The 115,612-nt window shown below is 34.4% G+C and overlaps 4 protein-coding genes across 6 annotated transcripts; 2 read left to right on the top strand and 2 right to left on the bottom strand.

Annotated features, from left to right (window-relative positions):
• Window positions 1–2,338: 2,338 nt before the first annotated feature.
• On the bottom strand, window positions 2,339–31,554 carry LOC127881027 (myotubularin-related protein 14-like). Its single transcript, XM_052428611.1, has 19 exons — window positions 31,375–31,554; window positions 27,541–27,597; window positions 27,140–27,231; window positions 26,216–26,324; window positions 25,641–25,713; window positions 23,682–23,727; window positions 23,150–23,266; window positions 22,300–22,373; window positions 19,814–19,884; window positions 18,750–18,827; window positions 16,559–16,622; window positions 14,787–14,949; window positions 13,248–13,284; window positions 11,280–11,347; window positions 10,071–10,141; window positions 9,165–9,360; window positions 8,633–8,773; window positions 7,543–7,626; window positions 2,339–6,621 (listed from the first exon to the last, which is right to left on the bottom strand). Exons 1-19 carry the CDS (start codon window positions 31,471–31,473, stop codon window positions 6,447–6,449), a joined length of 1,815 nt encoding a protein of 604 aa, XP_052284571.1. The 5' UTR covers window positions 31,474–31,554; the 3' UTR covers window positions 2,339–6,446.
• Window positions 31,555–34,843: 3,289 nt separating this feature from the next.
• LOC127881029 (G-patch domain and KOW motifs-containing protein-like) lies at window positions 34,844–54,035 on the top strand. Its single transcript, XM_052428614.1, has 11 exons — window positions 34,844–35,033; window positions 43,215–43,357; window positions 44,598–44,737; window positions 45,613–45,716; window positions 46,172–46,370; window positions 46,885–47,017; window positions 48,556–48,805; window positions 49,927–50,059; window positions 50,917–50,986; window positions 52,943–53,028; window positions 53,791–54,035. Exons 1-11 carry the CDS (start codon window positions 34,894–34,896, stop codon window positions 53,929–53,931), a joined length of 1,539 nt encoding a protein of 512 aa, XP_052284574.1. The 5' UTR covers window positions 34,844–34,893; the 3' UTR covers window positions 53,932–54,035.
• Window positions 54,036–54,192: 157 nt separating this feature from the next.
• Window positions 54,193–69,503, bottom strand: LOC127881025 (uncharacterized). 2 transcript variants are annotated; one of them, XR_008049863.1, is made up of 5 exons: window positions 69,427–69,503; window positions 68,344–68,412; window positions 67,806–67,928; window positions 61,621–67,572; window positions 54,193–59,084 (listed from the first exon to the last, which is right to left on the bottom strand). XR_008049863.1 is itself a non-coding variant. In XM_052428605.1 (4 exons), exons 2-4 carry the CDS (start codon window positions 68,381–68,383, stop codon window positions 63,479–63,481), a joined length of 4,257 nt encoding a protein of 1,418 aa, XP_052284565.1. In that variant the 5' UTR covers window positions 68,384–68,412; window positions 69,427–69,503; the 3' UTR covers window positions 54,193–63,478. The 2 variants fall into 2 exon arrangements, 1 of the variants encoding a protein (XP_052284565.1); XM_052428605.1 differs by having other exon boundaries at window positions 54,193–67,572.
• A 1,936-nt stretch (window positions 69,504–71,439) lies between these two features.
• On the top strand, window positions 71,440–94,007 carry LOC127881023 (uncharacterized). Of its 2 annotated transcripts, none has more exons than XM_052428601.1 (4): window positions 71,440–71,564; window positions 80,799–80,943; window positions 81,314–81,388; window positions 87,177–94,007. In XM_052428601.1, the coding sequence occupies exons 2-4, from the start codon at window positions 80,871–80,873 to the stop codon at window positions 91,907–91,909; spliced, it is 4,881 nt and encodes a 1,626-aa protein (XP_052284561.1). In that variant the 5' UTR covers window positions 71,440–71,564; window positions 80,799–80,870; the 3' UTR covers window positions 91,910–94,007. The 2 variants fall into 2 exon arrangements, with proteins under 2 accessions (XP_052284561.1, XP_052284562.1); XM_052428602.1 differs by lacking the exon at window positions 71,440–71,564 and adding an exon at window positions 76,456–76,579.
• The last annotated feature ends 21,605 nt before the right edge of the window (window positions 94,008–115,612 follow it).

The raw sequence follows: 115,612 nt of genomic DNA, 5'->3' as shown, positions 1-115,612 counted from the left end.
TGTTAATAAAGCTGTGTGAATATATCAAATCTTTCTGTAGGTTTAGCAGAGAAGCATTCAAAAAACATCTTTAACAAGAGCTGCGTTTGTGTAACACAATGCCCCCTACTGCGCTTTGAAGCCACAGACCAGTTATATCCCAATTGAAAACATCATGACAAAGTTATTGTCCATTTATATTTGACAAAGTTGCGGGCCTTGGACAATATCTGAAAGCATTTTGGAGAAAATTAAGGAAGTTGTATTAAAAAGTCCAATGCCTGTTACTTGATGAACAAAACTCAAAATTGATCTGAAAGTCATATAGGTAGACTGACATAACAAAAATCAGATCAATATCTGAAAGCGTTGCATAAAAAAACTATGGAAACGGGTAATTACTGTAAACGTATAGAAAATCGTCGGTATGAAATTTCGTTGTTTAATAAAAATCAACTAATTCGTTGACACGTAATTTCGTGGATTTCAAATTTTCCTGGAAGACTGACCGTCATAATAATTAAACTTTTATTTAAACAATCAGAGTAATAACAAAGCATTATCTGCGTTGACAGCAAGACTTGAGGTTAATGTGCACTGAAGCATGAAAGTCTTGCCGATTATTGTTGATAAGAGCGATAAAGCGGCGCACTTGTGGGTCCCCGCTCGCTAATTGCCATCAATGTTGTTTTGACAATATTTGCATTTCTCAACGCCCTTGTAGTAACAATTGAGTAATTAAGTCCCCAAAATACACGTGTGAAAACCGTTATGTCTCTTTTAACTTTAATTGGCACTAATTGACATATGTGATAAATCTGTAAACTGTTTATTTGACGACCTCACGTAAATGAGAACAATAGTTGATGAACAGTTTAAATACCGTGCTTGATTTAAAACAAAAACATTAACATTTTCAAATCGGAAATATTTTAATTATTCAAGATACAGCGTAATGTGACCTACTGAAGTGAAGTTATTGTTACAAAAAACAAGTATCACGGATAACCGACAACAAAAGAAAAATGTCGAAAATGACATTCGGAAATGACCGATTTCGGACTAAAAATGTATAAATAATCGTTGGTACTTGAATTCGTGGTTCAGCAGACCAACGAAATCCACGAAAATTCGTACCACACGAAATTTAATGGTTTTACAGTATGGAGAAAATTTATTCGCCCAAGGCCCATTACTACGCCAAAAATCAATGGACGGGAACAAAACTCGCACTTCATCTGTAAGTCATGTAGGTTGAGTCACATACCAAGAATTAGCTTAATATCTGAAAGCATTTTTTTTTTAACTCCAGAAAGAAAACTTCTAAGTCCAAGGCCCATAATTTTGCGAAATGCCGATGGACAGCAACTTCATCTGTAAGTCATGTTGGTAGACTCACATATAAAAACCCAAACTAAATATCTAAAAGTCTTAAGTAAAAATTTGCCACAAAATGGCTATTATAGAGAAAATGTCCAAGTTCAAAGTCTGAAAGTGTTTCGTAAAAATTCTCCGGAAAGAAATTGTTGAAAGTCCGAGGCCCATAACTCAATGGACCGCAACAGAACTCTTACTTTATCTGTAAGTCCTGAAGGTAGACTAATACACCAAATATCGGGTCAATATCTTGAAAAAAAGTCTGGAAAGTAGAATGTCGGACGGACAGACAATCCGACAGCTATATGCCAAACTACTGGGGGCATAAAAAAGCTATGAAAATGCTATGACAATTATCATTATCTATGAAACAGGTTATAAACAGAATAACATGTTTATAATCTTTGTAGTGCCTTTCTGGCTAATGACAGTATCAATATTACACCAGATCAAACTTGCCAATCACATAGTGATCTTTGTCTAAAACACACAGTAGTGAGATTGATATGAGATAACCAGGGTGGGATTTAACCCTTTCAGTGCGGGAACTGAATTTTGAAGGCCTTTGCAAACAGTTTGGATCCAGATGAGACGCCACAAAACGTGCATCTCATCAGGATCCAAACTGTTTGCTATTCTGATAATATTCTTTGAAAAAAATCGGAGAAAATGCTAATTTGAGAAATTCAGCAGACGACATTTTAGCAGACAACAAATTTCCCAGCATGCAAAGGGTTAACAACCACCTCAGGAAAGGAAAATGTCCTATCCCCAGTACAGGGTTCAACTAAATTGTATCTGTATCGAGATCCAGCACAGTTAATAACCATTTGCAAAATAAGTTTGACATTGAAAGGGAGGAAATCAGCGGAAATGAGGAGAAATAACAAATCTGGTTACTGTTAAATAATATAAACATGTCAATTGGTAATTATACCGCTGACAGGGAGAAACAAGTATGTCAGCCATAAAAACAAAGTGATATGGTATTAGATAAAATTTATCTTGGCACATTATGTAATAGAAAAAATAACACATTTTGAAACAATCATCATAATATAAAAGCAACATGTGAACCAAAATAGTTGTGCTAAATCAGAATTTATACAAAAAAGCTTCAGTCTCAACAAAAATTAATGGACACTTGTCAATGCAGCATTAAAATAAACAAAGAAAACAATTTACATTGAATTTGAATGAACAAAATCACACGCATGTCAAATTTACTTTTGCAATAAAATATGAATTATCACAGAGTTTTAGCAACATTATGTGTACATGATTCTGTATTACCGTGAGTAATTTGTTAGCGTTGATTTTTTTTTTAAAGCTCCAAATATTACATTTATAACATAATTTTCAATGGCAGAATATTTATTTAACTCAATTTCTATTAAGGTTCATTCAGTCTCTAATGTACTTTTTATGAGCACATAAATCTCTGTTTTCTAGATACACACTTGTTAATCGTTAATCAGTTTGTATAATTGTAGCTTATGTTTACACAACCAATTCATACTGCATACATTTTATTTCCAAATATAAATTATATAAAAAAACATGGCCAGTTAATTTCTTTTTTTTTTTTAAATGCCCAAATATAATTGAAATAGATTGTTTTCAACCTGAAGAAAATAAGACAGCCAGCACCCAATATTTTACTGAATCAAAACGTTCCACCCAAAACCACTATCAAATAAAAACCATTACAATTTAAAACGAAAATGTTTAATGAACAAATACAATGTATATAAAATATATATTCCATATAAGCAGAATTACCCCACAACATAATGAATGATGATAGAACAATCAATTAACCATACATTATAATGGCAGTGTAAATAATTCTTGAATATAAAATGCATAAATTGACCTTGCACTAAAATTCATAAATTGACATAATCTAGAAATCAAACTGAAATACTCTAGAAATCAAATTTTGCAATCAAAAATATTTTTCTAAGAGTGACTAATAACTGAATTTCCACTTGTTGAACAGAAAAATCTATCACTATTTCAAATTATTTGAAATGAAGAAAAAAACACAGCATTTGAACAATGGCTCTCTTATAAATGCTCCCTTTATTGACAAAAATAATTGTATAAAGCAACCAAACCAACATCAAAATTAAAATGAATATTCCAATACACAATTACCATGTCTTTATTTAAAAGCCTTAAGTCTATGTGTTGTTAAAATGTATTACTTACTCAAGTGTTACATAAACAGAGGAGGTAATCAGAAACATGTTTATAAATTCAACACAAATTTACTCTTCATTTTTAGTATTTTTGAATGGACATGACCAAGATTTGAACACAGCCTAAAAAATGTCAATAAACATTTAATTTGACCAAGTTTTGTAAAAAGTCATAAATATTGACTCAAGATTGGTAATAGGATTTTTCTAACATTTGACTTGGTGACCTAGTTTCTTATGCATGAGACCCAGATTCCAACTTGGTCTAGATTAAAGTCACTATCACGCTCACCAATACATACAGCTACTGTATTATGCTATATAAAAACATTCGACAACAAGTAGTTCCATACGATGGTTAATTACAATAGGAAGAACCTAAAAACAAGTAACATTGATGTAAAAACGTTATATTACAAGCATTCGGCAAGTTTTAAGCATCTAAATATCGTTCCACGATGTAATCAACTTTCGCTTTCGAGTCAGGATCGGATTCATTCGGGTTGCGTTCATTTGCATAATTTATACAAGCCATTTTCGCATTCGCTAAGTTCCAGTTACCCAGAATTCATTTGGATTTCACAAAATGATTATTCATGAGAGTTACGTCATGCTCCCGACGCTAACCGTATCCAATCTCTTGTTCGCCCGTAAATGTTCGGATATTTCACGGGAGATATAAATGGAATTATTTGTGGCCACAAAAAAATAAAAACGAGCATTTTGTATTTCGTTAAATCAATTCTACCAGACAACATCTAACGTTGAAATTTTGCATTTTGCTAAAAGGAACATTGATTTTTTTATGGGTTAGCTTTATTTAACGAAATATTCGATATTTTGGAGCGTGATTGTTACTTTAAGATAAACATTCTTACCAAGTTTCATTAAATTTGTGTCATAAATGCTGCCGCCAGATGGGTAATAAGGGGTTTCTAAGATTTGACCTGGTGACATAGTTTTTGGATGCACATGACCCAGACTTGAAATCAGTCTATATATTGTTAAAACAACAACATTTTTACCAAGTTTCAAGATTGTGTCATAAATGTTGCCTCTTGAGTGGCAACAAGGTTTTGACCTGGTGACTGGGAAAAGCAATAAAGGGCAACTATAAAAGTGTGTGATGTAGAATAATTGTTTGTATGCAATGAAAATCCCCTCACTAAAATCTCTCTACTAATGCTGTTGAGAAAAAATAAGTATGAAAATTAACCAATTTCAATAACTTCAAAAGTATGAGGTGCAGAGTATTGATTCTTGTACACTGCACTTCCTCGCAAAGAAATCTACCTACCTATTAAGTTTCTAGTTGAAAGCTCGAATATAATAATTTATATATGTTGAGACAAGCATAAGGGGAGTGCCACTGTAAGCACAAGTAACCACTGTTATCGTCACCTAATATGGCAAATAGGAACACCGGATTTGATGTACCAGCACATTTAATTAATATGTAAACTGTATTGTACATGTATGTTCAATATGAATTCAAAATATCAAATGCCATCATGAAGTGAATTCGGTCGCTTTAAATATTTTAACACAAACCAAAACAAAACATTACAAACTATATGATAATGACATATACTGGTCACGAACCAATAGCCCAAGTGGACCAAAAATCAATGAACTTGTATAATTTAATAAACAAGAGCTGTCACCATAGGATGACATATGCCCCCTATAAACACTTTGATATAAGTTATGAGCATTTTTCGAAACCTAAACGCAGATTTTGAAACCTAAACGCGGACCATTAGTTCAAGGTCAAGGTCACAGGGGTCAAAATTTGTGTGGGTATGGAAAGGCCTGGTCCATATACACATGCATACCAAATATGAAGGTTATATCTCAAGGGACATAGAAGTAATAAGCATTGTTCGAAACCTAAACGCAGATTTAAAAACCTATATGCGGACCCTAAGTTAAAGGTCAAGGTCACAGGGGTCAAAATTGTTTTGGGTATGGAAAGACCTTGTCCATATACACATGCATACCAAATATGAAGGTTATATCTCAAGGGACATAAAAGTTATGAGCATTTTTGAGAAACCTAAACACAAAGTGTGACGGAAGGACAGACGGACGGACGGACGCACAGTCCGATCACTATATGCCCTCCTTTGGGGGCATAAAAAACTTTCTTGTCAAATGAGAAAACAATCATTGCAGAAACCTATTCAAGAGCAATCTGTTAATTTCCAAAAGTTTCTGACAAGTTTTAATAAAAATACAGTGATTACAATCACAGAAGGGAATCTCGTATTTTTTTATATTTTTTTTATATGTTTTAATTCTATTCTATTAAAACATATAAAAAAATACGGGATTCCTTCCTGTGATTACGATTGAATCACAACCAATATCAGTATACCATAAGAACATATTTTTGCTTAATTAAGTAGGGAATGGTTACAGATTGCACACTGTTAACCAATATTTAATTAATTAGTTTTCAATTCGGTACATCTGAAACTCCTTGAAGGATGAATGCATACTTTATCTTGGCTATTTTAACCATGAATTTATATTTTCATTTCAGTCAGTGATTTTTCATTTTGGCAAATATGGCGTAATTAAGAGTCGTCATTAAGTACTTAACTCCAATTCATAATATTGAGAAAATTAATGAAATTGAAACAAGAAACACTAGAAATTGCAAATTCAATTCATTAATGAAAATGCATATTGAAAACATCAGATAGATTTATGAGGCTATTTCCTTCGACTTTTGGTTCCTGTCCAGTATGAATCAAAGCTTTGGTCCTTTCAATTGAGTTTGGTTTCAAAGTCCTGACCAGCAGTCAATATTAATTGGATTATAATACTGGCATGTTAATTCTAGCTAATTACCTATTTATCAAAACATTACTAACACTGTCACTACTTTCTGAAGCCAAATTTTCCAGCGAAACTATCCAGCAAGTTTGTTATTCCATTGGACTCTGGGACATATTTCGTAGTCACTTTATTATGATAGGCGTTGTTAAAGAGTCTCCCCACAGTGTCCAGCCTGGTCCATCGTTCAGATTGTTCACAAACACTTGGCTCCTCACAACTGTAAACAATCCACAGCAAGAATAATGAAAACTTGTCTACCTTATTTGTCAACGTTATCGTTAGAGATTTACATTTTTACATTCAATAATTATATTTTTAATATTTTGGCCATTCTTGAAAAAACTATTTGTTTGGGATTACATGACCCATAGCAGTAGAGGTGGGTAGGTAGGTTAGTGAAATATTTTTTTAATGATTTTTTTTGTATATGTATAACTATTGATTGATATTATTTACGATAACATAAGAAGACTGTATGCAAGGCTGATCCATTCATATAACACCCACCCTTATAATTCTACGAGAAATTACATTGAGAGGGAAAAACTTGTCTTGCACAGGTGGTTGAAGGGACAAGACTATTTATGAAATAGTGTGTAGCTGAAAAGACACATCATGAGTGTAAATGCAAGAATACATTTGTTTTTAACTTGACACGAATTATTTAATCCCGAGATCTTAAAACAATCATATTGATAGGGACAGTTTGATTGGGTTAGTCAGGTTATTGTGTTAACAAATTTTCAAACAAATAATTTATAATGATGGCTTTATGGTGGTGGATTTGCCAATAAAAATTTAGACTTTTGATGCAAAAATTTTTGGCCAGAGTGGTTTAATATACATGCACATCCTTGCAAAAATTAATCAATTTATATTTTCATTCTAATATTGTCTGATATGAGTTGACAAACTATTCTACAATTACAATGAAATTCAATTTTTTTACTGAAATTGCAATGGAATTCATATTTAACTGTAACATAACTGCTTATTCAAGTTGATATTTTCACACTGTAAAAGCTAATTTGATTTCTACTTTGATTATATACAAGTTTTCCATTTAATTTGTATTAATATACCTTAAAGTATAATTGGGTTGAATGAAAAGAAAATCTATAGAAAGGGTATGACATACGAGTTTGGGCCACTGGAATGTTTGAAGGCACTATAACCCAACTCTGTCGACAGCAGACTCCCTGACTCTGATATCACCTGCCAACTGAAACATAAAACACACCTAAAGCTATACATGGAATTTGATATTTCACAATATTATGCGCACATTTTAATCTTCACCTCTTTCAACTTCCTAAATTGTAAAAGAAGCTGCCACTGCTAACATTGCTGATTCCGACACAAATAATGCCTTTGTATACTGTCACCTTTTCCAGGCAAAACAAGATGTGGACATGAGGAAATTTTGGCCTTAGTCATTATGTTTAGTCAAATTAACCTTATTTTATAATTCATACAAAAGTATACAAATTAAAACTTTCGTACATGTAATTGAACTTTATTTTAAAAATTTTCAAATTTATCATATTTATTACCAAACGCAAAATCATTCATAACCTGTAACTAACAGAATATACCAACAAGCCCATTAAAGGGACCGTCAACCACAAATGACGAAAAAAGAAAAGGTCTAAAATACTGTATTTTTTTACAATTATTAGTTTATATTGATTAAAATATCACGACTGGTATATTACATTACTTGAAAAAGTTTTCATATTTTCAGTATAATCGGTAATAAACTTTTAATGGGTACAGGTACCAGGTAACTACCAGTTAACTATAAATAACGCAAGTTGATTGATCATCATTGTCACGTGGTAAACACAGGAATGCAATTTGTGCATGCAATAGTGAATTGTATATAGTTTATACATAAATTGATCAATCTACTTGCGTTATTTATTGTGTGTATATCGTTATGTCACCTATTTTCGCGATGTACTTTCTATTTCACATCGCAAAATTTTATTACCGAATATACTGAAAATATGAACTTTTTTCAAGTAATGTAATATACCAGTCTTGATATTTTAATCAGTATAAACTATTAATTGTAAAAAAATACGGTATTTTAGAATTTTTCTTTTTTCGTAGTTTGTGGTTGACGGTCCCTTTAAAACACAGGCAGGTAAAAAGTATGTCAGATAATCTTCAGGAAGATAATATAATCTTAAGGGAAGAACTTAATTTGAAACACTGTCACTAGCCTGCCACATGTTGGTGAATCTGGAAGGCTGGATTGTCTGCCCCTGTTTTCCGGCACCATCATAGGACTAGAGGACCTCTGACAGGGAGAGGTTTGTAACAATGTACAATTCGATGATGTTTGAGCACTAACATCTGATTGTCTGAAAAATATATAAAAACAGGTTTTGCATTGTTTTTGTAATTTAAAAGAGATTTGTCAAAGAAAAAACAGCAGTCCACAACCAGGTTGATGATGTAGATCTTTATATGTTTTGTTAACCTAGCTTAAGTTCTTTTAAGATGGCTGGACACAGATTTTAAGTTTGCAATTATTTATGTAACCATAGGAACCATCATAATTATTGGTCTGATGAAAACAATGAAATAATGTGGTTATTCAATTAATTACTCAATTAATTTCACTCTTTGCTATAAAAAAATAATTCTTTAAAAATAAATAAACTTGTTAAATTAAATTTTCAATGAGAACCAAAAACATAGCAGAGCTGAGTAACTGCAATTTTCAGACCCAAAGAAAAACAAGCATCTTACTCGTCAATAATATCCTCATCATTTTCATACTGCAAGAAGTATCGTGAGCAAGGTTCAATGGTAAAACTGCCGTTACTACTCAAGCTGCTGGAACTGGAGTTGCGTTTCCTCTCCACTGAGATGCGGGCACTTCCGCTGCTGCTTCCGCCACTACCCACGCTACTCAGGTGTTTTCTGACTTCTTTGGAATATGTGTCTGTAGAAAATAACAACACATCATATACACACGTTTTTGTCAAAAAACAACAACAACAACATAAATCTATATGTGTTGCATGTAGATGTTTGATTACAGTATGCTTATAAAAACCCTTCAAAAATGTGTTCAATACCTTCTTATATATAACATGCATGTATGTATTATAATTTATTTAAGTATTTTGTGGAAAAAAATAAAAATAAATAAAAGATCACAAGTTGATCTTGATATAAAAATCTAAACACAGCAAACAAATGTGTAATACTGTATAAGTGAGTGAACATTTAAATGATTATTTAAAATGTTTATATATAAAAGTAAAAACAGCGAACAAATGTGTAATAATTTATAAGTGTGTGAACATTTAAAAGATTATTTACAATGTTCATATAAATTAATGACCATTTTTAACATCCATGTACACTTGTATGCAGTGTGATAATAAATTCACATATGGGGTATTATTCCTGAGGAACTAGTGTGTGCATCAGTACATTTGCCTTATTTACTTTTAGATTTATTGCATGTGGGGACACATTTTAAATAATAAAATAAAAATAAAGTTTTGTACTTTTTCTTGCAGTGTTTTGATTTGATTGTGGTCTAGTTCTGTTTTGGAAAAAAATGAGCACCTGAAGAAAATCCATGTATGTCGGATACTTTATGGTGAACAGCCAATAAATGGCGCAACAATAAGGAACCCCTACCTCCTGTTGTTCTCAGAAAACCATTGGCAGCAATATCCTGTCCAACAGAGCTCTTTTGTCTCTTAGTGGACCTGAAACACACCCATAAAGTAGAGCTATGAGTACCATTACTATTTTTAATATAATATCAACTAGTCCAACATGTTAAGCCGAGTACAAGTCCATAAATCTTGTTGTATTGAACACAGTTGATACTCAATGACATATTTATTAAATGTCTACTTACTGTAGGGTGCTTTAAAGCACAAGGACTTATTTTTTTAGATTTTCTCTTTGAGGAACATTTTCATTTATTCAAGAAGTCAATTTCATCTCCATGTTTTTGACTAAACAAAATTATTTTTGAACTTTGCCAAGTTATCATTTCAACAAATATTCTGACCAAGTTTCATGAAGATTGGACTATAAATTTGACTATATAGAGTGTGAATATAGAATATTGAATATAGAGTGTAAACAAGCTTTGCATTTTATTTCCCCTCATGATCTAGTTATCCACCTTACGTGACCAAGTTTTGAGCTGGGCCAAGATTTCTTAAGGACAAATAATCTGACCAAGTTTCATGAAGAATGGCCAATTAATGTGGCCTCTAGACTGTTACTAAGATAAATTTTGAAAACTAACTTCGAACGACAGACACATAGAGAATACTAGGTTAGCGTTGAATAGAGAGAAGTGTATGTTGTGAGGCTTAGAATGCCGGGAGCGCAAGCCTTGGCGAGCGCTTACAGTGTTCGAGCTGAGCAACATAAACTTCTCTCTATTCAACGCTAATCCTTGTATTCTATTTATCACATTGCATTCTTACTAAACAAGAAAAATAACAAACAAACGTGGCATGTTTGGAAACTTCAAAAACAATGAAAACACAGCGAATGATTGTTTGTTTATTAATGACATCATTTGTCAATGCACGCAACAGGTTTATTCAACAAGGTGGGATAGAGGCTAGTCTATTCCATGACGTGTTATACCATCAATGTCACGGTGAAGATTGGATAAAAGGCAATTACAAAATCTCACGAGCATGTTGTGCTCAGGTGAGCTAAAAACTGCTCTAAAGTTGAAATGTGTATTTATGTAAACTTATACGATTAACTTATGAATGAACGCCTTACTGATGGAATAACCTGTTTTATAAGTGAATATCTATTTTTGAGCAGGTATTGCGCATTTATATAGCAAATTGTTCATGACTCTTCACATACCTTAATGACTGCACTGAAAACTCATCAGTTGCTATGTGTGGCAAGAAATAGAAACAAAACAGCAAAATCTGAAAACAAAAGAAATAGTTATAAACTTTTATTTCAATAAGAAAATAACAAGAGCTGTCCCAAGACAGTATGCTTGACTACTCTTCTGCTTTGATAATATAATGTTTTCAGTCCCTTACCAAAATATAACACCAACATATAATGACCACAAAGACATGTTCAAGGTTGAATATCTGAAGTAGTTACAGAATATGAAAACTAAATGATGAACATTTATAAAATAAAACAAGAAATATGACAAACAAACAAAAGATTTTCATCATTATTTCCAATGTATTGACTTTAATTTAATTTACTTTGCAAGCAGGCTCTGAATTTAATCTATCTGCATCAAAATCTTAACACAAATGACACCAAATGAAATTCCAACATTGGTCTTCATTTAAGCTATGTACACGAAAAATAACAGAAAAATACAGCAATCTAAACACAAGTTTTTACATGCAAACTCTTTCTATATTTTTGGTAACAAAGACCTTTACCACGCTGGGCCCAAATGGATCATTCACTGGATCAACATGTAACCTTTCAACACACAAAACTTCAGCAGATTATCTCCATGGTAACTGAAGTTATTGATTGCACAATTTTAATATCACTTTTACAAACGTGATCTTGAAATCGACCCAACTGGCCCTAAATACAACCCCATGGTGAGTCTAAATGTCATCTACAGATAGGAGTCATTGAACGCAAACATTTACCTGATTTCTATGCCCCCAAAGGAGGGCATATAGTGATCGCACTGTCCGTCTGTCTGTCCGTCTGTGCGTCTGTCTGTCCGTCACACTTTGCGTTTAGGTTTCCAAAAATGCCCATAACTTCTATGTCGCTTCAGATGTAACCTTCATATTTGGTATGAATGTGTATATGGACAAGGCCTCTCCATACGCACACAAATTTTTACTCCTTTGACCTTGACCTTGAATTTATTTAATTGAATATTGGTAGTAGTTACAGACATTTGTACTTGTAACATGCAAACCTATAATTATATTTCCTCTTGCACGCAAAGCTTTTATAAGAACAAAAGTGGGCCTAATCTAGCTTAAAAGCTGAACACATTTATAGGCCTCTAGCAGTGAATGTTCATGGGCCTAATCCAGCTAAAAAGCTGGTCACAGTTATAGGTCTCCATCACTGAATGTTCATTAAGACCTTGAACATATAAGTTAAGTTCAATTTTAATATCTGTAGTAGATAAAGAGATATGGAGTAGGTGATTGCAAGGTTAACCATAATTTTCTAAGAACAGAAAGTTACACAATTCTACTTAATTTTACCGGTAGGTAAGAGTTATGGTACAAGATCAGCGACCTTACAAAATGACCCGAACATATTTGTAAAGTTTCCATTGAATACCTGTAATATAAAAAGTGATAACCAGAAGTTGTTCCTTTATCTTAACTGATTTTTAATTTCAAACAAGGAGTAATTCTGCAATATTGCAGGTAAGAGTTATGGAACTTGGTCCATCACCTTAGTGATTGACCCCAATCACATGTATTACACTTCAATTGAGTACAGGTATGCAATAGAAGCACTGTTATGGAGATGTTGCATATTGATGTTTTCAAGAGCATTAAGTGAACACTGGCGGAGACATTTGGGTGGGTTGTTTATTGACAATAGGCGAATAGTCGCACTAAAAATCACCAGTTTGATTAGTACAACAACAACCACATTAAACACACTGGTTTACATGTACATACTAAGTTAATTGAAGGAGTTGAAACTGGATGTATGATAAAGTTAGTCTTTAACCTATTAAAATGCTTGATTTGACTTACAATCACAGGGTTGATAACAATCTTTTACAGGATATTTTCCTTAAGTATATGTGTAATATTTTCTACATTCAGATACTAAATTGTACAGTATGTTGTTGAAGTTACTTACTTCTTCCCCACGCATGAGGCGATCTGAAAGGCTGTGTCTGCAACAAGCGATTGCCAATTATTATACAGTAACATACCACACATCAATAAAATTCATTTACTTATCACCTTCACAAGCATTTGTTCACTACATAACATACATTTAATTTGAATGGTTTTAAACTTGAAAGTATCTATGTGTTGCTGCATATTGGTGAAGCAAATAGCCTGCATGCACTGAACACATGTTGACCACACAAACAGGATCCTTGCATTACCAGTATACATGTGTTGAATGAAACCCATTCAGTTATCTGTCACCATTATATTTACAAAATCTAATACAGTATTTTAAAATAACTTGCAGGCTGTTTTGGTTTTATACTGGTTGCAAAAGCAATTTTCATTTTGCTTCTAAGTGGGAAAGGGTTAAATTGCTTAAAGAAACAACAATCATAGAGCACAAAAGTTTTTGATCTAAATAAACGAGAAACCGTCGGAGACGGGTGATGCTCACCAAAGTGTTTTTTTGTCACAATATTGCACTATATATTAAAATAAAAGGAGACGTCTTGAGGGGCATTACTTTGGACAAAATAATTCTATGGATGGTTTAGCAACTTAAAAATTTCAAAGGGCCATAACTCTCTAAATAAATCTTCTTACCAGAACCCACAAATAACATGCGCATCTCCTCAAGGTAGTTAAGCTTCCCATAAAGCTTCATTAAATTCCAGTCAGTAGTTGGGGAGAAATAGCCCGGACAAGAATATGTACAGTTTATAGAAAATTTCAAAGGGCCATAACTCTGTGAAAAATCATCCGACCATAACCGGCTGATAATATGCACATCTCCTGTTGGTAGTGAAGCTTCCCATAAAGTTTCATTGAATTCCCATAATAAGTTGCTGAGAAATAGCTTGGACAAGAATTGCACTATATGTACAATGGAAAATGTCAAAGGGAAAAATCATCCGACGAGAACTGGCTGATAATATGCACATCTTCTCTTTGCAGTGAAGCTTCCCATAAAGTTTCATTGAATTCCAGTCATTAGTTGCTGAGAAATAGCCCGGACAAGAATTGTACTATATGTACAGTTAATCGAAAATTTTAAGGGCCATAACTCTGTGAAAAATCATCCGACCAGAACTGGCTAATAATATGCACGTCTCCTTTTGGTAGTTAAGTTTCCCATAAAGTTTCATTGAATTCCGGTCATTAGTTGCTGAGAAATAGCCCGGACAAGAATTGCACTATATGTACAGTTAATGGAAAATTTCAAAGGGCCATAACTCTGTGAAAAATCATCCGACCAGAACCGGCTGATAATATGCACATATCCTCTCGGTAGTGAAGCTTCCCATAAAGTTAAATTGAAATTCGGTCATTAATTGCTGAGAAATAGCCCTGACAAAAATTGTGCACAGAGGGACGGACACACTGACGGACAGACTAAGCGGCGACTATATGTTCCCCCTAAAAAAATTTAGGGGAGCATAATAAACTGCACATAAATCAGACTGACACATTTCAATTCACCCATTGCACTTCAACCTACCCGAAGAGATACCAGTCATAGGCCAGAGTCAGGTAGAGTATCTCTGTGGCCGACAAGGACTTGTGTATGAGACCATCTGCCCACAGCGTGAGCCTCAGCAGGGACACAAACATGGGTGTGCGGTCCCAGCCGGATATACAGTGCACCAGTATCCCTTTGTCTCCTGCAACAAGATAATACTCAACAAATACAGGAGTGTGCAGTCCCAGCCCGATATACAGTGCACCAGTATCCCTTTATCTCCTGCAACAAGATAATACTGAACAAATACAGGGGTGTGTGGTCCCAGCCCGATATACAGTGCACCAGTATCCCTTTATCTCCTGCAACAAGATAATACTGAACAAATACAGCATGTGCAGTCCCAGCCCGATATACAGTGCACCAGTACCCCTTTGTCTCCTGCAACAAGATAATACTGAACAAATAAAGGGGTGCGTGGTCCCAGCCCGATATACAGTGCACCAGTATCCCTTTATCTCCTGCAACAAGATAATGCTGAACAAATACAGGAGTGTGTGGTCCCAGCCCGATATACAGTGCACCAGTATCACTTTGTCTCCTGCAACAAGATAATACTGAAAAAATACAGGAGTGTGTGGTCCCAGCCCGATATACAGTGCACCAGTATCCCTTTGTCTCCTGCAACAAGATAATACTGAACAAATACAGAAGTGTGTGGTCCCAGCCCGATATACAGTGCACCAGTATCCCTCTGTCTCCTGCAACAAGATAATGCTGAACAAATACAGGGATGCGCGGTCCCATCCTGATATACAGTGCACCAGTATCCATTTGTCTCCTGCAACAAGATAATACTGAACAAATACAGGAGTGTGCGGTCCCAGCCCAATATACAGAGCACCAGTATCCCTTTATCTCCTGCAACAAGATGATACTGAACAAAAACAGGAGTGCGCGGTCCCAGCCCGATATACAGTGCACCAGTATCCATTTGTCTCCTGCAACAAGATAATACTGAACAAGAGATGTGTTTGTTAGAAAAACAATGCCCCCTAATGCGCCGCCTTGAATTTTTGTGTTGACCTTTGACCTTGAAGGATGGCGTTGACCTTGACCTTTCACCACTCAAAATGTGCAGCTCCATGTTATACACATGCATGCCAAATATCAAGTTGCTACGTTCAATATTGCAAAAGTTATGAAGGTTTAAGTTTTGGTTAAAGTTTTGGGACACACACACACACACAGACACATACATTGTCAGACATGCCAAAAACAATATTCCCCCGATCTTTTGATCCGGGGGCATAATAAATACAGGTGTTTTGTTGAAAACAAGCAATGATAAATAGTTGTTTTATAAGTAAGATGAAATATTGTTATTGTCTTTTTCAAATAGTAAAAAAACCTGACCTTCTAATTATGATATCACTGTCTTTAAAAGAGACATCTGTATTTTTCATAACATGCTTTTCACACAGGCAGATATTTAATTGCACACAAAATATATTAGAAAACTTACACTTTGATCACAAGTAGGTACTAACAACACCCAAAAGTGTTTTTGTGCAAAAATGGAGATTAAAAAAAAAATAGATAACACAGACACAAACACAGACGCAGAAGCAAGAGGAATGAAAATAACTTTTTAACTAAAAAATTTAGGAACTTTTATGTTAAAAGTTTCAATTTTGCAATTGAAAATATGATATTCAAAATAAACACAACTTTGACATATAATTATTCCAATTGGAAATAACAAAATTCATTTTCATAACCCTTTCATGTACAAAATAAAGCATACTCACCATTGGTAAACATATGAACAAGCATTTTGAGGTAGTTCTTTGTGAGCTGGATTAGATCCCAATGCTAAAATAAATAAAACAAGAGCTGTCAGAGGACAGCGCGCTCCACTATTTGAGTGCTTGACAGTATAACGTAAGCCATCGTGTTCATATTCAAATATTCAATAATTTATTAGACGATCTTTAAAAAATAAAAAAGGAAAAAAAAAATTGTTGGGGGGGGGGGGGGGGGTTGAGAGGGGGTATAATGTGGGGTGTGGTCATTTATTAGACGATCTTTCAAAAATAAACAAGGGACAAAATTGTCACAAAACCAGGTTTTCATTGTGAAAAAAAAATCTGATAAAGGGAGAAAACTCAAACTGAACTTTTGAAATGAAGAAACAAAATTAACCCCCTTTGTAAGTTTTTTTTTTTTTAAATCTATTTTTAGTCGTGGCGACCTTGACATTGGAGATATTGACGTGATTCTTTCGTGCGACACACCGTCCCATGATGGTGAACAAATGTGCCAAATGATTTTAAAATCTCACAATGAATGACATAGTTATGGCCAGGACAAGCTCATTTATGGCCATTTTTGACCTTTGAACTCAAAGTGTGACCTTGACCTTCGAGATATCGACGTAATTATTTCGCGCGACACACCGTCCAATGATGGTGAACAAATGTGCCAAATGATTTTAAAATCTGACAATGAACGACATAGTTATGGCCCGGACAAGCTTGTTCCGCCCGCCCGCCAGCCAGCCCGCCAGCCCGCCCGCATTCGCCAATCTAATAACCAGTTTTTTCCTTCGGAAAACCTGGTTAAAAAAGGAAATAAAAAAAAAAATTGGGAGGGGGGGTAGGGGGGGGGGGGGTAGGGGGGGTGAGAGGGGGGTATAATGTGGGGTGGGGTAATTTATTAGACGATGTTAAAAAAAAAAATTGGGGGGGTAGGTTCAGGGGGGGGGGGAGGGATTCTGGGTAGGGGCGTGGGGTATTGTTTGGGTGGAATCCACAGTGGTATTCAGGTAAGTGTTGTTTTCCACAGTGGTATTCAGGTAAGTGTTGTTTTGTCAAAGTAATAATAAAATGTGATCATAAATAAAGAGGTTATGGCAATTTAAGCAAAATGTTCAATTATGTAAGTGTAAAAGGGGCCATAATTATGTCAAAATGCTTGATACAGTGGTCTGCTCTTGTTTATAGGTTGGGGTCATGTTGGTAAAGAAGTATGCAAAATATAAAAGCAATATGTCAAAGGATATAGGAAATATTTGGGGTAGTACGCAAAGTTTAACATAGATTTATCAATAATATGCATATTCTAAGTATAAAAAGGCAATAATTCTGTCAAAATGCTTGAAATAGTTGTATGCTCTTGTTTAAAGGTTGGGGTCATGATGGTAAACAAGTATGCAAAATATGAAAGCAATATGTCAAGGCACATTGAAAATATTTGGGGTAGTACGCAAACTTTAAAATGCTTGATACAGCTGTATGCTCTTGTTTATAGGTTGGGGTCATGATGGTAAACAAGTATGCAAAATATGAAAGCAATATGTCAAGGGACATTGAAAATAGTTGGGGTAGTACACAAACTTTAACATTTGCTGCATATTCTAAGTGGAAAAGGGGCCATAATTATGACAAAATGCTTGATAGAGTTGTCTGCTCTTGTTTATAGATTGGGGTCATGTTGGTAAACAAGTATGCACAATATGAAAGCAATATGTCAAGGGACAATTAAAATAATTGGGGTAGTACGAAAACTTTAACATTTGCACGCTAACGGCACGACACGGAAACGCCGACGCCGGGGTGAGTAGGATAGCTCCACTATATATATTTCATATATAATAGTTGAGCTAAAAACACCATCACTATCAATATAAAATAAAGTTCTATCATTTTTTATAATTGTTATTGGCTCCCCCATCCTATAATACTAAATAGTGCAGCCAGTAAGAATCATGCACAAAATTTACATATAAAAAAAAAAAAATAACTTCAGATTGCAGAAACGATAGGAGAAATGTTTTTAAAGGTTTCTATATTGAGAAGTGAGGAATATTCTAAATAAGTTTGACCATAGGTTAAGTCAATAAATTATGTCTGCATATTTAAGTTGATGTTAACGTTATGTAACTAACATCAATATGCTTTTATGCTTTCAAGCAGTTATCTTCATTGTATTGGCATTTACCTTATACTGCTGCCAATCAATACTAAGTTCCTGCAACAATTCGGTAGGAGGGATGTCCAAACATGCATCTACAAAACCCTGCAATAAACAAATCAACACACTGGTTTTTATGTATGTTGAGTTGATCAAAACATAAGTTTATATAAATTTTGTTCATTTTCTTTAAATTTGTGAATACAATAAAAGTACATACAAGCTACATTTAACTAAGCTCTTTAATATGCACTATAATGTGCAAGTTTTCCATTCCAAAATAAATATAAGTAATATCAATTTTCATTCATATATTAAACATTCAAAATAAATTTATCATAAAACATTCATTCACCAGGGCCTTCGTTAAAAAAAATTTGCAATTCATAATCATAAAACTCCCTATGACTGATAAATGAAAAAGAGATGTGTTTGTCAGAAACACAATGCCCCTAATGCTCCGCTTTGATTTTATTTTTTACCTTTGACCTTGAAGGATGACCTTGACCTTTCACCACCCAAAATGTGCTGTTCCACGAGAAGTAAGTAAGAGATTGAATGGAGAAATGATTTTTTTATTTTTTTATTTCTTACATTTGACCTTGAAGAATGACCTTCACCTTTCACCACTCAAAATGTGCAGCTCCACGAGATACACCTGCATGCCAAATATGAAGTTGCTGTGTTCAATACTAAAAAAGTTATGATAAAACTTTAACAAAGGTTAAAGTTTTAGGAAAGAAAAATACAATGATATTTGATCTTTGACCTTGAAGGATGACCTTGACCTTGACTTTTAACCACTCAAAATGAGCAGCTCCATGAGATACACATGCATGGTCAATATCAAGTTGCTATGTTAAATATTGCAAAAGTTATCAAACTTTAACCAAGGTTAAAGTTTTGGGACAGAATGACAGACAGACAAACAGACAGACAGACAGGACAAAAACAATATACCCCCGATCTATCGATCCGGGGGCATAAAAATTCATTTAACAATCCCAGATACAACTTAAGTTAAGATGCAACTTTTCCAGCTTTGTGAAGCTTTTTCCAAACCATTTTAGAAGTATTATGATCTGTCTCACCTGTGACCAGTCAAATTTCATGTCCTCCCCCATGTAGCCGTTGTCCCGCCACTCTTTGAAAAATTCACAACCTAGAAAAAAAGCCTATTGCCAATAAATAAAGCTTGTATTTAGTAGCAAGCCGAACCATACACATGTTTGACCTTAAGTGGGACCTTGACTGTTGACCAAGGTTGACACGCCTCCCATTTTTGGTACATCATTTTAAAATTAAATGATAAATAAGCAGTAACTTTCTCATCACGCTATTTTATGGCCAAACTAAACCTTTCATATTTAAAAATGACCTTGATGTTTGAGATATGGAGGCGGATTCAACACATGAAACATCATCTTTTCATAATGGACATCTGAGGTGAGTTATTTTAAAATTGCAGGATGAATGAAAACGTTTCAGTACAGACATGCTGTTGTATGGCCAAATTTGACCTTTAACCATTATGTTTGACCTTTACTATCGGGGAAAAGAGATGTATTTATTATGCAAAACATTGACTTCTCATGGTGGACATTTATGGAAAGTATTTTACAATTGAATAATGAGTGAAGAAGTTACAGTCCAGTAAAGGTGTTCTCTGGCAACATTTAACCTTTGACCTATTAGTGTCACCTTGGCCTTTGAAGATGAGTGACAGGTGATGAAATGAGACATGCATTCTGCTAATGGTGGTCATTTGTGGTATGTTACTTGAAAATTGCATGATGAATGACTAAGCTGCAGTCAAGACAATCTATTTTATGGCCAAATTCGACCTTTAACCTTTAAGTTTGACCTTTACTTTCACAAAAAGAGATCCATTTTATCTGCAAGACATGGGCTTGTCATGGTGGACATTAAATGGTATGTTATTTTAAAATTGCATTATAAATTACAAAGTTGCAATCCAGAAATGCTGTTTTAAGGCAAAATTTGACCTTTGACCTCTGAGTGTGACGCTGACATTAGAGGAAGGGTTAGGAGTGATACACAGGACAAGCTGTCTGCTTATGGTGGTCAGTTGTGGTCAGTTACTATAAAATTTCTTGAATTATGCCGCAGGGCCCTCGTTTGGCCGTTTTTGGGGCCAAAATTCGGCCCCATTCCCCCCTTAAAATAGTATTCTTTTTTCCCCTATTTCAGCTAAAAATTCCCTAGTGCTATTAACCTTTGTTTAAATGTAGATTTATGTAAATAACATTAAAATATAGCAATTTTAAGTGTTGAATGGTTGGTGAAAAGATCTTCTAAAATTCCCCTTTTCGCCCAAAATGACAGGAAATTCCCCCCTTTAAGGGCCCCCGCCCCAATCCCCCAAAGTGTAGCAAGGGCCCTGTGCCGAAGCGGCAGACCAGAAAAGCTATTCAATCGCCATATTTTGCCTTTGACTTATAAGGAAAACCTTATATTTGAAATAGGGAGAGTGGTGATATATGTAACAAAGTCTTTTCTTTGTGGTAATTTGTGGTAAGTTATTTTTTAATTGCATGATGAAAGACAAAGTTACATTCCAAAAAAGCTGTTTAATGGTCAGTTTTGACCTTTGACCTCTATGTACGACCTTTGACATAGCGAGACGCGTGTTACATGTGACACGCTGTCTTTTCATTTTTGGTAATTTGTGGTTAGCTATTATTTTATTGTATGATGAATGACAAAGTTACAGTCTGGTCAAATTCAACCTTTTTATTCCATGTGTGACTTTTTTCATTGATATAAGGAGAAGGGTTTGCATGCAACACGTTGCTGCTATTGGTGAAAATTTGTGGTAAGTTATTTTTAAATTGCAAAATGATTGACAAAGTTACAGTCCTGACAATCTTTGATGGACACACTCATGCATGCACAGACAATTGAATATTGTGTCTGATATATATTTAATTTTATGCAAGCGCCCTTAACAAAATCTCATGTATGAGGAACTTATAAATATGATTACATGTAGTTCATTTAGCGCATACAGTAAATTTAATGATAAAATTAGCACAAGCCTTCCTTCCTTGCATTTAACGCTTGAAATGCAATTTTCTGCAAATAACAACTGCAACGTGACTATGTAACAATGATCCTTAATCTATTTTTCACTCATTTACTTTCCAAGCAAAGGCAAAAATAAGAATATTGACTTGCATTTTCAGAGAGCTATTTGAGCCCTGCTTGTCAGTGTGAACATGGATTTCTTGGATTCCCAGTTTGATATGATGCCAGTAAAATGTTCAAGCTCATATGTTATAACTTAAAGTACGTTAAGTAAATGTGCCTTCTAATGACTTATATATATATTACCTTAGATGTTTAGTAATAACATTCACATTACAATCATTCCAGAACTTGTTCCACAGAAAGTTGTGTTTGGAAAGTGAGTCAGGTGATTGGTGAAATTTCCCAAAGACACACAGCACTAGTTCAATGCAAGCAAAGCAACACGGAGCGTCTCAATTAAGGTAGCTTTAGGCCTCTAGTATCATCTGACCGACATGTACAGGCTAAAGCTCATACTTGTACTGACCTGGATAAGGGGCTGAGATGATACAGAACTCCCCATATCTGTTCTCCTTGTCTACCTTCTCTGAGGACGTCACACTAAATGAGACACGGTACCAGAATTGCAGTAACAATATTATATGAGTCGTGTTCTGAGAAAACTGGGCTTAATGCATGTGCGTAAAGAGTCATCCCATATTAGCCTGTGCAGTCCACACAGGTTAATCAGGGACGACACTTTCCACATTAACTGGATTTTTGTGTAGAAGAGACTTCCTTTAAACGAAAAATACCATTAAAGCAGAAAGTGTCATCCCTTATTAGCCTGTGCGGACAGCACAGGCTAATCTGGGATGACACTTTATGCACATACATGCACATTAAGCCCAGTTTTCTCAGAACAAGGCTCACAGTATTCTATGTTTTCATAACAAATCAATATTTACAAGGCATGTACCATACATTCCATAACTCGAGTTTTGGAAGGTTTGCTGCTTTGCTTTTAAGCCCAGTAATCTTTAAAATCAATGTTAAATACATAGCATTAAATCTGTAATGCTTCTTATCACAAAACCTTTCTTATGCGAGTCAAAGAGAAGCAGTTTCTTTACCAAAGACATTCATTCCTTGTAACATAATGTCAGATAAGGGGCAAATGCATGTCTATAACAACAGGCTTTTATTTTATTTTACAAAAAACAATAGGTCAAACAAATTTTTTTAGCACAGCACTTTGCTTTACATATTTTTATAGGAAAAAACTATAATAATTGTTTGTTGAAATGTTTAAAATGATTGATCACACTCTTTTCGCCTAAACAAATGCATGAAATAGATATATATATAGCAACCAAAACACCTGTAACTTAACTTACTTCATCCCAAATTTAACTTTTTTCTTTTCAACCATCAGGTCGACAATATATTTCACAGAGAAGGTTTTCAATATGTTGATGTCTTGGCCCCGCACTCTATCAAACATCTGTAGATCACTGAAATAGCAAACACAATTCCAGAACTAGATTACCGAATGAGCTACCCTGAAATAGCAAACACAATTCCAGAACTAAAATAGTGAATGAGCTACCTCCCGTATATTTCTAAGTAAATAACAAACAATGGATAATTGTGTTAAATAATTTGGTTTGAGAGTTGCAAAAAAAATAATTCAATATTTACTTATGAACATGTTAAAAAAATACTGTGTAACTTGTTTGTTAAAGGGATACATTTGTATTAACAATGATTTCTTTCATCATGAATCACAATTTAAACTGCTATAATTTGACTTATAAAGTTCTGCTCATAAACCATTTTATTACTCAATTAAGCAAAAAATAAAATTTCAGGTACAAGTGCATCGAAACATAACATATCAATTGTAATTTCTTTGCTATTATTACATACCTGTCTGAAGAAGTTTTTCTTATTTTTGAAGGATTTTGTTCATTACCTGAAACATTTGGCAAAAAAATACAGAAATGGTAACATAAGCAAAGCTAATTGCAAAGAATCTAATTTTATAGTAAATATTTGACCATTCATAAAAATGTAATTTTTCTTATTGATGCTTTAAATAAAACAGTGTATTTTTGCCCAAAATTACAGCCGATATTAGGCGGTTTCCCAATTGCAAAAAAATACGTTTTTCCCAAAAAAATTCAAATATGCAAAATTTTCCCAAAAACCCAATAAGATTATAAATGTTATATAGTGATGATTATAGAATGATTGCAATCGGTGTGTTTCAAGTTGTCCCGAATTACAACAGACTGAACTATTGGTTCACAAATGTAGCCGGATATATACGAGAAAAGAAATTACGATGTACTTCAAAATCAAAATGGAAATCATTAAGTAAATAGGGAATAATGAAATGTGTGTGTCAATTAGCAGAAAGACTTTTTTAAACAACCAACAAATATTTATATGAAATCTGCACAGTGAATGTGTGTCAAGGTAAAAAAAAAGAAGACAATTTCAGTTTGAAAATGGAAAAAGACAACATGATTTGATTTATATGTTAGTGTATGTATAATCAGATTCATATGATATGCATATTCTGATTTATTATGTTTGTCACGCTTTACAGTTTACTGAAATAGCTTTGAACTGAAGATGTTAAATGCAAGATATTGGAAGCAAAACAAATAAAATATATTAATTTAAATCAGTTTAATACAACATTAACACAACATGACCACTTAAGGGTGTTTGTTTGTATTTTTTAATGTTTTCATAAACAAGAGATGTGTTCGTCAGAAACACAATGCCCCCTATTGCGCCGCTTTGAAAAACAATTTTTTTTTTTTTTTTACCTTTGACCTTGAAGGATGACCTTGACCTTGAATTTCCACCACACAAAATGTGCACTTCATGAGAACGCCGCCTTGAATTTTTTTATAACTTTTTTGACCTTTGACCTTGAAGGATGACCTTGACCTTGAACTTCCACCACTCAAAATGTGCAGCTTCATGAGAATGCCGCTTTGAAATATTTTTTATTTTTTATTTTTTTTTGACCTTTGACCTTGAAGGATGACCTTGACCTTGAACTTCCACCACTCAAAATGTGCAGCTTCATGAGATACGCATGCATGCCAAATATCAAGTTGCTATCTTCAATATTGAAAAAGTTATGGCCAATGTTAAAGTTTTCGGACGGCCAGACGCCATATATTTGACATTTGACCTTGAAGGATGACCTTGACCTTCACCTTTCACCATTCAAAATGTTCAGCTCCATGAGATACACATGCATGCCAAATATCAAGTTTCTATCTTCAAAAGTGCAAAAGTTATGGCCAACTTTAAAGTTTTTTTTCGGACGGACGGACAGACTGACATACACACATACTGACTGACAGACAGTTCAACTGCTATATGCCACCCTACCGGAGGCATAAAAGTCATATTGCTGTATTAAATTGAATACATTATAACAGACTATCATTACATTTTCTAATTAAGAATCTATAGATTATTGCAAGTTTAACATGCATGTGAAAGGATGTTAACTAAATATTATCTTGATTTTAAGAAGAAACTAAAGCAGCAATTTATCATATTAATTTTAAAATGCAGTTAAAGATACATTCTCAATTGTATGGTTTATCACGATAAGTTTCCCAATCCAAAAGGCAAAGGCTGCATAAATAAATAAAAGAAATACTCTAAAAGTTGTACATACAGAGTTATACTTTTAAACTTATCTGACAAACTTATGTGTTGTTTCAACATAATAAAACAAACAGTGTAAAGCACTTCCATAAGTCAAACTTACTTTGTATTATTTTCATTTCAAAACATAAGAGCAATAAAGTAAAATACAAAGTAAGATAAGTAAACAAGGAGTTAAACCAGTACCAGTGAGGAAGTCCAGACCAGAACGGCCATACATTTCTGCTCCACTGGCCAATGTTGCTGATCTGCATACATACTGAAAATATATATGTGTACATACAGACTTGTCATACTTACTGTATAGACAAATATGACTTTTGTCCATAGTGGCAATTAAATGTTTATATGATTGGCCAATCTTTGAAGTGACAACTTTTTATCCAGTAGTAATCAAATACTATGAAACCATTATTGTTCGTCAGGCATTAATTTTCGTCTATTTCATCATTGGACCGAGTGACAAATTTAAGATCCAAATGAATAACCAGAAATTGGCGAATTTAGGTGCTGATGAAAATAACTAATTTCACAGTAGTCTAAGCTGATGTGCAGTAGACATTAAAATGACAACCCAAAAACTGTTTTAATACAGGTACTATGTCCGGTTGTTTACTAATTCTTCTAATATTTTATAGCCAAAATTGTCATGTAAAGCATGCACAATATCTTTTGGAAACCTAGGAATTTTTTGTGTACATATATATTTCTTTGTAAACACATGAACAATCGTTGCACACAATGGAATTTCATGTAATTACCTTGCCGTCTAGCAGGATCACTGGTACCACAAATCTGGAGCGACACCTCGCAAATCTGGCCTGCTTGAACAGTTCCTTGATGTGATGGCCGTCATACAAGCTCTCCACTCTGCCATGTATAAACATATTACATCCCTTGTTTTATCCTCTTGGGGATGGGGATTTTGGCATGAGATTTTTGGGCCAATCGCATTATCTTTGGCATTTTGGGGGAAAATAATAACAAGGGAATGAAACTTTCAATGATAATATCAGTTTAAGGAGAATTTTGGATGATTTAAAAGGATTTTTCTGAAATTGGTGACAAGTTAAAACTGCTCATAAAGTGATTCTATGGATATCTGTCACATAATTTTTTGTATAATTGTTGCAAAAAAATTCTTCCAATAAAAATGTATTTTTGTTTTGGTGGTTGTTGACATGAAAATGTGCACTTGGCAAAAAAGACTTTGAAAACAAACTCTAAAAGACTTGTATTTAACTGTGCATGAATAATACAGAACATGGTTGTTTTTGACATGCTAAAATGTGGGATTAATAACAGCTTATACTTGTATTATCATAATCATATCTTATCAGGACAGCACTTGCATATTCATGCATTACTTTATTCACACAGTAAATATTTAAGGTGGACAATTAGGAAATGTTTATCAGATCTTCAGATCGGATTGGAAAGATTATGGTCATTATCAAATTAGACTTTCTTTACTGCCCGTAAGCATAGTTTAGCTAAAATGATTGCATGCTTAAATCTCAGTGATTGAACAAAAAAATACAAATCATGACAAAAATGCAATTGATTAGAGATTTTCATTTACAAGTATAAGTGTCCTGGTTACGTGGATGAACCATGCAAATAACTGTCCACTTGACACAGGCATAGGACAATAATAACCAAAACAATATGATCTGGACACATACCTTTCATGATACGGACTAGCTCTCTCGTATTCTAGAATGACAATCTTGCTTGGGTAGTGTGCACATAAACTGCCAACTGTATTATTGATCACCTGAAGAGGAAGACATTGAAACATAATCTACATTGAAATATGATCTGTATTCATAACATGCCATATTATTATAAGTACCTATGGATCTCTATATGGTAAAGTTTCATGAGAGTATACATGTAGTTAAGCATATCTTTAAATTAGAAATGGTACACGTACTTAACTTATAAATGAAGATCTGTTAAAAAAGGGTTTACCATTATCTCTAATTAATAAAATCTACGGCATTAGATCACAATTTAAGCCTGTTTAGAAACAGGAGTTATAAGTTACAATTTAATATGTACATAATAGTCTAAAAATACTCACTGAGAAGTGATAATCTTTTGAAAACAGTTTCAGACACTTCTCTGCAACAGGATCAACCTGAGTAGGAAATCAATGCATCAGTAAAGTGGCATATGAATGATTTTTCTAAAAAAAATAAAGATTCCCTATACTTTTAATTGTGACCTTGTTTTGTGAGCACTATTGTGTCTTAGTATGTTACTATGACACAACATTTTTTTAATCACTGTTATGTTTAAGATTATGTTTTGACATTTTTTGGTGCAATTCTACTTTGACCAACAGATCTGTTTATTGCGTGATACATGTCGTCTCACCAGGCTCACCATAATGGGGGATAAAGTTATTATCTGGACACATAATATTTTCTATATATTTTTTAACATTTGTAAACGGACGTCCAGCTTTGACATTGGATACTGGCCATTGAGTGGAACATTTTTATCTGTGTAGTTTTCAAAGATCAGTTTTGTTTAGCATGATTCTAACGAACTTTACCCTTCATACTCAAAATTAAGTTTCGAAATGAAATGTTATCAAATATTACATGTGTATCTCACAATGATTTTGGGTTCCTTACAGTATTAATTATTTTTGGTTAAGGAAAATAACTGATAAGAATTGTCAATTATCAATAATCTTTATACCATCTGCATTTTGGTCAGATACATGTTTCACAGCATTCACAAATGACTTTTTATTGAAAACATTATTTTATAATAATGAAAGGTAATGTTCAGTGGTTTGTTCTATTGTATAGGTAAAACATTAATTACAACTCAATGCGCCCTTTATGGTGAACATAAGTTTATATACTGGCAGAGGAATAAGGATGAGAATTCACCACATATTCATTCCAATTAACATGACTCAATCTATAAAGAATCCCATAGCTCAAAAAACAACAAGAATCACATAATGTTTTATCTTTGTATGTCTGTACTTTTCTTTGTCACCCCCAACAAATGCTACAAATGGTACTGTTGTTGTACAGGTCGGATAGACACTAAAAGTGACCATGCCATTTTCCCCTCTGTTTATAACTTATTTTCATCACGTTGACAAAAGAATAAACTTATAAAATCAACACATGACTGTTACTGTGCAATTTGCCTTTTTAAATAAACAGGGAATGGATAACCAAATAAATGCAAAATACAAATATGTGTTTGTGTTCAGGGCCAATTCAGTGGGTATCATTATAAATCAACTATTTTTCAATTATTATAAGCTGGGAATCAAATAATAATTTGTAAATTAGAATCATATGATAATTAATTTAAAGCATGCAAAAGTTGAGTCCTGGCTTTAATCACAAAGCTTTTTATTATTGACTTATACTGTTTACCCCTCCGACTCAGGGCGATTTACCCTTTTCTGATATTTATAACCTTGACATTTTTTTAATCATAATTGATGGGGTTACAAACAACTTATTTTTATCAATTTTTGTAGAAGAATAGATTAGGTATTTCAGACATAAACATTTTCTTTTTAGCATATTTTCTTTGCAATTTCAAGATTTGCATACTATAAATAGCCTTAAAACTTACATTGCAGGAGAGGTAATTTCTTGTGAAAAAATGTCCACAGACAATGAAGTATTGAAAATACTAATTACTAAATGATTTTGAGTCACCTGTAGGAACACTACACGAACAATACATAAAAGAAGAAAGCTATTTGTTAAGAGCGTATTGAGTTGTGATGAATTACAATATTGACCTATTTTTGTTGCATTTATGGTCAGTGCGTTACAACTTTTTTCCATAACATTAACTGCATCATGTGGGAATATTCTATCACGTGTTTTTTTTCAATCTCTTGATTCGTGCATCAATTTATTTCAATCAATTTGTTGACATTAAGAAGGCGGCTCTCATGATGACTTTACACACATGTGCTCCGAGTATTTTGTTGCACTATAAAATAATAATACGATAAAAAATAAACTTTTAAAATGGTAAATAGGTGTTATAGAAAAAGTTAAATTAATCTTTCAGTTTCTCTAAATCTGTTCAGTGAATCGAATTTGCAAAGTTTTGTGGACCTCATGCCTTTTGCAATCGAGTAAATAAATCTTTTTAGGTACATCTTTTATTGCGGTATTGTTTAAATTAATTCAGAAATTATTTTAGTTGTTTCTGTAACCACTTGACTCCGGATAATATGAGGCTACCATAAGTATAATACCTGGATACCTGGATTGTAGGGCCATAATTAAAGCGTTTAAGCTGTCTTGGCCCGTCTTATTAAGGTCTTCTTGTAGGTTTCTCACAATTGATATATTTCTAATTAATTTCATTGTGCGCATAACATTATGGTACAAATTTTTTACTGTTCCAATTTTCCTGTTTCAGTCGGGTTTTGAAACGGTTCACATTATTTGAAGAAATAGTTTCTTCACTCAGACTGTTCCAAAATGAAATATCCTCTATTCCTATAACTTCGTGCAGCCTTATAAGATCGTGTATTTTTTATGACGTAAACTTCTAAGCAACATTCGAACGCACGTGCCCGAAAACTGTTCACTTTTGTAATGCGAGAATTTCCACAGCCGATAAGACAACAATAATGAGGAAAAAACAACAAATATGATATAAACTGTCAGTTTTTCTGAACTCGTTCCCATAGAAATAGCCTAAACAACTTTAAAATCTGCACATTTCCTTCACCAGACGGACTACGCTATATTTGTCAATGTTTTGATCGTAAAATGTTGTAAGGGTAGTTTCCCTTGGAGGCCCGTCTTGAATTTGTATCTGTTACGAGTACTTCGAATTACTATACGATTAAAGTATGCTGAGTATGCAGAAAAATTTATCCCAAAATGATGACACAATATCCTGGTGTGACCCAAATTCGACGATATAACGGTTACATAAAGTAATATTTAGCAAATAATGAAAACACTTATATAGCAAAAAATAATAATTTTTAACTCTTTGAAATGATTCCAAGACAATAATCATCAATTTAAATTTAAACCGATAAATAGAACATCGTCGAATTTAGGTGTCGTCGAATTTGGGTTATGGTAGGATACCATACGTTAAGATCGTGACCTGGGCCTATTGCGCTTATTTTTCTCACTGCCTCCATTTGGGACTTTGTCACACACAACTGTCATTAGAAGGGGTGACACCTTTTTATGCCCCAATTGTGAATACAATTTTATTGAGCTATTTTCCAAAAGTAAATACACTTTCTAGCCCTCTGAATACAGTTATCACAGTTCATATTTCGTTTTTATGAAGACCAGCTTTGTTCAAACCATTCTGTTCAATACAGTTTATTCACTAAATTCATCTAAAACAACACATATTTAATACAAATAAACACATATTCACAAAAACATATATTGGTTATTATAAACACATCCCAGGTCCTTGCTATGACGTTATCAAAATAGGTGCACGAACTTATAGGGTAATTCTGTGTGACGTAGACTACGATGTACATGAATGTTTAAAGGTACGTAACTCCATTATTATTATCTGACAAACAACATATTTCACTCGTTATTTGTTAAACAAAAGATAAATCATAAAGTACATATCAAGTTTAGTTATTGTCTAATGATTTTTAATGAAAAATATGCCTTTGAAGTTTAAGGTGCAAGAACTTAAAGGTTTAGAGGCTATAGTTTTTGCCTTTTCATGGAGACTACACTAGTCTGACATATTTGAGTTTGTTACCCTTTTTGATATCCTTCAATTTTAGTCCAAAGCAAATGATTTATTGTTTTACAGGGCGAAGAATGTACATCATTCGAAATAAAACGGCATGAAAACATGATCTTGATGATGATCATGAAGTTTCACATGATCAGATCCTGGATAACGATGAACTTACCTTCGTGTCTCCAGTAACTTTGTACGATTTTTTTGAAAACACTTCAATGAGATTATGAATTTCATCTTTTACCACAACGTCGGTAGATTCTTCTTTCATTGTAGTTATTATTATTCATAGATAATTGTTAGCCGAAATTGTAGTCTGCGTTTCTCTTCCGTGTAAACAAAGTCACATGTCCTGTGGATCGTTATGGTCACACACAAAAACGGTTTATCAGCAACTTACCAACATCTGCACAGAGATTGGAGTGGAATTTGATTTTAAATTTAATTTAAGTTTTTGTATTATGAACCTAAACGTATACACTATTTTCAAATTATAAAAGAAAATGATCTTAGTTTTCATAATATATGATTAAACAAAAAAGTAAATCCTTCAAGATTTGGATATATGTCTTGTGATGGCAGAGATTGTATGTGAGAGCATCGAATGACAACTCTGCGTGGAGATTACAAAAAAATGTTAAGTGAATTAACGTCACTTTCAACAGTCATGCTATTGGGCTAGTCTAAATCTGTCTGTCTGTCTGTCTGTCTGTCTGTCTGTCTGTCTGTCTGTCTGTCTGCCTGCCTGCCTGCCTGCCTGCCTGCCTGCCTGCCTGCCTGCCTGCCTGCCTGCCTGCCTGCCTAGCTACCTGCCTGCCTGCCTGTCTTCTGTCTGTCTGTCTATACTGTCTAACTCCCCTTGCGGGTATTATTGACAGGTGCGCAGTCAGTGCCAGATAAAAGTGTTAAAAGTGAGAAAGATAAACGTATGATAGATTTATCATAATTATAAGGTGAAGTTATTTAAAGTTAAAAACGCAGTAAGTTATAGACGCAGTTAGAGTGTCGGAGTGTAAGTGTTTCGCAGTTTATGAAATTCTTCTGCGCATGACGCTGAATTAATTGAGAACCAGGAGTGTGTCCCAGCTTTCATATGTTAGTTAATTACTAAACTCGAGAAAGTTGGAAAGAATTGTAAAAATGTAGCTGCAGTTTCCAGCTATTAGTTTTTACTGAAAGATATTGAAGTTTGTTGTTGCATTGTGTTGTGGGATGTGGGGGTGGGTGGGGGTGCGGAGAACCTGGAGGAAATGCCAGCTATTCGGTATGGTGACCAGCATAAACACTCACATGCCCCGGAAACGGGGAATGAACTCTCGTCGCCAAGTTTAGAAGCGCGTGTACCAACGAATGCGCTAACTGGACAGCCTGCTTATCACTCGTATTTGTGCTTATCGCTCGGAATGCGTGTATTACAAGTTTATGAGGTTCTTCCGTGTCTGAGGCTGCACAATGTTTTAAAACGAAGTGATTAAGTACTGTCATATTATTGATATACTAGTACTAGACTCGCGAAAGTTATGACGAAATTTGAATTATAGCTGAAATTTCCAGCTATGTTATTGTTACTAAAAAGTTTCAATTTTGTAGAAGTCTTGCCTTGTGGGGAAAGCCGATGTACCCTGAGACAAACTTGTCCGGTATGGTGACCACCAAACAAACTCACATGCTTCCGGGAACGGGAATGGACCTAGGTCGCCTATTTGAGAACCGCGTGTACCAATCACTCCACTTACCCGACAGCCACACATATCGCGCAGATGACCCGAGTTCAATCTATATCTTGCCTAGAAGACACAAAGCGATTTGAATACCTCGATAAGCTAACACCAAGGTGGATTACATATGCATATACAAAATGTACTTCGGTGATTTCGGTGATACTTTGCTATTTTTCATAGTACATTACCCTGCTAAAGAGGCTATTATCATGTTTGTAGTATTACCATGCAAGTTATTAGATATATGATAAAAAAAGCCATCTATAACGAGTCTTTCGGATCATAAAACACGATATAAATCTGTCGTGGGTAATGACATTACTATTTGTCATTGTTGTATCAGTTATACTTGATGTTTCATGAGAAAATATTAACAAAACATTATTTTCACTTGTATATGCCACAAACTTGCAAACATGGATTTTGGTCGTTAAGTACGATTTCCGACGCGGGGTAGCGGACATTCATCCTGTTATTACAACGGTGATATTATTCATAGGGGGTGTAGAAATACCGAAATCCCCGTAATTACCGAAATCCCCCGAAATCCCCAATATTATTTATTATTTATCAAAATACTGCGGATATTAAGATAGAATATTGCAAAATACAATGAATTCACTAATGAAAAATTGTTTTTATCCATGTTTGGTAGTGAAAAAATAAAATATATACATACTTATTGGGATTCCGAGTATGAATCCATAGTGCATGTTTTCATAAGCACGATCAGGTACCTAAATCCCCGCTGTAAAGATCTTCAAGTGTCAAACAATCATCTGGGTGGCTTTTTGATATTAGAAAAAAGAGGTACAGACATAAACTTAACAACAATATCCCACTTCTTTTGAAAAATATTGACTTGTAGCGGGTATTTCGGTAATTCTACATTCGCCCACAGAGTATCGAAATCCCCCATAAATAATTAAATAAGGGCGAAACAACCCACTTGTAAGGGCGAAACGACCCTGGGCGAAACGACCCGGGGTGACAGAGGGCGAACGGGATTAAGGGCGAAACGACCCGAGACCGGGGTGTATGGGGAAGCCCCAATAACATACTAATCATTGCTAATATGTAATTTATCAATCTTTATCATGGAAAGTACAAAATCAAAAAATCAGTTTGGCCATCGTCTGAAATACATTAAAGGGATCTTTTCACGCTTTGGTAAATTGACAAAATTGAAAAAAGTTGTTTCAGATTCGCAAATTTTCGTTTTAGTTATGATATTTGTGAGGAAACAGTAATACTGAACATTTACCATGGTCTAATATAGCCATTATATGCATCTTTTGACGATTTTAAAACCTAAAAATTATAAAGCGTTGCAACGCGAAACGATTGAATAATTTGGAGAGTTCTGTTTTTGTCGTTAAATTTTGTGAAACTACGAAGATTGCTTATATAAGGTATAAAATACTGCACGTATATGTACTCGGCGGAATAGCTCAGTAGGCTAAAGCGTTTTTACTTCAGGACTCTGGCAGGACTCCAGGGGTCACTGGTTCGAAACCTGGTCCGGGCAATGTTCTTTTCCTTTTTTTAATTTTATTCTTGATTTTTTACTGGAGCTTTTACGATCCAATGTTTACATTTATCGATATAAAGCATTTAATGAATAAGTTAAAAAATGCCAAAATCTGTGAAAAGGCCCCTTTAACTTCTACAAGGAGGATTTTCGTAAAACTGCATATTGCTAAAGATCTATAAAATACATAAATTATGTATTTTATAGGTCTTTGATATTGCACAATTACAAGTTGAGTATCGCCTTTATAAAAATCATATAAAATTAATGGGTTGATATGTTTCATCCAGTATTTACATATTTTCGTTACTTTGTTTGGATTACTTTAGTGTACAAAATCGTATGTCAAATACTAAAACGATAATGGTTTAATTGTCCGATGCGACCAGTTGACCGATTGGACTTGAATCAATTGTATTGTTTAGGTTTCGGAATCAAAATGTCAGAAGAGGGGAAAACGTCCATATCTTTCGGATTTTCGAAGAAATCTGAAAAGAAAACTTTAACAAGTTCAATATCAGAACAGGAAACAAATGAAACAGAATTTATTACATCACTTGAGGACAGAGAAGTTCAAAGGTAATGTTCGAAAAAATGTGTCACACATTTTCGCGATATAAGTGGTGCACTTTAAATAGGTAGCACCTATAATCATATTATCAAATAAATAGGCTGTTATTTTTTAATGTTTTGTTGTATGCAAACCTTTTTTTATGATGAAATATTTGTTAAAATCAAAGTAAAACACTTCAAAGTTGTGTTCTATTTACATTATGAAAACTTTACCTGCGTGTTAAGCCCCAGTCTCACTACCGGGATGAACCGGGGCTCCACCGGGATGAAACGGGGCTCCACTGGGATGAACCGGGGACAAATGGGGCTCCATCGAGAAAGTATTAAAATGTTTAATACCTCCGGGATAAACTGGGTAGGACCAGCAACAACCGGCTTGGCACTATGAACAACCGGATGGCACCAGGTACAACCAGGACGGCTCCGTAGTTCCACCAGGTCCATACAGACCACGGCAGAGCTACTGCAACGCCCAGGTGAATGCCGGCATAGTTCCGGTATGGCTTTGATACATAAGTAAACCGGCGCTCTGCCGGGACGCCACCTGCATTTACTGGGGCTCCGCCTTGCATTACCGGCGCCGACCATGTGTTAAACCGGGGCGTTTCCATAGCTCTGCCTAGGTCTGATGCCGGTATAGCCCCGGTGAGTGCCTGCAGAGTTACGGTATACCGGGGCTCTGGGGGGACGCTGCCGGCTTTCACCAGGGCATTACCAGTGAGAACTGGGGCACTGCCAGAGCTTCACCCGGATAAACCATAGCCAGTCTGGGGTTGTCTGGGACTATGCTGGGCTGTTGACCGGCTTCAAGTGGGTTGGCTCAGGAAAATAGTGTGACCGCATTAAAATTTTGCTAGGAATCATCCCGGTTCTCGCCAGTCTACCGGCTTGAGCAAACCGGGATGGACCAGGGCTCTACCGGCAATAGTGAGACTTGGGCTTTAGCTGCGATTTCAATCCCATAAGTAAAACAAAACTGGATTTCTTGTCGCTTTTTTTTTTTCAAAATTTACCGCGTTATACTATTTATGGGAGACAACCTTGCAAGGACCGAATATACTTCACGGATTAACGAACGGTAACTCTTGTGATAGGAAGGTTCAAAGTACGGGAAGTGATCGAAATTGTACAGGATTTGTGTACATGTACATTGCATTCAGACAATACCAAACTTCCAGATTGATGTCAGACATTCGGTCTGACGGATTGACAAATTCTGTCAGACCGGATGAGTGTTTGTCAGACCAAACAAAAAGAGAGAAAACACAAAATAAAATGACGGTTACACATAGTATTTATTTATATCATGATGACATATATCAAGTATGTACTATCTAGTAATATAATAAAACAAGTATGTTGCTATATATTACTAGATATTATCAGATATCGAAATAAAGATTGGAATTAAAATAATTGATTATCTTCTTCTCATTGTCTCTTTCCTGCTGAAAATCTGAACAGTAATCACTCTTGTCATCTTTACAGTATTGATAATTGATTTGTTGAGTTTCTGCGTCAAAGTCTACGACATTATCAGGTTCAGCAGTATCCTGCTCATCTGAGGTACCTTCAATTAATAGATGATCAATCACTTGAGTCTCGACAAATTTGTTTTGCCAATATTCTCAATATAATAGTATCAGTACCAGGAGGTAATACTTTGGTAAGAAACCTCAGCATATCTGGCAAATCTCACAATACAAAATATAAAGACAATAAAATTAGTTGTGAAATAATCTGTTGGAAAGAAGACAACAATATTTTGAAAACGAAATCACCTGAAAACAATTATACGTCAACGTTATTTTCGCTTCGCAATGCTGTTAACATTGAAGACAATTAACCTCGAACATAAGCGAGCACCTTTTGCTGCATGGTCCCGGCTCTCGCATTTTGCGAATTGACATGCACATATTAGCGCGGAACTAGTACTTTATAAATATCCGTTTGGAAATTCCCAGACGCTGTCACGGAATATACCGTATTTCAGATACATCGGAACACACTCGGCTAATTCCGTCTCTACGTTTTTCAGAATATTTTACTAATATAGTATCGCGTGATCCGAGTTATTTCGGAAAATAACGCGTATAACCGAACATGTGTAAGCTATTCATCGGAGGACACAAAATGATCGAAAACATAAAAACGACACTGGTATTAACGTATTTAGTTCTACATGTTTTGATGGCAAATATTGGAATCCCACGGAGCATCAGACGATGATTATTCAAGATATTTATTATATTTTTTTTGAGTCGGACATTTTGGTCCGACGGAATTGCAAAATCGATCGGACCTTGTCATAATCTGTCAGATATGTCCGTCGGTCCGACGAAGTTTGGTATTGTCTGTGCATTGTTATATATGAGGTCAAAAATTTCCGACTCTAGATGGCGTCCGATTTACGATCAGTTTACCCTAAATGAATTAAGCACCATTGAATTAAAACAAAAGCATACATATTATATGAAATAAAAGAGAGAAATGTAATGTACTACACGTACACACAAATATTTAATGTACATGTAATAGAGTTATCCTTTTATCACAATGATTTCGGAATTAATTTTTGTTTAAAGAGAATACAGATAACCAAATAACACATTCGTTAACTTATCGGATCAGTGTAATACTATTGTAACAGCTGTTAAATTTCACAGCACTTCCAATGGTTTTGTACTGAACAGACGATGTGTGGACCGTATTACACTCTTACCAAATTATGTTACCGATGCAAATTGCTAACGGTTATTATATTTAATATCTGAATAAAGCATAACAATTGATTACAAATAAAAGCATATACCGGGGTATATTCAAATGTTATAGAGTAATATCACAAAATGGTTATATTCAGTTTTCAGCTTGTATGACTTGAACTTCTCAAACAGTGTTCACGCTCAAATATATTTGCTGTTAAGTACTAATGAGATGAAATGTAATTAGAGTGGATTATGGTATTCGTCCTATATTAGAAAGTGGAATTCGGTTTGTATGGCTTAAGTTCCCGTATCTCATCAATACCAACAACCGAGTTTGGTTTTCTTTATGTCTTATGTCCAAAAAAGTGGAATTCGGTAAATATTTAGACAGATGATAGCGATGAAAAACCAAATTCCACAGTTAAATATTGATAAATTTGTATCAAGATAGTCAAACTTGTAATAAGTCGCATGACTTTTGTTCAATAAAGTTCATTAAGGTGTAATTCGGTAATATTCAAATGTTATTGACACTGTGTGCTCGGTAATTCGTGAAAAATGTGTAATTCGGTGAAAAGTGGAATTCGGTTGTAATTCAGTGTAAAGTGGAATTCGGTGTTTCCATGGACCACTTTCATAGGCGTCCCCATCAAAAATTAGTATTTAAAAAGAATATTTATATATTTTAATTTCTTGATCAATAGGAAAATATTCTGACTTTAACAACACTACGGTATGTTCATATTTTGATTCCCTTTTTATTTCAATGATTTTTTTATTTCATAAATTCATTATTTTAACAGTCCAGTTTTGTCTCAATCCTGATGTTACATGACATTTAGAGAATTTAGATTTATTTGTTATATATATTAATAAAAATATCTCAAGGGCATCACCGTCAAAATGTGGAGTGATATGAGGATATCAGATCCATGGAGGTTGTATATCCCTATATCTGATTGGTCCGGACCTTCCTATAATTGGTCTATGAGTAATATGAGTCCACTTTTAATAACACTCGAGAAATGCACAATGGTCTATGTGTTTTATTTTTGGAAGTTTAAATTATTTATTGCTTATTACAGATTATTACAAGTTCACGATCATTCCCATGATTTCCAGTCTTTGCTTGAGATCACTTGATACACCGTTCGCAAATACTGCAGTTTGTTACAGTTAAAAGTTTTTGTAAAGTAACCATTATTTTGCTGATCAAAAAATGAGTCAAGAACAGGTTAATATTTAAATTCATAATAACAAAGACAAATATTATTTCCACCTCTGTATTTATTTCTTAGTAACACAAAATATTGTATTTATTTTTCCATGCTACAGCATCTGTTGACATTTTTTCACAAGAAAGTAACATCTGCTGCAATGTCATTTTTAAGAGTATTTATTGCAAGCAATCTTTAAATTGAAACAGCCTCTACTCAAGAAAGACCTTACTTTCTGTTTCAAAATGGCTGTTTGTCACTTTCAGTGTTTAGATTGGATTGGGTCTTTCCCTTTTGGCCTATAAAATGTGAAAACAACCGAAGAAATTAAATTCAGTGTGCATATCAGGTGGACGATTCACTTTATGCGCAAATTGCGTATAAGGCCACAACTTTTATATTTCTTGGTTTACAAAACTGCCGACCCTAATTTTTGGAAAATGGGAAAAAAATAAAATCGGAAAATCGTCTTTTTATGTCCCCCACTATAGTAGTGGGGGACATATTGTTTTTGCCCTGTCTGTTGGTCTGTACGTTGGTCTGTTGGTCTGTACGTTGGTCTGTTTGCGCCAACTTTAACATTTTGCAATAACTTTTGCTATATTGAAGATAGCAACTTCATATTTGGCAAGCATGTGTATCTCATGAAGCTGAACATTTTGAGTGGTGAAAGGTCAAGGTCAAGGTCATCCTTCAAGGTCAGAGGTCAAATATATGTGGCCAAAATCGCTCATTTTATGAATACTTTTGCCAAATTGAAGATAGCAACTTGATATTTGGCATGCATGTGTATCTGATGGAGCTGCACATTTTGAGTGGTGAAAGGTCAAGGTCATCCTTCAAGGTCAGAGGTCAAATATATGTGGCCCAAATCGCTTATTTTATGAATACTTTTGCAATATTGAAGATAGCAACTTGATATTTGGCATGCATGTGTATCTCATGGAGCTGCACACTTTGAGTGGTGAAAGGTCAAGCTCAAGGTCATCCTTCACAAGGTCAAGGTCATCCTTCAAGGTAAAAAATTATATAGGGGGACATTGTGTTTCACAAACACATCTTGTTTATATATATTTTTTTCCCTGACCGTACTGAAAAACAAGCGAAACGAGAAAAAACCGACCCAGTTTGAGTAAGGTTGCGAATAAAATCAAGATAGTACAATCGACGACTGGTTCACATACCATTGCAGAGATCGGGATATTTTTCAATGTGACACCTTATGTACCTGTCCTTTTATGGGCACTTCTCAAAACTTATTTCGGGTAAAAATTACAGACATTAGGGAAATCAGCGTCAGTAAAATTTCGACCCCATCAAATTTATTTCCAAGTCTGTGACACAACTATATTGTTTAACATGTTAATTATATTAAACAAACCCGATATTATATTAGATGAAGAAGAAGTACCTTGCAATATGATAATTAGTATAAATATTCCAATAAAACACAGCCATTATTTACGATATATGTGTTTAGGAATTTTGTAAACACGTCCGCCATAGTTAGGAATTGTACAGAAAGTTAGTAAATCGGAACAAATCGGTATATCTCGGAAAATCATAGATAAATGTATTCGCCGTTTCAATGCTAAGGGTCGAGTAATTTCAGCAAATCGGAACTCAACTTGCGTAAAACACTTGCTCAAATAACCGTTAAACTCCACCTCTGTTCTCTGCAAAAGATTCGCAAAAGATTCGAAGGCGGAGCTATGCACGTGCTATTATTAAATTGGAGGATTGCCATTGAGAAACAAACACACGATTGGTTTGGCATGTTGATTGCGAGACAAAGGAAGTCAATTTTGTCTGCGAGAAATTTGTCGCTTTATTGCTTTCAGACAAGAAGTAGCTTTCTTTTGATGACGTCAAACTGTCAATTCACACCGACTGCAAATTTTGGAAGACTTTAACTGATTCTTTGGTTACAATTCCGGTAAAAAACACTTGCTTACATTAAACTTTGGATTAAATTATCATAATAAAGCAAAAGCGAAGTTGAAAAATATGATTAAATTAATACGCGTCACAATGTTTGTATAGGTCTCTGGTTTAAATAAGAGGTTTTGCGTTGAAAATCAACGAGTTTGCATGACAACAACAATTTTAACAAACATTACCGCGACGAAGCCGGGATCGATCTACCTCGATTTTTTTTCATGGACGATCATATAAGTCGAGTAAGAGCAAACAAATAATTTGTTCAAGAGTAGTTTATCGTATGTAATATTTATGCAATGGGCATCGCATTACGTACTGGTGCGCACCGAATAACAGAAATGAAGCGAAGTTTTTGTTTTAATGGGAGAGGAACGCATGTCATGTAATGGTGTGATTAAAATTGCCTGATGTTACAAAAGGTGCTTTTAGGACTCATTTCATTTGAAGATATAGCAGTGCTCCAGCTAGGCCTAAATCGAAGGGCGCCGCGCCCTGCCCTCCCGAACCTCCGCCCTGCCCCCCCCCCCCCGAACCTCCGCCCTGTCCCCCCCCCCCTCAAAAAAAATAAAATTTTTTTTTTTTTTTTTTTTACATATGATAATTCCTAAATCTCTTATTACATTGTAATTAGTTTAATCCTCATTGTAGACATTATATTTGAATGGTTTAATAATAATGGAAATTATACAATTATTTATAACATATAAATGAACATGCAATAGAAAGCATTCCAGAAACACCCGCGCGCTTGAACGTGCCCTTTTCACAAAATACTGCGTGTCGAAAGTGCCCTTTTCACAAAATACTTCCCGTCGAAAGTGCCCTTTTGACAAAAAAGCCCCCCTGCCCTTTTCAAATCCTAGCTGGAGCACTGTATAGATGTGTTTCTTTGCATAATTTGATATGTTGTCTCTGTGTTAAGACTATAAAATGTATGTTGTCTTTGTTCTGATGTTATTAGTATTATTTTTTTTTCCATATTATTTTTTGTTCGACCGCCCGATGGACCATTTTCCAAAAAAAAATTGTAAACCAATAAATAAAAAAGTCGTGGCCTAATAGGGGAAATTGCGTTTAAAAAAATATTAAAAACATCGGAAATTGTGTCCATATATTGGTTTTGAAAATAGAACTCGTAATTATACTGGATTATTGAGTAATGGATAGACTTGGAACAGGTATGTATCCTGTACTATCCAGCAATCAAAACTTACTCTTGGGTTATATTTAATAATGTATGTATTAGAGAATTTGTGTATGTGTTTTTAATTGAAAACTCTTCACTATTAATTGCATCCTCGAAATTCTCTCTTCACATTGAGGCACTTGCTAATGAAGTTTGATAGTGAACTAATTCCTAACCTCTTGAAGTTGGCCAATCTTGTTTCAGTGGTGGAGTGGATATGGTGTCCACCTAACAATCGGGAGGTCATGGGTTCAATCCCCACTGTGGGAGCATTATTTCAATTTCCTCCATAGACACCAAGTACTGGTTCTAGTCCTAGGAAATGGACTTGAGAGCGTTTCAAATAATCCATAGGCTCTCTATGCAATCAAGCTAAAACAAATGGGTTTAAACTTAACTAAACAACTTGGGCTGTAAACAGAGATTTTCGCCATAAAATGCAATTGTGCCAGACACTTTTCAACCCCAGTGACCCTTAAATTTCTGAGATATTTGCCATGGGCATAGCTCAGTTCCCATCAAATGTTAAAGATTAGGTAGCAAACTACCTCCTGATTTTGATCTTGATTTAATTGAAACTTCAAGCTGTGAGGATAATTACGGGATGTATTAGTTTAAACATATTTATTTCTTTTGTCAAGTACAATATATAAAAATACACAATACAATAGATATCAGAAATACGCGATGTATTGATCACATTTGTCACAAAGCTCAAGCTCCAGTTTGGAAGTTAGGTAATAATGCAGTAAAGAGCCTTTGAATGGAAAAACACGTCACTCAGTGACTGGAAACAGTAGCAGCCCAATTAAAATATGCAAATGAGAAGGCTAGATGTACAGTCTACGACTTTCATTCTATGTTAACTTTATAAGTGCACAATATTTCCATTATGTATTTTTCAGTAGTTTTGAGAAATGTTTGATTTTTCAAAATTTTCATTGTTTGTGAAGAAGGTTTGTATTTAAAGCACATACTAAAAGTGATAACTCTACTACATGTAACTGTAAAAACAACTGTCAATAGAAATTAACTGCTTTGGGAACCACCATTTTGCATGACTAGAATCCCAAATTAAATTATTTCCAAGAAAAATGTTCAAAGCTGATTATAATACTGATCTGTTGTATTCCAGCACCAAACCAAAGCAAGAAAAGAAGGAAATAGTAATACCTCTTATTAAAACCAACAACTGGAAGACCAAACAGCTAGACAATAGTAAACACAATAAATCAAATGATGGCCTGGAGTCCCAAGCTGTACAGGAACTTCTCAAAGGTTTGAAACATAAGTTACCATGTGTTACTATTTGGGAATACTTTCGAACAGATGTCTCATTCATTAGATAAGCAGAAATTAAGCAGACAGATAAGTAAAACACAGTTCAAGTTATGCTTCTGTTGTAGGATAAAGTTTGAATATATGTTAATGTACTTAAAAGTTTTGGTCTGTAAATAATATATTTGTATTTATCTTCTATCTGTGCTTTAATGTCATTCTGATATAACTTCTATATACGGGTAATACTCACTGTACGCAAAAAAGAATATTGTTTTCATTTACCTACCCAATAAAAAATTGAACAAGAAATCCCCTCATGTTCTTTATAATAATATATTGCACCTTTGGTGCAAAAAACATACCATGTGAAATTGATTAAATGGCTCATGGTTTTTTGTTTCACCAATGGGAGGATATAGTCTTCAGTAACTAAAATATTTCTCAGATCTTGTTTAATAATGCTATTGTGGTTTCATTCCTACTCATTTGAACTTGAAATAATATTTATTGGTTAGTATAATATGCAAGAACAATTAAAAGTTACTTTTTAATTACTTGCCGGTCTGACTAGCTCTCCAGGTAAAACTGCAAATCTGAGGATGGCAGCCTGATTTGAATCATGGCCCGGCCACTTCAATTGATTGGAAATCTGTCGTGGAATTACAGTAATTACTGTATGTCTATTTGCATTCTCCCCCTACCCCTGATTTTAGTAGAGCAGTTATCATTTACTAGCATAAGTATGCGTCCTTAGTACTGGTAATCTAGCTTACCCAGGAACAGTGTGACTTTGGTAACTGACTGCCATGATATAACTGAAATATTGTTAAAAACAGCATAAATCCAGATACATAAATAATCAAAACATGTTAAGCTTCATACAAGATACCAATCTCCACGCAGAGTTGTCGTTCCTTGCTCTCACATACAATCTCTGCCATCTCAAGAAAATCCTACCAGATTTTTTAGGATTTTATTGTATTGGTAAGTATTATATTATGAAAAGTAGTATCATTTTCTTTTACATTTGGAAAAAAGTGTATAAGTTTAGGTTCATAAAAAAAAACACTAAATTACAAAAAGCAAAAATAACGAAGGTTAAATTATTGTACCACGTAGCTATGCTATCATCACGTGGTTGGTTATGAAGGCAGGGATTTGATCCAGCAATGCTGGTTCCTGTCAAATCTCTGGGCAGAGATTGACAAGATACTTTTATATATGACATGTCTTGCAGATGCTGAAAAACAGAAGGAGAGCTGGGACAGCAGGGGAACAGTGGACACAGGCCTGGAGATCCCATTGCTGATGCAGAACAAGGTGCCTGAGGGTTTTGAGACGGACGACCAGCTGGATGTGTCTCTGCGACCTGATGAGGCATGGATGCAACAAATAGAGTTGTTTAAAATGAGAGCTATTTTTTCTGGTGTGATATAAATGTTTAACACCCTGCTTATAAATTGGGATTTTTAGTTTATTGTGTGTCAAGAACATGAGAAAAAAGACAAGTTGATGATTATTTACAAAAACATAACATAAACTTATGGTTCAAAATAAGATTAACAAATATTTATAATATGTTGAACCCTGACTATTCTATATATTTTTTTTTTTTATTTTTGTATCAAAATATATTTTCTATGTCAGTGATTTTAATTGAAGCGGAATCTGCTTTGAATTTTCTCAATTGGTACTCCTTTTAATTATCTTTCTTGCATCATTTTCATTCAATCGAGACCAGGCTGCTGAATCTCAAATATATTTGGGCCATGCTCTGTGAAAAGGGGGTTAAATGCATGTGCGTAAAGTGACGTCCCAGATTAGCCTTTGCAGTCTACACAGGCTAATCAGGGACGACACTCTCTGCTTTTATGATATTTTTAGTTTCAAGAAAGTTTAGCAAAAAACAAGTTTATGTGGAAAGTGTCCTCCCTTTTTAGCCTTTGTGGACTGCACAGGTTAATCTGGGACAACAATATAAGAACATGCATTAAACCCCCTTGTCACAGAGTGCGGCTCATTTAATTTGAGCTGTTTGCATAGTATTGCATTTTAGTATATTCAAACAACATATTCAGCGTATTTAGCAAACATGCAGAAACAAAATAACTCAGGACTTCAGTATTTTGAACCCTGAAAAGTTATTTGTACCTCAGAAAATTTCCATCAGGATCCATTTGACTTCTGATTTTCAAAATCTTTCGAAATCCTTGTACGCAGATCAAGTAACAATCCAGTATGTATGTTTCCAGCCTGCTGACACTGACTACGAAGAAATCCCTATCGAGGCATTTGGTTTGGCCATGCTGAAAGGAATGGGGTGGAAGGAAGGGGAGGGCATCGGCAGAAACAACAAGTAAGGGCTGGTGGGATTGTGGCATTAAATGGTCGGTAAAACATCATTATTTTAACTTGATTGTAATGAAAGCCCAATTCTTGTTCCTTGTTGAGACAGTGTTTTTTAATGTTAATAACATGATGCTTTATTTCATAGACGAACGTTGTGTTTTCATGTTGGTAATATTCTTAAAAGTTTTATTTATTTAAAAAAAGATACACAGTGCAAATTTAAAAAATACCTTTCTGGAATGAAGAATGAGATCTTGTATATCTACAAAACTATCAATATATTGATATCTCTCTGGTATACAGTTAAGTACATACCCTTGAGCAAGAGAATGCCTGTCATATCTGTGATTATATTCACTTAAATACTTGTACTAAAATGTTAATTTATAAGACATAAGGCATAATTTCATAAAAATATAAGCAATGTCCTATCTTAATACCCATACATATTTCTTTCTTCAGAGCTGTGAAGCCAGTTGAGGCAGTGCTTAGGCCCAAGGGCATGGGCCTTGGGGCTGACAGGGGGCAGGCTCAGGATCTTAATAAGTCTAAACAGGGGTCAGACAGCAAGAACAACGGGGAAGACAGTGCCGAACTCAGGCTGAAAAAAGGGGCCTATTGCCTGGTGGAGAGTGGACCCAATAAAGATTTATATGGTGTGGTATGTATTGAAGTGTGTTGCACTTGATTGGGTGGTTTGATAAATTTTATTAGGGCAAGCTAGCTAATTTGGTAGAGCACGTGAGTGTAAAATCTAGGATTGTGAGTTTTAACACATGTATAGTATTGTTCATGATATCTGTATGGTCATTCTGCTCCAACCACTGATTCAAGGAATTAAGTGGCATTAGAATTAAGTATTTGATAATTTTGGTACATCTATATCAAATGTTTTGATCCTGTTTCATCCTTTATAACTGACATTATCATTGTTACAAACTAGTAATTGTAAAATTGTATTTTATGAACTTTGTACAAATAATGCCCTTTGGTCAAAGCTGGCCTTACTTTGAGACCAATTTTCATTGATAAAACTTCCTTCCGATTACTTTACGCACACCCTGGATCCAAGTTTTTGGGGACTTTTTTGTGAATAACTCTGCTACATATTGCTCAATGCAGCGTTTGAATGGGGGTATTAATCAATTCAAGGACACTTTGTTGTTTGTTTTCAGATCGAGGGAATGGATGAGGACAATGCAAGACTGATGATCAAGCTTACTATCAGTGGCAAACTGGTGTCTGTCAGTCAGTACAACACAAAACTGGTCTCTGCTGAGGATTACCAGAAATACTCCAAATACATCAGTAAGCAGTCTGACGAACATGCAAACTGTTGTGGTTTTAAAATGACATGTGTAATAGCCATACACTGGGAAAACAGGACTTTCTGCATGTGCCTAATGTTTCTGCATGTGCTTAATGTTTCTGCATGTGCTTAATGTTTCGTCCCAGACTTTCTGCATGTGCTTAATGTTTTGTCCCAGATTGGCGTGGGCTAATCAGGGAAAACACTTAATGGTTTTATGGTATTTTTTGTGTTAAGGATGTCTCTTCTTAGCAAAAATCAAGTTTATGCGAATGGTGTCGTCCCTGGTTGGCCTGTACAGACTGCATATCATATATAAGTGAATTGTACTGTAATTATACATCGGCAGTGCTAATTACAGTAAAAATTCTCTGATCGACCACCTCGTAATTACCACCAACTCCCAAAGATGACCACCATTTTTCAGTTCCAAATTTTTAACCAGGTTTTCCGAAGGAAAAAAATGGTTATTAGATTAGCGAATGTCGGTGGGCTGGCTGGCGGGCGGATGGAACAAGCTTGTCCGGTCCATAACTTTGTCGTTCATTGTGACATTTTAAAAATAATTTGGCACATTTGTTCACCATCATTAGACGGTGTGTCGCGCGAAAAAATTACGTTGATATCTCCAAGGTCAAGGTAACACATTGAGTTCAAAGGTCAAAAATGGCCATAAATTAGCTTGTCCGGGCCATAACTATGTCATTCATTGTGAGATTTTAAAATCATATGGCACATTTGTTCACCATCATTGGACGGTGTGTCGCACGAAAGAATTACGTCGATATCTCCAAGGTCAAGGTCACACTGAGTTCAAAGGTCAAAAATGGCCATAAATGAGCTTGTCCGGGCCATAACTATGTCATTCATTGTGAGATTTTAAAATCATTTGGCACATTTGTTCACCATCATTGGACGGTGTGTCGCACAAAAGAATTACGTCAATATCTCCAAGGTCAAGGTCGCCACGACTAAAAATAGATTTATTTTGAAACAAAGGGGGTTAATTATAAACAATCAGTTCAGTTTGACTTGTCTCCCTTTATCAGACTTTTTTTTCAAATTGAAAACCTGGTTTTGTGACAATTTTGTCCCTTGTTCCTTCTATATTTCAATGGTCGTTACAGTCACTGATCCGACCAACCCACTATCCGCTATTACAACCACTTTAATCAGTACCAATCAATGAAATTCTTCTAAATTGACACCCGCCTAACAACCAGTAATTCTCATACCTTACTTGATTGGGTGTTGTGGTTTGATGTATATGTAGCGATATCAAGAATAATTAATAATTCTTTTGAACAATGAGTTGAAGTTACCAATAAACACAAGTCAAAATAAGAATTATAAGCACCATTTTACATATCAAAGGTAGTCAATTAACTTTAACCCATAAGCAAGTTGGTCAGATGAGTGAGTGTAACGATCCTTAAAATGTAGAAATAAAAATTCAGGACTGAAAAATAGTGGTTGTCTTAGCAAATTGGTCGTAATAACGAGGTGGTTGTTTTAAGAGGTTTAACTGTATGTCCAGACAAAGGCGCCGCTGACAGATATAAAAAAAAAGATGAGCTGAAGAAAGAGAAAGAGACCAGGGAGAGCAGTAGTCACGAGGATACGACTCGAAGAGACAGGGGTACGAGAGAGGGCCGAGACTCAAGAGATCGGGACGAGAGGTCACGGGATAAACATGACCGAAAGAAAGACATGCACAGAGAACGAGAACGGGAAAGAGAGGGGTCATCGTCAAGTTCTAGCAAGAAAAGGAAATATGAAGATGATAGGTAAAGGAGCTTTTATTGATTTGATATGCTTTTGAAGTTTTTGTTTAATAATAAGTATGATAACATATTTTATTCTTTTTTACAATTAAAAACCGTCTATCATGGACTGATTTTTATATCAGTCAGCAAACGTGATCAACCTGATGAGCCAAAAAGCTGCATTAAAAAACTAGGTTGTTTGGTCCGAATTCTAGATTACAATTATAAGGTTAAAGGTCAAATTAAGGGATCGTCAACAGCATTGTTAGATTTCAATAAAACTTGCCATAAGTGATCATTATAATGAAATGTCATGTGCAAGAACCAGGTGTGTAGGTCCAACTTCATGGTCTCACATAAAAGTCATAGGTCCAATTTATGAAATTTGTTCTGGATACTTTCCAGCATGGATGGATTTAAACATTCTTTGAAGAAGTAATCAGAATGATAGGACAGCGTCTCCTGCCTAATAACCATATCCTTAGGGCCAAGGTCAAGCTCACATTTCAAGACCAAATGTCAGATTCATTGATATATAATTAATGTTAAAAAGAAATCAACATGAGCTGTATTGTTGAACACCAAAAGCAGGTACATATAATCAAGATGAAGGTCGCAAGGTAAAATTTAGGAATTTATTATTTAACACTGACTGAAGCATAACTTTGTCCAGATCAATGGATTTTCAAATAAATTTGCAAAAGTGATCAGCAAATGTGATGAAACAGAGTGTCATGCACAAGAAGCAGGTCATTAGGTGGATGGTCGACATCATAAATAAAGGTCAAAGGTCAAAACATAGTGTTTAGCAAATTAAGGATTTTGAAATAACTTTTGAGAAGTTACAAGCTTACTGAGTGGCACTCACTCTAATCAAGCCCCTGGGATGAAGGTCAAGTTCTCAATTTAAGGTCGGAGGTAAAAAAAGAGAAATCGACTTTGTGGAATCTTTACTTGAACATTTTTGTGTTCTGATTGACATATCTGTGTGTCAATGTAACTTTTTCTCTGTACTATTGTTTTCTTCCACAACCGTATTATATAATAATCATGTAATCATGAAATAATATTCTTGAATGATAAATTAGAGTTTTTCATGCCAAGACTGTAAGTTTTTATAGGCATATCATGTTCCATTTCAGACCTGCATCAAGTCACAGTAATGGACACAGCTCTAGTAACAATGAGAGATCTCAGTTGTTGTGGGTTCGACCAAACCTCAGGGCTCGACTCGTAGATGAGAAATACAAGAAAGGGAAATATTTCAATGTAAAGGTGAGGGATCTACAATATATATTGAGCTATCATGATATGTGAAGTATCAGCCTATTTATTACAGCCCTTGTGTGTTCAGTAATCTGCTGGTATGTTCCCAATCCTAAAGCACCTTATACTAAATAGGTGTTACCTGGATCTCCATAACTTTGGAAAAAAAATACTCAAATCCATAGGTACGAACAATGCTGACCCAATTTATCCACCAATGATAGTTGCATTTAAATAATAATGATTGATATGGTATGTGGTTTGTGAAGGATTTTAACCATGACAGCTTTATTTGTATTCCTGTGTTATTGGGAGTTTTCCTTTATCATGTCCATTCTGTACTAAGTCTTTGTGGATCTTCATCAATGTTGGAGGTTCATATCTCAACCAAGTTCATTGTCCGGATACATTGACTAACAGTCTAAACAGTAATAGCTCTTGAAAATTTCAGTTTTATATCATATTAAACTAGGGCTTGTTTGTACGCAATATGTTGACTTCATATGCTTCAGTAATGTACCAGGCCAGATTTTTTGCTATAAAGATTATCACAGACTACAATAATAGTGTCAGTAATGAAATTGCGCCACTCTGAAAAAATTTCGCCACTTTTGAAAATTTGTTGCAATTTGCGACAATGGCAATCGGCAGTGAAACCTCTAAATATGGTTTAGAATTATGTTGGAAAGCATGCCTGTTTTACGAATAGTGGTTGTAAAGTGGATTGAGTTTTGCTGCAATTCTGTTTTCAGATGTTGGGTGCTTCATGACAAGTATACTTGTGATTATTTTCATATATATTTTTTTGCACTACTGTTTTTAGGCTTTAAATCTCATAATACAGTGTTGTTTTTTTTACATTTCAGGTTGTTATAGTTGATGTTTTTGACAAAGATCACTGTGTTTGTAAAACTGAAGATGGGAAAATATTAGAAGGTAAATGAGTATAAATGATGCATTGTTTAGTATTATCTTAATGCAGTGGGTGTTTTTTATTAGCTCGGCTGTTTTCGGAGAAAACCCCGAGGTATTGTCATAGCCAGCTCGTCGTCTGCCGTGCTAAAACCTTAACATTGGCTCTAAAATCTAAATGCTTCCACCTACAACTTTGAAACTTCATATGTAGCTGCACCTTCATGAGTTCTACACTCCACACCCATTTTTTGGTCACTAGGTCAAGGTCACTGTGACCTCTAATATAAAACTTCTGACAAGCTTTCATTTATTCAAAACTGCACCCACAGCCGAGCGTTGCTCTTGTTTCATTGTGAAATCATAATTGGTTTTAACTTTTGATTTTCAATAGTAAACAATTAAATTAATTTTAGGAGAAAATGCGTGACTAAATTGATTTGTATTTAAGCAATAAGCAATCAACAACAGCATAATCATAACAACAAATGTGAACTTGAATAATTTTTAGCAAGGCTGTTTTCGGAGAAAACCCGAGCTATTGTCATAGCCAGCTCGCCGCCCGCCGTAGGCGTCGTGCTAAAACCTTAACATTGGCCATAACTTTTTAAATATTGAAGATAGCACCTTGTTATTTGGCATGCATGTGTATCTCATGAAGCTGCACATTTTGAGTGGTAAAATTTCAAGGTGAACATCATCCTTCAAGGTCTAGGGTCGAAAAAACAAAGTCAAGGGAAGTAATAAGCTTTAAATGGACATAGTTATCTGACCTGCCCACGTATATATTTTTGTTAAATAAATCAAAGCGGCGCAGTAGGCGGCATTGTGTTTCTGACAAACACATTGTGGTGAAAGGTCAAGTTCAAGGTCATCCTTTACGGTCTACGGTAAAAAATACAAATTTAAGGGAAGTAATAAGCTTTAAAAAGGGAGATAATTATTCAATATTGAACATAGCCACTTTATTTATTTGGCATGCATGTGTATCTCATGGAGCTGCACATTTCGAGTGGTCAATCACAGTCACGGTAAAGGCTTTTAATTATTTGCTACTAAAAATAGAGATTTGTTAGAAACAATTATTTTCAAGGGAAGTAATTTATATAATTATAAATCTCATATTATATATTTCCTAACCAAGAATTGAAGTTCTTTTCACAGTTACTGTACAGATTTATTATTTTGATTATTTATAACTCAAATTATTTATTTGTAAAAGTTTTTTTTTAAATGATATAATTATAATTTCTTTGATGTTCATTACATATCTGTGGACTTATGTCCATAGATACATGATCAACTCTGGCTATAATCTCTTTCTAACCACAGGCCTTGGTTGTCAGTAATCTGACATGGTCATAATTGACTGTGAGACCCCCCCCCCCCCCCACCCCCCCCCCCCCCCCCCCCCCCGGTTGGATTGGACAAAATTCAAGGGAAGTAATAAGCTTTAAACGAGATGATTTCTTTACCTGCCAAATGATAAATAGCAATTTTATTTCAAAGCGGCGCAATAGGGGGCATTGTGTTTCTGACGAACACATCTCTTGATATAATTATCATTTCTTACCTGTTCTAATTTGTGAATGCTAGTTTTCATTAAATACCAGTGGACTTATGTCCATACACACATGATGAACCCTGGCTATGATCTCTTTGATAAACCACAGGCCTTGGTTGTCAGTAATGTCTGACTTGGTCATTTTTGACTCCTGCCAAGTGATAATTATAAATTTTATTTCAAAGTGGCGCAGTAGGGGGCATTGTGTTTCTGACAAACACATCTCTTGTTGGGTCACTAGGTCAAAGGTCAAGGTCACTGTGACCTCTAAAAAAAAAATAATCTGACAAGCTTTCGCAGCCGAGCATGGTACCCGTTATGCGGTGCTTGTTTCATTAGTGCTTAATCCATTATATTTTAATTTAATTACTTTCTTAAGCCATACTCGTATATGTATTTAGCTGGGTGTATTTCAGATATCTCTCAGACCATGCTTGAGACGATTGTACCAAAGTCAGACTCTGCCTACGTGTCCATAGTGTCAGGGAAATACAGGGGCCAGGTAAGGACAGTTAAATTTTTCTTAAATGATTACTACTTGTAAATTCCAACATGGTAGAGACAGCTATAGTTCTCTGAAATTAAATGCATGTATATTCCAGCTTGCTAGCTGTTATTGTGTAAGCTGAAGTATTTTGTTGACAATTAAATAGGGTGAAACCTCATAAGCTTCCCCTCTTAACCATTCTTGACAAATGCTGATTTCCACTTTTGAATGCACTAAACTGTTATTGTATTAAAAACCGAACAGAATGTAAGAATATTGATTTTCTGAAAAAAATTAGTTTAATGTATCAAAAAATGTCAGATTATATAAATATTAATTTTGCGTCTTCATAAACTGCTTTGTAAGTACATGAACCGGGAGGCGGAAAACTACAGCGGGCGAGGCATGGTCAGGGGTGATAACCCCAAAAAAGGGTTAGGGTAAGGGTTAGGGTTAGGGGTCGGGTTAGGGTTAGCGTTGGGTTTAGGCTAACCCAAACCCTAACCCGACCCCTAACACTAACCCTGATCCTTACCCTAACCCTCTAACCCCACCTTGCGCAATACCATACCATGCCTCGCCCGTTGTAGTTTTCCGCCTCCCACATGAACCAGTATTTTTTGTAATCAACCTCATAAAGATGGGAACAGTTTGATTATCATTTCGTTGCCACTTTTATGTTAGCAGACAACTGATAATCTTATAGGTCTCCTTAAGTTAGTCCCAATGCCATTTCATTCAGCAATTGTAAATTTTCCCCCTTTCTTCTCTATACAGATTGCTCATGTACTGGGGAGAGACAAGAAGAAGTATTCAGCCATGTTACAGCTACTGAGCGATAGAGACAAAGTACTTCAGATTGATTACGACTCTATATGTGAATTTGTAGGGGACATAAATGAAGAATTTGACTTCTAACTCATTTAAAATGAATGTTAAATATAAGTTGGGCACAGCATACCATACCTTCTGAATTATCCTTATTTCAACTGATGATTGTGTTTAAATAAAAATTAAACATATGTTAAGTTCTTGAAAATTCCTTTAAATGCACTGCATTATTGCTGAAAGGATTAAATCACTGGAGCAAATAAAGAGTGATTTGATTCCATGCATCATTTAATGGATACATACATTTAAGGGAAGCACTATTTCTTGTATGATATAACAAAAACATCATTACCATTCATTGTTTAATACTTCAAGTTTGTACTATAGAAATAAATTGTACATTTATATAGTGGCATGACGCACAAAACAATATCACATTAAACATTGTTTAGAATTCTGTTGTGATGTTTATCTTGATTGTGCTGAAATGAATTGAGCTGGGAAAGAAAGTATATTTAAGACTCAGTGCAGTTTACTTTGCTATACTTGATTTTTCATTAAAATGTATATACCAAAATTAATTAAGAAGACATGACTGTCCACAAAATGTGTCGCTGTTCAAAAACTAAATACATAAAATCTACATGTATAGATGTACATGCATGCAATTATTTGTGTTTTATGCAAAACACCAGAACATTTGATATACACTTCAAATTAAAACAAAATATACATTAAGAAAACATAATTAAATACATAAACATTTTACATTTGAATAAAAATTTGAGTGATAAATCTTGCTGCCAAATCAATAAAAGAAAATGAAAATAGTTGGTACATGTTTTCAATATGGCTATTATTTTGAATTTAATACTGAAATTTAAAAAATACTATAATTTTAAGTGAGATACAATGTTTGCATTTACAATTAATTGAGAAAGATTACTTGTAGCTTATAGTTAGTAGGTGAATAACCCACGGTCAGAAATTACGATGCGTAAGAGTTACATCACTTGTGCAAAGAAAGAAGGATTTGATGCCATGCATCATTTAATTGATACATACATGTAATGGAAACACTTTTTGTTGAACAATAAAAACAAAAACATCATTACCATCAATTTTTAAACTAAACAGTGTATGATTTACCAATGCACTGATAACATCAATGAAGACCAAACACTTATAATACTTCATGTTTGTACTATAGAGATACATTGTAAATTAACATCGTCCAATGACTCGCAAAACAATATCACACCACATGTTTGAACTGTGTTTTCATAGTTTGGAATGATGTTGTGATGTTTTTATTGATTGTGCTGGAATGAATCGAGCTGAGTTAAGAAGTATATTTAAAGACCCTGTGAAGTTTACTTTGCAGTTGCTATACTTGTTTTTCCTTGAAATGTGTGTACCAAAATTAAATAAAGAAGACAAGACTGTCCACAAAATGTGTAGCTGTTCAAAAACTAAATAAATAAAATATACATGTATAGATGTACATGCATGAAATCATGTGTGTTCAATGCAAAACACCAGAACATTTGATAAACATATTTAAATTAAAACACAAAATATTCATGAAGTAATCATAATTACAAAAATACATAAACATTTTACATTTGAATAAAAATGTGAGTGATAAATCTTGCTGCCAAAAATTCAGTACAAGAAAATGATAATGGATGGTACATTTATACAATATTCTATATTGGATGGTACAATTTTTCAAATTAACACTGAAATTTAAACAATATAATTATTTTAAATGAGAAACATGTGTGGATTTTATATATGTGCATTGAACCTTACAATTAATTGAGAAATAGTACTTGTACTCCAAAAGTTTTTAGGCAAATTATCCATGGCCAGAAATTAAGATGCAAAGGCATTAAATCACTTGTGCGAAGGAAGAGTGATTTGATGCCATGCATCATTTAATGGATACATATGTTAATGAAAACACCATTTGATGTGCAATCAAACAAAACACCATCGACATCCATTGTTTAAACTAAACAATGTATGAATTTATCAATACACTGATTGCATCAATGAAAACCAACACTTTTAATACTTCAAGTTTGTACTAAAGTGCCACATTGTAGATTTACATAGTGGCATGACTCACAAAACAATATCACACAACATGTTTGAACTGTGTTTTCATTGTTTGGAATTATGTTGTGATGTTTATACTATACTATAGTGATTGTGCTGGATTGTATCGAGTTGAGTAAGGAAGTTACATTTATTTAAAGACTCCGTGCAGTTTACTTTGCATGTTGCTATACTTGTGTTTCCTTAAAATGTGTGTACCAAAATTAATAAAGAAGACAAGACTGTCCACAAAATTAAATATGTCGCTGTTCAAAAACTAAATAAATAAAATATACATGTATAGATGTACATGCAAAGGATTATGTGTGTTCTATGCAAAACTCTAGAACATTTGATAAACAATTCAAAATAAAACAAAATATTCATTAGGAAAACATTATTACTTAAATACATAAACATTTTACATTTGAATAAAAATGTGAGTGATAAATCTTGCTGCCAAATCAGTAAAAGAAAATGAAAATAGTTGGTACATTTATACAATATGGCTATTATTTTGAATTAAACACTGAAATTTAAACAATATAATTATTTGAAATGAGACACAATGTGTGGATTGTACATATGTGCATTTAACATTTACAATTGATTGAGAAAGAATACTTGAAACTCATAGTTTGTATGTGAATAACCCACTTCCAGAAATTAAGATTCGTAGGGGTTACATCAGTTGTGTGAAGAAAGAATGATATGATGCCATGCATCATTTAATTGATACATACAATTAATGGAAACACTATTTCTTGTACAATATAACAGTAACATCATCACTATCCATTGTTTAAACTAAACTGTGTATGATTTTACATATGCACTGATAACATCAATGAAAACCAACACTTTTAATACTTTAAGTTTGTACCATATAGAAACATTGTAGATTTACATAGTGGCATCACTCACAAAACAATATCACACAACATGTTTGAACTGTGTTATCATATTTTGGAATGATGTTGTGATGTTTATATTGATTGTGCTGAAATGAATTTAGCTGAGTAAGAAAGTATATTAAAAGACTCAGTGCTGTTTACTTACAGGTGCTATACTTGTTTTTCCATTAAAAGGTGCGTACCAAAATAAATAAAGAATTCAAGACTGTCCACAAAATGTGTTACTGTTGAAAAATAAATAAATAAAAAATAAATGTATAGATATACATGCATGCAATCACGTGTGTTTTATGCAAAGCACCAGCACATTCGATATACAATTCAAATTAAAAAACAAAAAATACATTAAGAAATCATAATTACTAAAATATATAAACATTTTTTATTTGAAAAAAAATGTGAGTGATAAATCTTGCTGCCAAATCAGTACAAGAAAATGAAAATAGTTGGTACATTTATACAATATGGTAATTATTTTTCAATTTAACACAGAAATTGTAAACAATATAATTATTTTAAATGAGATACAATGTGTGGATTTTATATATGTGATTTTAACATTTACAATTATTTGAGAAAGAGTACTGTAGCTCATTGTTTGAAGGTGAGTAACCCACGGCCAGAAATTAAGATGCGTAGGGGTTACATCTCTTGTGCGAAGAAAGAGTGATTTGATGTCATGCATCATTTAATTCATACATACATTTAATGGAAACACTATTTCTTGAACAATATAACAAAAAAATCATTACCATCCATTGTTTAAACTAAACAGTGTATGATTTTACCAATGCACTGATAACACCATTGAAGACCAAACACTTGTAATACTTCAAGCGTGTACTATAGAGATACATTGTAAATATACATCGAGACATGACTCATATAACAATATCACACCACATGTGTGAACTGTGTTTTCATATTTTGGAATTATGTTGTGATGTTTATATTGATTATGCTGTAATGAATGAAGCTGAGTAAGAAAGTATATTAAACGACCCAGTGCAGTTTACTTTGCTATACTTGTTTTGTTTTCTTTCTTAAAATGTGTGTACCAAAAATTAAAAAAAAGACAAGACTGTCCAGCAAATGTATTACTGTTTGTAAAAAATAAACATGTAAAGATGTAAATGCATGCAATGTGTGTTTTATGGAAAACTCCAGAACATTTGGTATACAATTCAAATTAAAACACAAAATATACATTAAGAACACATAATTACTAAAATACATAAACATTTTACATTTGAATAAAAATGTGGGTGATAAATCTTGCTGCCAAAAATTCAGTACAAGGAAATGTCAATAGTTGGTACATATATACAATATGGTTATAATTTGTCAATTTTACACTGACATTAAAACAATATAATTATTTGAAATGAGATACAATGTGTGGATTGTATATATGTGCATTTAACATTTACAATTAATTGAGAAAGAATACTTGTAGCTCATAGTTTGTAGGTGAATAACCCTCGGCAAGAAATTAAGATGCCTAGGGGTTACATCACTTGTGCGAAGAAAGAGTGATTTGATGCCAGGCATATTTTAATTGATACATACATTTAATGGAAACAATTTTTTTTTTGCACATTATAACAAACACATCATTACCATCCATTGTTTAAACTAAACTGTGTACGATTTTACCTATGCACTGACAACATCAATGAAAACCAACACTTTTAATACTTCAAGTTGTACTAAAGAGATACATTGTAGATTTACATAGTGGCATGACTCGCAAAACAATATCCCATCACATGTTTGAACATAGTTTGGAATGATGTTGTGATGTTTTTTTATTGATTGTGCTGGATTGAATTGAGCAGAGTAAGGAAGTATATTTAAAGACTCGGTGCAGTTTACTTTGCAGTTGCTATACTTGTTTTTTTCCATAAAATGTGTGTACCAAAATTAAAAAAAAAAGTCAAGACTGTCCACAAAATGTGTAGCTGTTCAAAAACTAAATAAAAAAAATATACATGTATAGATGTCATGCATGTAGTTATGTGTGTTTTATGCAAAACACTAGAACATTTAATGTACAATTCAAATTAAAACACAAAATATACAGTAAGAAAACATAATTACTTAAATTAATAAACATATTACATTTGAATAAAAATATGAGTGATAAATCTTGCTGCCAAATCAGTAAAAAAAATGAAAAATTGGTACATTTATACAATATTGTTATTATTTTCCAATTTAACACTTTTTTCCTTAAAATGTGTGTACCAAAATTAATAAAGAAGACAAGACTGTCCACAAAATGTGTTGCTGTTCAAAATAAACAAAATGTATAGATGTACATGCATGAAATCATGTGTGTTCAATGCAAAACACCAGAACATTTGATAAACAGATTTAAATTAAAACACAAAACATTCATTAAGAAATCATAATTACAAAAATACATAAACATTTTACATTTGAATAAAAATGTGAGTGATAAATCTTGCTGCCGAAAATTCAGTACAAGAAAATGATAATGGATGGTACATTTATACAATATTTTTACAATTTTTCAAATTAACACTGAAATTTAAACAATATACATGTTTGAACTGTGTTTTCATATTTTGGAATGATGTTGTGATGTTTATATTGATTGTGCTGAAATGAATTTAGCTGAGTAAGAAAGTATATTAAAAGACTCAGTGCTGTTTACTTACAGGTGCTATACTTGTTTTTCCATTAAAAGGTGCGTACCAAAATAAATAAAGAATTCAAGACTGTCCACAAAATGTGTTACTGTTGAAAAATAAATAAATAAAAAATAAATGTATAGATATACATGCATGCAATCACGTGTGTTTTATGCAAAGCACCAGCACATTCGCTATACAATTCAAATTAAAAAACAAAAAATACATTAAGAAATCATAATTACTAAAATATATAAACATTTTTTATTTGAAAAAAAATGTGAGTGATAAATCTTGCTGCCAAATCAGTACAAGAAAATGAAAATAGTTGGTACATTTATACAATATGGTAATTATTTTTCAATTTAACACAGAAATTGTAAACAATATAATTATTTTAAATGAGATACAATGTGTGGATTTTATATATGTGATTTTAACATTTACAATTATTTGAGAAAGAGTACTGTAGCTCATTGTTTGAAGGTGAGTAACCCACGGCCAGAAATTAAGATGCGTAGGGGTTACATCTCTTGTGCGAAGAAAGAGTGATTTGATGCCATGCATCATTTAATTCATACATACATTTAATGGAAACACTATTTCTTGAACAATATAACAAAAAAATCATTACCATCCATTGTTTAAACTAAACAGTGTATGATTTTACCAATGCACTGATAACACCATTGAAGACCAAACACTTGTAATACTTCAAGCGTGTACTATAGAGATACATTGTAAATATACATCGAGACATGACTCATATAACAATATCACACCACATGTGTGAACTGTGTTTTCATATTTTGGAATTATGTTGTGATGTTTATATTGATTATGCTGTAATGAATGAAGCTGAGTAAGAAAGTATATTAAACGACCCAGTGCAGTTTACTTTGCTATACTTGTTTTGTTTTCTTTCTTAAAATGTGTGTACCAAAATTTAAAAAAAAGACAAGACTGTCCAGCAAATGTATTACTGTTTGTAAAAAATAAACATGTATAGATGTAAATGCATGCAATGTGTGTTTTATGGAAAACTCCAGAACATTTGGTATACAATTCAAATTAAAACACAAAATATACATTAAGAAAACATAATTACTAAAATACATAAACATTTTACATTTGAATAAAAATGTGAGTGATAAATCTTGCTGCTAAAAATTCAGTACAAGGAAATGTCAATAGTTGGTACATATATACAATATGGTTATAATTTGTCAATTTTACACTGACATTAAAACAATATAATTATTTGAAATGAGATTCAATGTGTGGATTGTATATTTGTGCATTTAACATTTACAATTACTTGAGAAAGAATACTTGTAGCTCATAGTTTGTAGGTGAATAACCCTCGGCAAGAAATTAAGATGCCTAGGGGTTACATCACTTGTGCGAAGAAAGAGTGATTTGATGCCAGGCATATTTTAATTGATACATACATTTAATGGAAACAATTTTTTTTTTGCACATTATAACAAACACATCATTACCATCCATTGTTTAAACTAAACTGTGTACGATTTTACCTATGCACTGACAACATCAATGAAAACCAACACTTTTAATACTTCAAGTTGTACTAAAGAGATACATTGTAGATTTACATAGTGGCATGACTCGCAAAACAATATCCCATCACATGTTTGAACATAGTTTGGAATGATGTTGTGATGTTTTTTTATTGATTGTGCTGGATTGAATTGAGCAGAGTAAGGAAGTATATTTAAAGACTCGGTGCAGTTTACTTTGCAGTTGCTATACTTGTTTTTTTCCATAAAATGTGTGTACCAAAATTAAAAAAGAAGTCAAGACTGTCCACAAAATGTGTAGCTGTTCAAAAACTAAATAAAAAAATATACATGTATAGATGTCATGCATGTAGTTATGTGTGTTTTATGCAAAACACTAGAACATTTAATGTACAATTCAAATTAAAACACAAAATATACAGTAAGAAAACATAATTACTTAAATTAATAAACATATTACATTTGAATAAAAATATGAGTGATAAATCTTGCTGCCAAATCAGTAAAAAAAATGAAAAATTGGTACATTTATACAATATTGTTATTATTTTCCAATTTAACACTTTTTTTCCTTAAAATGTGTGTACCAAAATTAATAAAGAAGACAAGACTGTCCACAAAATGTGTTGCTGTTCAAAATAAACAAAATGTATAGATGTACATGCATGAAATCATGTGTGTTCAATGCAAAACACCAGAACATTTGATAAACAATCTAAATTAAAACACAAAATATACATGAAAAAATCATAATTACAAAAATACATAAACATTTTACATTTGAATAAAAATGTCAGTGATAAATCTTGCTGCCAAAATTCAGTCCAAATGATATTAGTTTGTACATGTATACAAGATGGTTAATTTGTTTATTATTCAACTCTGAGATTTGACCATAATACAATTATTTTACATGAGATACAATGTGTGGATTTTATTTGTGGGCATTTATTATTTATGGCTATTTATATGCGTGTTTATAGTCTTTTCCAGATAGACTTTTATGTGACTAAATGTATGTACAATATGATGGTTTGTAAATTGTCATAAAAAAAATCAAATACAATTGTTATTATGTAGAGTGTATTTTGTATATGTTTAACATTCCAATTACTTTTTCTACATGCTTTTATATAATACATAGCATCTTAGTGTTAGTTATTTCACAATAATTGCATTTTGGATTGTGTTGATGACTATTTATAAAAATAAGTTGAAACAATGAAATACATGTATATATCTAATCTGAACACACATATAGATGAAATACAGCATTGGAATATAAAATTACACAACAATGCAGTAAATCCATAATAAACCTATATCCTTTTCTCGTTCAGTAGCAGGTTTTGACGCTAAATAATACACAATTTAACACAAGACATAAATTGTTAACATTTTGTGATATTTCAAGCTAATATTTATTTTTATCATACACTAGACACTGTTCTCACAGACCCGCATTTAAGTGATATGTTCTTGGGGTCAAAATTGACCACGCTTAGCAGGAGTGTGTGAGCTGTTTTGTATAGACTAAGTAAAATAACTGTAAATATGTTCTTCTCTGAAAAAGCAACATCCACAGCTTTGATATTTGGTATGTTACATAAGATTGTGATCCTCTACAAAGTTCGCTCAAATCGTACCCCAAGGATCAAGAGTGGCTACAGCTTGGGTGGCACATTTTTAATATACACTTTTTGAGACATTTTGTGCCTATGAAGCTTACATGCAGCTCTAGCATGGGATTACACAATTATTTTAAAATTATCAATTACTAAAACAAATAAACCGGGTTTCGTTGCTTTCCCATGGTTCTTATTTAATATGCGGCCATTGTATAAAGAACAGCTGACCTTCATTTGCATTTTGTATTTACTGGTAACCTTCTAATGCAATGTTATAAAAATAATATGTTAGAAGTGTTTTGAACCCCGGACTGTTTAAAGAAAACCTACAAAAGTGGCTATACCTATACACATCACCTGTAATTTGCACTATAACTGAAAACTGTTTTATTTAACACCATAAGGCCCAGTGCTTATTTGTGAACTATTTGACATCGTTGGTTTGTCATCAACAGTTTTTGTTCAAATAAATTGAGCTTAATTAAAAATACATCGACAAAATATTTGCAAAAGGCATAAGTGTAATATTTATCTCCCAACAGAAAACACGTATTTTTTCTATAACAAAGAATGCAACAAAATAGGCTAATACAGAATAAATATCTCCCATCTAATATGAATTCATAGCCCTCGCGTCAGAACTGGCCACACCCTAATGATGACATGGTTTATATCGATTTCATTAACACAATAACACAAATGTTATCTTGGCTGAATCCACAATTTACAATATATCGCAGGTTTGCAAATTTGTCCCATCTTAGTCTTCTTGATTTTTACTGCAATAATATCTAGTTAATTGGTCGACCGTATGTCCAGTTAAATCGATCCTTTATGACTGGATTACCGCAGTCGCAATGCAACACTTCCTGCGTACTTGTGAATTCCAAGTTCATGTGGCATGCCAAACAAGCATGATGACTCAATAACTGTATATTGCGAGCCTCGTACCCTTTCCGTGCGCTAAACAGCAAGTTAAACTCTACACGTTGTCCTGCAAAATGTTGCCCTTCAAGATTGTTTAAAACGGGAACAAAATGAACGAGCACTTTCCTTCTAACAGGCAAGTCTATTTTTATTTTTCCGGATCGTTTGCTTGAATTTGGTTGAGCTATAGTTCCCTTACATACGCTCAAGCTGTGCATGATGTTATTGTTTCGAAAAGAGCTGTGTACAAACCTTGATGGACTAACATCTGATTTAAGCCGTTTGATTCCTTTGCCTGTGTCCACCAACCACTCGTTTTGGTTTAACTGTGACTTTTGGTTATCGTCATTTTGTTTAAGCCTCTTTAATATTCTGAGAGCTTCATCAATGCAATTTTCTCTCCCAATGCCGTCTGTACCAAATCCTAGCAGACTGTAGCAAATAAAAATGTAGAATTGCGAGAGTTTTGAAGATGTTATTTCATTCCACTTTTTTGCCTGCAACAAAACATCTTCAATGGTGTAAATCGAATGACATTCATTATGTCGAATCAGGTTCAACCATTCCAAGAAGTCATGTTCAATATGTTCCATTTGAGCTTGGGTGAGCTCATCTTTTCTAATCATCGTTTCTTTGAAATTTTCTTGGTAAAGCTTCAATATTTCAGGGATAGCTTTGTTAAGCGAAGGTGACATTGACTTTGCCTGAATTTGAAGTCTTCTCCTGGTAACTAAATCTAATCTGGAATGTAACTGGATGGAATGGATTTGTTGTTCTTGAAAGAAACTGTTGTATTTACGTTCTTGCGTGCAGAGATGTGATACAACTTCTGCGTGTAGGTTGTCAACTGTTAAGCAACATCTCCTGATCAAAAATGGTATCTGTTCCATGCATTGTGCTAGAAATGTGACAGTCCTTTGGTTTTCCACGGTCTTGTTAAATAGCTCCTGTCCTAAAAGTCCCTGGACTCTTTCAATTGCTAATAACATGACGTTGATTTCATCTGTGAATTCAAATCCCTCCATCAAGCGACTTTCGGGAGCTATATCTCTACTCAGCTCAAAATATTTGCATGCTTCAACTGTACAGGAAACAATTTCATTTACGCTCATTTTATCACAATCGATATTTGCTCTTAGACATTTAGACTTGTAAGAACCATACATATGATATATGTGCATTACTTCCACGCGAAAACCATTATCTAACTCATGTTTCTCTTTACATTCAGTTTGGTCAGCACACAGCTTCAGAGCCTCTTCAAAACATTTTTGTGATGAAGCAAATTCACTTCTGCAGTAAGCGTAAAATCGACCCAAATGAGCGTGAAAACTTGGATTCCAAGGAAATAATTTCACAAGAAGTTCGAACAATTGAAGAGACTGTGTAAACAGGGGCGGATCATGTGGTATATCAGTCAAAAGTCTTGCCATAAGAGACCTTTGTTTTGGTTTTGTATCCGTGCTCTGATTTCTTTCTCTTATTATAAATGTTTTTATTAGAATGGACAACACATTTGGTGATCTGTTGTACTGGGAAGCTGCATATTCAATAAAATCACGAGATAAATCAAACAACTGATTGCGAGCAGAAATGCTAAGCTCGCTTCCTCTTGACGAACACTTTGACTCTGAAATCTGTCGCGTCAGTAGTTGTTCTAAAATTTCTTTTGAAACAAGCCAGTGACGAATTCTTATATTGCCTTTTCTGTGTGTGTTAGTATCGGCAATAACCATTTCTGCAATGTTGTTTGGAATTGTGATCACATCGACATTTTCACCCATTGTGTTTTCAAGCAGATTTGCGAAAAATTGGAAAGGGATACTTGTGTGACCATAAAAGTAAGCTATTGCTAAGAATCCAACGAATGTCTGCTCGGGTGTTAGTCTTAAAACATCATCTTTTCGGAACTTTAAATGGCCTTTAACAAATGAAACAATACCTTTAAATTCGTGTTGAAAAACGGCCATCCCAAACTCATACATTAGATGTCTTTTACCTTTCTTTACCTTGTCCCTCAGCCTTTCCAGTTGTTTTTTCTGAGCATCACTACATTTCGATGAAAGTTTAAAGCATAGTAGCTGTGCCTCTCTTTTTGTTACTGCCCCAGAAGAAAAAACGAAGTTATCATCTACAATTGAATCAATATGGTATTGGTATCTGTCCACAAAAAGAACCGTTGTACTTGGCAATCGTTTATATATAGCTAAAGGTTTTGATTCCATATCAGACTCAACTAGCAGAAGAATTGGAAGTCCGGACTGTTTATGTAAAAAAGACATTCGTCTTTCAAACTCGTTTTCCTTGAAAGCTGGATGAAACCTCAATTGTACACACAAATATTCATGATGCAAACTCCACATAACAGACTGTGCCAAAGTTGAACCCCCTGACCCAGGGGCATGGTACAAGGTCATGTACGATGATTTTATCTCGTTAAGACGTTGTTTGAGTTTCATCTCAAATTCTTTCTGAATTGTTCGTTCAACAACAGATTCGCGAATCAATTCATTATACCAGAACGGCCATTCAATTGTACCACCTTTATAAAACTGTTCTATAATAGCGGGTGCCTCATCATCTGTATACAACTTACTTGTAAAGGGCTTATTCACATACAAAACTTCTATATCCTCTGAAAGCCAAGCAGCGTTGGTAGACGAAAGTTTAGTGCCATTTGGTAGCTGGAAAAAATCTTTAGTTTCTTGGACGTTTAATACTCTCTTCAAAGAAGAACTAAGACTGCATAGCTCTAGCTGATATATGTGTAAATTGTCTTTAAATTTGTCCTTCATGAACATGTAGTGAAACGATGTGCGGAATGTGTTTATCTCGTCGGGTTTCAAGCACAACACTACCTTTGGTGTATATCTTAAACTATAATTTAATTTCGTTAAGACTTCAATGATTCTTCCTCCAAGTTGTTGTTTCTGAGGCCACAATAAAATCAAAGTTATAGTTCTTGAATCATTTGTAAATGTTTCGAGCTTGTCTATTGGGATCTCAATTTCTCGTTTGTGTTCTTTAAACCACACGTTTGAATCAACAACTTCTGGTTCACTTTGATCTTTTTGGGAATGAGCAATAGTAGGTTCATCACTCAGAAGGCACCATTGCGTAGCCATTTCTGACGGATTATCAACTGGTTCCCCAAGTTGTGATACTTTAAGGCTGCGTTGAGAACTAATAACTGGTCTAACCATGTTAAGTAAGCCATTTTTCTGGCTTAACGGATCAAAGTCTAACACCATTACCCAGGGTACCATTCCGATGCCGTCTACATTATGAAATGAACCAGGGGCATCACCACACATCAAAACGAAATTATCTCCAGAAAAATTATTAACATCTTTCAAAAATTCATCCACTTGCGGATCATTTATCAAATTTTCCGGTTTCTTAGCATTAGCGCTGCAAACTGGAATGTCACAGTCGTGCTCAATTCTTGTTAAGCACTCAGTATCAAGGGCGTTTATTTCATTTTGTTCATTTAGAGGGGTGTGTGGAGGAAGTGATGGCGATGGATTGAGTAGATTTTCCAGCGCGTTTGATGTGTATTGTTCATCAGATTCGTGTTCGTCATCTAATGTCCTTTTTAGCTCTGTTTCATTATCACTTATAATATCTTGATCATTTGCTTTTGATTTTGATGTAAAACTTTGATTTTTTTCATTGCTTGGAGCATTTTGGTTGATTCTTCTTATTCTCATTTTGACTTTTTTTTTGCAACTCTTTGGAATTTTTTTATATTGAAAATTTTCAGACTCAGATATTATGAAATCATTCAATGCCATACCCGACACCTCTTCAAATGATTTATAACCGCATTCCTTCACATTTTGTTTTAGTATTGTATCCAATGTGTCATACTCCATCCATTCACTGTTATTGTTGTTTAGCACTGATGAAATAAGTTTGATTCCAGTACAGCGTTTCATAAATTTCAACTTGGCCCTACCTGTATAAATCAAATAACATTAAAATTAAGAATCAGGGAGCAGAAAATCAATGAAATTTTACATTTATTGAGTATAAGAAATAGTTTTTTTAAATTTAATTATCATTATTTCACAAATTCAATTGTAACTCAGTTAAAACATTCACATCTTTGAAAATGTACATTTTCATGATATTTACATGGATATAAAATATAAATGTACAGTTATAATGTCCATTTGCAAGTGTACATACTTATTGGTTCCGATTGTGTTTCCACAGAACCTTGTTTCGGTTTAAGTTCCTTGAGAAGAATTCCCGTGCTGTTGTTTATTTCGTCTCTAATGTTGATAAACAGCGATTCCATATTTGCATTTTCTGTTATTGATTAAACATATGCACAGTTTTATTTTATAATTTGAAAAATAAAGCATGGTCAGAGACATGTATTTTTATACACATTTCATTTGTAACTTATTTTGGTTATTGCAATTCAATAATAGAACTAGACAATCATAACTATATGTATTTGTTTAATATCATATATACTGATTCTTACAATGGGGTGTCAGAAACTCACATTTGAATCTAAGAATACGGAATTTGAATGATGACTTAATTTTGAAGTTCAACAAAGATTGTTAATGATGACACGTTCACATGACAACAAATACATGCGGACTACTTATGAGTATGTCAGAAACAGTACATAGAAGAACTGTTTCACTTGTTCTTCTTATTCATGTGAAGAAACTATTTAAGAACTAACAATTTGAATATAGATTGGTAGTACCTGCCATGCAATCATCAGATGGACTTCTCGCCCGTGCCATCTTCAGCCAAGCACTAGCTTATTAAATCGCTGAAAACAGGCAGTTTGGTATATATATATACCAAATATATATATATATATATATATATATATATATATATATATATATATACAGGATATCATACACAGGAGCATGTTCTCTATAACATAATGATCATATAGCCCTGTTTCTGGAATGCATTGACAAAGGATCAAAATATTCAAGTTAAATAAGATTGTGTTTTCTAACAAGTTTATATACAATTCATAAAATGAAATCTAGTTATAAAGTTGCAATATGAAATTTGTTCTTTAACATACATACTGAAAATAACAATCCTTGTTTGTTCTTATATAGAAAAATACCTGCAATTTGACAATATCCAATATGCATATCCTTTTGCCACAAGATTAATTTCGTTTCAAGAAATTGTATATCTTATCATTTGATCAACTTATGCGTGTCATTCGTAAATGAAACATCGATATATTGAACGATAACGATGAAAAACACTCACAGTAACTTTTTTATATATAATTTGAAATCCCGATTCCCATTTGAATCCATGCCAATATTTACAAATGATAAAGAATGTGTTCTTGCATGAAAAATTCAAATGTGCATTTTATTTGTTTTTATATAGCATATGAAACGTTGCAATATTTCCTTTTTTATGTAGTATATAGTTGGATACATATGTTTAATACAGTCTTATCGATAAGTTAAACTCCTATATTTGTTGTTAATTATCTCTTGTTCGTGGCTGGAAGAAATTACCAAAATTGTATAGAATACAAATGGCAAAACCTATATGACGCCAAGTGCATGAGAACCACATTGCTCAAAACATGCAAACAGAATCCATATCTACGACATATTTCAAATTAATGCTCACCGTACATCGCATAAAGGCATTTGACCTGAGATGGATATTGTAATTACAAACACATTGCACTTTTTTCAGGATTTAGTCGAAACAAATAAATACGCAACCCTTTCGGTCTTAAGCGTTTACATGAATTATTAATTTTAAATAAAGCGATATGTTTAATATATTTGCTTACCAATATAAAAATTTCTTCTAGATCTTTCCATACCTAAAATGGCGTCTGGAAATTCCACTGTAGATTTTCGAAAATGCATTTGGTTTGAAACTGAATACGGAATCCTTTAAAAGCCTGATGAAACAAAAATGAAAGCAATATATTTTTTTACCAAAAGGTACCATGGGGTTGACATTCCAAAACTTAATAACTGTTGTGGATATTATTTTAATTAAACATGCCCATGGCAACGAAACTGTTTTGATAAATTTGGTAGCTAATACGTTTTTTATGAATAAAAAATTATTTTATCTCAATTTAGGTTACAGCATCACGTAATTTTAATTAAGTCTTGGATGTTATTGAAACTAAATGGTTTAAATGTTACACCCAGACAATAAACAGGTTATTAACCACGAGACCTCTTACTTAAACACTAATTTATGCACCCTATTCCAACTTAGAATGTACGAAGATGCGAATTAAAATATGGTCTATGTCGACCAAAAAATTAATGGTCCTTCATGCGTAAGACACTATCCGCGTGTGTTTCTGGTTAAATATAAATTCATTGAGTTTGGGATTCATTTGTTATTTTTTAAGGAAGTGAAATAATATTTTATGAAAACTCGTGTTGTTTTTCAAGCAAAAAATATAATTCTGTTCAATTTCACCTTGCGTTGTCTTATATGACTTTCGCTTTCGTTTCATAATCAAGACAATTTAAGTAATGAACATCATGAAGACAAGAGGTTGTCCTTATCAAAAAAAAAAACAAAAACAAAACATAAGCACAGATTAACCAGCGCACACAGACTTAGTGGTGCGTGTAACTTCCCGAAATCAATTCAAACACAAAGTAGGGCACGTGAAGCAGGTACAAATTTAAAATAGGCGTAATGTTGATTATTCGCGTTAGCGTCGTAAATGAAAGTCCCCCCAACACTGGTATTGTTATACTTAATGTGAACAAGCGAATTGTGATGTTTATCCTTGTTTGTAGGTTTAACGGGATAAAACTATAAATGAATCGTGTAAAATCGACAACACAGACCCAACTGCCCTATCATAGTTAACGCGGTTTTCAGAAAACGTACCTGGGGAATTACCTGGGAATTTTACTTCTATCAAATGAAAGTTAATTGTTCAATAATAACTTTATGAATGTAAGTTAATAAAGATCATTATAAGATGTGCACATTTAAATATTGTTGAAGATTATTAACAAAGATTGTATATCTTTGCAGTCGGATATAAACACCTTTTTATTAAATAAAAACCTCGTAGGACGAGTTGTGTCACATTTTTTGGAATTTCCAGTTAGTATCTAAAAATAAAACATTGTGCTCGTTGCGGAATAACAATGTATCATATAACCTAAGTCAACGAACAACTTAAAAGAAGACTATCATTGATCAAGTTGAGCAATTTTAGGTGAAGACTTGTAAGCATCTTTCATGTTGCTTGAAATCAATGATCAAAGACTAATCTATATTCAAAAAGTGTCTACTCTACTACGATTAAAAATAACGTCTAATCTGATTTTATATAAGGCTCACCAAATGTATGTACGATAATTTGTTTGAAATTGGAAGATACATGGTTCGTATTGAAATACTTTAAAATTGTTATTTTATCTCGTTTTTTCAATCTTAAGGAGAAGCTGTTTACGTTATACATATTTCGAGTAGATCAATTTAGAGCGTCATTAAACACACGATGCAATATTTGCATCTGTAATTTATGCAATTAAGCAATCTATGTCATCAAAATACACATAATGTTGTGTATGTCGCCCTTTTTGTGCTTTTTTCCCTGTAAATGTAGCATAGCCTTAATTTTTGTGATAAGTTTAACGCAAGTGTATCACCTTATGTACGAAATAAAACGGAAATTATAATATTATATGCTCATGGTATGTAGGGTTTAAAGGGGCCTTTTCACAGATTTCGGCATTTTTTAACTTATTCATTAAATGCTTTATATTGATAAATGTAAACATTGGATCGTAAAGGCTCCAGTAAAAAATCAAGAATAAAATTAAAAAAAGGAAAAGAACATTGCCCGGAGCAGGTTTCGAACCAGTGACCCCTGGAGTCCTGCCAGAGTCCTGAAGTAAAAACGCTTAAGCCTACTGAGCTATTCCGCCGAGTACACAGGTATCAGGTATTTTATACATTATATAAGCAATCTTCGTAGTTTCACAAAATATAACGACACAAACAGAACTCTCCAAATTATTCAATCGTTTCGCGTTGCAACGCTTTATAATTTTTAGGTTTTAAAATCGTCAAAAGATGCATATAATGGCTATATTAGACCATGGTAAATGTTCAGTATTACTGTTTCCTCACAAATATCATAACTAAAACGAAAATTTGCGAATCTGAAACAACTTTTTTCAATTTTGTCAATTTACCAAAGCGTGAAAAGATCCCTTTAAGGGATTACTTTCGATGGCGTGCACAATTTTAAGCCAACGTTTACCATGCAGAAACTGATCTTTATGCAGGAGTGCATCAAAATAAGTGATGAAAAACATAGTATTTGTTTTAATCTGAAACTAATATTCTTCGAACACTTTTCGGGAATTAGTAATATACCCGTACAATATTGTGACCTAGATCTTGAATCTTGGTGCCTATGACACTCTGTGTCGACATGTTTGTCACTTCAACGTTGTCTGAAAATCCAATCATGTAAGGAACAGTCTTGAATCAAGACATTTTCTATAGGTTACGATTCCCGTGTGAGACAAACCTACGGACAAATCTTGTCACTTAAAACAAGAATTTGAAAATCTATTCTTGCTGGACAAAGTTATGTTCGGGACCAAAATTTGGGTTTATCTCATTAATTTTACATTTGAACTGGTCCATTGACCATTGAAGTAAGGATCTGTTTCTTATCCAAAACACAACAAAAGATCATGCTGGCCACTTAAACTTAGATAATTTGTCAATCCATACATTCAAGACACTGAGCTTAGCTCAGTTGATTGAGCGAGGTAATAATCACAGGGTCACTTTGATTCTTGTGCCAGTGATAAAAAAATTCTGGGGAATGTCGTAAAATCAGTTGTTTTGGCACTTCTCCTTCAATATGTGATGCAAGTATGGCATTTATTTGCTTATGGCTAGTGCTAAGTACTTGTAAACCAAACTGCAGACTAATTGGTAGGGGTTGATTTGTTTAAATTTAAATTAATTGTATAAGTTATAAGTATATAGTTTGACAACATAAAAGTTACCAATCTTACACATAACTACATGTCGTTTCAGTAGAATATCAACTTGTCGTGCCCGCCTTGAATTTCGATGCTTGTCGTGTTCGCAAAATTATTGAGCACTGGACATGTTATTAGATTGTTGTTTTATGTTTTTTTTTCGGACAAAAACATTTCATATGGAATTGTTCACGTCGGTGTATATTAATACACTTCAAAAAGAAATAGATAACGGATATTCTGGAAATTTAGAATGTGTTTGCCGTGCATGCGTGCATAGTAAAATAATGTGACAAAAAGGTTTTGGGTTCGAATTAGATGATTCACGTTTCTTCACGGTTACATTATAATTAACTCCCTTAGTTTTGCTTTGCCAAGTAAACACTATGGAGATGTTCATTTAAATAACACAGTAAGTTCTGTTTCGTATTGGAAATGATTTATTAAGAATGTCTAGAGCATTTAATATTTTAGGAATGTGTGTAAATAAAATCCTGCATATATATTCGGCATGCTTCTGAGACAGTGGAGGAGGAATTGTTAGTATGTGTTCTCTGTTGAGTTCGGAGGGCAATCGGTTAGCTTCGTTGGTCACTTCTCCTGCGGATGCGAGCAGGACAACACCTGAAGAAACACCTGAAGAAAGGGTGCGGTTCTCTAAATAATATTGCTCTGGAGCATTTGGTAATTACGTTGACTTCAAACGGTGCTGCCCATTTTTAGCTCACCTGATTGCTCAGGTGAGCTTTTCTGACCGGTCTTTGTCCGTCGTATGTCCGTCCGTCCGTCCGTAAACATTTGCTCGTAAACACTCTAGAGGCCACATTTCTTGTCCCATCTTCATGAAACTTGGTCAAAAGCTTTGCCCCAATAAAATCTCGGCCGAGTTCGAAACTGGGTTGTGCCGGGTCAAAATCTAGGTCACTAGGTAAAAAAAAGAAAAACCTTGTAAACACTGTAGAAGTCACATTTCATGCCCAATCTCCAAGTAACTTTGTCAAAATGTTTGTCTTAATGATATCTTGGTTGAGTTTAAAAGTGGTTCCTGTGTGTTGAAAAACATGGCCGCCAGTGGGCGGGGCAGTTTTCCTTATTTTGCTATGGAGAAACCTTGTAAACACTCTAGAAGTCACAATTTTTGCCCAATCATCATGAAAGTTGGTCAAAACATTGGTTCAATTGATGTCTCGGACGAGTTAAAAAATGGTCCAGATCGGTGAAAAAACATGGCCGCCAGTGGGCGGCGCATTTTTCTCTATATGTTTATAGTGATAGTTTTCCATATTTGGCTATAGAGAAACCTTGTAAACACTCTAGAAGTCACAATGTTTGCCCAATCTTCATGAAAGTTGGTCAAAACAGTTGTTTTATTGATATCTCAAACGAGTTTGAAAATGGTCGGGATTGGTGAAAAAACATGGCTGCCAGTGGGCGGGGCATTTTTCTCTATATGTATAAAGTGAATACATGTGAACACAGTAGAAGTCACATTTTTGGCCCAATTTTCATGAAATTTGCTCAGAGCATTTGTTTCCTTGATACGAGAGTTGAGTTCAAAAATGGTTCCGGTCAGTTGAATAACATGGCTGCTGGGAGGGGGGCAGTTTTCTCATTATGCCCCCCCCCTTTCGAAGAAGAGGGGGTATATTGATTTGCTCATGTCGGTCCGTCCGTCCACCAGATGGTTTCCGGATGATAACTCAAGAGCGCTTATGCCAAGGATCATGAAACTTCATAGGTACATTGATCATGACTCCTATTGATTTTTAGGTCACTAGGTCAAAGGTCAAGGTCACGATGACCCAAAATAGTAAAATGGTTTCCGGATGATAACTCAAGAACACTTATGCCTAGGATCATGAAACTTCATAGAAACATTGATCATGACTCGCAAATGACCCCTATTGATTTTCAGGCTACAAGGTCAAAGGTCAAGGTCACGGTGACCCAAAGCAGTAAAATGGTTTCCGGATGATAACTCAACAACACTTATGCCTAGGATCATGAAACTTCATAGCTACATTGATCATGACTCGCAGAAAACCCCTATTGATTTTCAGGTCACTAGGTCAAATGTCAAGGTCATGATGATCCGAAATAGTAAAATGGTGTCCGGATAATAACTCAAGAACGCTTAGGCCTAGGATCGTGAAACTTCATAGGTACATTGATCATAACTCGTATATGACCCCTATCGATTTTCAGGTCTCTAGGTCAAAGGTCAAGATCACGATGACCCAAAATAGTAAAATGGTTTCCGGATGATAACTCAAGAACGCTTAGGCCTAGGATCATGAAACTTCATAGGTACATTGATAATGACTCGTAGATGACCCCTATTGATTTTCAGGTCACTAGGTCAAAGGTCAAGGTCACGGTGATCCGAAATAGTAAAATGGTTTCCAGATGATAACTCAAGAGCGCTTATGCCTAGGATCATGAAACTTCATAGGTACATTGATCATGACTCGAAAATGACCCCTATTGATTTTCAGGTCGCTAGGTCAAAGGTCAAGGTCACGGTGACTTAAATAGTAAAATGGTTTCTGGATGATAACTCAAGAACGCTTATGCCTAGGATCATGAAACTTCATAGGTACAATGATTATGACTCGCAGATGACCCCTATTGATTTTCAGATCACTAGGTCAAAGGTCAAGGTTACGGTGACCTGAAATAGTAAAATGGTTTCTGGATGATAACTCAAGAACGCTTATGCCTAGGTTCATGAAACTTCATAGGTATATTGGTCATGACTCGCAGATGACCCCTATTGATTATCTGGTCACTAGGTCAAAGGTCAAGGTCACAGTGCCAAATAACGTATTCACACAATGGCTGTCAAGGTCACGGTGACTCAACTTAGAAAAATGGTGTCTGGATGATAACTCAAGAATGCTTACGCCTAGGATCTTGAAATTTCAAAAGGTATATTTATCATGACTCGCAGATGAAATAATGATGAAACTTGACCAGGATGTTTGTCTGGACAATAACTAGGTCAAGTTTGACATTTGGTTAAGATTGAATGAACCGACTCCTCTCAGGTGAGCGAACTAGGGCCATCTTGGCTCTCTTGTTTAAACGGTGTTACAGTAAGAGTCTACGTCCATGCTTGATGCACATGCTTGATGACGTAAAATATCTCCTTTTTTTCTCCCTTGGTGTTTGGAAAACGCGAGAGTCGACATACGATATTATTACAGCGATATTTGAACAGTACAAATATCGCGTGTCGCTTCGTGTATCGCGCAAAATATCGCGTATCGCTTCGTGTTTCGTGTTTCGCGGTCTGAAATTAGACCGCGATACACGAGATTCGGATAATATGGACGATATTTGAATAATAAAATATCGTGTATCGCTTCGTGTGTCGCGAAAAATATCGTGTGTCGCTTCGTGTTTCGTGTGTCGCCCTTTGAACGCGAGACACGATATTTTGCGCGATACTCAAAGCGACACACGATATTTTGCGCGATACACGAAGCGACACACGATATTTTGCGCGATACACGAAGCGACACGCGATATGTACCACGATATATCGCCTTTTGGGCTACCTACACAAGGGCGATATTTCGTGGACATTCTCGCGCGTCGCTTCGTGTATCGCGCAAAATATCATGTGTCGTTTTGTGTGTCGCGCAAAATATCTTGTTTCGCTTCGTGTGTCGCCCTCGATGAAAGAGATTATTGATGGCACTATCCGGATTCCGTATGTTTGAGCTTAATTACCAACCATGCAACACCCGATCTTATCTTGGTAATATTGATCCGCTGGGCATAACAACTCGGCAAGTGATTCACGCTATTCACTGGCATTTGGGACATACGCCAATTAATAAGGTTAAATAGTTTAGAATTCGGATTCGTTGATAATGATGAACAAAACAAATTGAAGTGCACTGTCACAACGAACATAGCAAATAGCATGTTATGATGTAATTGGTAAGTACATGTTTAGTTATATATTAAATTTGCGTTAACTTGACCAACGGTTGTAGGTGAAACACGCATTGATAAAAAAGTGTACACTTCATACAGTGCAATCTTTAATTTGCTGGCGATAGTGATGATTTGTGGTTGAACTAAAATATGTATGACTTTAATCTTGTTTTAAATCAGTAAAATTGTATCATTTAAGGTTAAATTAATGTGCATGGATATGAGAATAGCAGGGCTTATTGAAAAGTCGCGGTTGTTTATTGGTAACTAACGTTTATTATTGTGGCATTCATTTAAGCAGGATTTTTCTACAACAATTGCTAATAATAGCAATTGATAGGCGAAAACAAAACCGGTTAATTGTGTGGACGTGGGCGGGCGTTACTATTTTGGCACAGAATACTAGTATTCATATTTCTTACTAATGAAAATATTGCGAGACGCCATTTCATAGATAACATATGTGATCAGTTCGAGTAAAATGTCAGGTAACACGTGTTTTTAAGTCAGTTGCTCAATGGTCAGTGTCACATTTTGATGCAGGATTATGATTTGCCATTTCGTAAAATTTGCTTCCAAATATGATATTGGTATTTTATGTATTCTTCCTGAAAATGTTAGGGAAGCATTAACGCCGCTTTTGTCCGTCCGACCGCCTGCCCTGCCATCAAACTTTCTTGTCCGGAGTATTTATCAACAACCAATCTTAAAATTCATTTCCCAGAAAAGGTTTCTTGCCATCAGGTCGTTCAGATTAATTTTTTTTTCAGAGTTATGAAACTTAGAAAACCTTTGAATTGAAGAATTTATTTATCTTTCTTTTCTTGCTGGTCATTTACTTTCCAGCAACTACTTGCTTGAATTAAAACACATTTTGCATGAAGCTTTACTGATAGAGTAATTACATACATTACAAAAGACTGTTCTACTTGGGTGAATTTTCTTAGTGGTGTGACATGTGGGAGATTTCTGATATAAATACCTTTTTGTCTTGGCTGTTTATGTGCAAAAGCAAATACTGGTCACTATTCAAATGTAAATGAGTATGATGAAATAATTTACTTGCAGGAACATTCCCGCACTATGATTGGTAACATATGGCATGCATATTAGTTCTATAAATTTGAACTCACGTTATGTTTCGCTCTCGTTGAATTTTTCAATTATATTGCATAAAAAGCGTATTGGATTAATTAAGATATCAAACATGAATCATGCTTGATTACATCGCAACATTTAACTTTCAAATTTCACTATCAACACGCTACATTGCAGGAAAAAAAAACACATTGCAATCTTGTTCTTTTTGCATAATGTTCGAAAGTTGATGCCCTTTCCGTTTCGAAAATGCCTTACTGGACATTGAAACGTTTTACGTGTTTACTGCAATCTTTTCGAAATAGAAAACTTGCAATCTACAAACAATTATCGCAGTTACATAAACAGGTAATCCAATCGACTTACTATTTTTGTGAAGTATAGGGTATGTACAGGGACACTACAATGCGTTTTGCAACGATGTCAACTGCGTGTTCAGCATAAAACAATTGTATCTCTAATAAAATTGGAGGAATAGATCAGTTTTATACTCAACTCTCAACATTAATACAGTTTGTATGTGCCCCTTTATATTTAGAAGATTGTTAGCGCCAGAGCATTTGTACTTAAAGGCTATGTTCTCATATTTAGTATTTAGTATTTATATATCACCGTATTAATGACAAACTTCAATACATGCCAAAGTCAGTGAAAAGGCCCGTTTAAACATTAGATACTGATTCATAAAAGTTGACGATTTTAGAAGTCAGGTACCTTATATTTTACAACTTATACAAATCAGTTAAAGACAAAACGGGAGGTGAAATATAATTGAAAAGTCAGTTAGATTTTCTGTTACAAGGACATAACTGCCAAACCCTTACAGGTTTTTATAGGTGACGCTTTTGATTTTTGTAGGTGTCTGTACACAGTTGTCTCGCTTAGCCTGGTACCCATTTTGTACTAAGATAATATGCCTGACACAAACCAAAATAATGTCTGACGTGATGTCTTACAGTAATTCATTTTGACAAAAATGAGTCAGTTCACAAATCACAAGATCTTTTAAAAGCAAAAAGGTTAGCCAATACTTTTTCCGTGATATACGTGTTATGGAAATTCATTTTTTTTTGGCAACATACAGTAACATAAGCAAAAAGGATATCTAAACAATTCAATAAATAAATGCCATCCATTTAAAGTTGGTTTAAACTTCTGCTGAAATTGTGAAAAATTTACATATATTATATGAATTGGGTATATATGTTTGCAATATTTCAATAATATTGCAACTATAAGCATACTAAAAGTCAGCATACAGTAGTTATTTGTCGTACTCGATTTAAATTATATGTTTCAATCCAGATTACTGAACAGGAAATGTGTTTAACAATAAATATGCTTTAAATAAAAGCATTTTTTATAAAGTTATATCTTTGTACTTAATCTAAGTGGTTTAATTGTGATCAAACTATCCTGCTAAATGGAGTTTAAACATAAACGTATAGCATGTTGCTATATGCTGGGAAACCTGATATTCTAAAAATATGTTTATGATATTTTTAGCTCACGATATGCTTATGTAAGCGTTTGTAATCGCCTTTAAAATTGTCCTTCAATCGTCGTCCATCATCGTGCGTCACATGTCGTCCGTCTTCAACATTTACTTTGTTAATACTCTAGATACCACCTTGATTGTCCAATATTTTTATTTCAGAATACTTGCCTTATGGTATCTTTGCCGAGTTGTAAAATGGGTCTATTGGGGTCAAATTAAAGAAAAATCTTGTGAACATTATGACAGTCACATTTATAAGAGAATATTCATGAAACTTGGTCAGACGATTTGTTCTAAAATGATGTCTCAGCTGAGTTCGAAAATGATTAAAGTTGGTCGAAAAACATAGTCACAAGGTTGCGGGGCTGTTTTCCTTAAATGGCTAAAGTAAAACCTTTTTAACACTCTAGATGTCACATGAATAGCCCAATCAGCATGACACTTAGTCAGAAGAATTTTTTTTAATTACCGTATATCTCGGCTGAGTTCGAAAATGGTTCGGGATTGTCGAAAGACATGGCCGGGGCGGGACATTTTTCCTTTATGGTTTCAGCAAATCCTTATAAACACTGTAGAAGTTACATTTAAACTGGGTCAGAACATTTGTTCTTATTATAACTTATGATAACGAAATTGGAATATGATTCCGATGCGTAAAAAAATGGCCGCTATAGTGAAACCTTGTTTATAGTTTATACATCACAGTTATACATCGCCAGGAAGGCGGGGCAGTTTTCCTTATATGGCTATAGTTAAACCTTGTGAAACCCGTAATGGCCACATTTATTGTGAAATCTTTATCAAGCATGGTAAGGCCATTTGTCCCAAAAATCTCTCAGCTGACAGATACTGGGTCACATGTGGTATAAGGTACAAAAAAGGTCACTTGTTCAAATAAAAACCTTGGTAACACTCCAGAAGTCGCTTTTTCGTCAAATCTTCTTGTAACTTGTTCAGAACATTTAATTTAAGGATATTTCAGCCGAGGTCAACATTGTTCTGGCCCGTTGTGAAAATATGGACGCCATAGAGAGACGCAGTTTTCCTTGTATGGCTGTAGTTAATTAATGTTAACCGTTAAGAAATCACAATGTTAGTCCAATCTTTAAAAAAACAAATCAGGACATTTATCCTAATGATATCCTGACTGAGTTTGAAACTGGGGCTTGTGTGGGTTTAAACTTGAAAAGACTCTTTCAAATCTCCATGAAACTTGGTCAGAACAATTGTTCTTATAATATATCAGCCGAGTTCGATAGTAAGAATGTGCATAGAAATTAAATACCCGATACGTATTTTTTCATATATTGTTGTTATTATTCTGAACTCCACCTTCTGTGAATGATATAGTTCTTTTGGGTCTCAGTTAAACGCCTAAGGGTCCATGGTCCTCTTGTTTTATGTTATTACATTCAATGTTTTGGAGTAAATCAATATAGATATTTATTTTAGCTCTAGCTCGTCCTTAAAGATCCACACTCACGTTTCAACAACGATATATTTTTCGTAGATGTTCTGTGGACTCATTTGCATGTTTTGATATGAAAGACATCCAGTCAGGTTATACATTGATATAATTATAATAAAATATATTTTACTTTATTTTTTTTAATATTACATTTACAGATGGTGCAATCTAAGCTTTTGACATTTAATTGACGGCAACCAACCAAAAAGCCGCTGCCTGATTTAATTATCATGGCGACTTCGCAGCAGTTTCGCGACAATGACAGTGAAACAGATGAAGATAGTTCTTCGGGAAAGAGATCATGTAAGCCAAGTTTGTGTTGTGAAGAGAATACAATAAGTATAAATAAATAAATAACACCGACATTTAAATATGATGATTTATATTCCCGTGATAGTTTAAAGCCATGTTTATGTTGTGAAGAGAAAACATAAATAAATAATTATTTAAATTATGAACTCCTACATTCAAATATGATCATTAATACTCCCATGAAAGATACTGCGAACAAAAAGTTTCAATTTTTTTCACAATCAATGTGTTTTTTTTTTCAAATTCAATACAAGACCACATACAATAACTTAACTATTATTATCATATTTAACCTCTGTGTTCTGTAGTAATGTCTGATTCGCGTGTAATTAAACTTATTTTGTATTTTATTTTTTGAAAGTGATCGTGGTACAAATTGGTAACAACAACACAGTGGTAACTTGTGACAAGATTGAGCCACGTTTTGAAGATTCAGGTATGTTTCTTGATTTCGTTTTCTTAGGGATTTTTCACCAGAGAGGACTTTAACTTTCCGCTCATACTGTATATCATATCTTTGGTCAGAAATTCTTAAACAGAGGGCCCTGTGTTAGTTAAACAACCACAGAAGAATCTTTGTTAAAACTGTAGTTTTGTACTAATCGAAATTTTGCATGATCTGTTGTTTTTTATCAGCGGGCCATAAATAAAATCAATTGTACTTAAAGACGAGAACAATACCATAAATTACTCCAGTCTTGTCATCCCTTTGTTTGTCCATCTGTTCATCCTTTTGCAAAACAATCCCAACAATATTTCATATATGGAGTGGAAAGCATTAAGCATTGAACCTGTGTGTCCGTATGTACGTCCCATAGCTCGTGTTCCTCTTCAGTTTCTGGGTGGATCTCGCTCAACCTTTCACTGTTGAATGGGCGTAATGTGTGTAAACAAGGGTAGTTTTGACCACGCCGACGTTTTTCATTATAATGGCCTTTGCAGATGAAATTAATACTAAACAGACTCTTCATTTTAATTATATAGAATATTATAGTTCCAAACTCTTAAGGCATTTAATAATTTTCCAAGAGCCACTCGACATGCAGAATAGTTAAACCTGACATTCCTCTTGCCCTTCATATAAATTTGCTCGCCCTTCGTTATTTTGATATAGAAGACACATCATTTGGAGAATAAGTAACCAGGAACGTTTTACTGAAAGACATGCTTAATAGACAAACAATAATGGGTAATGTTTGTTACTTTGTTGATCATGAAATACTACCTTATATGTATAATTATAAAAACTATTGACGGATCTCCCTTAAACATTTAAAAAGTTAAATTACTTTAATGTGAAGATGATTAGAGATAAAAGCATGTCGGCGGCAACAGGTTTTGACAGAATAAAAGCCCTTGTACTGTTGTTTTCCACTGGGGAAAATATATTCACAAAATTGTGTGTGTTCAGCTCCTCTTTTACTGCTTGTATCTCCCTTTAATAATTAAAATGTGGACAATTGTGAAGAAAGAACTTTTTGTTGCCACCAGTTATGGCAATATTATGGTGCCACCCCCCCCCCCCCGAATGTAGAGTAGATGTATCGTGTCCAAGCATGTGTAGCCCATTGAATGTTAGCAAAACCCTGACCATTGAACGTGCTCGTTTAGTGATCATGAACACCTCTATCGTGAGGTGAGATGGGATGTAATTTTAGTTTTATGCACATTATTAACCATAGGCCAAACGTATGTACAATTCAATGCAGTGGCTGCATTTCAGGACTGTTCACCAGTACTTAAGGTCTGATAATCGAACCGATTTTCAATCCTAATTTTTATTTTCTTCCCAATCCCCCCCCCTCTCAAATATATTCCATATTCAATAATGCGCAATCGCCAATACTTTCCGGTACAGTTTGATTGATGTATACCTCTCCGATTGCCGTATTTAAAGGTTTCTACAGCTTAAACCTCCTAATAGCCCCATCATTGATTTCTCATCACAATATTGACTTCCATGGGTTATTTATGAAATTCAGATTATAACTTTGACAGAACATGTGTCCGCATTATCTGTCGGCATAGTTACTGTTTTACGTGAAGTTAAAAACTAGATCACATGGTCGATCAACAGAAAAAGCATGTAAACACTCAAGAGGCCACATTTATTTCCCAGTCTTCATGAAACTTAATGACACCAAAATACCTATATTTAAAACAATTGAACACTCTAGAAATCACGTAACCCGCTGCTCATGAAACGTTCTAAGAACACTAAGCGTTAGACTTTTACTCCAGGGTTCGGTGGTTCGAGCCCAGTTGAGGGTTCCTTTATTTCTTTCTTTGATTGTATTATTGTTATTTACTGGAGCTTTTTAGATCCAATGCTTACATTTATCAATATAAAGAATTTAATGGCACACTTCAACACATGCCAAAATCTGTGAAAAGGCCCTTTAAAGGCCCTTAGGGTCTGTTGCCCAATTTTAAGCTCATCTATTTTTTTGAAAAAAATTATGAGCTATTGTCATCACCTTGGCGTCGGCGTCGGCGTCCGGTTAAGTTTTGCGTTTAGGTCCACTTTTCTCATAAAGTATCAATGCTATTGCATTCAAACTTGGTACACTTACTTACTATTATAAGGGGACTGGGCAGGCAAAGTTAGATAACTCTGGCTGGCATTTTGACATAATTAAGTGCCCTTTTTATACTTAGAAAATTGAAATTTTTTGTTAAGTTTTGTGTTTAGGTCCATTTTATTCCTTAAGTATCAAAGCTATTGCTTACATACTTGCAACACTTACTAACTATCATAAGGGAACTGTGCAGGCAAAGTTATGTAACTCTGATTGGCATTTTGACGGAATTATGGGCCCTTTATACTTGAAAATTTGGTTAAGTTTTGTGTTTTGGTCCACTTTACCCCTAAAGTATCATAGATATTGCTTTCATACTTGGAACACTCGCAAACTATAATAAGGGGACAGTAAAGGACAAGTTGCATAACTCTGGTTGTCATTTTTATGGCCCTTTTTTGACTAAGTAACTTTGAATATATGGTTACATTTTGTGTTTAGATCCACTTTACTTCTAAAGTATCAAGGCTATTGCTTTTAAACTTCAAATACTTTCATGCTATCATAAGGGTACTGTACCTGGCAAGTTGAATTTTAACTTGACCTTTGAATGACCTTGACTCTCAAGGTCAAATTATTAAATTTTGCTAAAATTTCCATAACTTCTTTATTTATGATTAGATTCGATTGATACTTTGACAAAACAACTCTTACCTGACATACCACAATTGACTCCATCCAAACCATCCCCCACGCCCCCCACCGAATCCCCCCCCCGAATCCAACTCAATCCCCCCATTATTTTTTTATTAAAGATAATCCAATAAATGACCACCACACCCTCACACTATGACCCCCCACCCAAAAAAAAATAATTTTTATGCCCCTGGTAGGGTGGCATATAGCAGTTGAACTGTCCGTCAGTATGTCAGTCAGTCTGTCTGTCTGTCTGTCCGAAAAAAACTTTAACATTTGTTATAACTTTTTCACTTTTTAAGATAGCAACTTGATATTTGGCATGCATGTGTATCTCATGGAGCTGCACATTTTGAGTGGTGAAAGGTCAAGGTCATCCTTCAAGGTCAAATGTCAATTTATGGTGTCTGTTCGTCCGAAAACTTTAACATTCAATTTGGCCATAACTTTTTCAATATTGACGATAGCAATTTGATATTTGGCATGCGTGTGTATCACATGGAGCTTAACATTTTGAGTGGTGAAAGGTGAAGGTCATCCTTCAAGGTCAAATGTGAAATATATGGCGTCTGTCCGTCCGAAAACTTTAACATTGGCTATACCTTTTATAATATTGAAGAAAGCAACTTGATATTTGGCATGCATGTGTATCTCATGAAGCTGCACATTTTGAGTGATGGAAGTTCAAGGTCAAGGTCATCCTTCAAGGTCATCTTTCAAGGTAAAAAAATAATAAAAACAATTCAAAGCGGCGTTCTCATGAAGCTGCACATTTTGAGTGGTAGAAGTTCAAGGTCATCCTTCAAGGTCAAGGTCATCCTTCAAGGTCAAAGGTAAAAAAAAAATAAAATTTAAAGCGGCGTTATCATGAAGCTGCACATTTTGAGTGGTGGAAGTTCAAGGTCAAGGTCATTCTTCAAGGTCAAGGTCATCCTTCAAGGTCAAAGGTAAAACAAAATAATCCAACGCGTTATCATGAAGCTGCACAATTTGAGTGGTGTAGGTTCAAGGTCAAGGTCATTCTTCAAGGTCAAGGTAATCCTTCGAGGTCAAAGGTCAAACAAAATTAAAAAAATTTCAAAGTGGCGTTATCATGAAGCTGCACATTTTGAGTGGTGGACGTTCAAGGTCAAGGTCATCCTTCAAGGTCAAAAAAAAAATTCAAAGCGACGTTTTCATGAAGCTGCACATTTTGAGTGGTGGAAGTTCATGGTCAAGGTTATCCTTCAAGGTTAAGGTCATCCTTCAAGGTCAAAGGTAAACAAAAACAAGGGCTGTTTGTAAAACATGCATACCCCCCATATGGGCTGTCCGTTGTAGTGGCAGCCATTGTGTGAATACGTTTTTTGTCACTGTGACCTTGACCTTTGACCTAGTGACCTGAAAATCAATAGGGTGTCATCTGCGAGTCACACGATCAATGTACCTATGAAATGTCATGATCCTAGGCAAAAGCGTTCTTGAGTTATCATCTGGAAATCATTTGACTATTTCGGGTCACCGTGACCTTGACCTTTGACCTTGTGACCTCAAAATCAATAGGGGTTATCTGCGAGTCATGATCAATCTACCTGTGAAGTTTCATGATCCTAGGCATATGCGTTCTTGAGTTATCATCCGAAAACCATTTTACTATTTCGGGTCACCATGACCTTGACCTTTGACCTAGTGACCACAAAATCAATAGGGGTTATCTGCGAGTCATGATCAATCTACCCATGAAGTTTCATGATCCTAGGCGTATGCATTCTTGAGTTATCATCCGGAAACCATTTTACTATTTCGGGTCACCGTGACCTTGACCTTTGACCTAGTGACCTCAAAATCAATAGGGGTCATCTGCGAATCATGATAAATCTACCCATGAAGTTTCATGATCCTTGCATATGCGTTCTTGAGTTATCATTCAAAAACCATTTTTACTATTTCGGGTCACCGTGACCTTGACCTTTGACCTATTGACCTCAAAATCAATAGGGGTCATCTGCGAGTCATGATCAATGTACCTATGAAGTTTCATGATCCTAGGCCCAAGCGTTCTTGAGTTATCGTCTGACAACCACCTGGTGGACGGTCCGACAGACCGACAGACCGACAGACCGACCGACATGAGCAAAGCAATATACCCCCTCTTCTTCGAAGGGGGGCATAAAAAATAAAAAAATCTAAGCGGCATTCTCATGAAGCTGCACATTTTGAGTGGTGGAAGTTCAAGGTCAAGGTCATTCTTCAAGGTTAAGGTCATCCTTCAAGGTCAAAGGTGAAAAAAATAACAATTTCAAAGCGGCGTTATCATGAAGCTGCACATTTTGAGTGGTGGAAGTTCAAGGTCAAGGTCATCCTTTAAGGTCAAAGGTAAAAAAAACAACAAACAAAACATTTTCAGGGGGCATTGTGTTTCTGACAAACACATCTCTTGTTTTTTTCAAACATGGTTAAAAACACAAATATTTATTTTTATTATTTTATTTTTGAAATACCGTCCAACCATCCAACCCATTTTTGGAAGATAATGTAATAAATGACCACACCCCCACAATATACACCCCTCTCCACTCCACCCCTCCCTCCTTTGTGATTGAAATTGAGATAGGTCTCTACACCTTTAAAAAGGAAAATAGATGAGCGGTCTGCACCCGCAAGGCGGTGCTCTTGTTTAATTATGTCGTATGTCTACTCCAAAATGCAGTACACAAGTTGTGAAAATGAAAGAGACATATAAATTGTTGTTTTTTTCCCATTAATTTAGTCGTTTAAGGGATTGAATATTTCCCTAAAGAGTGAATTGAATGATACATGAGTATTAAATTTCAATGTGGCTTTCTCTCAAAATAGAGAAGATTACGCAAGCAACAAGATCAATATGAAGGCTTTGCAATCTTTAATTGATAGTTGTCTTTACCAATATTGGTGATATTGCCTAAAATTTGTGCTCGTCTTGTTTTATTTGATTCCGACTTCTACTGGTTTGCCATATGAAATTAATATTTAATAAAATATTATTTACAGGGAGGGATCAAAGAGCAATTCATCAGTCGAAAAACCTAGCAGGAATCCACGTTATGAAGACTGTACTTTCTAACCATGGTCGTCCAATGCCACGAAAGGCATTAGAGCAAGAGGCATATCAACTGGCAAAAAAGAAAGGTTTTAGGTCTTTTCACGAACTTGCTGGCTGGTCTGTTAACGATTTTTTAGATTATAATAAATCTTTGTTTAAAATTACTTCAAGGAAGAAAGAAAAATATGTGAAGCTGAAAGAAAATATCTTCGTAACACCAACCAATGATGAACATGACGATGAAACAGACGCTGTTCCGACATCAATTCAAAGTGACAATTTTTCGACAATCACAAATTGCGTAGCCTCTCAATCTTTGTCTAAAGAAGGAATTGATGAAATAATGAAACAAGAAAACAACATTCAAGGACAATCTTTAAAAAAACTACCTATGGAATTTGACCACGGAGAATTTTATCAAATTGTTTCTGGAGGAATAAGTTCTAAAACACTGTTTGTAGAATCAATAGACAAATACGAATCAGACCCATTACGGTTTTCTGTCGATATTGTCAGCATGTGGAACACACCACAAAGAATTAAATCACACATAATATTCGGGGTAACACATGACAAAAAATTAATAGGTGTTGAAAAGAATGTTGACCATGATTTCTTTGAAACAATATTCTGTTCATCATACTTTACAATGCCACCATCTTTTAAGCTGTATAAAACCAACATGGAATCAAAATTGTTTTATGTAATTGAAATAGCTTCAAGTCGTGGTCAAGGTGTGCCTAGCATAGTAAAATGTGACCAAAGATCAAGAAATGTAAACATTACGAAAAACCAACTATGGATTAGAACGGATGTTTCTAATGAAGTATGTGAGCCATGCTCATTGAAATCAGGTATAATTTATGATTGGTTTTTGAACACAACTCTTTCTTCTGGCAGTTCCCAATCACGGATGTCACCTCTTCCAAGTTTAAACATACCGGTTACTGTTAACAAGCGTTTGTGTACGACTGGTACACAAAGTATGTTTGACACACAAACTGAGTCGGACCAAACAGACGACGGCGATACAGTAATCTCAGGCAAAACATTTGATTTCTTTTGTGGGACAGTTGATGGATTTAAACGTGGGCATTTTGTCCTTGTTACCGGTGATGTGAGTTGCTTGGCAAAGGATATAAATGCGTTCGGACTTGTACCTTGGTTATGCGTCTATGATTTCGATATTTTTAGTTCAACAAATGGTTTGTTAAGTGCAGTCGAAGATACTATGAAAACAAGAAGACATTTAAAAGTATACACCTGGAATGACACTCCGGAGCCAGTTTCTGAAAAAGGAACTAGGTGGTGCTTTCTTAGAGGACGGCGTGAAATAAGCAGTTCAAGAACTGATCTGAACGATGACGAAATCGAAACGTCAAATTTATGGTTCAAACAAGTCAAGCGAGGTGTTGAGGGTTACTGTGAGCGATTATCAAACTTTGTGGAAAACTACACAGTTCTAACAGTAGTTTTTCTGTGGCCTCAAAATGAAAAACTGCTCCCATTTATGACCAAATTTTTAGGCAGACTAAATGATGCACTCTCATGCACACCAGCAGTCGTTGTTTGCACCAATGAAAACCATGCCATGACCGAGAATGGCAGAACACGTTTGAAAGCATTATGCGAAGACTTTGGGGACAATATAAAGGTTTGCGATGTAGGGTTCGAGCAACTTTGTACTGAATTGAAAACATATCTTCAAACTGAAACAGTTGTAACAACATATAGCTTGCCGTGCAATATTGAAGTTGACAATTCAAATCAATTTGTTGAAATAAATGAAACGGATGCAACATGGCTGAGTGAAGATTTTGAGGTCCTGTACTTAAAACCAACTAAGTCTTCAGTGCTAAATGAACAAGAAATTCATGATGAAATAACACACTTTTACAAAGGAGGCACACTCCCATGGTATGCTTGGTATAAAAACGAGGCACAGTCAGCTGTTGTTGAACGAAATGTTCAAAAAGAGTTGGAACACAAATTGCAAAAACATCTTGAAGATTACAGAACTTCAACTGTCACTTTATTCCATGCACCAGGTGCTGGAGGAACAACACTTGCCCAGAAGATATTGTGGAAATTTCATGAGATGTATCCATGCGTTCATTTAAAGCTCAGGACATCAAATCCCATCGAGGAACTTGACAGGAAGATCACATTCATTAGTGAAAAAACGGGCAAAGTTGTGCTTATGCTTGTAGATGCTGAAGAAGAATCAAAGATCAGATTTCTTTCAAAACGCCTGAAATACACTGTCATATTGTACGTAAAACGATACCCATACCGGTTCCAGGTTCCACCTTCAATGGAACAAGACCGAGTCTTCTTAACAGGAAATGTAACTCTTAGCGAATCTCAAGAACTAGCTTTGAAACTTGGAGAAAAATGTGAAGATGATGTAAAACGACTCAGGCTTAATCAACTTACCAAAGGTGTAAAAGAAGGCTCCGGGCACTGTATGTACGAGTATGGAATGACCGTATACTTGCACGAATTTAAGGGTATAGTTTCTTATGTTAGCGGTTATCTGCAACTTGACAAAAATAGCACCTCTGAGTTAACACCGTGTCAGACTTGTCTAGGATATCTAGCTCTTGTTTATTATTATGGACAGAGCAGTGTTCCGTGCCAGTTTTTTGCGCGTTTATTTAACAGACCTTCAAATATTATTATGGATTTGGAAGATTTCCCTATGCCAATTCAAGAATTTGTGGTATATGACAAAAATGAAAGTCGAAGGAACTACCTGCGTATTTGCCATTACATCGTGGCGAAGGAAATTTTAGAACAAATTTTGTCGAGGAACAATCAAGGTTGTCTAACATTAGAAAGGACAGATTCACTGGGACAAAACGCATGTAGAGCGCTCTCAGCTTTCTGTTCGGAATTCATTTCTTATACGGGCAAGAAAAATGTAAAAATGTCTTCGACAGTTCGTATGATTTTGACAAAAACATTTATTTATAGAGATGAAAGAGATATGGGAGATAATGAAGAGCAAGTGAGACGAAAGCCTGTTTTGTCAAAGGTCATGATTGATATTCCAGCTGGAAAGCCATTGTTTACAGAGCGACTTAAGGTTTTGCAGAAATTAGTAGAAACTTTTCCAGAAGAACCGAATTTCCATGCTCATTTAGGTCGCTTTTATGCCTTTTGTAGACCTGACGAAGAACACAATGCAGAACTATGTTTCCAGAAAGCTGTATTTTTGTGTGATGAACAAAATGCCGGTAAAACAACTGATCAAATCGACGACGGAATGAAGTTGACAATGATGCACATATATCACATGTATGGCATTGTAAAACAAAGATACATCGCAAAGTTCACTGGGCGGTCGCCTAAAGATAAAGTGGTGGCTTTCAAGTTGGAAGATATTTTTCTCGAACGTTTATCAGAAATTGTCCCATGTGCCGAAGAAGCATGTGACTATTTTGCACTGTCGAGAAACTACACCCCCGAAAGTCATGATTTGTATACATATGCGTACACTGCAGAAATACAGGTAAGGTTGCAGATTTGTGATTTTGTCAGCCGCCAATACAATGCATTTGGTGACAATCGGTGGCAACAGTTCTTTTCAACAACAACCAATCAAAGAGCTAAACAGTTCGTTCAACGGAGCATATCGGTTATAGAAGCATTATTTCTGGAATGTTACATGAGTGTTGAGTTACTTTCCAATGATTTCGGATCCTTACGAAAAAGTGTCATCTGGTACAATACACTATTTCGAACACACGCATTTGCATTAGAGGATATGCAGTGTGACAACACAATGAGTAACAGGCGATTGAAAATAGCCGCGAAAAAACTGAAATGTGGGAAACCTAGTGTACTGAATGGAATTGAAATGATTGACAATGCTGATGATATCGAAGAAGTCATTGCTCTGTACGAAGCAAACTTTTCCGATATTGAAAGAAATGGCAATTTAGATGGGCGTGAAAAGAAAGAGTTAGAGATTGACTTTAAAGAATGGATATATGCAATCAGGCAAGAGGTGTTTCGATCAGATTATACCCTGGAAAATGTTCTCACGCATCTTAACATATGGTATCAACATATAAGATCCCCCTTATCAGTATATTATGTCTTCATCGTGTATAGTCTCTTAGGATTCGGTACTGATAGGACACCAGGCAAGACAGAGTGTTTAATTGAAGCGTCAGAAATTCGAGAAACGCTTAAAAAGATGAGCCATTTAATTATTCGCCCTAAATACCCACGTGAGTGGTTAGGAGAAACTGGGGAAGGGATAAAACGGCTAAAATTTAATGAGCGTTATGTGGGCATTTGCGCTGAAGATCGAGATTTTCCCCCAACAAGTCGTTTGGATCTCGCAGTTTGTAAAGGAACAATAACAAGACCGAACACAAACAATGTTAATGGTATTATATCGTTGGACCTCAAAGTGCGGACCAAAGATATCGATGTGTACTTCATACCGAAAAAGGCAAAACTTGAAGGTAGTCGATTTGCTGGACAAAGAGTCGAGTTTCACCTGGCATTTACCATTAATCATGGATACGAAGCGTATAATGTTAAGTTGCTGAAACGACATGCCTGTCCTGGTTGTAGTAGAAACATCGAATTCACAAGCGCGGACGTTGTGATCACATGCAAATGTGGCAAGGACGTTTATAAAGATGACCTGAATGTGTCACTTTAATCATAGCAAACTGCCGAATAACAGAAATGTGTTGAGCATAGATGGCCGTCGAAGTCATAAGATTTGTTCATGTAGTCAAGATTTTAATACTTTTTGCGAAACCCCTAGCCGCTTTTTGAGTTAAAATACATTATTTTCTCTGAATATGTTTGAGTGGCACGAACATGGAATTAGTTTCTTACCACATAGTTTCACAATGAAAAACCTTTTATGTCCCCCAGTATATACTGGGGGACATATTATTTTTGCCCTGTCTGTTGGTTTGTTGGTTTGTTGGTTTGCGTCAAACTTTAATATTTGCCATTACTTTTGCAATATTGAAGATAGCCACTTTATATTTTGCATGCATGTGTATCTCATGGAGCTGCACATTTTTTGTGTTAAAAAGTCAAGGTCAAGGTCATCCTTCAAGGTCAAAGGTCAAATATATGGGTCAAAATCGTCAAATTTTAACATTTGCCATAACTTTTGCAATATTGAAGATAGCAACTTCATATTTTGTATGCATGTGTATCTCTTGGAGCTGCACATTTTGAGTGGTGAACGATCAAGGTCAAGGTCTAGGTCATCCTTTAAGGTCAAAGGTCAAATATATGGGGGGACATAGTGTCCAGAAAGACATCTTTCTTTTTTTTGTGTTTTCTTAAGTCTGAAAATCGCTTGACAAAATAACATATACAAGTGTGTGGTGTTGTAGTTTTGTTGGCATTCGGGCAAAAATATAAGCCCACTAAACACTGGTTTGGCTTATATTACAATTGAAATGAAGCTATGATATTGCGTTCATATTTGTTTGCCTGTATCGGTCGGTTTGTGTCTGTCTGTTTGGTATTGACAGTAGGCGTTTTTGCTAAAGGTGCTTACGGTTGTAACATTTGGGCTCCACTGAATTGTAATAAAATTGCCAAAGGCGTATATCTAAACCAATCGTCCCCGCTTTTGTTGAGTTGAAGTATCAGTTATTATTAGACGTGTATCTTGAGTCGTGTGTTAATCAAAGTAGTTTATATTAGATCATCATCAAACTTCATGAAAAAAATGTATTCACAAAACGTGGCATTCATTTCTTTTCTAAATAATTATGCGCATAGGATTTTACCATATATCATGCGGTTAGTTCATTTCAAAACCTATTTTGCGTGCAAATAAAAATATCTTGAAACGAAACTTTGTTAATTATGTGAATCAAAAACATGATGAAATGTCAAACAGTAAAAGCCCAAGTCTACAAAAGCATACTAGTATTTGACAAAAGAATGAATCATAGACATCCGGTTTCTAATGAAAGTTTTACCGGTCAAAAACATGTAATAAATTTTGTAACATAAACATAGTTTATAATTGTTCTAGGCATACGATAGTTCGTCATGCCAATGGAGCACTCAATGTATGTCACATAAGGAATATTACATGACTGATGAGTTCCGATTGGCTGTATCGCAAGAGTTTATTGTGTGACATTGCATTTCAAGAGCTCACTGTGTATTTTATACAGAAAAAAAAATGTATAAGTTTCAGAGTATATGTAGGTACATAATGCATATATATTCCGTTCGCAGTAAACGTTTGTTTTGAAAGTAACATGCATACATTTTTACATAAAAAAAATCAGCGGAATAAACGCCTTTTATTTTAATTAGAATTTATTCCATATTAAAATGCATTGAAATATTTATGAGGACTGTGTCTTGAATATATCGAATTTGTGTATATCATTATGTTTTATTTTGTTTTGTTTTCAACATGTATTTTTAGTTAAACCCAATATATTAAATTGGGAATATGTATGCCTTTTGTGTGGTAATGAAATATTTGGACAAGAGTTCGATATTGTGTGCACATGTATGTTAAATTGATTCAACCGTTGAATTTATTGTGTTGATTTTTTGCTCTATAAAAGGATTTATCAGAACTTAATATCTGTGTCTAGAATATGCTAAATTTGTATATCAACATATGTTTTGTTAAAATCAATACATATATACTGGATAATTTGTTTGCCTATGTTGTGGTAATGAGATCTTGGGATGAGAGTTAAATATTGTTTGAACAACTGTATGTTTATTTGCTCGAATCGTTAATACATTTACTTGAGTTACGTCTTTCTACCTACCTTTTTGCTTATGATCACCAATCATCATTCAACGAAATAGCGGAGAGCTTTAATCGTTAAAACTTGGGTTTTCTAATTCTGATTATTCGTTATAAAAGGTTGCAATAACAACTTTTTTTCGAGTTTATTTGTATTAAATGCAATCAATGTTGCGGTCAGAATTTAACACCAAAAGAAGTGTTTTAAGGCCTTTGCTTTATGGCAATGGTTATCAATGTCAAAGAATCAGAAGTGTTGGTATACATCATACCGAAAATACTGATACTTCTTGTACGAACATAGCCTTTAAAATACGCTTTATATTGTAAACGTACAATTGGAAGAGCGTAAGTTTTTAAATTCGACATTGCAAAAGAACATTATAGGGATCCCATTCGCCCGTCTTTACGTCAGTCTGTCAGTAAAATTTAGACGTACCCGGGTTATACTGTCAGTACCCTTTGACGGTTTTTCGAGAGCCTTGTGTCAAATTTTAAGGTCATTTAGGCTTGCGCAGAAAGGGATGAGGCAATCCCGTCGGCTCAAAGTCAAGGTACGAGTTCAAGTTAAACGTTCTTGTTTTTTCGACTTATAGTGAACACTAATTAGACAATATTAATAGCTTTAATTTTTAGCTGGGCTGTTTTCATAGAAAACCCGAGGTATTGTCATAGCCAGCTCGTCGTGTCGTGTCGTCCGCGTCGTGCTAAAACCTTAACATATTGTCAAGGTTTTGAACATTAGCTCTAAAATCAAAGTGCTTCCACCTACAACTTTGAATCTTCATATGTAGCTGCACCTTGATGAGTTCTACACGCCACACCCATATTTGGGTCACTAGGTCAAAGGTCAAGGTCACTGTGACCTCTAAAAAAATATTTAAAAATCTGACAAGCCTTCATTTCTTCAAAAATGCACACGCAGCCGAGCGTGGCACCCGTCATGCGGTGCTCTTGTTTTAATGACTATATGTCTCTCAGTCGGATTGATATAAGAAGAAAAGTTTGCAAGGAAATACACCTTGTTGTGTGAATAGTACATGTGCAATAAAACAGTAACTGTACTGAATACCTTTTTTAAATCGAGTTCTTAACGCTATTCGTTAATTCTTACGTTTTATTTGCAAAAAGTAAACACCAATGAAAAGCTGAAATAAATTGCATCTGTCGTGCACAGACTGCTGAGGCGCATTCTTATAAATACTTATTAGCATGTGCGTTGCATGTTAGAGTATGCGGTCGTTGACCCGCCAGGTGCATGCGTGTGCATGATTTATCGTCAGATATGATTATTGTGATAGATTCAGTCTTTGCTCAAGTTTTCCTTTTATAAACTTTACCATCGCGTGGCGTTTTCTGACAGATTATGAACATGTTATTCGAATCTGCATACGTCTAGGCAACGATATTAACTGGTAACTGTTATAATAATATTAAGCAAGCCTTTTCCCTGGCTAAACGGATCAAAGTTTAACACAATTACCCATAATATCAAACCGATATTGTCTTCATTAACAAGGGACATCGCCGGGTATTAAAACGAAATTTCCCTTTGAAAATGTATTGGCGTCTTTCAAAAACTCTTCTTATGGCACAATTTGCACACTATGTGAGATGTTCATTATCTATGTTCTTTGCTCACATACTAACATATCACCGCTGATTAGTTCATTCTCATACTATGCGTTCCATGATTACAGCTCGGCTATTATTTTATTACATGTTTGAAGCTATTGATGAAAAACGTGTGTTTGTCAATATTGTCGTGTCATTATCATTGAATTTTTTTCTATATTTGGATTTTTCTTTCATCGTTTTTGCAAACGCCGTTAATAGGCCCAGATCTATAGTTGCTTACCATGATTTTAAAATACTTTTCCCTGACATTTGCAAAGTACACTTTATGATTCTTTTTGGACGTAGTCAGACTCTTCTGTGGTCGTTGAGAAGTACTTTAAACTCGTATCTATCTGATTTGTAAACTAAAAAGTCATTAATTCAGCTACAAACCTGATACTTCTTGAAAAAATTTAACAAAACTTTGCTCCCAACTATTTGTTCTTCTCGATCTAAGTACTCATATAGTCCAACTCATTACTGGAAGTGTGTAGCACTGTTGATATATTTATATAATTATATAACAGCACAAATGAGGGTCAAAATCAATGAACTACATGCATGCATACATATAACACATCTTCACAAACTTCGGATATGTTTAAACATTCAAAAATGAAACATTTCTTTAGGAAAACGACCTGACGCCTGTAACTGATTAAAATTTAAGTCATAAAGGGGCCTTTTCGCAGATTTTGGCATGTTTTTAAGTTTGTCATTAAATGCTTCATATCGATAAATGTGAACATCGGATCTTTAAAGCTGTAGTAAAAAATCAAGAATAAAATTTAAAAAAGGTTACCCTCAGTAGGTCTCAAACCACTGACCCCTGGAGTCCTGGAGTAAAAAGTCTGCGCATTAGACCACTCGGCCATCCTTCCTTTTAAAATGACAGGTGTATTTTATGCTTCATATAAGCAATTCACGTAGTTTTACAAAATATAAGGACAAAACAGAACTCTCCAAATTATTAAATCGTTTCGCGTTGCAACGCATTATAATTTTCATTTTTTAAATCGTTAAAAGATGCATATAAAGGCTATTTTAGAGCATGCAAAATGTTCAGTATTACGGTTTCCTCACAAACATCATAACTAAAACGAAAATTTGCGAATATGAAACAACTTTTTCAATTATGTCAATTTACCAAAACGTGAAAAAAAAAACTTTAATGATACAGCATTTTTCAATATTTATTTTCAAACTATGATGATGTTGTCCAGTTCTTTTGCTAAATGTCCATGTCTAGTTTTAAAGTTTCGTAAGTGGATCCCTCGCACAGTCATATAATAAAATCTCGAGTGTCGTTAAGAGAAGCATCTGTTATCAAAAATACGTGATGATATAAGCGTTATCCTTTAATTTCCATCAATTTAACATGACATCGTCTTAAGTCAAAAACATTTAATGATGTATAAGTTGGTCATTTCATTTCCTTAGTATATACATAATAAGTATTTACCTTTCAATTACCCTGTTGCTGAATTAATAGTTTAAACGTAAATGAATGTACCATGGTACCAGGTTATATATACACGTAATACAACATTGTTTGTTCAGACATGTGTCCACATGTGCATGCGTGTGTTTAAATGCATTCATTGAAATGCTTTCCCGACTGTTGACATTTTGAAGCAAAGTTATGTTGTACGAGTACCTGCGATTACAAGTAGACCACCACAAAGGCTCCTCGCTTGTGCCATCTTATGAAAAAGAATCAGCTTTATAATATCAATTAAAAGAAACAAATGCTACGTGTGTGTATAACACGCATGTACATGTACTATTGACTGTATACAGATAAACACCTTAAAGGGATAATGATTAAGGAGCAGTGGCCTCCATTTTTCAAATGTCTATGTGAAACATTCACAATGTATTCATGATCATCGTTATGAAAATGAATCGGGTTCATGGCCAATAAGTTTATACCAGTGTGTTTAGAAAGCATAGCAATATTCTAACCAGATCCACGCATTTCTATCAATTAAGTTCATTAATAACTCATTTTATAAAGATACTCTAATTATAGTATTTCTACATGCTTTACACTCTTGACTTAATTACTTACTGTTTAGAACGTTGGTTCGTCGATAGAAAACATGCAAAATTAAGAAAAAATATAAAATGTCTAATATAGCGTTCGTACATTCCTGCATATATGTGTTTGTTTGGTATCCTAGATTTATATTTCTTATTTTTCCAGTTCATGCAGGTCGATATATCGAACAATAACCAGTGTTAATTTACTCGCACAGTAAATGCGCTTTATAATTTAAAAACCAGTTGCACATGTATATGCATACCAAGGCTTACCACATGTTTTGAAATTAATTAATGCTTATAAAAGCGTTAAAAGAAAGAAAACTCTGCTAAACACAAATGTGCAAACTAGATTTATTTACTTAAAAACACATTTATACATTGTACATGAAACAATGTATTTATTTGATTTTCGACCAACTTCATCATTATTATAACTAGATAATATTCGTATAAGGCAATACAATAATAAACACAAACGGCCCGGTTTCGTGATCATACATAATAATAAAAGGTAAAAATGTATCTGTAGGTGTATCCTTAACAAACATTTAACATGCATGTCCCCTTCGAAAGTATAAATGATCTAGTTTTCGTTGTTGTTTTTTTGCAATACCTATAGAACGCTTTCACCTACAACCAAGAAAATTTGTATATTTTTAGGTGGGAGAGAAGGAAGACGCCTGTTGAGTTTGAAGTCTACATTTCAAGGGTCAATATCACAGAGGCTTGTTTGCGTAGATTATCTCGAGAATCTTTTTTACTTTTGATAATACAAATTATTGCAGTGGTTACCTCGGTGAAAGGGAAGACGTCTGTTGAATTTTGGTTACCAGTCAAAAGATCAAATGAGTTCGTAAAACCATCAAATGAAAAGCACGCTTTGATTTTAGACACATACGCGTATATCTAAAATTAACTTCTGCGTGATATTTAGAGAATTGTTTGACCTACAATCATTAAAAATGAACACGAAGGTTACGAGGGATCAAAATGACGCCCATTAGTTTTGAGGTCAACAGGTTGACAGTCAAGATCACAGGGACTTAAAACAGAAAATGCGTTTCCGAACTATATCTTGAGAACGATTTGACCTATGATAATGCAGCTTAGTATCGTGGTTACTTGACTAGCATGGAAGACGCCTATATGTCTGAGATCATCCGGTCAAATATCAAGGTCACATGAGATTATATCATGAAATTAGTTTACGCACAATCTATAAAGAACGCTTTGAACTTTGAATATCTTAATTGTTACGCTGGTATTTTTTTTAAGAAAGAAAGGGACAGTTTCATTTTGATGTCAATCGGTCGAAGATTATTGTCATGTGTGTCTATACAATCATGAAGATTGCTTCCTCAAAATATGTAGAGAATTCTTAGGATAATATTAATTATGCGGATCGGTCTTGACGAAGAATGATCCCTAATGATTTCAAATCAGGGAATCAAATGGCGATGTCACAGGGCGCACATTGGCTCAATAGACAAATGACAAAACCTATACAGTATTATATTGCGATTTTGAATAAAAAATCGCAAAAGGGCGGAATAGCTCATATCATTCTTTACTTTATAAAGTACATGTACTTTGTTGCTCAAAATCAAATTGTCTCTCTGTATCACATGTTTGTACGCTCACCGTAAATTGCGTAACGTTAATATTAATTATATTCGCTATTCGACAGCGGGCATTGTGATTAATTACACACATATTAGTTATTAAAAGTTGCACTCTTTTTCATAGACAAGTCGAAACCAAAAGATTTATTTCAGTCATGGAGATTTCGTCTAACATTCATTTTTATTAATACAAAATGTTTAATGTATTTGCTTGTTAATATATAATTTCATTCAAGATTTTTTTTCTAAAATGGTGTCTGCAAATTCCACTTTAGATATTTCGAAAATGTCTTAATTTCAAACTCGATACGGTATCATATAAAAGCCATATTTTCAACAACAAAAAACGAATACCAATATTGTTTGTAAGTTTTTTCGAATATGATACGTAAATATTTAAAACCATGTTCGTCGATAAAATTGCAGCACATAAACCGAACTGCAGACAATTATATGGTCGAAATATGTAGCTCTTTTATTTATTTACAAAAACTTAATTTAAAATCTCTGTCATTATGTAATGATATTGTGTATTTAAGGCACACTGTTTCAACAGACCAAAATAAATTAATAGTTGGTTTGATTTAATAAATTTACTTCAGAATGTGGAAAATAAAATAAAATGGTAATGTGTATGCAAATAAGAATTACAATTTCTATTCTGCATTTATGTATGAACGTACTTAGTTTTCAGTCATTTGCGTATGAGTGTTTTTGTTGATTTCACGCATTTCATTAACCTTTAATTGCATTATTCGTAAGTCCATAAAATGTAATATGGAAACAACCAACAATATAGGGGATAAGGTCAAAACTTTTTTCCAGAGATTTACGGATTAATACAAAGATATATAAAAGTTTAATATAAAGTATCATTTCAACATTTGAGAAAGATTTCAACTTCGTTTAAGAAAAAAACAACTCACTCACGGATTTTGAAACTATTACATGAAACAAAAAGTCTTTTAAGGAAACACGCACGTTAAAGGTCAATGGAAAATTATAACCACAAACTTCACCACTGTAAAGAATCAGTCCAGTCCTTTTCACGAATAGAGAATAGTAAGCAAAACATGAACAAGTAACTATTAATATTAAGAACTTCTGTTTAATTACGCTGTTTCACAAACTTTTTTTAGATTTGAGTTCCACGAGGTTTTTATGTCAACACACGCATGTAAGTACTGAAGATATTACAGCTATCATATAAGTCGCCAGAAAAGCTCTAGTGCGAACATTCGGTGTTTAATGAAACACAATAGTACAGACCATATGCGTATACTGTACGAACAATTGTAAACATTGTGTGAAATGTATTGATAACTGGAAAGAGCACCGTGGTGAAAATGCAAACAAAACACATAATTTTACAGAATGTGTATGCAATCCATATTATTGCATCACTTAGAAACTGTTATCTTCAAATCGTATCTATATGGATTAAAAATATAATTTTTAAGACACAGGAGTTATAAATTAATTTATATTTAAAGCGTACTCACTCGCTGTTAACACCGTGGCTGGTTTGCAGCCTTTGATTACAGATTTATTTAATGCTTTGTAACCTACTAATTTATACAGGTGTAGCGTGAATATGGACAGATCGTGAGATCTGTCAGATAAACCGGAAATCTGACGATTCTCACAGTACCCCCGTGAGATTGCTCAGATCAGTCGCCGTGAAAAATGTCAGATTGATGAAAAATAATATTTTACGAATGGTTGTTTATATTTAACTTCAATTCGCGTTTTAACACCTTGCAGTTATTTTCGGACATCTTTTTTTCGGACGTTGAACGTAAAGACGACGTTGTTCACAACAAAGATATCAAAACAGTAGTTCTAACACCATGCAAACATTTGATTTTAAACGATGTTCGTTTCAAATGTTATATATATCGATGATGTACATGCATTAATTTGTAAATAAATAGGTTAATGTACACGTACTTTATGGTGTTGCAGTGTTTTAATAGAAATATATAACATTGATTTAAGAAAATATTTTCAGAATATGTATATATATATATATATATATATATATATATATATATATATATATATATATATATATATATATATATATATATATATAATTTCAGATAAAAAATGTTAAACACTGATTATAAACAAAATTCAATTCCAGAAATGTGTAATACTAAACGCTGTTTTTATCATTATTTTAGCTAATTCACATGTACACTCAATTCAAGAAAATTATTGTATTATAATATATTTCATACAATCAAAGTTACCACTATCCTCATTTGTTTAGTCTGTCAATAAGCTCCATTGGACATTGTCGGTTTTGCTCGGGTACTGCTTAAAAGTACCCCGGGTACTCTTACATATACTTAACTGTACCCCGGGTACACTAAATATACTAAAATGTACCGTCTGCCTGTCTGTCAGTGCAGTCTCTCACAAACTTTTCAGGGCTTCTTCTCAGAAACTCAATATAAGTTTTCAACATGAAACTTTATGTGTGTATAAATATTGCTGAGGAGAGGTGCCATGCACAAGAACCATAACACGTCGCTTTCTGAAATAAGAGTTATTGCTCTTTGTTGTTTTGGTATGATGTTACTAGGGCTATTTCTCAGATACTATACAAGATTTTAATATGAAAATTCATGGATGTATAATTATCAATGCACAAGAGCAATAACCGTATACTTTCTTACATAACGGTTATTGCCCTTTCTTGTTATTGTTTTTGTATGATGTAACTTTTCAGGGCTATATCTCATAAATAGAACCATAACCCTTCACTTTATTAAATAAGAGTTATTGCCCATTGTTTTTTTATGTTGTAACTTTTAAATAAGTGAGAAAGGGTACAACACTTCAAATAAACTTTTCTGTAAGTTCTGCACCCATCAATAATCAAAATTTATTTTGTGGGGGATATCAATTTAATGAATTTGCTTGTTATTATTAGTCTTAAGGTTGAAATGGACTTAACATTTTAAATAGCATCGATAATATAAGACACAACAGACTCATCAGTCATCAGTATTATGTTTGCATAATATTCTTAAGTCGGTTACTGACCTAGGTCAAAATATAGTTGAAGTTTATCACCTTTAAAGGTGGTCTAAAAGTCCTCACCGCCTAGTAGATAAGTCTACAAAGTATTTTAAAACCGGTTCATGAACATGAAATAATAAGTCATTTCCGCCATCGGTATTATTTATTTTAAGTCAATATGTTCTTGGAATCTTAAGGCACACATTGAAAAATACATCACCACATAAATAAATATTTAGGTCAATTGTGATTCTGTCAAGCAATGATTATCATATCAATTATTATCTCCAGAGTTTGTTTTTTCTGGCACTTATCATAATCTAACCATCTGCATTATTTTTGCCAAACAGTTGGTGTAGTGAATATGGTGTCCGTCTAGCGATCGGGAGGTCACGGGTTCGATCCCCACTGCGGGAGTTTTCTTTAGATTTCCCCCATAGACACCAAGTACTGGTTCTAGTCCCAGGAAACAGACTCGAGAGCGTTTCAAATAAGCCTAAGGCTTTCTATGCAATCGAGCTAAAATAAATATATTTAAACTAAACAGTTGGTTTTGCGATTTGAGCACCACAATCATAAATATTTTGTGTGTGGATAAGATGTTATAAAAAAATTAGGATTTATTTATAGAACCTTTAAGTTTCATTGTGCTGTACTAGGTTAGGAGATGTGTAATACCAACTGGCTACTTCTGTTTTCAGAAATAAAAGGCACAGAAAGATTTTATTAATATTTTGTGGAGTTCTCACATAAATCGAGCCCAAAGCACTTCCTGCTACAAAAACATATTTTCGAGCAACAACACATATTGATAATATCCTATTGGTTTATTAAGACATCAACAATAATAAACATGTATGCATGAGCACATATAGTAATTATGATTCATATAGATTAATAAATGTTACAGTTGTCTGTACCCGAATAACATGGTGTTATTAATACTTCATTATGTAAATTGATGATTTTTTTTCTATATCCTCTGATTATCCATTATTAACTGGTCAAAATGAGAAATGCATTTCTAATTGAATAACATGTTATTAAAACCATCATTTTGAATAGAAATTACACATGCAGTTACAACCAGCTGCAAACACATTTTTGTTTCTTACATGATTACTGATTCGTGTGAAGGATAGGAAACACACACATAGTGAATGAAATATTATCAATGTGCACTTATCAACATATGTCTTTGATTTAATCTATCTTGAATAATGCATACTTTTTAACATGAAAATCTCAATTTCCAACAAAATACTAAATTAAAAGTAACACGAAGGTGGTAAAAAATACATAAATTCAGTTACAAAGCAATGAATTGAAAAATATCTGTACATTTAAGTTAACTATAAAACATGGCATCACCTTAAAATCAGTATCAATACCACCTAAAATCCGCAAATGTTCAGTAAGATTGCCTTTTTAAACAAAAAATTATAATTGCCCTAAAATGAGTGATTTAACAATATACATAGAACTATCATGAACCATTTTCAACATTTACTTTGTTGTTCTATAATTTAAATAAATATGCAATTCCAAATTAATTATGCAGGTAAACCATGTACACACAAAAATTTAGTGCCCATCTTTACTTTTTAGTATTAAGTGTATTTGACCTTGATTTAGTTTTAAAGCCTCATTAATGAAGGAGCTGACTGGACAAACACTTAGCTTTTCTGTAAAACTGCAAATACATTGTATTGTATTTACTCTGCCGACTCCTGTTTAAATCTTTAAGCATTTTTCTGCTGATTCCACTGCTGATTCCACAAATATTTTTAAGTTGTTGAGGGACACTCCAGACTTCAAAACCTGTCCACTCATTGTTTTTAGTGTTGCAATATTCCCTTTAATATTGTCTACAACATATGATCCAGTGTAATTACTTTCAATATTTCCTTTGGCTTTTCTCACCGCCCTCGAAGCATTGAACTTTAACACCCTAGCCCCAACATGTATTTGATTAAATTTTCTCTTTTTTTTGTTGTTGGCTTGAATTAAGTCTTTTTGGCTTTAGACATTTTATCCAGTACAACATTTCCTGCGGTTTCTGTTTGTTGCTTTCGCACACTGGATTGTTTTTCAATCATGTCTGGGTCGGACAATACACCTATTATGTCCTGATGAAAAAAAGACAAATGCACATCATAAAACAATCCACCAAAAAAAGGAACAAGTATTATTCATGATTTTTTTGCTTTGCTGATTAATATTACATTTGTGTAACAAACAAAAGTCTTTTATACTCTTCTAAAGAACATTTCTAAACAAATATACTTCTTTATTTCAAATAAAACATACCATTACTTGATTTAAGAAGGAGAAAATAGTCCATATTATGTCAATATTCAGAATTGTTTTTCTTTCAGTCTGACAAAACATAAAACATAATTTTTGTTTCCATGTTTGTTTCCAAAGTGAGTGTTTATTCATAAGTGTAGTTAATGAATTTTTGAGAAAAGATATAACTTATTATGTAGACAGAACAAGAAATATATCATTGTAAAAGAAAAAGCACATAAATTGAACATACGACATAAAAGTTGACGTAATTATTAAATATTTCTAGGAAATTCCTTATTCTAAACACTTATAATTTAGGTGGTGATCAAGAAATATACTCGTTGTTTAACAAGTATGGCCCTGAATTGCTCACCTGAGTTTGAAGTAACCAAATAATCAAAACTGGACCTAGTGACCTAGTTTTTGGATACACATGACTTGGACTAGGTATTTTCAAAAATAATATTTCGTCAAGATTGGGTCATAAATGTGGCCACTATAGTAGTCACAAGATTTTGGTAAAATTTAAAAAGTTGACCCGGTTTTTGGACTCACTGACCCAGATTTGAACTCGGCCTAGATATTGTCAAGATTCTAACCAAGTTTCGTAAAGATTTAGCCATGAAACTAGGGAGTTCGCAAACCTTTTCTTTAATTTTACCTAGTGACTTAATTCTTGACCTCTGGCAACTTACTTTCAAACTTGGTAAAAATATAATAGGGACACATTTTTTTACCAAGTTTCAGGAAGATTGGACAATAAATGTGGCCTGAAAGGGAAGGTTCACGAGGTAATTATGATGACGCATTACCAACGACAAACAAAAGGTGATTGAACAAGAGATGTATTCGTCAGAAACACAATGCCCCCTATTGCGCCGCTTTGAAATAAAATTTAAATATATCATTAGGCAGTTTTAGAAATTATCTCCCTTGTATAGCTTATTACTTCCCTTGGATTGTTATTTTATACTTTTAAGGAAGACCGTGACCTTAAAATTTGGTTTTATTATATCCTTTAAAAAAATATTACTTCCCTTGTGAAATTGATCTGTACAGGCCAAAAGATATAAAATAGAAATTAAAAGCATGTTATTTCCCTTGGATTTAGTATTTTGACATTTGACCTTGAAGGATGACCTTGACCTTTCACCACTCAAAATGTGCAGCTTCATGAGATACACATTCATGTCAAATATCAAGTTGCTATCTCCAATATTGCAAAAGTTATGGAAAATGTTAATATTTTTTTTCGGACGGACGGACAGACTGACATACTGACTGACAAACTGACGGACAGTTCAACTGCTTTATGCCACCCTACTGGGGGCATAAATAGCTCAACATGTGCTCGTAGTGCTGAGGTGAGCTAAAAATGTATAAAATTTAAGCATTTGTTTCGTATTTTTGGTTTCGACCAACCATGAGAGGCAGGAGGGATGAACCAATAAGAGAGTGCTAACTTCTTTTTTCACTCTAGGCCTTTCCATAACAAGGATATGTTAAAGAATGTGGGACTAACACAATTAAATTGACACAGGATATGGAAAACATTAAATCTTCATCTAAACTCCTGTCAGCAACATATAAAGTATGTAATCAAAGATGCTTTATTTACATACATCAAGAGCCACAGTCTGCAACTGACTCGGGTACATCGCTTCCCGTCCGTACAGAAGGAAGAATGGGCTGAATTTTGGTCCGAATTGAGAAAAGAACCTCATCAAGCCTTTCATCCCAATCGTTCTGTATGTCTTTGACCAATTTGCTTAAGGCCCTTTAACAAAAATCAGACAATAACTGAGGCTTTAACAAATCAGAAGCACATAAAGTGATATTGAACACTATTCTGGTATAAATTATGCAACTTAATGAATTCAATGAAAATTTTAAAGACTATAATTACGCTCCCTACACATATTGTACAGAATCGATATTGAACCAGGGTAGAAATCCAAATCTTCAAGGCTTCGTTAGAATTACATGTACCAGCAATTGAGGAGGAACCTATCTCTCTTTATGATTAATTTTGGAAAATCTGGTGTGTAAATTTAAGGGTGAGCAAGGCCCAGTTTACACACAAAGACAAAACAGATTGGCAAATGCTTGGTTAAAATTTATAGTCAATAATAAGCAAAAACACATTCACATCTCAGTGATAAACAGTTTGAAATTTACCTTTTGATTGTTTGATTGGTCCTTTCATCAAGGCCGTTTGTTTGTGGGTGGCATGCATATGTTACTTTGTGTTTAATGTCCCACGTTAAGCACAACTCTTGATTTATCTGAAAAACAAAATAAGCCAAACATATAATGTCGTCCGTTCACCTGTAAATAAAACAGATCAAGAGCTGTCACCATTAGATGACTTATGCCCCCTATAAATGCTTGATATAAGTTATGAGCTTTTTTCGAAACCTAAACGCAGATTTCGAAACCTAAACGCGGACCGTAAGTTCAAGGTCAAGGTCACAGGGGTAAAAAATTGTGTGCGTATGGAAAGGCCTTATCTATATACACATGCATACCAAATATGAAGGTTATATCTCAAGGAGATAGAAGTTTTGAGCATTTTTCAAAACCTAAACGCAAAGTGTGGCAGAAAGACGGACAGACAGACAGACACACAGTCCAATCACTATATGCCCCCTTTTCTTCATTATTATATAAAGAGAGTTGGTCTGACAAATCTCACGGGCAGTAATTATCAATGTATTCATAAGAAAGGCAAGTGCGCACTACCACCTTCATCATAATCATTATTGCATGCTTAGAGTTGGTCTGACAAATCTCACAGGCAGTTATACTCATGTTATCATGAAAAAGGCCAGTCACCACCACTACCACCTTTATCATCATCATTATGGCATACATAGAGTTGGTCTGACAAATCTCACGGGATGTAATTATCAATGTATTCATGAGAAAGGCAAGTGCGCACTACCACCTTCATCATAATCATTATTGCATACATAGAGTTGGTCTGACAAATCTCAAAGGCACTTATAATCAAGCAATCAAGAGAAAGACAAGTCACCACCTTTACCACCTTTATAATCATCATTATTGCATATAGAGAGTTGATCTGACAAACCTCACAGGCAGTTATACTCGTGTTATCATGAGAAAGACAAGTCACCATCACTACCATCTTCATCATCATCATTATTGCATGCTAAGAGTTGGTCTGACAAATCTCACAGGCAGTTATACTCATGTTATCATGAAAAAGGCCAGTCACCACCACTACCACCTTTATCATCATCATTATGGCATACATAGAGTTGGTCTGACAAATCTCACGGGATGTAATTATCAATGTATTCATGAGAAAGGCAAGTGCGCACTACCACCTTCATCATAATCATTATTGCATACATAGAGTTGGTCTGACAAATCTCAAAGGCACTTATAATCAAGCAATCAAGAGAAAGACAAGTCACCACCTTTACCACCTTTATAATCATCATTATTGCATATAGAGAGTTGATCTGACAAACCTCACAGGCAGTTATACTCGTGTTATCATGAGAAAGACAAGTCACCATCACTACCATCTTCATCATCATCATTATTGCATGCTAAGAGTTGGTCTGACAAATCTCACAGGCAGTTATACTCATGTTATCATGAAAAAGGCCAGTCACCACCACTACCACCTTTATCATCATCATTATGGCATACATAGAGTTGGTCTGACAAATCTCACGGGATGTAATTATCAATGTATTCATGAGAAAGGCAAGTGCGCACTACCACCTTCATCATAATCATTATTGCATACATAGAGTTGGTCTGACAAATCTCATAGGCACTTATAATCAAACAATCAAGAGAAAGACAAGTCATCACCTTTACCACCTTTATAATTATCATTATTGCATATAGAGAGTTGATCTGACAAACCTCACAGGCAGTTATACTCGTGTTATCATGAGAAAGACAAGTCACCATCACTACCATCTTCATCATCATCATTATTGCATGCTTAGAGTTGGTCTGACAAATCTCACAGACAGTTATACTCATGTTATCATGAGAAAGGCCAATCACCACCACTACAACCTTTATCATCATCATTATTGCATACATAGAGTTGGTCTGACAAATCTCACGGGATGTAATTATCAATGTATTCATGAGAAAGGCAAATAACCGCCACTACCACCTTCTTCATAATCTTTATTGCATACAGAGAGTTTGTCTGACAAATCTCACAGGCACTTATAATCATGTAATAAAGAGAAAGACAAGTCACCACCACTACCACCTTTATCATCATAATTATTGCATACATAGAGTAAGTCTGACAAATCTCACAGGATGCAATAATCAATGTATTCATGAGAAAGGAAAGTAACCGCCACTACCACCTTCATAATAATCATTATTGCATACAGAGCGTTGGTCTGGCATCTCACAGGATGTAATTATCATGTTATCATGAGAAAGGCAAGTCACCACCTATACCACCTTTATCATCATCATTATTGCTTACCTAGAGTTGATCTGACAAACCTCACAGGCAGTTATACTTGTGTTATCATGTGAAAGACAAGTCACCATCACTACCACCTTCATCATCATCATTATTGCATGCTTAGAGTTGGTCTGACAAATCTCATAGGCAGTTATACTCTTGTTATCCTATGAAAGGCCAGTCACCACCACTACCACCTTGATCATCATCATTATTGCATACAGAGAGTTGGTCTGACAATTCTCACGGGATGTAATAATCATGTTATCATGAGAAAGGCAAGTCACCACCTATACCAACTTTATCATCATCATTATTGCATACAGAGAGTTGATCTGACAAACCTCATGGGCAGTTATACTCATGTTATCATGAGAAAGACAAGTCACCATCACTACCTCCTCATCATCATCATTATTGCATGCTTGGAGTTGGTCTGACAAATATCACACTGTGAGATTTTGTCAGGAAGTTATACTAGTGTTATCGTGAGAAAGACGTTAGTCACCACTAACCACCTTTATCATCATCATTATTGCATACATAGAATTGATCTGACCATCCTCACAGGCAGTTATACTCGTGTTATGAGAAAGACAAGTCACCATCACTACCACCTTCATCATAATCATTATTTCATGCTTAGAGTTGGTCTGACAAATCTCACACGCAGTTATACCCATGTTATCGTGAGAAAGGCCAGTCACCACCACTACCACCTTTATCATCATCATTTTTGCATACATAGAGTTGGTCTGACAAATCTCATGGGCAGTGATAATCATGTTATCATGAAAAAGGCCAGTCACCTCCACTACCACCTTTATCATCATCATTATTGCATACATAGAGTTGGTCTGACAAATCTCACAGGCAGTAATAAACATGTAATCCTTTATATGATTACAAAGACAAGTAACCACCACTTTTACTTTTATCATCATCATTATTGCATACATAAGAGTTGGTCTGACAATACTAATGGGCAGTAATTATAATATTTTTATGAGAAAGACAAGTCACCCTCACTACCATCATCATCATCATCATCATAATCATTATTGCATACAAAGAGTTGGTCTGACAAATCTCACAGGCAGTAATAAACTTATACATTTAATAACTAGAAATGGCGCGGTAGAGGCCGACGAGTATCCCCTCACCGCATGTTTGACCCAGGGGCGCCCCAGTGTTGGTCATGGGGCCATGAATAGTTGAGATTGACCGTATTGTCATAAGAGAAGTTCAGTATCAATTAGAAGTGAATCGGTGTAGAAATGAAGAAGTTATAGTAAAAGGCAATTTTGGGTGGGTGTGGTCTTTGTTGGCGGGGTGCCCCAGGGTTGGTAATGGGGCCAGACATAGTTGAGATTGACCGTATTGTAATAAGAGAGGTTCAGTATCAATTTGAAGTAAATCGGTGTAGAAATGAAGAAGTTAATGTAAAATAACCTACAAAAATGAGTGAAAATCTCTGATCCGGCCCCAGCCCAACCCCCATAACTTTTGACCCAGGGGTCAGATAAATAAAATCCAAATAGTGCAGGGTCGCACATATGCTCGTAGCTACCATGTGCACATATGCTCGTAGCTACCATGTGTGAAAGTTTCAAGGTTCTTAACCAACAATTTGCTTGATAAAGATCTCTTTATCACAACTGTCTATAGGTGAATCTCTTCACTAATGAATGATCATTTTAATAAGGCAGTGGTATGGCAAGCGAAATGCACATTAATTCCTTAAACCACGGTTTAACAGTTAACTATATAGTTAAGAGACTTTGAACCCGGGTTCAAAGTGCCGTTTGCACATTAAGTCCTTTAACCCGGGTTCAAGACTTTGAACCATGGTTCAAAGTGTGTCTAAAAATAGATACAAATCTGTTATCTGCGACAACCAATCAGCGGGGCTTAAACCACAATTAGAAGGTAAATACCGCGACTTCATTGGTCATCTCTTAACTACTGTGAAACCATTTATTTTCGTCGGCACAAAATTTCGCCCTTTTCATAAAAATGACTTTTTCGTCCGCTCTTAAATTCGTCCATTTCTGGTTTTGAAAAAAACAACGTCCGATTTGTTTGTAATACATGTAATACGCGGTTGCGAAAAAATCGTGCTGGGGAAAGAGAGGTGACACTTGGTAGTCACTTGCAGGAGGTGGGCCTTGTTTGGCATATGCCAATTAACAAGTCTGTTATTTTAGGTGATAGTAACTGTCCCTTATTATTTTATGTCATTGACACATTCTTTGTTATGATGTCAGGTGTTGATCATACATCGTCATATTTTAATTACGTTTAATAGTATTGTCTTTAATCCGGATTCGCCGCGTGTAGGCTGTATAATCTGCAACACCCCTGAAAAACACAATACACACAATGGGTAATAAAGTTGTTAACAATTAGCGCTAATCAACACTATTATACCTAAACGAAGTCGACGCATTCGATACAGCCTTATTGCATTCGCGTTTTACAGGAAATGTCAGTTGTCAGTACACTGTATAATGAACACCCCTTTGTGTCAAAACCGGATTTAACTTGAGTGTGAATAGTCGACTGTTTCATGTTCTTTGTAACAATACCATCTGTGTATCTGTATTATAAGTATACCAGGCAACAAACAAGGTGCGCGCTTCCGCATATGGGTATTCGGACGTTCAAAAAATTGACCTACGGTTTAGCGTACACGCCGTCGAACGCATTAAGCAATATAATTAGTTTTTTTCACTATTTCTTTATTTGCAAAAAATACTAGTGGCTTATAACTTACCTTGCAATCTTTTTTTCTCGCATTTTGCGAGTATGCGAGTGTTAATTTCGAGCCCTGTGTATCTGCGTGGATTACGCTGGATTTAAATGCCTCATGCCTATGGTAATTCAGTCTTATTTGTTTCAAATACGGGACATGATTGTTCGTTAGGATCTTGAATTCGTCCATCGGTCGAAGGACGAAAAAGGCGAAAATTAATGTCGGACGAATAATAATGGTTTCACAGTATAGGGTTAAGAGACTTTGAACTGGGGTTCAAAGTCCTAAACTGTGGTTAAGAGGCGCGGAATGCACATTAATTCTTTAACAGTCAATTGTATAGTTAAGAAACTTTGAACCCGAGTTCAAAGTGCCGTTTGCACATTAATTCTTTATTGGTCCTCTCTTAACTATAGGGTTAAGAGACTTTGAACTGCGGTTCAAAGTCTTAAACTGCGGTTCAAAGTCTTAAACTGGGGTTAAGACGCGCATAATGCACATTCATTATTTAACAGTTAACTATTTATTCCTTAAACCCGAGTTCAAGAGTTTGAACCGCGGTTCAAAGTGCGTCTAAAAAAGATACAAATCTCTTATCTACATAATTCAGAGACAACCAATCAGCGGAGGTTAAACCACAATTAGAAGGCAAATGTCACGGTTTCATTGGTCGTTTCTTAACTATAGAGTTAAGAGACTTTTAACCGCGGTTCAAAGTCTTGAAATGGGTTTAAGGAATTAATGTACAATGCGTATTTAAATACTACATAACTGTGATTCATATTAATTGCTGTATTTGTTGTTTGGCGAAATAAATTACATTTTCATATCTCCCTTTTTTACACCCTTTATATACTATGCACAAAAATCGGAATTTCACTATCTAAGTAGCTAAAACATATGCACTAATTATCTTGTGTGACGTTCATGTAGCAAAAAACAATTAGCATCTAATCAGCCTGCATGGTAGCACACAATTTTAAGTACATGTATTAGCACGTGTTCTCATGATGCATGGCAAAGAAATCTGCATGTAGATCAATAAATAATCAATATATTTATTTGTTATAACAGCCATATGGCTAAACATTCCCTATAGGAAAGGCTAAACGTACAGAGCCATACAACAAGCCAATATAGGCTAGTCATACGGCCCCGTATGGCTAGCCTATATAAAGTATATTGGCTAGTCGTACAGGGCCGTACGGTTAGCCACTTTCTTTTAACAAACAATTTATAAAATATCCAATCTATGACTTATCCTTATTTCCTAGAACTTTACATTTTATTTGGATTTTTTTAAATATACAGTTGCCAACTTTGCTACACATGTTGTGTAGATGAAAATAATTTGAAAAATATTCACTAATAATGCTCGATTGGTCATTGTCGGCTCAGGTACTACTTACATGTACCCCGGGTACTCTTAAGTATACTAACATGTACCCCGGGTACGGTAAATTAAACGTAATCGTACCCGTTCGATATTAGACTGTACCCGAGTTGTATTCCCGCCTAAAATCCGATGTCGTAAAACGCGCTTCCGATTATTCTAAACAAACTTATCTTTAAAAAAACTGCGTCAACAGGCTTTTTGAGTATGAGTTTTCGATAATATAGAGGCCATTTTACAGAAAATAGACATAATTGTGAATATAATTAATATTTTTTTTAAAGCTGACAACGACTGATTTAGCGTTAAATTTCCCGGGTACGTTTAAGTATATTTACCGTACCCAGGGTACATGTTAGTATACTTAAGAGTACCCGGGGTACATGAAAGTAGTACCCGAGCCGACAATGACCAATCGAGCACTATTAACAGTGTGTTGGTGATCATTCATGTATACGATTTATTGAATGCTTTATATCAAAATCATGACAAGTTTATTGTTAAGTGTGTTCTTAATCTTATACAAATGATGACTGCCATTCAGTCTGAACAGATTGAGAAGAAAGATATCAACAAATCAGGGTTGCTAGGCCCACAGGAGTTTGAAATTCTATCCATAAAACTAATAATAACTAATATTACAAAAATATACCCCTATATGGTAGTCTATATACTATAAAGGGGTATATTTTTTATTATTTAGCCATATGATTAGCTTTATGGATAGAATTTCAAACTCCTGTGCCAGGCTTGAGGTCGGTTACAAAAGAATTATCTGAAAATAATTATTTCGCCTGTATTTTGTTAAGACATCAGTCTTAAAAGAAATTATCTCACTTGCGACGAAATTGTTTTTGTTCAGTATAAAAAGCACATTCAGCACAAATGTCCGCATTAGTCTAATACATTATTAAATGAGACGTTGAAGTTGAACGCACCGAAGTGTAGTAGCGACATTGTGCACCGATGTCGTTAATATACATTTAGTAAATAACTGCAGTAAAATTGAAGGTAAATTGTAATCGTAGTTATACATGAAATATTATGCATAGATTGTCATGTGTCTGTTGCAATTATAATTAAATAATGGAAAGACTCGTTGCTCAATATTACCTGTAAGGCTGTATCTGACGGTTCTCACGCATATGATTTTGTTTATTTATGTTCTATTGCGCATGCGCAGTGCTCTGTGTTTTCCGTTTATCTGACCCTTTTCATGGTCTGACGAGTTTCACGTCACACCGGAAATTGCATCATTCTCCAACATGATTCAGAACAAGGCAGTTTTAATTGTTTCTAAAGCGCAATTTTAATCGTATTATTTCGATTATTTTGGACAATCATCGGGTTCCGAGTATTGTCGTATCATTGTAGACATTGATTTGTCAACAAGTTGTCTTATAACAATGCGCTTAGACGGTTCAAATTATCTCGATAATTTGAATTTAGATAGCGTCCTTTTGTTGTTCTGACCTACTTTAGATTCGAAAGTTCTGTAGAGTAACGTGTTTACCATTTACAGTTACTGCTATATTTCCAGACGTTCGTGATAGTAATTTATGATTTTCAATATTGTTATTTACTTGACAGCTGAGTTTTTGTTTTAAATCTTAAAGTTTGATATACGACGTGCATGTTGTTTACTCAGTGTCATTGGATGTTTTGACCTTATTTTATAGCCATAAACCGTGGTGGGCATCATCTTGATTCATTGGCAGCATCAGTGTTGAAGTGTGTCCATCAGGTGTTAATCAGCTATTACCTGGAGTATTTCCACTGTAACCTCAGCAGAGGATTACACAATGACAAGCTTTTTCAATTCACTAGTACATGATGGATCACGAAATGTAACCTTTTTATTTCATTTTCCTCTTGCTTATATGCAGGAGTGTGTCGAATTATCAATTTTATTTGGGTGCTGTTAATCAACCCAATTTATATCATCAGGTATTGGCTGCTTACCCAATACTTTTCTCGGGTATTGGTTGTGTACCCATTATATTGCATTGGGTATTGGTTGTGTACCCATTATATCTGGGCTTTTATTGTGTGTCCATTACAATTATCGGGTAATCGTATTGTTTGTGTACCCATTATATTTCATCGGGTATTGGTTGTGTACCCATTACATATCTTTGGCTTTTATTGTGTGCCCATTACAATTATCGGGTATTGGTTGTGTACCCATTATATATATCCGGGTATTGGTTGTGTACCCATTTCATATCTGGTATTGGTTATGTACCCATTACATTTATCGGGCATTGGTTGTGTACCCATTACATTCATCGGGTATTACTATTGGTTGTGTACCCATTACATTTATCGGGTATTGGTTGTGTACCCATTACATTTTGATTTATCGGGTATTACTATT

This window comes from Dreissena polymorpha, chromosome 5 (assembly GCF_020536995.1).
Source record: "Dreissena polymorpha isolate Duluth1 chromosome 5, UMN_Dpol_1.0, whole genome shotgun sequence".
NCBI classification, from domain to species: domain Eukaryota; kingdom Metazoa; phylum Mollusca; class Bivalvia; order Myida; family Dreissenidae; genus Dreissena; species Dreissena polymorpha.
Note: the sequence above shows the minus strand (reverse complement) of the source record. Positions and strands in the feature narration are given on the sequence as shown.

Excerpts from the sequence above, each read along its gene's own strand:
- LOC127881029 (XM_052428614.1), top strand. The coding sequence starts at position 34,894 with ATGTCAGAAGAGGGGAAAACGTCCATATCTTTCGGATTTTCGAAGAAA. Across the intron at positions 50,060-50,916 it reads GGAAATATTTCAATGTAAAG|GTTGTTATAGTTGATGTTTT; the intron begins GTGAGGGATCTA and ends TTTACATTTCAG. Across the intron at positions 53,029-53,790 it reads CAGGGAAATACAGGGGCCAG|ATTGCTCATGTACTGGGGAG; the intron begins GTAAGGACAGTT and ends TTCTCTATACAG.
- LOC127881025 (XM_052428605.1), bottom strand. The coding sequence starts at position 68,383 with ATGGCACGGGCGAGAAGTCCATCTGATGATTGCATGGCAG. Across the intron at positions 67,929-68,343 it reads ATCTGATGATTGCATGGCAG|AAAATGCAAATATGGAATCG; the intron begins GTACTACCAATC and ends AATCAATAACAG. Across the intron at positions 67,573-67,805 it reads AACACAATCGGAACCAATAA|GTAGGGCCAAGTTGAAATTT; the intron begins GTATGTACACTT and ends TGATTTATACAG.
- LOC127881023 (XM_052428601.1), top strand. The coding sequence starts at position 80,871 with ATGGCGACTTCGCAGCAGTTTCGCGACAATGACAGTGAAACAGATGAA. Across the intron at positions 80,944-81,313 it reads TTCTTCGGGAAAGAGATCAT|TGATCGTGGTACAAATTGGT; the intron begins GTAAGCCAAGTT and ends ATTTTTTGAAAG. Across the intron at positions 81,389-87,176 it reads GCCACGTTTTGAAGATTCAG|GGAGGGATCAAAGAGCAATT; the intron begins GTATGTTTCTTG and ends TATTATTTACAG.
- LOC127881027 (XM_052428611.1), bottom strand. The coding sequence starts at position 31,473 with ATGAAAGAAGAATCTACCGACGTTGTGGTAAAAGATGAAATTCATAAT. Across the intron at positions 22,374-23,149 it reads AAAGTTAAATTTGGGATGAA|TGTGACGTCCTCAGAGAAGG; the intron begins GTAAGTTAAGTT and ends TGTCTCATTTAG. Across the intron at positions 7,627-8,632 it reads GATTCACCAACATGTGGCAG|TTGGCAGGTGATATCAGAGT; the intron begins GCTAGTGACAGT and ends TTTATGTTTCAG.